Raw genomic sequence first — 120000 nt, forward strand, 5'->3', positions numbered from 1 at the left:
AAATGTAATAAAGTAACATATGTAGGCGAGACAGATACATCATTATATAAAAGAATACAGAACCACTTATCAAATATAAGAAATAAAAAAGAAAATGAACCAACAGTCATCACTTTACAAGGCACATACACACCATGGATAACCTAAAATTTGTGGTTTTAGAAAAAAAAGATTAGACAATGTACAATAGGGAAGAGTAAAAGAAAATAAATGGATAAATAGAATAGATACCATGATGTCTGAAGGTTTAAATAGAAAGGAACAGTAGATTGTTACATCATAAGCCGCACAGTGAATGACATCACAAAGACAATAGATTTAAAGAGAAATAAATGTGTAGTTACCATGGCATCAAAAGCCATATAATATATATATAATATTATATAATAATATATATATATATATGCGCGCGCGGCAATATACCTATAAATACCTCCAATGTTTTGATTCAAACACAGGCTCCCTTGAGCAAGATATGTACAACATATCGAAACGTTGGGCAGCTGGCTCTTTGAGCTAAAATATATTATTGTGTTTTATACATAATATTATCCTACAAAGGAAATGAATGGAGGAAGTGAGAGGTGGACTGGAGTATTAAACCAATCCAGGCGGGCGAGACAGGCGGCTAACAAATTTAAGATAAACAATAACAAGTAGTTGTCATGCCGTCAAACACCTATAAATACCTCCAATGTTTTGATTCAAACACAGGCTCCCTTGAGAATGATATGTACAACATATCGAAACGTTGGGCAGCTGGCTCTTTGAGCTTATATACATACATACATACATACATACATACATACATATATATATATATATATATATATATATATATATATATATATATATATATATATATAAAGCATAAGCAACTCTTCAGTGACTTTATAATTCGTACCTTGCTAAGTATCAGTCTTTTCACTTATTAGCCATGGGTTGCAATTTACACAACACCTTCAGAGTTACTGTGTTTAAGAAGATTCTGGAACTTGGGATATCTAGTTTCCATCCATGCAAAAGGAATATACTTCCCTGGGAGCTAGGTCATGTTTTTCTAATACATGGAAAGTATAACAATTTCAAATGTAATAATTGGTACTATGAACTGTATATGGCTGTATTGTACTGCCTAAGCGACAGTATCATTCAGGGCTGTTACATTCAAATTAGTTAACAAAAATTAAAAGTTTAACCCAGGGAGCCAACTCTAAAATAAGCAAGAGCTACCTCATTCGAGTTACTTAATTATATATATGTGTGTGTGACGGTTATTGCATCTATTACTGAGATCAGCTGTTTACTGTGCGGACAATATTGGCAATATTGAGGACGTAATTTCCACCAGTCACGTGATCATCTTTAAGGACCGGACGTGAGCTTTCGTTAATGTCGGCCGGAAAAGGGTATTGAGTTGCTACGCGATTCCGGTGTTCTGTTGGAGGGTGAGAGAGAAGCGATTTGGTCTTGGACGGTGACTGGTACAGAGAAACAGCAGGGTGAGGTGAGCAGCACTGTTGTGTTGTGGTTTTGGCTGACTGTTAACCCTAGTTCTTAAATGACACGTACTTCGCTACTGTGCCCAGCCGGTAGGCCTATAATCACATCAGAGCAAACCAGTTCGGGTCCAATACGAAGAATCTGACCACTGAGTCTGATCCTGAGTCTCAAAATATAATCGGACCCGAGTTTAGCCACGGGCCACGACTTCGTATGATCGGTATTTTCACTTGAGGGTAAACAGCTGTTCTTGAGACACTCACTCCTTTTCAAGCATGGGGTTTCAGAGGCTTAATTTGAACAGGTGTAACCAAAAATGTCACTTTGAAACATACGTGTCAGTACTTCTTCACTGCCAGCCTCACAGTGTGTTGTATTTGATGAGGTAAAATATTTGTTTTTACTAGTGAGTGGTTACATGTAAATATTTGTAATTCATTTCCTATGTATTTTCCTTTCGTTTACAGTATTTAAAAATTCTATAATGTAATTTTAAATTTTTGGATAAAATCGAAAAAACTAAAAATAACATTCAAGGTTGAAGCTGGCAAAATATAACAGCAGTGTCTGTATCATTAAAGTACATTATGTTTTTTTTTTTTTTTAAACCTATGCATACATGTTTTTGCCAACTGGTGTAATAATATACTGGTATATTGTATTTTTCTGACCATGTTTTGTGGTAATACTAAGTGTAAGACAATAGATATGTAATCCAATAGGGCGACTTTTTGAAAAACTTAGCTGTTAAAGGTTTCTTTTATAGCTAGACTTGTATATGCTGCTGTCAAATATGTATTTTTATTGTAACTTCTTAAAGAAAGACTTATTTAAATGAGTATGCTATTCTTTTTTTAGTCCTTCATACAACGTGTGAAAGTTTTTTGTATATGTAAATGTATACTTGTCTTAACCTTGATAATGTCTTATTCTTTTGTTTTAAGGTAACCGAGCAACAGCAATGTCTTTTATATTTGACTGGATCTATAAAGGTTTTAGCAGTGTGCTCCAACTTTTAGGTAATGGCATTTAAAAATGTATTTCTTAAATCTTACACAAGGAATCTAGCACCACCTACTTACTACCCTGCTGAATGTAAAATGGTTAAAATATTAATGTAATACACAATCTTGAAAAATAGTAAGAAACTATACTTTTGCACTGTTTATGGAATGCTTTCTCTTTTTTTCACTTTTTTAAAAACATGTGTATTGTATTATGATTTTCATCCTTGTTCATAACGATGACTTTCAGCCCAGTCTTTGAATTGCAATGTGTTTTCAACAGTGACATTAATCAAATAGAGTATTTTTGCATTAAACAAACCTTTGTGTTTTCTTAGCCTAATTAACAGAATGTTCTTGGGTTCTGCAGGTTTGTACAAGAAATCTGGAAAATTAGTGTTCCTTGGTTTAGATAATGCTGGCAAGACAACATTGCTACATATGCTAAAAGATGACAGATTGGGACAGCATGTTCCCACACTACATCCCAGTAAGTAACTTGATTTTTTTTTTTTCTGTAGTCCTACTTTGTGTTTAAAAAACCCCCCCAAAAAAACCAAAAAGAAAACACAAGTGAGTCTTTCCAACCAACTTTGAGATCCAGAAACAACAGATTCTTAATTCAAAGTGTTAGAGAGCTGAGCCACCCAAACTCTTTGGGTTAATTAAATGTATTCATGCAAGGTCTTCTGTAGGAAAGCAACATTTGATGTCAGCAGTTTCTTTAAAAGTAATTAAAAAAAAAAAAAAAAAAAAAAAAAAAAAAAAATGAGAACGTCCCTATATAAACGACCTATCAAAATAAATTCGACTGATTTCTGCTACCTGGATATATATATATATATATATATATATATATATATATATATATATATATATATATATATGTGTGTATATATATATACTTTCCTTAGAATGAACAATGAATGTGTATATCTCATTTGTTTCTCCATTGGAATTTATACTAACCTAAATACAGGTGCATCAAATAAGTTTGTCTGAGCATAATGAAAATTCAATTAAATCTTACAGTATTATATGCAGTTGACTTTAATAGATTACAATGTTAAAGCTTTATTTTAAGAAGTTTATGTTATACCAATCTAATTAATAATACGGCACAAAAAAAAAAAAAAAAAAATAGATGAATTGTACTTTTTTAAACTTTTTGTTTGACAGCGTCAGAGGAGTTGACAATTGCTGGAATGACTTTCACCACGTTTGATCTTGGTGGACATGCACAGGGTAAGAATATTGCTTTTAGCAATAATTTATTACTACATCTTCATGAAAAGTTATGTATTGCTAATTTAGTTGTCTTTTAATGTGGTTTTAGTTACATTTTCTAACAAAGGGGACTTGGACAGAATTGTACTGTAAAACTGATTAAAATGTGCATATGTGGTGAACTAATACATGTGATTAAGCTTCATACCAAGTTTATAATGCTGTCAGCCAAACAGATTACTATCATAGCATTTTCTTCGCTTCATTGGGCAATAAATGTACCGCATTTGTAATAAAGCATATTGTTTCATTTATTTATTGAATAAGACCGCGTTCACACTTGGGATTTGAGGCGGTCCAGGGCTGTCTTTTCTCAAAGTATGTGAACGCTCCAAAAAAGAAAAGGCATATATAATATACGAGCTGCAGTGCATTCATAATTATGCTTAATTTGTCACAATTGCATTTTCTTCCTGTTATTTAGTAACTAAGTGATAAATACAAAAACTGTAGGATTGTGGATCTCAGTAATAGTGCTGCTAGTGCTTGGCACATTCAGCCACTATTGTTTATTTTGCGCGCAACGACACAAAGCTATAGAAGTTGCATCTTTGCATTAAAGTGCTGATCATTTATTTTAGCTGCTTGCTTTTACACGCACATAAAATACTGTTCTCGTCCACAAATATTAAGATTGTTGATGCACCCTGTGAGGGTGAGACCCTCACTGTAATATTTCAATGCCTGTTATTGTGTTTATTATTTAAAGGGGTAATGCTAATGTTTAGTCTTTACTGGTAATGGTTAGGGACTAGAGAATAATAACGAGTAAAGGGTAGAGTAGTTTTAAAAATCGTGTTTGTAAACAGGCGGTATTCATGCAGGTTAAACAAATACGTATAAATGAGAAGAAACATGTGTAATGTATTTAACATTATTTAATGCCAAGGGAGCAGTAGTACTATTAGATGGTCCGTCGTGAGTTTGTTTTGTGAATGCCAGTCATTGTGTACAACCTGATAGTCAGTCACATATGTGAATGCGCAAAGGCGCCTTAAAAATGCAAATGTGAACAGGGTTGCAGACCTAAATATGGGGCAGCCCTGGGCCTACCTAGGGCCCAGCCCAGTAGTGTGAACAGGGTCTTATTTTCCATATATCAAGGTCCTTATCACATTTTTTATACTCATTTACCCAGTCATTGTGCTATTCCGGATTTAAGTGAATGCAAAGTGCATTCCAATTTGAGATCCAGTAAGAACAAGTTATTTCCTCTCTAGCTTTGCATACACGTTTTTCAATGCTAGAACTCTAAACATGTGTTGTATAAACATTAGTTATGTACTATGTATCCCCAGGTAAATGCCATAAGATTCTGAAATTGCTTTTAAAGAAAACTCCTTTTATTTTCAAATTCACAACCCGAGTGCCATATGTTGTTATTTTTAAGTAGCTTTATTTTAACCCTTTGCGGTCCTATGTCGGACCAGGCCCGACATTTTACAATTTTCCCTTTCCAGTCCAATGTCAGACCCTGTCCAACATCATCAAAAAGACGTAAAACACAGGTCTCTAGTTGTTTTTTCTCCGGAAAAAAACAGAGAAAACCTTTCAATTGCCATATGAGACTGATAGGAGCTGAATGAAGCCGGAAAAAAAGGGTGTATCTGATAGACCCATGCACTACAGAGATAACACGGACATAAACAAAGGAGGTAGCTGCTTCTGCATCCAGTGCTCAAAGAATATCACAGACATTTGCAGAGCGTTTTGAGATGCTATAGCTAGAAAATAATGACTTGGATTGGATTATTGAGGAGTTTGGTGATAAAACGAGTGATCAGGAGAGGATTTATCAGTATGCACATCTATAAAGAGGTATGTGAAAAATACAGTGACAAGGGGTGGGGCTTGGCTGGAGATACAGTACTGAGTGTCCTTTTCTGATTCAATGCCTTTTAAACTTGTTTTACACTGAAAAAATATATTGAAAATAAATTGGAACTGATGCACCTTACAAGCGCTGAATAAATGGAGTGCAAAGGGTTAAGGGTGTAACCAGGAGTGAACAAAACTCTGTGTGACACCCATTTGTAAATCGAAGTGCCCGAGGGTTTGAGAGTAAGCAATTGGAAACCAGAACACACTATTATTGAATTCAGGCCAAACTGTCTTAGTATGTAGTTTGCAATCAATTCATTCATTTGACCCTCATTCCATAATCCGCCTATAAAATTATCAAAATGAGATATGGTGTTTATAATTGGAGCATTCAGAATTAAACAATTCTGTAATGTTTATTTTCTTTCTACACAGCACGAAGGGTTTGGAAGAATTACCTCCCAGCTATAAATGGAATTGTCTTCCTAGTGGACTGTGCAGATTTGTCACGCCTTGCTGAATCTAAAATTGAGCTTGACGTAAGATCAACTTTACATTTCCTTAACTTTGCGGGTTATATTGCTAAGCTGGTTAAATCATTTACGCCCAGAAAAAATGCTTGAGGGAGCCTAAAATTACTTGGGGTCATTTGTAGTTTGGTTATTTATTTTAATTAAGTGTTAACACACTTACAAGGTGTTTGTATTTGGCGTTTCAAAGCAAACCGATGTAAATGACTAATGAGTAAAATTGCGTCTGTCAAACTCTGATATTGCAATAATAATTGTTGTACCCTTGGTTAATTTTTACATTCTACTTTACTGCATGCAATTAGCTAGTTTGTTTAGTTAGTTTTCCTATATCATGGGTCTCGAATATACACATTTTTATTAAAACACACACCTACTACAAAAATGGTACCACATTTTTTAAATAATATAAACACTTGTTCATTTTATCTTTTGACTTGTCATGTCATTGGTTGGTGTGGGTTCAGTTGCAGTTTAGTGAGGTGTTGTGCCAGCTACTTGGCTACTACACATCATTTAATTATATATTTTTATATAGGCACTCTTGACAGATGAGACCATTTCAAATGTGCCAATCCTTATTCTGGGCAACAAGATTGACCGGGCAGAAGCAATTAGTGAAGAGAAACTCCGGGAACTATTTGGGCTATATGGTCAAACATCAGGAAAGGTAGGATAAGTTTGCTGGTACACATGCACATTGCATCTCTGGTGTTCTGTGTCTCTTGGTTTAATGTACTTCTTTTTGTTTACTTCTAGGGCAATGTGCCATTGAAGGAAATGAACGCAAGGCCTATGGAGGTATTCATGTGCAGTGTGCTGAAGAAACAGGGATATGGTGAAGGCTTTCGTTGGCTTTCACAGTATATTGACTGATCTCTTTACACATTGTATCATTTTGGACTGAGATGGTTCCTGACTTTGACAATTTTTGTACAAGGACATGGAAAAATATACTTTTACCCAAATCAGCTTTGATAAATAGTACACCTTGAAAATGTTACCAGTACTCAGATAGCTACCTGTTTGCTGTTATGTGCTGCAATATATTTGCAACACAATTTAAAAAGTCTCAAAGTACTTCCAGCTGCTACTTTAGTATTGGTCTTTTTAAAGTCTTATTTTGAATTCTTCATAAACCGTTTATCCAATGTGAACAGTGTTCCTTCTGATGTTGTGTAAAGAAACATTTGTTACTTTCACATAACATTTTGAAACATTATTTCAGTTTTTATTAAAGTAAGCCCAGTTTTCTGGTAAACCAGTGCAGGGAGGTGGGAGCAGGATGCCATGTCCAGGTCAAAGTTGCAGAAGCTTGTAAATGCACATGCTTAAAAAGAATGCATGCATTATTAATGAATGGATTGTCTTTGAATTTTGTAATAGCATGTGTATTTATAACCTGTGTTAGTAAAACAGTTTTAAAAAAGAAAATTACATTATGTAGCTCATTGTGGTTGATTAGTCCTTAATTAGAACATTGTCTCTTTAATCTTTTGTAATGATTCTTAATCGTATTACCTGGAAATTTGGTAGCAATAAATAATGTCTTCTGTCTGGTTTAAACCCACCCAAACAGCTTAAAGAAACAAGGGGTTATCCTGCATCTCTCTTACCTGCAGCTGTGTTTACCTTTGCATGACAACTAAGCCATAATCAGACACTTTTGAGAGCTGGGTTTATTTGTTGGCTTTCTTAAGAAGTACTGTTGAATGGTCATAAAGTGGAAAAGGTTTGAAGTGAATCAGGCTGTACTCGTGCCTTGTATTGACCCTTCCTAGCAGACATTGTAAACCATTCATGTGTTTTTTGCAATACCTATGCTATAAAATATGGCATCAAAAAAGCAATGTGCTTTTTTCTATTTTTGCAGGTCAAGGTACAGCTGGCATCTTTTAAACCTTATCATATTTTGTGTGGAACGATAATTTTACCAGTTATTTTTAGAGTTGTTTAAAGAATGAAATGTTTAAAAAAAAATAATAATTGAATTGTTGTATGGACAAATCAGTGCAGTATGGCCAGCACTGGTTATATTTACCTTCTGCTTTATTCACACTAAGTTTACATGCTTTTAATTTTGCAGCATACTAAGGGTAATGGGTGGGAGGGAAATTGTTTTATTTTTCATGTAAACTGGCTAAACTCTATTGTATGTACTGTACATGTTAATGTAGATAAAGAATGTTGCCTTTGCAGGGCAAATTTGAAATTTGCCTACAGTTCACTAACCAATAGTTGGGGTGTGGTAAGTATTTTTTGAATATGAACTACTGTCAACCTACACGTTGCTTCTGGTAGTATGAGAATTCTTATGGCATACCATACAAGACTCAACAACCATAGCTTTGTGTGCCCTAACAGTAACTGTCATATTCCATGTATTTTTTGCACATTTGTACATACTTACTAAATTACTTGGATTTCCAGAGTTCTAATGTCTTGGTATTACCCCTCAGTTGAACTTATAATATACTTGGACCAGCATGCCACTTAGGAAAAGTGGTTCCACCAATAGAATACTGATTTTATGAGTCAGTCCACCCCAAAAACATTAACACATTTTATGTTTTTAACTATTACAACTATCATGTTAAGTTTTAAGCACACTCTGTACATTGATGAAAATGTGGTTCTATTATAGTCATCTAGTTTTGATGCACTGTCAAATAAATGGAACGTGTTTGTTTATGCTGGATCAGACCCCATAATTGATAACTACTATCAACAATTGTGGCAGACCACATCCTATCGGGTACGGGTAACATATGGAAGTATCTATTGACTACCAAATTAACATTTGTGCTACTAAATTATGTTTTTAAGGGCTAGTAATCACTCCATTTTTCTTTTTTTTTTTTTCCAAATTGTGTATTAAATACTTATTGTAGCTCCACTACAAAAGATTTGTTTAGCATCATTATGTATAAAAAAAAAACAATTTTTTTTTTTAAACACCATTCCGAGTGACATTACGTAATGTATGTCATCTTAAATAAGAAAGTCGTTCGTCTTAATTAATTGTCGGGGGGGGGGGGGGATGAGTAGCAAATTATTATTTATTAAAAATATTTGACATTCATATGTTTGCCTTGTTGTGGTGTTTTCAAGATCTTAATCTGGCCCGGCACTATAAACTCTCTCTCTCTATATATATATATATGTGTGTGTGTGTGTGCAACTTACCACTATTATAACACATTTATTTTTGAAAATAAAATAAGGTATATAAATGATGGACACTTGATCATTCATCCTTGACCATCACACGCTTGTGTGACTGACTGAAGCATATGCACTTAATCACCTTATTAGTGAGACAGTTGATTGGATACTGGATATGGAGTGATTTCAGCTGTTGACGATTGCATAAAAGCAATAAAAAAACACAATATGTCACGTCTGTCAAGACAGCATCGCCTTCGTGCAATCGGCATTTTGGAGGCTGGACCAGGGCAGCGTACTGTGGCTCGGTGCTTACAGCCAGCAATTTCACACCTGGTGAGACCAGTGGCAGTGGAAGCCATTGAACCAAACTAACCCCAAAGCCAAGCTGCCGCACCCCCAGCACCTCTAGTTCCAGTGCCCTTGTGAGAGACGGTATAACCAGACACACTGTCAATGACAGGCCACGAACTGGTAGAGTCACAAGACAGACAGATCATTTTGCAGCATCTTTGTGATGTCAATTGATAATCAGCACAATAAAAAGTCACTGCAACTGTTCTAAAACAGAGTTTGTAATTTTACCCAAATATAAGTGATATGTTTCTTTTGGTTTTTTATTTATTGCTTTCACTTGTCTTCACTAATCTATGTCCTTTTTCTATTTGGTGTGTAAAAATGTAAAGCAATGTCACTTAAAAGTTAACCCTACTTTGTTGCATGGTGTTTGTCTACCTGTTGGGTTAACAAAGAATCTGAGTCTCAGCAACACATACTGTATTAAGTAAAATTAATATTCAAACAGAAAAGCGATGTATTGAAAAGTGTATAAATGTTAGAGCAAATGTGTCTTGGTCAGTTTTGAAAATAAACTGCCTTCTTTTATTCTTCCAAGACTAAAATATAAGGCGTGCTTGTTAAAAACATTAAAGCAATTCACCTAACTTTTGCTTAAGTATAATTTACACAGCACCCCTGATCCTTTTCAATATGGGAGTGTTTTAAAGATTAAAATCTCTTGATCAAATTCATGCCAACTTTAGAGGTCTCGTGTTTAAAATAAGGAATAAGACTGATTTAAGTTAGATGTTTAATGCGGTGTTTCCAGATGAATGTGATGCTCAGTTCTACTTTTGTATACCCAATGCACAAATCTTGACTTGGAAGTGCTCACGAAATGCATTAACGCAGGATGGATATCGATGTAATTTAGTTGGTTGAAAGATTCATAGGAAAACATCCTCAACGGCTTTTTTTTTTATGACTTACGAGAAAACCAATCCATAATGATAAATACAGCTAACTATATATACAGAATGCTCCCACGGCACAAACTATGTAAAACAAAAAAAATATTCTGTACAGTAAAATTCAAAATATTGTTTACTTTAGCGGCATGTTCGTATCAGTTATCCCCCCTTCATGAGAGTCTGGTTTCGCCGTACTTATAGTTTTACGTTATAAACCCAAATTAACATTAACACGTTTTCTATATTCCTATATTTTTCTATATGTAGATGTAGCATTGCATATCTTGGTCAATTGCGTATCTTCAGCCAATTTACTGTCCTCTGTAAACATCCGCTGTTTTTGATGGTCTGTTCTGTGATTGGTCCCCTGCTTTAGGTTCCTGGGTCGTACAAAGGATCGTGGAAAACATTAGCCAATAAGAATTTCTGTAATAAGCACTATTTTTTAAAAACCAATCAGATTGTACGGATTTGGCGAGTCACTTTCATATCAGAGTATGGATCCAATAGGAATCTGTTTTTTTTACAAAAGAAGCAAACTGGATGTGTCTTGTTATGTTCTTTCCGGAAATATCTGCCCTTTCAACCTTTTAAAAAATCAAGGGTTTGTGGTTGCTCGGTTCAGTTTGATAGTGTAATATTATGGTAATATGATAATCTGATTTGTCATATAGTGTGTTTTTTTTAAAGATAATATGTTAAATCTCAACTTGTTTAGAAGGTGCATGTCAGTAGCGTAGACAACAGCCAGAGTTTTCGTTCAGTTGAATGATGTGATATAACGTGCTTACACATAATGCAGCACGTTGCGAAATCATGCATATGGGGATGAAAGTGACAAATTATGCACACAAAGTATTTTCCAGCCCGGAAATAAGGGACAGATAGGATACGCGTGCATTTAATATAGTGCTGAAAATTAATATTGGACATACATACAGGTTATGTGCTAGTGTTTTGTATTCAACCTTTAACATTTCTTGTGCAAACTCATTCAAAGGAATTTCTAAGCTTGGTGATATTTGGCAGTAACCTGGTGATATTAAATTTATGGCACAACTTTCAGCAATGAGGACCCCAGAAGAAATCTGTTGTATTGTCACAGTTTTCAGAGCAACGGAGCATTTTATGTGTATCGACAGAGATGGTATACATGAGAAGGCTCTGGATCGCTCCATTTCTCAAAGTAACAAAGACTCACTGAGCCCTCGAGCTGCATCAGTTGGACCCTGTGAACCATGGAGCTGCAGTGGGGTAGTTCTGAACAGCCAGACTGGCATAGCAGTCTGCCATGGACTTATCTTCACCCCATTTCTCCTCAACAAAGACATGGACCTGTCTGGCTGTCAGTTCCTGCTTCCTGATAATTTCAGTAAGCAGCTACAGATTGAGGTTCAGTTCTCCGATGCAGTGGCTCCCCAGTTTGTCACTACAACAAGACAGAAGAACCATACGGTGAACCAATGTAGTGGAAAAACCTACAGGAGAACAAGACCCCAGTTAAACCCATTGCCCCAAAAGGCTGAGCTCCTCATGCTTGTGCCCTGTTTGGAATTTCAAGAGACTTTCCAGAAGATGTTTAACAAATCGGACAAGTGGCAATTTTATAATGAGCAAGATGACTTTGAACTGAAGGAACTTCAAAATGACACTCAATTTTTACACTGGTTTGCCGTTCTTAAAGTGCCAGGTTTCTTGACAAAAGAAGCAGGGGCAGTGCCTTGGTTGGCTGCCACAAGCTTAAGAAAAGTTGACTCTGTATTTGCCTGTGGTTCACCATTTGGTTCTTTATGTCCTGATATCTTCATGAACACCCTTAGCAAAGGGATAGTGAGTAACCTAGCAGGAGAGGGCAATGCTGTGATTCTCACTGATGCACGCTGTTTGCCTGGCACTGAAGGAGGAGGACTTTTCTTGAAAAAAGGAGGCCACTTCTATCTTGTCGGGTTGATTGTGTCTCCTCTCTACTGGAAGGCGACTGAATGGATTGGACTTACTTTGGTTTGTTCAGTGGGGCATATTTTCAGAAATATGAGGCGGTTTGTAACTGAACATGACCCCTTCTTGAAAGGGATTTGGCCTCCAATGCTAATGGACAGGACACTTAAAATACAGTTTGCCCTAAATCATCCTTCAGTGGTCTTGGTGGAGTGTGGTCAATTCTGGGGCTCTGGAGTGATGATAAATTCTAGATTGATGCTTACGTGTAGACATGTGTTAAATGAGGCAACAAGAGTCACAGTGAAGAGCAACATTACCTCTGAAAGGTATAGCTTTTATTATCTGTCTGTTTGGATAACTTTGCAGGATATATATGTATTCTGTGGGGCTCACCCAAGCGTGTGTGTGATGCTTTCCTTTACTATGCGAAACTATTAAAGAAAACACAAAAAGAATGTATGTGATAATTGCTAGAGATGTACTAAACATTTTGAAATTGCTTTTAATACTGTTTTAATGTTGGTTACCACATTTGGCCAAAAGGTGGCACCATATGCTAACTTCAAATTACAGTCGAGAGAAACTGCAGTGCTTGTGCCGTGTACGAACTGATCTTGTTTTTCAGTTTCCTCTCTGTGGTAGGAGAAGTGATTTTTTCAACAAAGAAATACTCAGCATATGACATAGCTGTGGTGCAGCTCCAAACTGATTTTCCTGGCAATAGTGTATCTGCGCTTACTTCCAGCTTTAGCCCAGGTACTGTATGGTTGTAATTATCTATTTGTTTGACAAATAATTTGTGTTCTAGGCCCTGTTGTTTACATCCCAAAATGTGTTTCTGCAGTGGTCACTGCTAAGACTGATGCAACATTTAGTGTAATACCTGTCACAAATCAATTTTTTGCTTAATAAAATCACTGGCTATTTTTAAAGAGGTATCAGTTTATTTAGTTAAAAAAAAGGTTGCATTTTGATTAATGTAGCAGCCCAGTTGTTTGTCATTCTGCTTACTAATGTTTTGAATCCACACAGGGGAAGATGTCCTTCTTGTTGGTTTTGGAGCTTTTGGTCAGAGCTGTGGACCGTCTGTGACATCTGGAATTCTGTCCCGTGTGATTACCTGTGAATCAAGACCAGTGATGCTGCAGACTACATGTGCAGTACATGCAGGGGCCAGCGGGGGTGCTGTACTTCGAGCTGAAACTGGAGAGCTGCTAGGTAAATACATTATGCCAGATTTTAAAAAATTGATTACCCAGAAAGCCTCTTTGAGGGGATTCTGAAAGGACATGTGCTTATATTTCTGTCCCAAGAGCAAAATGATGCTTTACTAAGAGTTACTGACACAAAGTGCTTTAAAAATGTGGTCTGTAATGTACACCAGCTTTGCCATTAAGTCAGTAGCCTAAATATATGTTTTACAGTTATTATGGCTCCCAGTGCTAATGTTTGTATAGCTACATGTAGCCCTGTGAATTTTATAAGATCTGTGCAACTTGAGCATATGGTTGTTTAGCTAATCTAAATTGTAAAAAAAATATGTTCAGAATTGGCATGGTTATAAGATGCCTGAAAATGTAGAAAGTAATGACAGCTTTTGAAGGTTAATGCAATTTACAGTTTGGACCTAAATAATATGATACAACAAATTACTCCCACACAATAAGTTATTGATTTCAGAGAATCGTAAACTAATGAACCACAATTATACTTTTAAGCCGCTGATGATGACTGAAAATGACATGTTTTTCTCAGGACAGTTCCCCTAAGTAGAGAATCCAAAGCAGTAATTAAATTTCCTGATTCACAGATGCATATTATCTTTTAAAAAGAAATGGTAGAAGAACTGAAGACATGCCATGTCCGTAAAGGTTTAAGTCTAAAATCAGAGAACTTGTATTTAATTAATATATTTAAAAATATATATTTTAATTTATTTTAAAATCCTGTGCAAGTTTTACTTTACTTAACAGCAAAGTGGCAGCAACCGACTAAAGTGAAGTTAATAATGAATTCTGTGCAAATAGTGATGAAGTTTCCTAAGAAAAACCCATTGACTGTGAACCCAAAGCATAGTTTTTATATCCTCAGATATGGGTAAAAACATGTCAAACAGATATAAAAAGTGCATGAAGGTGTCAAATCCAATCCGGTCCGGTGCATCTTAAGTCCCATTTCCATGAAGCTGGTAGCTCTAATTCTGTTCTAAGGCCATGGCAGGGATATGCATGTTACTGTCATACTGGTTTAAATTGCTGCGGTGAGCAGCTGTTGGTTATTTTCTTAACCCATGTATCTAGGATAGTGCCAGCTTAGATGCTTTTTAGTGTGAGGTGTTAATGGTGCGGCATAGCCAGGTGACAAGTTAGCTGCTGAGCTAGGATTGGAAACAAGGATACAAACTAGGTCACACAGTCTCCTGTATCTAACTAAAAGGAAAGTCCTAAAACAGGTGTTTGTTTTGTGGCTTAATATTGATGTGTGTGCAGATCCAGAGGGCGGTGTTATACCTGCTACCTTCAACTGGGATGTTAAACTAACCATACAGCATGTTGCATGGATAGAGAGCCACTGGTCACTTCAATGAATTGATGGGTAACAACAGTGTTCTAGCGGGCTAGTAAGGACATTTGCATTTGTTATTTGACAATTATGGACTAGCTTATATGCTAATAGATGTACACTGCTGGCAGAACTCAGAGCTGTGTGCTCAAGCAACAAAGTATTGCCTCTCTTGCAGTTGTTATATTTGTGCTGCATCCTTTTTAATTATCTACAAATCTTCTGCAGAATTAGAATTACTTCTGTGTCTGCTCAGCCTCACTGCAAGATTCCAGATTTGCATACATGGGTTGTGGAGCATTTTCAGCCAGATTTCTTCAGGGTACCACTGAACAAGTTGGATGAATTGCACATTCAAATTACTATATGTGAATGACAGACCAAGTTAGTTATCTGCAGGTAACAACCACTGTGGAGGATATTCAGAAATGTTTTAGGCTATTTTAGGTAATGCATTTCAAATTTCTCTCACTGTTTCTAGATTTTAAAGTCCCGTTTGTTTTTGAGCAGATCTGTGAGGTTTCTAATCTACATTGACTTTTCTTCCCTAGTACTTGCTGAAGAGCCTTACTTCTATGTGTCTTTTAAACCCTTAGGTATTGTATGCAGCAATACCAGAGACACTGCAGCTGGGGTGACATATCCACACCTCAACTTCAGTATCCCAGTCACTGTCCTGCAGCCACTGCTCAACAAATACACCCTGACTGAAGATGGAGGTGTCTTTGAGGAGCTGGACAGAGCCAGTGATGTGGTCAGAGATGTGTGGAGGCTGCAGAGCCCTAATTGCCAGGCCCCACGCAGCAAACTGTGACTGTCACAGCACCTGACTGAGACAGCCAGCGGGGGTCATGTCTGAGAAGAAACCTTCAGCCATCTGTTTGATATAGAACTGTTGTTTTTTAGTTAAAGTAAATTTTACTTCTGCATCAGTTTATTAATTATTGAATTTGAAATATCCAATATGTATAGCCTAATTTTGTAACTGAGGCTTTGATATGTATTATATTTGCATAATAAGGTACAACTATTTTGTATTACTATTGTTACGATAGTAGAAATGAACAGTGTGGCTAAAATCATTCCTCTTTGAAAATGGTAATGTTTCCCTCATTATGGGATACTTGGTGTTATTCGTGAGGGAGTTTATGTTTTATTTATTCTATTTTATCAATGGTATGATAATGAAATTCTGGGGATAATCCCTGTGTCACCGTGAAAAGAATCATTTCAATTTATAGTCATGAAACTATATGAGTTTAGATTGAAAATCCAGAGAGAAGGCTTTAGCAATAACTGATCCAAATGCTTCTATCAGCTTTATGCTGGATTAATTACACGTAATTCAGCAGGATTTAAATCCTGATTTATATGCACGTTATCAAATTACTGACTAAATCCAAGGGCATACCAAAACAATAAAATAAATACGGCATTTCCAGTATTGTTTACTTACAGCTTTTTTTTCCTAGATTCTCAAAGACAGATAAGAAACAACCAAAGTTTTAACAAGACACTAGATTAAATGGCTCAGTTGTTTATTTCTATTAACGTGTGCATGCTTTTCCTTTCTGAAAAAATCATGCCAATTTAATATAGCTTTGAGATGAGTCTGAAATCATGTTTACCTTTCTCTTCTGTCAAAAAACAAGATGTGTCCTGTATAATGGTGTCAGTATAGTGTAAACAACAGCTTGAAAATAAGATTACCTGTTTAGCCTGTTTAGTTTGTAGTGTGACAAGGAGGGACACAGCTTGTGTTCCTGAAGCTACAACTTCCTTTAGGTAATGTAAATAAACCGAACAAGGCCTAGTTCATGTCAGCCTGCAGGAGTCAGTTACCCAGGAATCATACTGTTTGTACAGAACTGAAATTGCTGGTGCGGCACTGTAGCTTTAAGCACGGTCGTTTCTCCGGTTACAATCAGAGATTATTCAGAAATGGTATGCAGTTGTTATTTTTTCATCCCAGAAATAGTTTGAGCTGGTAGATTCCTGTAGCTCATCATTTTAGGTTTCCAGGGTGCTTGCTGACAACTGCTGGCTGTGGGGTATCACTTTTCATTTATTGCAGTTGTGACCCACTGCTGTGGATGTCAGGTTAAAAAAAGAAATCAACTCACAGTGAAAAGAATGGCAACAGCTTTCACGTTGTTACTCCAGCATTCTTAGCATGTCACTTAAGTTTGGGAGATATTTAGTCAACAAAAGCAACGCCTTGACATGGAGATTGATAATACAACAAAATTATTATTTAAAAATAACAATAATGTTTTGACAGATTTCATTGATCCACTTTTCAAGTGACTATATACTTATGTATATATGTCTTGCTATATAGAACCAATCTGATGAATCACCTATATATAAATGTAAAATCAATTAAAAAAAAATGAAGACAACAGTTTATGAAGTCCATTTCGAAATGGGTGTTTGTCTGTATTAAATCATTTTGAAAACAGGGCCTTCATTGTCATTAAAGAGACTCCATTGCAGTCTAACTGGAGATCTAATTTGGTATACAAAGGACCTTTGTAAGGATCTGAACATTTGCACTGTTATGTAGATCCTTAAAATAGAGCACAGTGAATGTGTAGCTCAAATCTTAACCCAAATTCTCCCAGACCTCACCTCCCCCTCTCCATGCAAAGGTGTAATATATGAAAAACTGTTGCGTTAATACACTTGTACAAAAAACCTTTTAGGTCTATTTTTTCACCTTTTTCATCAGCTAATACAGTAAGTCACCTCTGTTAAGATTGTTCTCGTGCTTCTGAAGAGTAGTTGTGCAGCAATGAAGGTCAGGCCTGAATGTGCCAGCTATTGATAATTTTACTTTGTTCGACTTTAATGAGTCTTATTAGAACACAGCTGAACTCATTAGTTCCCCTGCAGGAGAGATAAAATGTCAGGGTCTGCTGCCAGTGAAAACTGAAAAGTTTTAACCCTTTGTTACACAGCATTTGGGGACCGGTTTCACAAAGCTTTTACAGCTAGCAGACCTGTAAATTCAGTTTTGCTTTATAGATGAAAATAAAGTGAAAGAAAATGTGTATTTTTTAATCATTTAGACTAGCTGAGTTGATTTCTATATTGTTTTCTGAAACAGGTAGAACAAAATAGCATGCTACTTAGCCAGCAGTGTTTTGAGAAACTAACCCCAGAACTAATAAAGAAATCCAGAAATAATGTTTCAAGTTGCTTTTAAAGGTGAACTTGCATATACATTACAATACAGTGCCTTTGTATGCAAGAAAAAAAAGAGTAATGCTAATGTGTAATTTCTATTCTATGAATCACAGTTGAGGATCTGCCGCAGTCCCAAGAATTCACACAACTAATGCATTAAAAATGCAATTTTAAAGTAATAATGATCCCCAACTCTAATATGGGCCATGACTACAACATATAATTAGGATAACCTGGTTATTTTATCACAATCTCTGGTTTCTATGTTTTCTGTACGGGAAAAGAGCAGCAGATCCTCAATAATAGTGATATGCTGTATTAGGAGAAGGGCAGATCCAGTTCATTGCTTTGAACTGTTCTTCTGTGTTTCATGTTTGGCACTTCATGGTCTCAATGGTCAAACTGGACTGGCGTTTATAACATTAAACTGTGGCTCATTGATGCATCTAGCTTGCCTCTCCAGTGGTCTCAGATCCAGGTAAAATGATTACTGTAAAATAACTTGCCAACAAATAAGAATTGCTCCATATAAAGCACTCTTTAAATAATAATCACTAGTTTAATATTGTACTGATTAAAATAAATACATATTTTAACTACAATCTAAAACAACAAATCCATCCTTGAAACTCCACTGGTCTTTTCAATTGTTTTAAATTATATTTAAAATACATCATTAAAAAAAAAATAATAATAATAATAATGCAAAGAATCTCAGGCCCACTGCCTTTTAATGTTAAAGTGCTCAAACATGAAAAATTACATACAGTTCACCAACATGCACTACTATAAACTAACAGATATATCTTATTTTTTATGAATATACAACAGTTACAATTAACCAATGGAAAACTGAATGTGAAAATGTGTCTATTGTGAGAATTTAACTATACACAAAACTTCAAGTAACATACACAGTTAATAAAAAGTAATTCAAGTAGCATAATAAGAATATTATTTTAAGTGGCACATTCTTGAAATATAAGATTTCAAGATTGGGAATTGAAAATTCAGATTTCTGACCAGGGTGATTTAATTTGTTACAATGCAATAAAACAAAAAAAAAAACCCCAAACAACATTTCTAGTGTTTTTTCAACAGGTGGTGCCCTTTACCTTAAACCAAACATCGCGAAAGCACCACCTTGCCAAAAAAGCAGAGTCACAGGTAGAACTCATACAACATTTGTCAGCAGGTATCTAGGCCCAGGTAAAAATGCTTCATCACAACAACACTGTGTATTTAGCATTGAATACAATTATTTCTTCTAAGACTATTTAAGCCAATTAAAAGAAAGCAAAATGAACATTAGCGATTCATAATAATGTTACTTTCATGGATATACATCATATACTTTATGTACAGAAATGTGTAAGTGTACATTCTGGGTTTGGAACTACTGCAAACCATACTAAATAACCTTGTTTCTAAAGAAATCCAGATATGCTGTTTACAATGTCTGAAACACTCTTCCCATGTTCCTTTTGCCATCATGCAGGTAACATGGCTACATCTATTATTAATTTAAAACACCACATTACACAGCTTGAGTTCCTCTTTTCATAATGAAGGATATTTATTGGGTTCTGGCACCCGTTTCTAACACAATTGCCTGCTTCAGATAAAAGATACACACTGCTTATATCAATATTATACCAATCAAAAAGCATCATGGTGTTCAAATTTGCAAGTATCAAATAGGAACTGCTTTATTTATTTATTTATTTATTTATTTATTTATGCATTTATTTGTATTAAATGTCAAATTAAAGCTACACTGTTTAAGAGTTTTTATATATTTTTTGACCACACTGTAAGAATGTATTAGTTAAAAAATCATTAATCAGTTTTGTTAAATTTTGAAGAAAATTATATGAGCTTTGGGAATGCAGTATTTTTTTTTTTTTAAATCATTTTTCAAATATCCAGTGCCTGAATGAAGCACTGCAATTGGAGCTAATGGAATGCCAGTTAGCGCTACAGTTTTTCACCCAAGTAAACAGTGATTAGTTCATAGTTTTGTGTATTTAAAAAAAAACGTACAGGAGATTGCTTTAAATGGGTCTAACCGTTAGCATACAAGCATCCGCTCTGAGCCCAATTTCAGAGGGTTTGTTTTTAGAAATTCATTGATCCTTACTGTGTGTCATTGCAGAAGATACCAAAAGAAATATGCTTAGAGTTTCCAGACATCAAGAGTGCAAACCTTCAGAAAATAACCGAACAATATAAATGTGGTGGGCTGCATTGTTTGTACATAGAACTATACTGTTCAGCGGAAATGTTAGCATCTTAGTGTGTGTTAGAATTAATATAAATATGTTTATTTCAATATAAAAAGGTGCCATGTTGGGAGTCAGGTTCTTTTTTCTGTTTCTGTACTATGCCTATTTGAGGAATCTTCAGAAAATCATACCCTTTAACAAGAAAATAGCTGTAAATATGCGTAGCATTCAGACTTGAATTGAAGAATATCTCTTGGTTTAAATTTTGTAAAAGACAGTGTATATATATATATATATATATATATATATATATATATATATATATATATATATATATATATATATATATATATATGTTGACAGTTTCCAGCAGTTAAGTTATTAGGCAATTATATCAGGAAATGTGCCAAAAGTCCATTTACAGGACAATCAATATTGGGAGAATGACAACAAATACAGGTATCTTCCAATCATGTGCCTCTTTTTAGATTTTAGATCTCTTTAGATATAACAGAATGTAATGAGAATGTCTGAAAACCTACACACGAATTCAATCAGCCCAATAAAACAGCATGTTAAACATGCTGCTGTTTGCTGGATGCTGTTTTCTAACTCAAGGGAACATGTTACTGCACCTTTCATTAAGAGATTTTCTACTGCATGGTACATTATTACACCTTAAGGCAGGAGTCTCTGACTCATTTCAGCTGAGCTCTCAGTTACTTAAATGAACCAACTATTGGCTTAATTAGTCCAGATTAATATGCGTTCCAGATCTTTAGCCATTGATGATGCAAAGACACCTATAAAACCTGCAGGTCTAGGGCTCTCCAGGACCAGGGTTGGAGACCCCTGCCCTAAGCTGTTCTTAAGCTAACATATAACTGCATGTCATGGCTAAGATCCCATCCAAAAGCAAATAGAATAAAAATCACACTGAGAAAATCTGTGATATCAATGTTGGGCATGCAGCTTTCTGTATGAGGGTATCAGTGTCCATTCAAACTAAAGCCTTTTTTTTAATTGGCTTAGAATGACTGCTTTATTACATTTGTTTTCAAGGATAGGCACTATGGTTTGGTATTTGGTATATGTTAATACTGGGTTTTCTAAATGAGATGTGGACATTGCTAGCAGTGTTAACAGTTTCATATTATTTGCATCTGCTCACTTCCTGAGTGTCACAGAATGTCATTGTCCGGTATCAATTATTTAAAGCAAGGCATTGACAAAAAAAACCCAACAGTGTTATATTTTCCAAAACCCCAAGCTACATATCCAGAAAATGGATGTGGTATGGAATTTTAATGTGAGTACTCAAAGTCCTTCTAAAATCTGAAGGGCTAAGAAGTCATTTCTGAGGGGGTTTAGGTTAGATGAATTATTATATTCTTAACCTGTCAAAGTGGATGAGTCCCATAGCATTCCTGATTTTAAAATCCCAGCAATGAACAGAAGTCGGCTAATCCTATAGGCAGGCAAACAACAGCAGCTTACTGTGAAGAACAAATGTTTGTCTCCAGAACTGTATTGAAGTATTTAATGCTAACTGAGCTGTTTTTGACTGTAATTTAAAGTATGGCAGTGTCAATCATTGACTTGTGAAGTTAAGACCAATTTTCCATAATTTCCACGTCTTTACAAACAAATGGCAGGTCTCTGGGACACCTGGACTAGCCATAGTGTGACGTTAGATGAACCAGGTGAAAACAGCAGAAATGGGACAGATGACACATTAGTTGCTGCGTTGACAACTCTGTAATACACCAACTGTTAACCGGCTTAATTCACTGCTGGCCATACCCCTGATAAAAGGCCACTCAAAAATCAAGTGCCAAACAGTTTTAGCTTCTACAGTGTATACTTGGCTTGCTTCTCTCATGGCAGGCAGTTTGAGCCTTGTAAATACCGTGCAGCTGCTTCAGCACAGACAGCACTGAATCCCTATGAGACATCAGTCTGTGACAGGCAAACAAGAAAATAAAACTCAATTTTTTCAGCAACAGCATCCAAAGACGTGGGCATTATTATAGGAGGCAGTCAGGCAGCCACAGGCAAAGCTGAGAGTACTCAGCAGACCTAGCCAAGTGACATATTATCATTCTCACATCTCCGGTGGTTGTTAAAGTTGTATGAATCCTACAATATGCAGTATACAGTGGCTCTCAAAAGTATTCGCCCTAACACCACACATCATCCTGAGAACACCATCCCTACCGTGAAGCATGGTGGTGGCAGCATCATGCTATGGGGATGCTTCTCTGAGTTAGGGCCTGGAACGCTCCTGAAGATAGAGGGCAAAATGGATGCAGCAAAGTACAGAGAAATCCTGAAGGAAAACCTGCTGAAGTCTGCAAGAGACCTGGGACTTGGAAGAAGGTTCATCTTCCAGCAGGACAATGACCCCAAACATACAGCCAAAGCCACACTGGAGTGTCTTAAAAACAAAAAGGTCAATGTCCTGAAGTGGCCCAGCAGACCTCAATCCAATTGAGAATATGTGGAAAGAGTTGAAAATTGCTGTTCACCCAACTTGAACAATTTTGCAAAGAAGAGTAGAATAGACTCATGGCTGTAATTGCTGCCAAAGGTGCATCTACCAAATATTGACTAAAGGGGGTAGATACTTATGCAATCAATTATTTTCTGTTTTGTATTTGTAATTAATTTAGAACAATTTGTAGATTTTATTTTTCACTTTGACATTATGGACTTTTTTATGTTGATCAGTGGCAAAAACTCATAACTAGTTAAATCCATTTTGATTTCATGTTGTAACACAATAAAATGTGGAAAAGTCCAAGGGGGGGGTGAATACTTTTGAGAGCCACTGTATATTTCTGTGGAATAGAGAGGGGATGCTCTGGATAGTTTATGATAGTGAGCATTGTTTTTGTGACAGCTTTCAGATGAAAATGTCAGGTTTAAAATGCAAGTCAAAGTCTGCATAATGGAAAAACCTTTTACACTGAAAAAAAAAAAAAGTTTCTAACATATTTATCAGAGTCAACGCTGTACTGTATGTGGTTAACTTTCTGCAATTTTGTTCCAGTCATTCTTTCTGTGAGCACCAGCTGCCCTCCCAACATGGCCACCAATCTAACTCTATTGCTAACTCAAGTTTTCTGTTTTCTACCATATGTAGCCCCCGTCATCGGCTTCTCCAGCCTCGCCTTCCTCCTCCTCTGCCTCTTCGGCATTTTCTTCTGCCTCCTTCTCCTCCTCATCCTCCCATCCAACCCCGCTTCCGAAATCTCCCGAATATCCAACTAGCTCATCTGGAAACGAGAGGGTGAGAGCACAAGCCAGGGAGATTCAAAGTCAAGGATAAGAATATAAAGGGTTTTGTAAAAGAAGCAAAAACTCAGTCACATACTTTATTTTCTATTTGCCATTTCGTTAACATAATGTCAAGATATGAGAAATAAACTATTTTAAATGAGTCTTATTCGGCAGTGAACACAGACCAGTGAACTAAATTACTGATTAAGAGGGATGGTGCCCTTTTGGTGTTGTATGTATTTTCTTAATGTCCCTAGTCATTCTAATACTAGCAGCTCCTACAAAAGAATGACATGTGTTTGAGGTACAAATTGCCCGATCCAAAATTTAATGTACCACAGTCTGGGTTGCCGTGGATACGTGACCCTGCCAGCTCGCCGCCATGCTGGTCCACACACCAGCACTCCTCCTTGCTCTGATCGCACTGCAGCTTCCTGTAATATCCATCCTCATCGCAATTTGGAATGTACATCCCTAGGAGATTTAAACGAGATCAAGAAATTTGGCAGTTTATATTTGCTTAATATTGATGCCTCTAAAACTTTTAAAAGTGACCATGACTACTGGCTTTTAGTACAGCGGTAATGATTACCTTTTTGAAAGGGACTTTATACACTTACTCAGCACAAACAGCCGTAACATTAGTTGAAATGTATAGGTGATCAATTTAGCTACAATCCCTCAAACATATTGCGCTTTAAAACTAGTGAGGTGGACAGAATACTTTATATCTGACCAGTTTTATCACCCACCCCACACTGTCAGGTCTCTACTTGGGGCAGGTATTTTTGTCTCCTCAGTGCCTCACACTGGAGAGGAGAAGCACACACACATATTGGTCTCCTGTCACTCCATCTTTCCTGCAATTCAACCTGACTGTGCCCTTGGGGTGTTCCAAGTCGGAGTCAAGCCAAATCCGCAGTTCTTCCAGCTGCCAGTAATGCCCATAATCTCTCCACAACGATTAGGAGGTAATCTGAGCCTAGTGCTTGTGATCTGTTTAATGAATCTCATCAGGAGTCGTGGCTGCCGGCTCCTGCCAAAAGTACAAAGTTCCTACAGAGAGCTTTAAGTTGCTCACACAGCCTCCTTTCAACCAGATTTGGTTGATCTTGGTTGCTCAGAGACAAAATTGTACTTTCTTACCTGGTTTCTTTTTGGCCACCTCTTGTACCTGTATTCTCTCCAGCTCAGCTAGACAAGGTGGTTCTGCGGGGCAAGAGAGACATGTACGGTACCATAGGCTGCAGATTTAAATGGTAAATGACAGCTCAACATGTTCTTTGTTATACTATTTAATTCTAATATATTACACATTGGTGACACCACTGCAATAATCTCACCAGCCATAAAAGAGTGCAACCGGGGTCTAAAATCTTCTTTCCTCTTATTAGCACTGGCTAATTCAAATCTTTTGGTTCTTTGCTTGTATTTTTTACAACATGCAATATGCAGATAATTCGAAGACATCACTATAGATGATACCTTATCACTTCATGTGTTGCAGTTCCAACTCAATCACACCATGTGACCTACAGCAAAGGTACCCATATGTAGCAGTTTATCCTGGGACACTCTTGGTTGTTACAAGTTGTTTCAATTCAGAGTATATCTTGGTATGAACATTTGTTAAACGGAAAAAATAAATAAATACTAATTTTAAGTGTTATATTTGAAATAGTTTCATATTCGAATCAATGTAAAAACACAAGCCAACCAGAACAAAAGCCCAATAAAAAGGAACAGGACGGGGGCTCCTGAGTGGTGCATCCAGTAAAGGTGCTCCGCGTGGAGTTCAGTATGCACCCTATAGCCTGGACGTTGCTGGCTATGCCATTGCTGACTATGGACAGGAGCTCCCAGGGGGCGGCGTACAGTTGGCCGACTGTTGCCCGAGGGGGGGGGGGCTTAGATTGGCCAGGGTGTCGTCGGCTCATCGCACACCAGTGACCCCTGTAGACTGACCCCTGTAAGCTGCCCAGAGCTGTGTTGTCCTCTGACCATGTAGCTCTGGGCTGGCTGCATGGTGGCACACGCTTCGGAGGACAGCATTTGTTAATTTTTGCCGCTCCTGAGTCAGCGTAGGGGTGGTAGCGGTGTACTGAGCCTAAATAAGCCTAAATGAGCCTACTACTAAATAAAAAAAAGGGGGACAGGTAATAATATTAATAAAGCTAATACAAGCTTTTAAACAGTCAATACTAATTGTCTTGATATATTTAATACAGTTGTCAGTAATAACACCAGTTTAGGGATGAAGAGGAAGTCAGGCAACATTGTTTATAAAACTATAATATTTTATAACTGAAATGTACTTTTAGATTTTTCTTTAAATTTTACTGAAAAATGGTTAAACTGAAGGGCATCTGTGAAGAACAAAATACCCTATTCAGACGTCTTGACAAAAAACAGCCTCTCATCTTGTCATGCCATTTAGACTGTCTTAAACATTGGCTGTGTTTATACATCACTGGCCAGTTGAAGGTGAGTGCACTCACAGGACACTAGGACTGAGTCTGTCAGATACAAACAGTGCTCTGCCTGGGAAATGTCTTAAATGGTGTGTGTGTGTGTGTGGGCAGGGGTAAAGTCAGCGGGGCTCCAAGGAAGTGGCAGTCGTAAACTTAATCTGCAATTTGAGCATGCTTAATTCAAATATCAGAAAACTTATTTTTCTAACGCTCATGTCTACCTACAATACACTTGTTTGTGTAATGCTAATCCAAGCAAGACCAAACCATTAATTTACAGAGCAGAATATATACTGGTTTGTGTCAGGTTTGTGTCAGGGACATCTTGCAAGGGGCAAAGGGAATTGCCTGAGGGTGCAACTATTTTAAAACGTATTTGTGTTTGTACAAATGAGGGTTCAAGGTATTTATATTTTATTCCAAAAATGGCACTGTATATTTGTCAGTTGATGGACTGGTGCAGCCATTCTCATTACATCAAAAGTCTAGACTGGTGCAAATAGACTCTTTGTGATGACCTTGTGGCTGGCTCATATATATATATATATATATATATATATATATATATATATATATATATATATATATATATATATATATAAGTAAAGTACAACATACAGAACGACCGATAGAAAGACAGGATGCTCTCAATAAGCTATAGAATGACCAAAGCAAGTTTTATAACAACTGGTTCTGCGGTTCTCTTAATATACACCAAACATACACAAGCATGTAATGTACGGGAGCCTCTATGGTTTTCCCAGCAGGAGATGATACATTATTGCTGACAACACGCACTACAAATACATGGTCATGCTGTAAAACCACAACAGCTCTTTCCAGCTGTTACTGGACTACTTCAGGTTAGTGGTTCAGATAAAATAAGGTGTTGTGAATTACAAGAGGCTGTTGGACCCATCAAAGACTGAGCTTCATCTCACTGTCACTCACTCACTGTGTGACTTTTGTTAACCTCATCTCTCTCATCACTGTCTTTAAAACAGAATCCCCTAATACTCCTGACTCACACTCCTCCATTGTTTTTATTTATCAGAGCACTTCCACTGTTTTTATTTATTTACTAATTTTTTGGGTTTGACTTACTTTCCCTCCAGAAGCAGAAGCACCACTCTGCAGTAGAGACTTCTCCATCTTTGTACGTGTCACACGAATTGAAGAAAGGTCGTATGCAGATCTCGTACTTGTCCAGGTTAATGGCTGCCAGTTCAGACTGGTCTAGGAATAAGTCGTTGTTGGTGTCCAGTTTGGAAAACATCCAGCCAATGGAATCCTTGCAGCTAGCCACAAGACTCTTATCCAACACTGGGGACAAATAAGAACATTGATACTCAATAGAGTACTTGAGAATTACAGTTGCTTCCAATGGAGGGTACAGGGAAGATAGAAAGTGCAATCATTTAGGTCAAGGGTGGTTTGCCAGAAGAAGATTCCCTCTCAGGAACCCAACAGGGAATGAGATGCAAATCTCATCCTGGTTAAGAAAGAGTAGAACTGAATCCACAAAACACTTTTCTTTCCTGTTGCTCTGTCTCTGCAATATCAAGGCTCAGCAGGACTAGATAACAGGCTTCGTTTTTTAAGCAATTAAACTGTTGGCAGCACCTGCTTCCACCACTGCAGAAGGTGTGTGAGCCGGGGCCAATGCAACCCACAAAGCAATTATCCACCATTAAACTACACCCAGAACCGACTGCTTTGAAGTGCTATTTCGATCAATTCAAAGAGGCGACATAACAATGCTGTTAAAATGATGATTCTATAGATATTTCAACTGGATCTTAACACATTTGGCATTTTTTAAATTACATGTATTTTACTATTTTCAATACTGATACTAATATCTGGTGTCAGGTAGTTAGATACTTTTATTTTACACTGAAATCATCATAAAGACTTATTGCAATTGTTTGTATTACTACTGATTATCTTACCATAAATGTTGCTAACAATTTAGAGGAAGATGAAATCTACAATATGCTGTATTGACATTGGTCCCTGTGACGGTCTCTTCTCGCTGGCCCTCACCACAAGGGACATGCAAAACATAGAGAACCCATGGATGCATCACCTGACTGAAATACTGCATTGAGGAGCTTAGCAACATTAATGAAAAAAAGGCATATTTCAGCATAGTGTAGTACCATTTTCCTGTAAAGGTTATGATAACCTGGTTAGTTGGTTTCAGTAAAAGAATCACCATGGAAACCAGAACTTGCTGTTCATTTGAACATATCCTGTCGACAAGTACACCAGTGCTAAAGGGAACTCATTTTAAGTGTGATGTTTTCAAAGGAATTAAGGTGAAACAGAGTGTGTAATAATCCTAGTTGAAAGAGTATAACAGTGACACAGAGCTATTACTAAAAAATGATTATGTGGCTTCTCTTGACAAATTATTTGTTATTATTTCACTAACTACCTATGGAACTCCTCCAAGAGTTTTATTTTTTTATTTTTAAGGGCAAGGCGCTGGCTACAGTCAGGTATAGTGCCGGCAGTGAATTGTGCCAAACTGTGTCAGATTAGGTGGAGACAATTTGAACTCTGGCCTCCAGAGACAAAAGACATGAGGCAATTGCAAATTTACACATAAAGCACTAGGGTGATAGGGTGAGAATTCCTTCACAAACTAGAAAAAATGAAGTAGTGTTTGTAGTTGATTATGCTAGTGGGGTGCTTGAAGATTGTATCATACAATAAAGCATAACAGAGAAGGTTGCTCAGCCCAATACTTTGCATTTATTTTTTAATAATTGCACTGTTGCGATGTCCCTCTGCTGTTTAACTGTTCTTTATTAATGAAGTTGAATGGTTTTAAATGAACTGGAATTACAAAATAAAATATGAGGCACAGGTCGTGGACCTGCATTCATTATTCATTGCATACTGAAGGTTGTTGAAAATATATAGTAGCTGATTGTGGATTTCCACAGGGTTTCCTCCTCACCAGACACTGTGCTCGCTCCTGGCTTTCCTGAGCTGTTCTGCTTGGCATTCTCATGCAGAAGCTGGAACCAGTCTCGGAGGCGATCACCCAGGTCAGCCAGGTCCTGTCCTGTGCAGCTCTCTGAAAGAAACCGCATGAAGAGTCACAGGCAATCACCATGGGGAAAAAAAAACAGGAATAGCAGATATCTAGAAACCAGAGAATCCTTGTGAAATACCAGCACAGCAAATCAAGTTCTTGATGTCAATCCCATGTACCAGGTCAGCTGAAAGGGGATCTTACAGGTCAGTTATTGAAGATGACTTGTACTTTAGACTGAACAAACCAGGACCAGTAGCAGGCTCTACAGTATATAATGCCCTGGAACACCTTTCAAAGGGAGCTACATGTGTTTGTGTCACCCGGGATCCTCATATCCTATTATCACATGCTGACAGATCAAAGTATTGTCCTCCATTATCCTGTAGTGAGGTTTTTCTTATCGGCTGTGTTTATATAACTCTGCAAAAGCATTACCAGAGGTCTCTAACATATAGGATCATTACAGCATAATGGAACCGGCAATAGCTTAGTAAAATTACAGCCATCAAAAGGGTACATTTTTATTACATGATATTATAATTGACCTTCAAATCTAAAGCTTTTGGTGTTTATCATCCAGAAACTAAAAAGCCACATTACCTTAATATGTCAGCTTAAAAAGCAAATAGCATGTCAAACTCTATGAAAGATGACAAACATGAATTATGCCTGTAAAGAGCATAAGGGGATCGAACACGTTCTAGATAATTAAATTAAATGAATAAATCCACTCTGGATGAAAATGTAATAATAGCTACCTAATACAGTGATCTTTTTTTAAAGACAAGTTCAGGGCTCTAATCGATCTGCATTAGCCTCTGCCGAATGCTCATTATGAAGGGATTCTCATGCAAATTAGGTTTGCAACTCAGTTGAACCCCTTGTGAGAGATAGATGCTAGGCTTTACATTTCACATATTCACAACTTTGCTCCTTTTGTAAATATCATATCTTAATACAGCAGACCCATTATTTCCAAGTTGGGTCATATCGGATCTGTGATTTAAGGTCTTACATTTTTTTTTCCCTTTCCCCACTAGCATGTAAAAGATTCCTTCCCATAATATAATGTTTTTACTGTATTTTTTCTAAAATTAGAACACATATGAATAGGTTTTTAGCTTGATCATAGAAATAAACAGTAGGATGGTGATCAAGTTAGTGCCACCATTAGAAGACTCTGCAAACAGGCTACAAAGAATGTACTAAAACAAGTAATGTACGCAACTAACACACATCCCCTGTCACGGCTGTGAATTCCAAATTAGAGCTATCAGTATGATCATGACATATATCAACAATATATATCTCCATGATCTGATATTACCAATATCTTAAGCTAAATAATATTAATACTATATCAAGTTTCATGACAACTGGACAAGCAGATGTTACAACATACAGATGGACAGACAGACAAACATCCCCAATATAACCCCCAGGATTTGATATTCTCAATAACTTATGGTAAATAATTGTTTTCTGACTGATTGTGTGCCATATGTACATACAGACATACAGCTGAGCTGGAGGCAGGTGGGCGTGTCTCAGCGGACATCGGGGCTGCTGCAAGGCCTGCCGTTTTCACGGCACCAGTTATAGTTTGGGGTATTGTGTTTTATTTTGCACTTTTTGTACCTGTATTTGTCCTCTGTGCGTTACCATCGCTGGTAACTTATCACATGACCGCCTTTATTTTACTTTCACTTTCTGTTTGTTGTTAATAAATCCTGCGCGCCTGTGCCGGCGTTTCAACACCACCAAGTCTGTCTCTCTTTATGCTTGAACAGCGGCTTTTCATATATTTCCATGATCTGATATTGACTTATGATTGTGTGCCATATGTACATACAGACATACAACTGACTCTACTATATCCCCTTCACAAGCAAACAATAATTGCAACATACGACCACAGAGTGGCTTTATGTGTTGTTTTAGTGGAGTCAGCGCATTATTGGGTGGACATGGCCAGTCTCATCTAACTTCTGTAGAATTCCCCCCTTTCACAGCTACTTACTGCAGTGTGTGCCAGAGCCTGCTGTAAACCACACTCTTCTTAACAACTGACCTATTTACTTCAACAGTGTTTAAGCAAATTAGTAAATTCACAGCAGTCTGCTCAGGCGTAGATACGGTGTTAAGTTTCGATCAGTTAAATGAGTATACTAGATAATGTTACAGAGGTTCTGGCGCCCACCTGCGTCAGTGTCTACCCACCGTGTTTGGCGTCCGTGTCTGGCGTTGTGGTGGGCTCTGTGGTACAGGGGCACTGTCCTGTGCATTTCACATTCAGCTGCTTTCCACTCAAGCAGGCCTGCTGGTCCAGTTTACACTGAAAGCACGCAAACAAATAAATCAGGACCCAGCCACAACTAGATTAAACACACAGCTACATTACTGTTGAGGAAATCAACTGTCTAAACAATGGCCATTAAACTATTATTTACTTTGTCATTCAGTGAAGCCAGGCATGGTATGTGTTTAAAATGTTTATATAGGACAACACTGAGAACATCTCTTGTTGTTGGCCCTTTTTGTTAACGGTGTGCATTTCTCATCATAGTGCTCAGAATAAAATTACTATACAATTCTCATGCAGCCAGAAAACTGGATTTTTATTTTTACGTTTTGAGCAATTAGTTGGGTTTAAGAGTTATCTGAGTTTAGTGTTGGTGGCACTATTAAATTATTCAACACCCGCTGTAATTTTCCACAGAATTAAGGTCACTATTTTTTATAGGAAAATCAATGTGTATCTGCTCTATATGTAGCAGTGAAGGAGGTTGGTGGTTTATGTTCTTTCATGGAATTGCTGTATTTGTATTGCATTGTTATAGTAAAGCTTTGTGCTAATTATGTTAGTCTCTGACAGATACAGATTGATGATACATTATTTCTTACCTGAGAGGCATAGTTGTGCCCGTCAGACCCACACACTGGGGCAGAAACAGACACTGGACACGGCTTGCAGCTGATTTCATTGAGCTTCACGGCAGGTTCTTTGATTCTAGACAAAGGACCAAAGGCAAGATATACAGTTTCTTGCTTTCCTATGACTTCAGCATGCATAATCTAACCAAAAAGTTGGAAAAATGCATTTAGGACAAAATCATAAGAAACATTTGAAGAAACTACCACATTTGGAAAAAAACGGCAATGTTACTAATAAGGACTGGTACTGATATTGCTTTGGTTCAAACCATTGTGATACAGATGGTATCTAAAAATATGAATAAATTGAATATGTGTGAAACTGCACAGTGACTTTAGGACTGCATAGAGTTTGAAAGTGATGAGTGTCCGCTAGTTCAAGCCTTACAGAGCTCATCTTTAATGTAGGCACAAGTGGTTTTGTTTATCACCTGTGCTCCAGCTTCTTGCGGTTGACGCACATGACTTTCTGATAGCCCTGGGTGATGCAGATCTTGTGTCTGCTGCACTTCACTTTCTGGCAGGGGTCCTTGGTGGTGTCCACAGCTGCAGGGAGACAGTGATTCAGAACATCATTCCAGGGAAGCAATCTGTGTACCGCCACACTGTCTCACATAGATCAATCACCACATGAGTACTTCACTGCCATGTGTCAGCACAAGGGAGGCACTGATATTTCAGCCCTGTCTGTCTAAACAAAGGCATAGTGTCTGGCTCAAACACAGATCTCGTATGGTCTTAACTATATTATTCTTTCTTCTTAATAGAGAACTGACATTAACATGTACAAGAAGAAGGTTTATATACAGTAAGGGATTCTTCCATTGACTAAAACTGCAAACCCACTTTATTTAGGGATACCAACCATATTCAAAAACAATACTTGCGCATTAGTGCTCATTTAAGTGTGACAAGTTGACTAATAGCATACAATCATGCAACATCAGGTTTTTTACAGGCAACAATCTGTGAGAATCCAGGGTATTGATTGTTTCAAATAAACGCACCTTAATTACAAGACTAGTATCTCCGCTACACCTGGCATATTTGTACATGTCTTCTTACAGTAGATCTGTCTTCCTAGGTGATTTTGTATCTGTCACAACTTTTCTTTAAAACCCTACTTCAGAAAGGAGACATCCACAAGAACTTGAAAGGCAAATTAACTACTGTGTTCATTAGATGCTACTATAGCATCGAGACACTTTACTAGGTTTGGCAAATGACTTTGTCCTTCAGAACACTTCAGCCTAGCTGCACGAAGTGATGGGGATAATGAACAGAACAATAAACCTGTATTATCCATATAAAAATAATATACAATGTAGCCAATTGATTTGTTTGATATAAATACAAAAAAGACACATGATAACAAGTATTTTACTGCATTAAAACAGTGTTCACATAAAAACCTAATATCTAAAAAGAGTACAGATTGGGGACCTGATATAGAGTTATTTAGTTTATACATCCTGACTCCCAATTGTCCCTGTGAGAGAATATATAATTGTGTATCTTTTTCTACACGTTGCATCTCTCTCACTCCCCATTCACAGTGGGAACAATGGTTGCATTTCAGTTCATTTAAAGTGATGATGCAGTAATAAATTGGTGTAGTATCAGCTTGGTGGACACCTGTCAGACCATGAAAGATCTATGCTTTAACAAACACACTCTCTCTCTCTGTCTCATTGATTTCCTTCAGAAGAAAATGGGGTAAAAAATCCCTACAACCAATACAGGCTTTTCACTGATCTCTCTGGCAATGAAATTGCAGTCGTCTTGTTTACCGAACTCAAAAAGAGTCAATGTCTTAATGAAACCAGCCATAGTTGTAGCCATAAAATGAAGTGACATGAAGCGAATTTACTGTTCTTTTGTCCAGTTTTTCACCTGGTTACCTGATGAGAGTAAGTGATATCCTCTGAGTCAGAATGTTATCAATTCTAAATCTGTATGAAAAGGGCTGTTCAGATGCCACAGACATCTGAGTGCTACACTTATTAATGATCTTACAAAGATATTGATCCTTTTATTTTGGCCAAATTCCCAAAGAAGCTTTTTTTTTTCTACGACAACATGGAAATAAGACCTCCAACAGAACTTATTTTCTTAATGTATTTTTAACATTCTGAGAATGCAGCACAGTCAGAATCATTTTGAACCATTGGACTTCAGTGCATTCTACGTTTATATTTGCTTGGGATATGTCTTATGACCTGAATACTAATATTCCTTCACTTCATTAAGTATGAGAAAATAAAAAATGGCAAATCTACTGGACCATGTGAACAATGATGATACAACATAAATACATGTAATAACATAGCCAAGATTGTTCCTGCTATTTTAAAATTTTCTTAAACCTGAGCCTTAACCAGCCTTGACAGCTTAAAGTAAATAGGAAGAGGATGATATTTCCATGGCAACAAGCGCACCATGTTGATCCTGCCATGTACAACACAGAGAATTTCAGCTTTTTTTTCATTTCGACAGCATAAGAAGGGAGTGTTGCTTTTCTCTAGAAGAATATGCAGGCTGAAACAATGTCATGTTTAACAGCATAGGTCTACACAGCTTACATGAATAAATCCAAAAATGAGCCCTTGGTTTTCAAATCTGCTTAAATCTTGCTTAGTGAATTTTATAAGCTCGCCTTTTTAAATAAAGACAGTAAAAACACTGTCTATGGAAGCACCTGCCAAGTGAGAACCTACTAGCAGTCCTCAGTCAAAGTCTGCCAGCTTTTCTGACCATTGTGACTTAAACTGACTTCCAACAGGGATTTTTATTTTGGCTAGAAGATGAATTAGTAAGGCACCAACTATTCACAAAAGTGTTTGTAATTAAAAGTCTGTTGGTGTATGTGGGTTAATAAAGCATTAAGGTACAAGAGGGCGTGGGTTACCATGGATATTGTCACTGCTTGGTGCGTTGTTAGGTACGAGGCGTAGCCGAGTAGCTGTAACCAACCAAGCTGTGACAATATCCACGGTAACCCATGCCCTCAAGTACCTTAATGCTTTTATAAAACAGATTCACTAACATAAATATAAATAAATACAAGAGAAATCTGAAGATTTATTAAGAAATTTGAAGGACAACCTTCCGCAACAGAATATAGTTCCTATGAACTATTGATACTCAGGTAAGATTTTTTTTTTTATTTGAGTTGCAATTTTGTGTTCATACATTAATCTGAATGTTGCCATTAACTGTATAATTCTTACAGTAACTGTCAATTGTTGCAGAAGGGGGGCATTGAAGTGCAGGAAGGGGGTTTGCTTTCATCTGATCTTATTTTTTTGTTTGCCGATGCTTTGAAGTTTTCCTCCGTCAAAATGTTGCTCCAGCACTTTCAATTTTCTAACGACGGTTCCCAATAACTCTGCAATCCAGCGTTGGACAGTTTCTGTATTAATTCACTCCCATTGGCTCTACCCTATACCATACACCATGATAATTAAATGTGTTTTGTTTTCCTTTGTTAGGGTGAAGATAAAAGGCAGGTGGATTTGCTGGATTTTTGACAAGTATTCTCTAATCATGCTACTGGAATCCGTGGTGACATTCTTTGTTCAGTTCGTAGGGATTTTTATGATTATTTTGTACTTTAGTTAAAGGTCATGGTGGCATACTTAACTCCATTTTCATCTGTTTTTATAAAAAAAGAATCTGCCAGTGGTTGTTTGTTTCCTTCTTTTCCCCTGCGTCCAAAAAGTAACGGGACATCAAACCAAACTTTACCCACAAGACCAACAACTGTGTCAGGGTTCAGGGCTTCAGAATGTTTGATTATTTGAAAATCTCTTTCGGTTATTGCATGATGATGTTGTGTTTACCCGGCCTTCTCGTCTAAGTTTTTTTAATTGTACCCACAAACACGTTGTTTGAACTTGTGAATTGTGTGTCGCCTATTAGCACGTGTACTAACCAGCACGGAGCCCAACATAGCTGCTGGTTCCGTATTGTTCGCCTCTACAGTTTCAGACTGTGCCACAAAAATCTCTATGGATATGGTTTAGCTTCTCTTTTGTTAGTTGTGTGAATTCAATATGTATTTTTTTTTTCAGACAGCCAGGCGTTAAAGCATTTAACAGTCCAACTGGTTTGTTTGGTCGTATTCATTTCATTTCTAGTTTTTTCTAGCACATCAATGTTAGAATTCTGTAAGTCAGCGTGACAGTTTAACTTTTTCTTTTCTTCGCTTTAGGGAGACTTGCAAATACGAGCCGATGCAGTTTCTATTTCTACCCATTTATTGATTGTCATTGATGCAAACAGCCCAGAAGCAATGCCTTCAGTGGAATATTCCATGACTGCTAGGTATTCTGATAGGTGTTTTCTTTTTTTTTTTTATTGCCGTTATTTCAATAGGCACAGTGATACAACAGTGCCATGGGTCTAGTGATTTAACCAACAGTTTCTATACAGGGGATTATATCACGGCTTAGGACTTCTGATTGGCCAATCAGCATGCAGCATTATAACAATCTGTTTTAGAAAAAAATGATATGATGCTGGTGATTTGGCAATGCCGGAATATGTTAAATCCTTTTAACTTAACGTGAGCACTAATTCATTAAGTTGTTTTTAAGGAAGTGGTTGATCAATGGTACCTGTTAAATGTGTCCCTTTAGGGTAGGATTAATATTGTTAAAATAAATATCGCCACGCACAGCTAAGCGCCTTAACATTAACTATTCAAAAGATTGGACAGACTGATGAACACATAACCTTGGAATAGTAATCATTCCTGTCCTGTCTTTTTAAAAAGCACCTCCTACAATGCAATAAAGTATGTGTGGGGGTGGGTGTGTGCGCCTAGCTGGACATAAAATCGTTTCTTCTTAATGCAACAGTGTCTGACAATCACAATCAATTGTATACTAAACAGACATACAGTAAATGCTGCTACTTCTAATATGAAAGTAATTGTTATTCTTAAATGACTGTACAATAAAAAACATTTAAGAACCTGACATTTTCAACATTAATTTAAAAGAAAACAATCCTATTAAATATTTAACAAAAATATTATATATATATAGACACACACACACACACACACACACACACACACACTGCTGGGCAAAAGTCTTAGATAGGTATTGTTGTCCATCCATCAACAGTCCAAAGCAACTCTGACCAATGTTCCATAGTCCAATTTCTGTATTCTTGTGCATATTGTACATCTGTGAAAAAACAAATCAATTAAAAATAAAAACCTGAAACCTGTTCGCATGATTTCAGATTAAATGCACCTGTCTCTGTAAGGTCCCACAGCTGGGTAGTGCATTCAAAGCAAAGATACTAACATGAAGACCAAGGAGCTTTCAAAACAACTCTGAGATAAAGTGGTGGAAAGGCACAGATCAGGGGAGGGGTATAAAAAGATTTCAAAGGCATTCAAAGGCAATATCCCTTGGAGCACAGTCAAGTCGATCATTAAGAAATGGAAGGTATATGGCACCACCCAGAATCTGCTTAGAGCAGGCATTCCTCCCAAACTGAGCAGCCAGGTAAGAAGGGCATTGGTCAGAGAAGCCACAAAAAGGCCAATGATAACTCTGAAAGACTTACAGTGTTCCATGGCCGAGATAGGAGAAACTGTCTATCTGTCAATAATAGCTGAGGTACTCCACAAACCTGGCCTGTATGGAAGAGTACCAAGAAGGAAGCCATTTCTGAAAAAAGCGCATGTAAAATCACGCTTGGAATTTGCAAAATGGCATGTGGGAGACTCTGAAAAGATGTGGCAAAAGATTCTGTGGTCCGATGAAACAAAAATTGAACAATCTGGCCTAAACGCAAACCAAACACAGCACATCACCCAGGTAATACCATCCCTACTGTGAAGCATGGTGGTGGCAGCATCATGCTATGTGGATGCTTTTCATCGGCAGGGACTGGGAAGCTTGTCAGGGTAGAGGGCAAAATGGATGGAGCTAAATACAGGCAAATCCTTGAGGAAAAAACCTGCTTCAGTCTGCAAAGGACCCAAGACTGGGACGAAGATTCATCTTTCAGCATAACAATGAATCCAAGCATACAGCCAAAGCGACACTGGAGTGGCTTAAAACCAAGAAAGTGAATGTCCTAGTCAAAGTCCAGTCTTGAGTCCGATTGAGAATCTGTGGCAAGACTTGAAGATTGCTGTCCACCAACGATCCCCATCCAATTTGACAGAGCTTGAACAATTTTGCCAAGAAGAATGGGCGAATATTGCACGATCCAGATGTACAAACCTGGTAGGGACTTACCCCAATAGACTCACAGCTGTAATTGCTGCCAAAGGTGGTTCTACCAAGTATTGACTTGGGTGGGGTGGGGTGCGGGGGTGAATACTTATCTAACCAAGACATTTCAGTTTTATTTTTATTTTTCATTAACTGTTTCTCACAATAAAAATTATCTTGCCTCTTCAAACTGTTGAGCAGGTTGTGTAAATCAAAGAAAAAATAATCACATTTAAATGTGTCAAGATTTCAGGTTGTAACACAACAAACTATGAAAATGTCCAAGGGGGGTGAATACGTACTATAATACATGTTCCCCCCACTTTTCCTGTATATGATATACTACTATACTATATAATATATATATATATATATATATATATATATATATATATATATATATATATATATATATATATATATATGTGTGTGTGTGTGTGTGTATGTGTGTATGTGTGTGTATATATATATATATATATATATATATATATATATATATATATAGATAGATAGATAGATAGATAGATAGATAGATAGATAGATAGATATGAAAGCAGTTTAACTGCAGTGAAGAACTAAGTATTAAAATATACACAGTTCAAAAGTAAAATTGATGGATGTGCACTGTAGAATAAATAATAAACTTTTTTCAGGACATTTTGGAAATTCCTCAGACGAACTGCCAGCATGATTCAAAATGTAGTTTTGAAAACAAATTCCACAGTGCACTGTGTGGTAGTTTAGCTGATGAAGGACTTTTATGTGTCAAAACCAAACTGAATAAATTGTATTTATTCTGCTTTGTACACATTCCTGGATTTTCTTTATTAAAGTTACCCTGTCATTGACAGCAGTAGCGGGGACTTCATTGAGCAATATGCAGGAAACCTACATTTCTTATTACTATCAACTGGCTTTCATTTCAAAAGATAAGAAAGTTTAAATCTCTAGATTTTAATGGACATAAATACAAATGGATGTTTTATTTATGGAACATATGAACCGCTATGTTTAATATTAAACATCTTTGACTAACATGCATCCATTTTATTACGCTACTGTAATGTGTCTGTAATAAAAACGACACAATTAGAGACTTACTTTCATCTGAGCCCTGTCTGTCATCCCACGTACGAATATAATCATCCTGAAAAGAAAAAGAAAAATATATACTTCCAGTATTAATGCCTTTTTAAGGAGTGATAACAAGTACTTTAAAATCAATTCTCTAGTGTAATTCTAATAAACTTAAATGGACCCTTTATTCTGGATTGCTGATGTCTTCTTTAACAAATATCAGCCTTTATAGTATTCATAGAAACCTTTGTAAATCTCTTCATCTCAGTCAATGCTCTGCCTACAATTTAAATTTAAAGTCATTTGGTTAAACTGAAGTTACACTTCAGCAAGCTTCTGGCTTATTCATCTTTTTCCACAAACTGACCCTTTCTTCAATTTATTACAAAGCCTTTCAATGTGACTAAATGTAACACACAATATACACAGTTAACTTTTCCAACACAGTTCTTTGAAAAAGACATTAAAATAATTCGATTAGAATCCCCCTGAGAACAGGCAGGCCATCGTTGGCACTCTAAAAGCCTAAGAGCTTTCTAATTGCTTGAGGTCATTCATAATAGGTCAGAAACAGCTTAAAGACAAATTTCAACTGATTTGTGAGTCAGAGCTCTGACTAGATCCAGCCTTTCACATTACTTCTTACTTTGATACCTTCAGCACGTAATGAACATTCCAGAAGGTCATCAACACAGAAGAAATGGTTCCAATCAACATGTTTTGTGATTAACGTGACATAAGCTCTGTCTATGAATTTAATTAGACTTAAACAGTAGAGTAGGAGAATTTCCAGAACAAATAAGTAACATGGCAGGAGCAACCTGTGAATTACTCTGACCTCATAGAAATCTTAGAAAGAGTAGTATAAGTAATATACAGTATATTGAGTAGAGGCATTTTTTATCTCTTGCCCGTTTCTATAAAACCATTAAATACCCATATATTCCTATTTTAATCAGCACTCTGTTTGCAGTTATTGTAATGTGTTGGGAGGCAAAAATGCTCTAAGGTGTTTCCTTGCATTTTCTGCAGACATATTAGACGCATCTCCCAGGGTTGGAAGTGTCTAATTATTTAGAATATGCATGAACAGAATAAATATTCAATATTCAATATTCAGTCATTTAATTAAGTCATCACTTAGGTTTCCACCTCCCAGGGTTGGAAGTGTCTAATTATTTAGAATATGCATGAACAGAATAAATATTCAATATTCAGTCATTTAATTAAGTCATCCTTCACTGGAGCTGGCTTTTATTGGCTTCCTTTGAAGGTCAACATATTTTAAGGCTCTCTATGATAACACTCAGAAAATGTTCAACGCGGAAACTAATAAAGGGCTTCTTTGGTGTGTGTGTGTGTGTGTGTGTGTGTGTGTGTGTGTGTGTGTGTGTGTGTGTGTGTGTGTGTGTGTGTGTGTGTGTGTAGCACTGAAAACAGGTTCAATTTAATCCATGCATATACTTCATATTGTATTGTCTAAAGGGATTTAGATGAGAACTTACATCAAAAGCACCAGATGTATGTTTTGCTTTATACATTTAAAAACCATGGTAAAGAAAGAGAAATACACAAGCACATAGTAAACTATACAAATGGTGAATTTTTATAACGGATACCTAATAAAGGGCTAAACCAGTTGGTCAATTAATATTTTACCAGCATACTGTACTGGAAATTACTTCAGGCCTAGAATATATTCCTTAACCCAGTTGTGTTAAGTAATTTATTATGTAGCTATGTTTAAATGCAATGTTTTTTGTTCAATGTCACCTTAGTATTCAAGCCACGATTTTGTCTAATGAATGTTAGCAGGCAACATCTGTAATGCAAGGTTTTTGGATATCTTCCAGGGAACATCTAAAATTTTATGAAAACAGGTAGCGTGCAGATTTAGAAAGAACTACTAACCTCCACTTCCTGAGGTATGGAATGTCAAGGAAAGCAGAAAAAAGGATAAAGAAGAGAGAAAAAAAGGTTAGTAAAAATGTACATTTAATTATTTCAAGTGACTTTCTATGTTACATAAGGGTATTGCTGTACAGCCTGCAGTCATGTGGTTTCTTTCTGCTAATTACTCTGATTAGTTTTTTTGTGGTCTGTGTATTTGCCTCTCCTCTTTTGTAAATGCAAGAATAATATCAGCCCAGAGATAATAACTGTTTATAAGAGCTTTCTAACAGAGTCATCAATAAACATGTCCACGGACTGCTTCTTAGATATGGCAAAAGTCCTAATTGCAGATTTGTATGCCAGGAAATGTCATTGAGGGTTGCTTCTCATCAACATCAAAACATCACTACTAATGCAGAAACAAGGCAGATAGACTTGTTTATCATAAACAAGCTAATTACTTAACAATGCCACCACACCCCTTCTAAAGTCTAGTGTCAGTTGCAAAACACATATGGAGTTGCAAAATATACCAGCATAAATATTTACAACACGTAATGGAAGTGTCACAAACATTCTTGAATGCTACAAACAGACCATTTTAAAAGTGTATGTTCTTGATGAAATGCTAAGGTGTAGAGAATATATAATTTTTTCACTATACCCGTTCATCAGGAGTTGCAGAAAATCATATTCAGATTAATTAGCACACAGGTGTCTTAAGCAAAGTATTTCCCAAGCCCTGTTTCAGTGGTGTTGATGTAACAGGAAAATGGCTCTAGTAATGTGTTAAGGTTTTATAAACACCTGTGGTACTGCCTTGCTGAGTGAATTATAGATACCTTCTTAAGGAGGAATAACCTTGACTGAAGGTTCCTGCTAGTCTACAGCATTTTGATGCACACAGTACTGAAGCTGCTGCTGTATTATTTAACATGCCTTTTATATTAATGCCAAACAGAATAAGTAAAACATCCTGCCCAACAGGAATGCTTTAAAATCAATATTGTTGTGGAGGTCTTTTTAAAAGTACTGTTTTAAAATTCAGGCTGCCATTCAAAAATGTGATCTTCTGAAATAAATACTTCCTTTAAAAGGTGACAAGTCTAAAAAATCCAGTCCAGTATGTAACCATGAAATACATTTTTTAAATGTGTTCATACAATAAAACATTTGCTCGATATATAACTGGATAATATCTTCTGCAACAATAATTTATCTGGCAAGTAATGACCGCTGCATCAGACTTTAATGCTTAAACAATCTACAGAACATTAGATGACATTCATTTTGATACAAAGCCCTTTATAACCCTCAATGTGAGTAAGAATAACACACTTACAGGTTGTTACACCACAGTTGGTGCTACTATACAGTATATGTCAGCAACTGTTCCCTGGTGAGCCAATATCTTTTAATCCTAGCAGGGGTGGCACCACAGAGGTTAAGGACACCTGCCAGCCAGACCCAGCAGATTGCCTCATTCCCATGATAAGACTAGTTGCTTTGGCAGGATCTAATACCAGAGTCTAGACAGTTGACACATTGAACACAATGTGCTACAGTGCATTGACTCTGTGATCAAACATGAAGACAATTTAACACTGGAGTTGGCGATGCAAAACTAATTGCAATCCTTGTACTACAGTTTCAGCTATTTACAATCTGAACTCCTGTTAAATACAGATAGCTGGGTGGAATGATATTACTTGTTCTGTCTTGGACCACAGAGGACCCCGATCCATACCACAGAACTGCCCTCATCCCCCTGTTGTCACGATTACTGTAACATGTGCAATCCAGAACAAAGACCCTGAATGACTGAACCTAACTGCCAACACTCCCCAATTGCAGCAGATTTTAAAGCCCATTTTAAAGCAGACAGATAGTGCTTGGCACTATTTCTGGATTGAATACTATGGATAGGATTCCAGTCTCCAGTGCTGTCACAGTAGACCTCACCTCTCACAATCACTACATACACTACATGGAATAAACAGGATAATTTCTAGAAAACTAATTACTCTTGGTAAGCATGTGATGCTAAAACAAGTGCTTTTAAAAGGGGCTTTTCATAGAAACTTCAGGGAATGTGTAACATGCAGGAGAAACACAATTCATGATCTGTATTCTAATGATTGATTAAGAGCAGTCCTTTCACTGACCATACATTGCATACAAAAATAAAAATGGGGACCAGTTCCCATTTACAAATTTAAATATGTGCTCTTATAAATAATGGAGGGTTGTAGCTTGCTCTGGGTCTCTGTGCTAATTACAGAAGCTCAAGGCGTTTAAAAAAACTGCATCGGCAGTATTTTACAAGCTGTCAGCTGTTTTTGTTTGTAATCACATGACCACACAAACCCACATTAAAAATTCCTGCATTCCACATGCCTTTTTGTGTTTTAATTATAGCTTCTGGGAACTAAGTATACAAAAGCTTTATGACAAAATCCAAGCAAAAAATTTTTTTAACACAGTTCAAGTGCTGATGGGTTCAATTTTGAGAATGTCAATTTGATTGTATTGTAGGTTATTTGGGGGGTGAGTAAAACTACAGGCTACTACAGGCTGTGCCACATGTTGTTGTTCTGGCACAAAAGGTACTGTATTTACGGTATAAGGTTTTACAGAGTTAAATACAGCTGTACTTAATTTTGTACTGTTATTTTACATCAGTTTTATCAGCTTCTCGTTTCTCCATCTGCTGTCAATGACATCTCCACTATTCCCTGGGCTAGGCTTTCATGTTGTCTTGATATCCACCCTCCTGACTCAGAGACAGATATAAACCAATGGTTGTGAAAGCCCTGCTGTCACACAGACAGTTTGCCATAGTGTGAGCGACTGAGTTGAATCCATTATTATGGTTTCATAGTCTACATTGCAGTTCTTTCCCGAAGCTTAGTGCATCTATTCCTGAGCTGCAGAAGTATTATCTGACCCAAATAAATTAAACTGAATATCAGAAAGGAATTTCAGCAAAGACATCAGCCTGTTCCAGCTGCACTAATCCTTCACCTGGCATATCACACTATCAAGCCTACTGTGACACTCATATTCGGAGATGCACGGGGCTGAAACACATTGATAAGGGTGCAGCACATATGTTAAGGCAACAACCTTAATGGTTCTGTCTGTGATCATTTTTTCTTTCGCTAGTAATTTAAAGTAGAACTATTTGGCTGTTATTTAAAGAAAGAATACATGGATTAAAACCAAACACATTGACATATATTGCAGCACAATCACTGTCCTCAGAGTGGGACTGAAAGGGAACAAAATGCTGTGAATACATTTAAGTTTAAGAAGGAACCAGGCTAATTATTTTGCACTGGATCATTGTCACGGCCGGATACAGGATTTTTAAAGGCTGTTTTTATAATACTTGCTAAAGGGTCAAGAAATGATTTATTATATGGGCGATGAATAAATGTTAAACGCACTGCAAATGGAAAATGTTTGTTAAGACCTTGTTATTCCAGGGCCACAGTGTGTAGAAGCTGAACAATAAGCTCTTTCTGCTACTTGCCAATCGCCCCTTACACTGCACTGTTACGCCATGCAGTGGCACAGCACAGGGCACTTTTTATGCTGAGCATCACTTCTAGCTGATCATTGGTGATCCCTCACTGATGCTGGTTTTCATACAGCCATCAATCAATATATTATACAAGGTAATAATTACCTGCCATACCTCTCTTAAAAAGTAGGGAAGGGGTCCTTCAGCATGCAAGTCACCATTTCTAGCCCTAGACTGAAGCAAGAGCATTTAAGGTTTTATACTAGAACCCTCAGACCTTAAAGAAAACAAAGACCTTTTCTCAACAATCCTCTTAATTCCACTTCAAGTCTACAATGTTGTTTTTATTCAAGATTTCAGTACTTTGGTGATCAACATCAGCTCCAAGGTTATTTTTGAACATATAGAGGTACTAGGACTGAATCTCTTCAGATTTAAAAGCTACTCCTCAGTGGTTGCTAAGGAACAGTTACTGTACCACAGCTCTATAGGTTTGCTCAGACTGCCTTCTGTGAAGCTAATTTCCTGGCAACAGGCTAATTGTTTAGTGCTATTCCCCTTTGGGCTTTATTTGTTGTGTTGCTTTGTGGTACTATTTAGTCATGTTTTTGCTCACAGTATTTTGATCTATTTTATTTTCCATGTCTGCAATTCTATACTCAAACTAAACAAATATTCAGATAGACAATATTTTTCAATAAAAATTGTTAACATTGTATCAATTACTACTGTTATAAAGAATTGTATTTTCAAATTGAGTTGTTGGCTCTTGTTGAAAAACTCCATGTATACCTTACCAAACGCAACCAATATTCTTATATGTATACATTTCAAACCAGCTTTGTTTTGACCTCTAACACAGAATGGAAAACTAAAGACATAATAATCATATACAATTTTTGTGTTAAACAAAGCTTACCTACTTTGTTGATACATTCGAAATCTTTTATTAGAGATATTTTTGTGAAGAAAATATAGAACTAAAAAACATTTAAGTTTGTATCCTGCAACATCATTTCACTATTTCATTTATATATTTTGTTTCCTAAATATTACCTTTCATAGAATTGTTTGATAATTGACTGGTATACATTACCCCTTTTTAACTGTTCATTTCCCCTTCCAAACTTAGCAATAAAATTATTTGATTCATGGGTATGTGTTGACTTCTGTATATTGTATATTGGCATCATAGACACAATCTGCACATCCTTACATACACCTAGGTGAAAAGTAAGACGATAATATATATGTGGGTACTTTCTCACAAAACCATAAAGAACACAAACAACGCATACCAATGGTCTTGGGTGAAACGTGTTGATAAGCATGAGATATGAGAGAGAGCTTCTTTTTTTCTTTACAAAGCAACAACTCTAACCAAATGTCACTTTATCAATACATGCCATGAATTCATAGCAACAGAACAGGCAGCATATATATATATATATATATATATATATATATATATATATATATATATATGATTTTCTGGGCTGGCTAGCACTTCACTGTTTTCTTTCTTTTATATTTGTTTACCAGGGTTATTCAAGGGTGGTCCAAGTAAATGGAGACAAATTACAATGAAAATCCCCAAAGACACTACAAAGCAGATGCGATTTCATTTCAGTGAGCCAAAAAACATCACGTTGCTCTTAATTCTAACTGCAAAGCACATATCTGTTTCTGATTCAATGATGTGGATACTGTAGAAAACAGTCACTTCCTTTTAGAATGCTGTTATTTCCTTTTAGCATGCTGATATTTCCTTTTAGTCTCTGGGATGTCAGGTTATAATCAGTATCACATGTACTTAGCAAATACAGATTATACATGTACAGTCAGTAATAGCTTGCAATAGTAAGTCTATATTTAAAGTGTTTACCCAAATATATATAAAATGTTGTAGCGTATGACAATTGTGATAATGAAGGTGAAAACCATCTGGGGAAAAAACACATTGTGACTGGGTGGTAAAATAGACAATATTTCAAACCACATACATGCAGTCGTGGTTAGAAGTTACAGATAAATTTTCAATTGGAAACTCCTCACTGGACATGACTGAAGGTTCCACTGCAGTGCATTCTATATCTACTCCCATGTCTGCTATATGCCTGTCTTCTTTCTTTTCAGGTTTTATGACAATTATAAGTAGTCACATTGCCGCCTTCTGATCTGCAAACTCCCCATCAATAAAATGAAAATTGGGGTCAGGGGTTAGACTCACAATCCCCTTGAAAAATCAAATAGCTGGAGGAGAAAACAGTGTCACCTTCAGCTGAAAAAAGGAAAGTTTCATTTCAATTTCTCCAACTGCTGATTCTCAGTTTTCTCTAGCAGTATCTCATTTAATTTAATATCAACTGGCAGTCTGCAAATTACTGGGGAACATTTGAGCTCCCTGGATTTTAGATGTTTTTTTTTTTTTTTTTTTTTTTTGGCAACTATTTTCTTAGTACACAGTACTAAAGGGAAGAAAATGGATTGTTTACTGTTAGCCTATGTGACCTCAGTAAATAAATGAATTGACTGCTCCTAGACGTGCTTGCCTGGTATATATTCCAAAGTGGTAGACCCACATAGCATTACTCTGCTTGTAGAAACACAGGTGTGACTAACATAGCAAGTAAAATGGCTGTCCCGCTGTTTCACTTTTGGGTAGGTGGGTGTGCTAACATTGCACGAGCTTACATAATAAAATGGGCCTCCTGCTGGAGTTTTTCAATTACTAACTCAGCTGCTCATGCAGCATGATGTTTACATGTCACTCATTTTCAAGGAGTTTTGAAAGATTATCCTTGGAAGACAAACTAAGTGTGCTTTTAAACTGCATTAAATACAACAATAGAACACTTGGAGGTAGGTTTCATACGGAGGTTCAAACTCTAGCTGTAAATGTATTTATATATAAGCTTTAAAATAAGTACAAAGTACTGTGTTACCTTCCCAGCACCTCAGCAGTCTAAAGAATATTAAATAAATAGAGCTTTAACAACTAAGCAGAAATTAAGCAAAGCACTGGTTCTAGCAGGGAACTCACTTTAACCTTAGATCAAATCACATAAATATCAAGCATATTTTAGGCGATTCCCATGCCAGACTAAATAATCAATCGAACAGCTTGTTTTGTTTATACATTCCTCAATAAAGGAAAGGATTTATGTCTTACTTCAATCCATTACACCCCTGCTGTGTGCCAGAGTTTGCCTCCTCCTCCCCCAGCCTCCACCTGCTTTTATGGCTTCATCTAATGGGGGAGGGGTACCTTGAAAGGTAAGGCCAAAGACCACAGAATGTAGGGTAAAATATGTATATTGCAATGTCTGACCTGTTTTGATAAATAATACATAGCATGAGTTTTCTGAATTATATTAACAGCTGTAGCAGGGAATTTGGCTCTGTGAGCAGTGTTTTCTGTTTAAATATTTTATTTAGTTTTGTTTTTTCAAATAAACGGCGCATGCAGCGTTTTTTTTTGCAACTGCAGTACTGCCTCTCTCTTCCTATATGCATAGTATTTTTATAGTATATGCATATTTATTTTTGATAGCACAGATAATCTGGTAATTGCAGGGTTGTTGGTAACACTGATATTGAACCACCTACCGTTTCTGCTCAAATCGCAATAACAACCACAACTAACCACATATATCTCTAGCTTCCACCTTAAAAAGAGTAGTTACAGACATCCTCAACAAATCATTGCAACTCTCACGCAACATTGCGTTGGAGTTTTGGAACAGAGCTTTGACCAGACTCCATACCTGTTTATTACATCCATTCAATTTGATATAGGTTACTCATACTGAAGTGGAATCTTTTTTCTGCAGGATACTTTTCAGTGGACCGTATTAAAATGATAGATAAATGATACATTGTGAATAAAAAATATAAAAGTATAGCCAAAGGATGTTGTTTTTTAACTATTCTGGCCATGTTTTCTGTGACTGGTTGAGTAGTTTGGAAGCCTGCCTGTGGGCCAGGCAGCTATACTAATTATGGAGAAACTTGGCTTACAAGCATCATAGCATGGTGTGTAGGCACTGTGCTGTTGGACAGTTAGCAGTCTTTTAAATAAGAAGTAGAAATAAGACAGCAATCCTTGCAAAGCAACTGACCTTGGTACTGTATCCTAGCAAAATTTAGTATGAACACTGCTGTCAATTTTATTGAGCATAACAATGGTGCATTTTAATTGTACTACCCCTAAATGTATAAACCTGTGGGCTTATTTTCACTGTATTTTTCTTGTATGTAGTAAAGTGTGTGAAAAAAATCACCCGAGTGTAGGTATGAAAATTTGCCAATGTTTAGAATAGATGCCACTGCCATATAATAACTGTTAAACACACTATTCTAATGTATAAAGTGATAAGATATGCTTCCTTCTGAATTTTGCTGTTCAACTCAATGTGTATCTTGCTTCAGATTCGTTAACTAGGTTGTAATATCAAAGTCACTGTTTGCGTGTTTCAATTTGCAGCAGTCCGTTCTGAGCCCTTTCATCAGCAAGAGTCCTAACAGGAATCAATGACTCTATTTACCTTCTTTCAAAGTCATTCTAAATCTAAATGCATTCTCATTAATTAATACGTACCCACAAAACAGTATATCAATATTTCTTGTATCTGTGCTCTTTACCCTTACTTCTAAACCTGTACTAAGAGGCATTGGTACCACAAGGGCAACTACAATGGTATTGTAGAACTGTTTATACCCATGAGGTTAACTGAGCTCTACAGTAAGGCTATTCTGATTTAGAGGTGAAGTATAATATTTAAGGCTGTTAATAGTTTTGAAACACTTCAAGGGCAGTGAGTGTTCTTTAGTAACAAATAAAGTTGAATTGCATCAGAATTGGTGTCTTGTTTAAACATATGCCGAATGAGCACCAAATTACTGAAGCTGTGACTCAGAGTAGCCTAGTTCAAACCTATATCATTTATCTACATTTCAATTTCTTTCCTACTATTTAGTAAGCTGTTTAGTTTTTGGAGGCTAAACCCATTTTAGGTTATCTAGTGCGGGGTTTCTCAATCGGAGGTCTGCGGCCCCTTAGGGGTCCTCAAGGAGGTTTCAAGGGGTCCTCCAAAATTAAACCATGGAATGTATTATTTTCCCTGCATGCTTATGACACGTTGAGCCTATTAGCTTCAGCATGTCATGAGCATGCGCAGAAATGAACGTGTTTTCAGATTCCGGAACACGCTCTCGGGTTACGCATGGTGTAACAGAGCTATTTCAGCAGAAGCACGACAGATTACAAAGCAGAGGAAAAATCATGGGAAACACACACAATAAATACCAGATATGGATACATTTTTTATTTGACCATCAACATCAAAACAACAAAACCCTAAAGTCAGTACTAAAGCTATAATGAAATCCACACCTACCGTGCCTAAAAAGCTTGTAGTGTCATCGTACATAGTGGCTCAGAAAATTGCTAAAGCAAAAAAAAAAATTTACAGCGGAAGATATTGAACCAGGTCTTCACAGTGTTCTTAACACAATTCTTTTAAATCCAGAGCAACAGACTCTGGCTGTTTTGCTGCACTTTGTGAGGAAGTGGACGCGGAGCACCAATCCTTGCTCATACATACAGAGATGAGATGGCTATCCTTTAATGTCAAGGAAGAGTTGCGTACTTTCTTAGCTGATAAGAAACCTGAACTTGCCCATTCAAAAGGAAAGTGTTGGTCCCATTTAGTACAGCTCACTTAGGTGAAACCGGATTTTCAGTCATGACATCGCTGAAAACAATGTACTGAGCCAGGAAGAACATTGACCATGACATGCGCGTGTGCTTAGCGAAGATACCGCCTCGTCTTGACAGAACTGTTGTTCAGCACCAGCAACAAGTTTCACATTGAGTAAAACCAAAATAATACTCCCATTGCATAGTGGTTTGATCCATACTTGGTTTTAGTAGTATAAGTTTAATAAGACAAACCTGAACTTGTTCACACTGGGGCTAGTCAAGCTCGTTGTAAAACCTGGAATGGGTAAAACTGCTATGCAATAGCAATAGGAGTCTTACTTCCATCCCTGGTGTGTGTGTGTGTGTGTGTGTGTGTATATATATATATACACACACACACACACACACACACACACATACACACTGTAAAATATATATATACCTGATCTAGTGCAAACATCCTTATTTCTACATGGATTGAACCTGGAAGACTTTAAGGCTACTGCCCTATTTTAGGCTGCCACAGTGTTCATCAGTCTACCAAGCTACAGTAAGCTTACAGCCACACTATCTAATTATTAACCCTTTGCAGTCCTAGGTCCGACATTACAATTTTCCCTTTCCGGTCCGATGTTGGACCCTCTCCGACATCATCAAAAAGACGTCAAGCACAGGTCTCTAGTCTTTTTTTCTCAGGAAAAAGCAGAGAAAACCTTTCAATGGCCGAGTGAGAACTATAGGAGCCAAAGAAGCCGGAAAAAAAGGGGTGGATCTGAGCAATTACACAGAGGCCCTGCACCACAGACCGAACACGGACATAAAAAAAAACAAGACAGCTGCTTCTGCATCCAGCGCTCAAAGAATATCACAGACATTTGCAGAGCTTTTTGAGACGTTATAGTAATAAAATAATGACTTGGTTTGTATTATTGAGGAGTTTGGTGATAAAACGAGTGATCAGGAGAGGATCAGTAGGAACTACTATGAAGAGGTATGTGATAAATACAGCAAGCAAGGGATGGGGCTTGGCTGGAGATGCAGTACTAAGTGTCCTGTTGATATGCAGTGCCTTTTAAACCTATTTTACTGTGAAAAAAAAAAAAATTTAATCAGTGCGTGTGAAAATAAATTTGACCTGATGCGTCTGACAGGCGCTGAATAAATGGACCGCCAAGGGTTAACATAGTGAGTTATCGGTTCTTCATCATATTTTATGGCTCTGATCTTTAGTATGTTTTGTTTAGCCAAAAAGGCTGGCCAGCTGATATAAACAAATACAGTGTTAAACAAAGAGCTGCTCACTCTTAAATCCATATCTAAACCAAATGTTGCTGACTGAATCAAACCAAATGTAATTTGAGGGATGAACACAAAATATTTATAGGCAGACTGCATATAGCTGGCTTCACATTGGTGCCGAACAAGTCTCTGAAACAAGGAAATCAACAAAAACATTTTAATCTGATGCATTCCCTCAGCTGAATGAAAGTGATTAACTATTCCACTCGGAGGCCTGCTCCTGCTGTGTGCTCCACTTGATTAAGGTCATCTCAATCTGTGTTCTGCATATCTATTACAGCCCGCACTCTGGTAGATTAGCAGGAACACGAATACGCTGACTTATACAAGGGAGGTACAGTATGCACTGTAATTACTCATCGATCCACCACATGTCTGTCTCTGATCTATGACACCTTGCTTTATTGAGGTGAGAGACTGTGGGGGACAGGACAACAAATGTCATGGAAAGTGTTGCTGTCAAAGAGTTTCAAAACAAATATTAAGTTGATAGACTTAATTTTGTAATACTAGAACTGTCATGTTTGGTATGTGTAGAGGGTTAGAGGACAATCACCGTTGCAACCCCACATTGGACTTTGTGGAGAAAATTTAATACACTACCTATATATATATATATATATATATATATATATATATATATATATATATATATATATATATATATATATGCTTATATCATGCTTATTCATTGATCATTTAACTGTAAATTTTGAAGATCAGAGCAAGAATGCTGTATTGCATTTGCACAAAAAAAAGATATAAAAAGGCATTACAGCAGCAGTGATGATATCACCTCACCAGTGCAACACATGCACGGTATCATTCAGAGGGAATTTTCAAGCCAATCCCACCTTGTCAGAAAACTAACTTAAACAATGAATGCTAAAATCCTTAGCAGATTTAATCGTGTCCTCCCTTCAGAAAACTGCCTAGGCAGTACTATTTGGCATTGAGCATATATAAAAGGACAGATGGTTACTGTTTTGGGATGTGCAAGATCAGCTATAGTGAGTAAAACAAACAAAAGGTGTATCCATCTGCAGGTATAATGAGTTTCTATTCATCCAGATATGTTTCTACATTAGGGTCCCCAGAGGTTTCCTCCCATTCTTGTGATGTGTGGAAAGGAACAGGTTCTGGAATCCCTTTCCCTTTTCTTTTATGCGTGTAAATTCAGCTTTGTGCCTGACTGGCCTGTTGCTCCCACCTTCATTTGTCTGATAGTGTCAGCAGTGCTACTAAATAAAGGAACCATTAATCCTACAGCCTGCAATGCTCAAGTCAGGTCACCCGTGTTAAGTTTAGTCCATAGTGTGTTTCTTATGATGTTCTTGATTTGTGGCGTTCAAGTCGTCATTTTTGCAGTGTTACAAGTTTTATTTTTGTCTGTTTGAAACAAATATGAAACAAAACCACTGAACCACTAACAATCAGCTATCTAAGAAAATCAGCCTTTGAATGGATCTTCCACGGTGTCATAAAAACAGTTTTTAGTTTATTTTAATCATACATTTCTTAGATGGCACAATATTTTATAAAGCCTAGAAAGCATATTAAACTACAAATTAAAAATATATCAAATAAATAAATACAGCTGTAATCCTGTTACTTTGTGGGCGTCTGGTGGGAAGGGCTGTCGAGTTGCTGGCGCTGCCGCAGGCAAGATGAACCACCATATGGCAATGTATATCGTTCACCACTGTAGCCAAGAGCTTGCAGCTGAGCTGGGCAGCAACACATAATACACAACATGTACTGAGCAGAAAAGGCACCAAGCCTGCTCTCCTTTTACAAAACACCTTGTTACCTCAAGCGCCAGACATTAACTGTTAAACACAAGTGGCACATAGAGACTTATGTCAAGTTTGGAAGGGCCTGCAGAAATGGAGAACGTGTTAGATCTACATTGAAAGTCCTTTAAGGTCCACATAACTAATTTATCTTCACTGCCATTTTAGCCAAATGAAGGTATTAAGGCATCCATTATTTGAAAACACATGATATAGGAGTCAAAAGACGAGGAGGTGGTGTGCACAGGCGGCTCGTTGGACAGTCACTACTTATCATCTATTTCACATTTTAAACAACAACAAGTGCCATACATGTTCAGGTAAACCAAACAAACTGATTTATTCTGTGAACTGTTGAGATGATTAACCACACAAATGTAAATCTGCTGACTTAGAAGATGAAAACTCAGCAATTGACTAATTCAAGACACCATTGCAATCCTCCTGGTGCACAAGTTCAACCAAGATTGAGCTTCTTGTGTGATAGAGAACAGTGCCCTCACTAGCGCAGTCTTGACAAGCTGCTGCAGCTCAATCAGCATTGAGTTTTTCTGGTACTCTTCCTCTGTTCATATGCTCTTCTGTTATGATTAAATTTCTTATGAGGTAACAGTGCCCACCTTTTCAGCAAAAGCCATGAAAACCAGCCTTTTCCACTCAATTAGGATCCACCCGCGTTGCTGGTATGTGGGCAATGTGTCTCTGGAGTTCACAGTTTTGCCTTAGATCTCAACTCCTGCTGTCAATCAAACCTTTGACCTCAAATTTGAAAGCACATATAAATCCTCTATGCCTTTTTAAAAAGGGTTTACATAGTCTTCAGGTGCCCGAAGAACTGAAGTAAAGATTGTTTTGTCTTGTACAGTACAAGAAAACAATATGCCAAATTATCCAAATGTCTCAACTTATCTAAAGCCGACATATCTAAAACCGAAATAAATTTATTTTTCATTTTGATAACTATCCCTAAAGAGGGCAGACCTCTTCACTGGAAACCTCTTCACAATGTGTGCTTCCTTGAATCATTCTGTATGTTCTGGGTTCAAATAAAATAGACCAGGACCTCTGTTATTGACTTTTTGAACAACCAGCTACTGTCCCTAATGACAGACAGTAACCGAAGCCAGTAGATGGACTACATATTCTGTCTGAACCTGAAACACAACAATAATAGTCAGGAGGAGTTATTAAAAAGCTCCCAAGCGGAAGTCACTTACCGGCTGTAGTTTTTTTTTTTTTTTTTTAATTGCTTCTGAATATTCTGTTTTAAAATCTAAATACCGGAAAAACAGAAGACTACATCCCTCTAGCACTCACTGTACTTGACATGCACAAAGATTAATGGACTGACAATCTTAGATTGGGTGATAATAATATGAGCTCCGTTTTTCTGTACCAGCCATAAACAAGAACTTCTCTGGAAGCAATATCAAATACAGATAATAAAAACAGCTGTTCACTAATTAAATAATTATCCAGAAATTACAATCCTACATTTTCACACTTCAGGTGGGTAAGATAGCATGTTATTATAGTGTTGCCCCAACATCCATTTGTACGTGTGGTCACAAATATGACACATTTTAAAGAGGTTTATGTTTTTCCTATTTGCTAGTTTATATTAGAGCTGTCAATTAAGCAGAGTTAACTTTTGCGATTAACGCGTTCATTTTTTGAGAGATTAATTTTTTTAATCCACGTTAATTGCACGTTAATGGGCAAAAATGTTACCATCCTACTGTGCAAAGCTAGTAGAGACCTTGCCAAAATGACTCATACCAATAATTGCTGCAAAAGGTGCTTCTACTAAGTACTGACTTAAGGGGCTGAATACTTATGCAACCAGTAAATTTCATTTTGTACATTTTCTTTGTAAGTTTTGCTGACATTTAATCTCCTCCTCATATAACAGTGTTCAGTTTAACCACTACAGCTTTGAATAAAAAAAAGTTCATTTGAAGAAAAAAAAAAAAAAAAAAAAAATATATATATATATATATATATATATATATATATATATATATATATATATATATATATATATATATATTTTTCATTGAATTATTTATTTGATCTGACATTTTCAACTTGGATCTTGAGTGAAGTTGCTAGTTAGAATATCACACTTTTTTCAGACAATACCACCATGTATAACAGTCTCTGTATTTGCCACACATGTTTTGCATAAATAATTTTTCATTTGAAAATAAATAGTTGGTGGGGGGTTGTAACAACTCAATAAAATGTGACTTTGTTCTATACTTTACACTTATACAGTAAGAATTATGAAGTACTAGGAGGCACCCTCATAATGAAGCAGGATTCATTACGTTTACATAGTTCCTAAGATTGTAAATCTACTTTTTTTTACAGATTTAACTGATTTGTAGCAGCCATTTTGACATTAAGATTTATTGCAGAATCTTCTGCTTCACAAACTTGATGCAGGTTTGGATGCAGATGATATAAGCCAAGTGTCAGATCACTTAATCGCTTCGCTGGTTCCCAAGAAGATTTCGAAAGGTTTCTAAAAAATGCGTCAAACAGACATTTTTGTTTCCGGTCAACACAATTTTTTAAAAGTCAGTTGTATTGATACAGTATCAGGGAAGAAGCTTGTGAAGTTTGGAGTTAGTCAAGTAAATCATTTGTCAACTGATGCAGTTTAAATTTCAAATGTAAATGTATAAGTGGCAGACATTTTGTTTTGTTTTAACCATTTTCACAAATTTGTATCCCATTGCTACTGGGACAATAATTACCAAGTTTGGCGTTTCTTGGACAAACAGTTTTCAAACTGCAGCAGTTTGCTGTTTAAGGGCGCATTTCGTTAAGATTTGTGGCGGTCATTTTGACATTAAAATTTATCACAGCAACTTCTGCTTTGCAAACTTGATGCGGGTTTAGAAAGGTTTTATCAAAAAATGTGTCACGGCTCCAATTGCAAGGACGCAGCAGCAAAAAATTTTCAGCAACAAACATCCAATGTATCCAGCTTGTTACCTGCCAAGTCAGAACCTGATCAGTCACACAGCTTCAAAGCAGCAGCAGTTTAAATAAAAAATAAATACAAATCTTAACAATAACAATAGGTTTCCCAGCCTTTGGCTTGGAAGCCTAATAATAACAACAGTCCACACAAAAAAACAGTGGAAAAGTTGGCTGGCTTTTGTATGTCTGTTGCATTACAGTTAATACATTTACATGACAACAACATTTGTTGACAAATATTGTGTTACTTAACAGCATCATTGTGTTTTTTTTTTTTTCATACTGCAAATTCAATTAATTTGTGTGGCTTGGCTTGTGGCTGTCTCCATTTTATATGTCATTTAGGTAATATTTATATTGTTTGTATTATTACACAGAATTATGTAAAATAAGATTGATAGGTAGGTGTGACAATCGTACAGCTAGGAAGGCACCACCTTATATTCCTTGATTTGCATATTCTCAATGTCTCTCGTCTCTTTATGTATGTAAAAATGTGGCCTTAACAGTAAGCACCTTCATTAGATTCATTTTAGTAACTACAGCAGGCAGCAAGAGTAGGTAATGAGTAACAAAACATGGCATGCATTAATGTTTTAATCAAACTGTATTCAATTTCATCCAGTCGCAGTAGTACAGTCACAAACTCTCCTGGGAAAAGCTACAGTACTGTAGATTGAAGCAATTCGAGTTCACCCAGAGATAATGGATGCATGTACAGCAGTAAACTGATGCAGGACAGTTGAAGAGCCTATTCCCTTCTCACAAACAGGCAGATCATAGCTTTTGAAAACATAACATTTCACCAGTAAAAACCTCTTCATCAATCAGTGTATAGTGCATCAGGGAAATTTGAGAGATGTTGCCATGGTAGCTCTTAAGCATTAATGATGATAACTGAAGCAGATCATTTTCCAGGCAGGATGGAGTAATTTCCATTTATTTAATAAGAAGCTTGTACAACTGCTGGTAAGTCCAGACAGGTGTGCTTTGGCTGAAGAATCACACTGTGTGAGATGATACTGGTATGAAGTCAGAAAGAGTTTTTGATGATGCGGGATGTGACACTGTTTTTAAAGTCAAAACAAGATTTTTTAGTAAAGGTCCCCAAACAATTAAGAGAATGTGGACACTCACAAGTGAGTTATGCAGGGAAAGTCAGACACGCAAACTGATGGAATACCCTATCCAAAAAACAATGGGGAGAGAGAAAAACAAATCTTCCTGACACCAAAAGCATCAGGTAAAGGCCTATAAAAAATACTATTGTCTGATCATTTTTTTCCTATGCTTAAATTCAAAGCAACATCAATACAAAATTAAAAAGACATGATTTGAAACATGTATTTAGGAAACAGCTCTGGATAACATCGGTCAGATAAATAGACAGGTTAGTAGGTCGTTGAAATTTCTGCAAGGCTAAAATTACCTTGTCCATTGTTCCCTTAATTGTGGCTGTCTAACATCTGGAAGGTCACCAAAATCTTACTAGTTGCTGGATGAGGTTTATATTTGTTTATAATGTGCCACTAAGGTGTCATGCAAATGTTTTCTAATTTAAACATTTACAAACATCAATAGAGGTGATATATTATTTGCATAGACTCAAACGGCTACAGTTACAGCAGTGCACCAACCACCAAGGGCACTGTACAGCTATGGCCAAATGTTTTGCATCACCCTATAGAATTAACTAATTTTGCTTCAAAAAGTCAAATGAATAACGTTGTTACCATATTGAATTACATACCGCATTGTAGTAACATATAACATACTGAATTACATACATATTGTAGTTTTCCACATACATAACGAAAGACTGACAAAAATGGACTAACATGAAATACTATGATGGCTTCCGACAGACTTTTGCAATAAAATTTTGTAGTTTCTTTCAGGCTTGGTGGTCCAATAGTTAAATAAAAGGGCTTGATACCAGGAAGTCCCTTGTTCTAATCAGCCACTGACTCACTGTGTGTGACCCTGAGCAAGTCACTTAACCTCCTTGTGCTCCGTCCTTCGGATGAGACATAAAACCAAGGTCCTATTGTAAGTTACTGCATCAGTTGCTGTTGATGCATAGTTCACCCCCTAGTCTCTAAGTCACTTTGGATAAAAGCATCTGCTAAATGACTAAATAATTAATAATAACAATTACATGATGTTAAATAAATTATCTAAATTATGATCAGATCTAATTATGTTTAGTTATGTCTTAATGCTAAGATTGTAGCTGATGCAAAGTGTTTGGTCATAAATGTATGCCGTGCACAAATCCAAGTACCATGTTTTTACACATCCATAACCACCCCCTAATACGAGAAATAAAGCATTTTGGGGTGAAATAAGCGTGCATGCTAAAAAAGACTGATCACTAATAAATAAATGGCTGGGATCCTCCAAGCAGGCTGGAGTAAAGGAGTCCCAGTGGAATGGGGGAGGAGAAGTCCTGTTCCTCTGCATTCCGATTGTGAAAGCACTCTATTTTCAATGCTGCAGCACTGCTGCACATGGCACACACTGTTCCTTCTAGCATTGCTGTGGAACAGGTTGCTTTTTCAGCCACATACCACAACTGAACTACACATTGCTTACCAAGGAAATTCTAACGGTGGCACCACCTTGCCATTAAAAGTATAGAAACTGGGAGCATCTAACGTTAAGGGCATTTAAAGCTGGCTCATATATAGCCAAATATAACTTCTACTTTCGTGCCTATGATAATGTATGTCATGTGAATCATCTTAAATGATATGTCTGACATGTCAAAAGCCACCACAAACAGAAAAGTATGCAATGGTAAACCTCAAGCAGAAAAAGGTTTTGACTTATTCCTTCAGCAATGTGTAGGTGTAAAACCATCTTAAAATGGTTCTAGCTGCTTCAGCAATCCCATTAATCTCACCTGTCATGTTCTTCTATTCCCTGTGTTGGTCTCAAAAGTGCGTTTTCTGAAAGAAGCACGTGTGAAGTCATGCTTGCTACAACAGTTGTATTAAATGTTACCTAGCACCAATGAATCTCCTGGTTTGCATATATTAGGGTAAGGGGTTGGTTAATAATAAAGTGTGAAAAGAATTGCACTAGTGTAGGGAGTGAAGAAGCTGTAAGTAAGGCATGCAAACATGTTTCATTAGCTATAGCCACTTTAAGTTGGTTGAAAGCATTTTGTTTTTAGCTCCACAGGAATACGCTTTCTAAGTTTTAAAGCCTGTCAGAACTAAGGCAGTGTATTTCACTCTGCTCTGTACCAAGAGCTTGTCAATTTCACCTCCCACTTGTTGTGAAACGACAGTAACATGAGTATGAATCAGCAGGTTTCTCCTGACAACATTCAAAAACTATAGCTCTTATACTTCCACAACCAGTGGGGAATACTCACCGAAATAGATTGCAATCCGATTCATCTAATGGAAATGTGATCAAGTTAAATACTTTATTGTGACTTATTTTTCCTGGTCAACCCCAACATAGTTCTCTCCTCCCTGCATCGCTGCATATCCAGAGATTGAAGATGATGCCAGGAAAGAAACTGGGCCCTTTTAGACATTAAATTCTTATTAACTGTTTGGAATAAGGTATTTAAGTAGTTCTTTTATAGCTCATTATATCTTGTTTGATTGACTGATATTCATTTTATAGTGGTAATAATGGTCCTTTACCACATTACAGAAATTGCCACCATTCTAACTGATATTTATATTCACAAGCTGAATCATTTGGTAGCATTTTCATTCTCATCCAGTTGGGTTTGGTGCTCAACTAATAATGGTGCACTCTGATCTCTGAACTACTGGTCACCAAGGTAAAGCAGGAAGGAAGAACCAAATATAGAAGACCAAAGATATGTGTAATATATGAAAATATTGAAGTACTGATACATGAAGATTGTATACATGTATATTGCATATATCCATATTAATGTAATATTTCAATTGTATAAAATATAATTCATGGTACATTTTGTATGGATTGTACTTTGAATACTATATATCATTGTTATTATTTTTATATATTTAAACATGGTAAATACTGAATAGACATGTGTCTGAGCTTTACAAATAAAAAAAAAAACCAACATGTTTTTAAGCAAGTAGAATAAACAAATACAGCAGAAATACTACATCAATCCAATACAAAATCTAAATATGTATTGTTTCTACCATGGTATAGACTTTTGTTTTGCAAAAGAACAAGAGTAATACAAAACTAACAAAAATATGTTTTGATAAAGAACTCCCACGCTGCTGTTCTTTTTCTTTTCAGGTTAGCCTCTATAACAAAAGATAGTGTTTTTTTCTGTCTTTTAAGAAATGCAATTAACATCCCTTGCTGCTAGAACTATTTAATAAAAACGAAATGAAAGTCTGATGAATTATTCATTCGACTCTATAGTTATTCAGTTGCACTGAAGTAGTACATAACCAGCATTATGCTCCACTAACAGTTTAACCACCTCCCTCTCCAAATCCACATTTGCTATGATTACTTATTTAGTTTCCTTGTTAAAAATGGTCAAATACCTACATGTTATAGCCTTCCCCACAATGAAAGCATCACTGCCTAAAAGTGCTACCTGTTTCAGCAAAGAATACAACAAAGCCATCAACATCATGCATATTGTCAACTGAAATAAGCCGTTCTGAATGGTCTTATTGCAAACACTCAAATAGTATGTTAATTTTGCTTAGATAATCTGACAACGAGAGCTGCAGAGCTGGTCCTGCACTCCTGTTTAACACCTTAACACTGCATCAAGAAGCCCATTAAGGAATTGCAATAGAATCACTCAGAATTATTACAAAAATCAAAAAAAGGTGAAAGGACAGCAAAACACATTCAGTTGAAATATACTGGAACCTCTTAATAACCATCCCATCTCCAAGTACATGAAACATGAATAAATCTGTTCCAAGTATTATTCATTTTCTACCAATGGGACTCAGTGGGACCCTTTTTTCACTGTACCCCCAAGAAATGGATGACTACCAATATAATATTTAATACCATCCATTACTCTCTACATTATTACTGTGTAATATATGACCTGTCACACGAAGCTTTATAATCTCTTAAAATAGAAAAATGATTTTTTTTCCTCACCTTCCTTTATCTTATCTTCTCTCCTACACTCCCCAACATAGGCGGGCTCTGAGAAGATCATTAGCTATGACAAATTAATTCTATTCATTCAATCACATTCATTCTAGATAAGATTAGATATTGGTTTGATCCTTGTTTTGCCTGTGTTCTAATCTGGTCACAATGGTGAGCCCTTACAGATAAAATGGAAGATGGAAGATCTTCTTTTGTGATCAATCGACATTTGACACAGGTGATTTATTAGAATAGGTGTTTTTCACACCTATTAACAAGTAGATTTTACTTCATTTAGCCTTGTTTCTGAGGCACTGGTCTTTCATCTATAGAAATTTAGCCTGGACAACAGATTAAATGAGTATCATTCTATAGGTTAGCACATCACCAAAACACCAAATAATTCTGCAAAATATACACCCACAAAGATTTAACACTCATGTTAATACAATACTTGATTTAAGACTGCTTTATTAAATAGAGTTTTATATTAACACGTATGGACTGTTTACTGGTTTCTTGAACAACAATCCAGAAACATTTAATTATTATGCATATTTCACAATGTAAAACACCTGTAAATAACTTGCAAGTTAATTTATCAAAATAATTAGTTAGCAGACATGTTTTTTTTTTAAAAAGATGCTTAGTAATTTATTTTACTGCATTGAGTTCTACTAGGGTGAAAAAAAACAAAAACAATGTTTTTGCCTTTGTGCTCCCCTCACAAAATGTGTATGTTTCCAGGTAGTCCCTTGGTCAAATTGGTTGCTGTTGATGAGTCCCTGTGAGGATTCTATGAGTTGTTTTCATATCTCTGCATTACAGTGAAAGGACTGGCACCATAGCTTGGAGCCAAAGAACGAGCATCACCACACCCAGAAACAGGCAGCTTGTATGTGCTATCAAACAGATAGAGGTTTCAAACATACCAAGGGTTATCATTCAGAGCAGAATGGTGCAGTGTTCCTTTTATCCTCAATATGAACATAACACTACATTAACTAATCAGGCACACCTGGCATTGTATATCTCATATATTTTGACTGCTCACACTTGTTTTTAAGATGTTTTGATTTAGAAAAAAAAAAAGATTACAGCAGCCAGCTCCTCTGTTCCTCTTCCAATATGTTACTGCTGGAAAACACATTGATATGCAGGGGATGGTGTGAGGCAATCAATAAATATTGATCTGCAAATACGGAACGAGCTTAGGGCCTGGTTTGAATATCAAAGTAGCGCATGTAGACCAACAAAACCAATCCACCTCAAATCCTGCTCTAATTTATACCTAATCTTTCCATTCATGTCATTTTTGTTAATTCCTCAAACAGGACCAGAATGCCCACCCTCAATTAACAAGAACTTGAGATGTATTTTTAAATGCAGTCTAAAAATTGCAGTCAAATGCAGTCTAAAAACCAAGTTGCTCTGTGTTACAGTCCCTGTGTTAGGTAACACATACTGCAAAATGACTCTATTTAAAACTATTCAAACAAAACCATGTAATACTATTAGCAAGGCATATTCTGTGTATTTTATAGTTAAAAAAAATAAAGTGACCTGTCATGCCCACTGATTACTTTTTCACAGTAAGAACATTGCGTTTAATTGGTTTATCAAACCCCTTTTCTACACTTCAAAATACAAAACATGTCATGAATTTTCTGCCTAAATTGATCAACTGGAAGTTTGTGTTAGAATTCGATATATGCACAGACTGGACCAAATGCTCTAAACACACACAACGCACAGCACATGGCCTTTCTGTCACAGTCTGATTCACCTGTGATACAAGTAATATCCCCAACATGTATTATGTTATATACAAAAGCTGCATTTCCCAATTGTCAGTCAGTTTCAGTCACAATGGACAAGACAGCGGATCTGCTTGATTTTGATAGATGACTGATAATGGGTTCTTGGTGAGCAGGTTCTTCTATATTCAATCCTGCACATGAGAAACTGTCTAAAAAGGGTTTTTTTTTTATCAGTCATTGTGGAGAACTGCAGGTATTTACCCCACAATATCCCTGAAGGAACTAGAGGTGCCCAGACACATCATATTGAATATATAATGCCCTGGCGTTCCATTATTGAATGTTAGGGCAGTATGTTTTAATTCCTGTCGATGTATAATAATACTGTTGATAGAGTTTGCCATTGTAATAACTGGGTAGACAAACATATCGGTTTTATATTATATTAAACAAATATTTCTCATCATACTCCCTCAAATACAAACCCAATGCTGACATTTAGGTCCAAGTGCACTTTGCAACAAGTAACATGTTGTTAGGGTTATAATTAATCAGGTCCCAATTATTAGGCTCTGTGAGAAAAATGAGGTATGAGACAGTCTGACAGTCTGAAAACGTGACCTGAAAGTGTTTAAAATGCTGGTGGTTTCCATGGTTCAGCTTTGTGTTTTTTTTTTTCTTTTTTTTACTGCGAGGCTTTATGTTGATTGTTCACACCATCAAATATTTAATCAGAAACCAAAGCAGCAAACTAGAAATGTCAGTAGAAGCAAATTGCTGGAATGCTCCTGTATGCTAAGATCAGTAATACACGTAGGTGCGTTCATAATGCAAACTGTGACGTAAAGTACAACCCCACCGCACCCTATTTTTTTCAGATGTATGCTATAAAACAAGAAAACAAAACCCCAAAAAAACCTGACAGACTTATTTATTGCTTTTAATGACAACTAAATTCTAGTTGAAACCCTTTTTACATACGTTAGGCCTATTGTTTGACATTTTTATTTAGTGTGTGTTCTATTATTATTATTTATTATTATTATTATTATTATTATTATTATTATTATTATTATTATTATTATTAGCGTTAATAATAATAGCTAACATATCAGCTAACATAGCTATTGTTTTAAGAATTTCTTATTCAGATACTGAAAGAATAAGTCTATGACTAATCTTAAATTTAACCTAACTATTTAAATTGGATTGATGATTTAAAAAAAATAATGAATTTATTTGTTATTACATTCTAGATAGTATATATATATATATACTATATATTAATAGATAGATATATATATATATATAATATAATATAACAACACACACATGTATAGTGTATAGCACTTACTACACAAAATGATGTTGCTATTCTTAAGTTACTGATTAGCTGAATATGTCATTTAGTTCAGATTGTGCAATAACAAGAAAGAGGATGCATCAATTATTGTCGTATTTGTTTTCTGTTTCAGTTTCAGACCCTCTTCATTATTTAATATTCCTATATTCTATCGACCCTCTTTCTAGAACAGACCTATTTTCCATCCTCTAATTGCATTACTTGCATTACTCACAGAACGACTCGCCAAAGCTCTCTGGCACATGCATGTTAATGCCATTTGTAGAACATACGTGTGCATATTGAATGCATTAGAATTTAAGAAAAAATATAAATTTCAGTATACATATTAATTATAAATGACAGTTTCTTACTGTAACTTATTAATTTTGAAAATGTTGGAATGTTAAATTGGCAATTATATTCAGACATATTTATATTTTAAAGACTAAACACACCTTTTACATGCACTATCATTTTAATATCAATACCAAGTTATTTAATTCCGTATTTACAGCCTATGGTTTATATAGGCTACCTATAGTTTCACATTTACAGTACTTGCTTATATATTGAAACAGCGAGACATTTGTTGAGTTTTGTTCATAAGTATAGAACAAACATATTATAAACTTTCTAAAGGCATAATGGATTCTAACTGGATTTTACATATTTGCTATACAGCTGCAGTCCAATAATAAAATTAAAAAAAAAAAAAAAAAAAAAAAACAATACCATACCTATCTATGTCCACCACTGCCTAAGGTACTTATCCTTAAAATATAATACACAGCATTACATTATTCTGTTTATGTACTATGCTTCACATAAAAAAAATCTCTGAATTTTAAACATTCTTTGACGTGGTGTAACATGATGTAGTAAATTAATCGCGATTATTATTTCGTTTGTGGTTCTGTCACTTTGCTATGCTTTATCCCCCTCTCGCGCTCACTGAATCATGGAGCAGCGCTGTAATAATTTGCATTGCAGACTCACGTCTCTGAAGCGGTTCCAGTGCTTGATCTTGCGGCTGTACTGGGAAATGGTGGACAGCCATTGCTCATCCTCCATGACATTCCCAGCATTTTCTGTTTCTTTTCCACCTTTCACGTCGATTTGCAGCGAGGACCCAGCTAGCACTAGTAGTGGGATCAGGAAGCACCACAGATCTCTCATCCTGACCACCATTCTGTTCTTTTGCTTGAGGATGCGCTATTTCTTCCACTGACTTCCCTTCCTCGCGGTGAGAGATGGATGGTAGACCTACACTGAAATGTGACCTGATTATAAGAGTCTTCTCACCAAGAGTTCCGGGGGGGGGGGGGGGGGGGATTCTGCGGGATTCTGCGCCAAAACGCACCTGCAGGCTGTCAGAAAGTGGAAATAATAATAATAATAATAATAATAATAATAATAATAATAATAATAATAATAAAAATATTGATCACTGAGCGAAACCATTCAATTTATAAGCAACTGTTACACACAGCTATGTATAGAATCAAATCTAAACCATAATAAGAAACACCACGGTACTGCAACACACCTGTACATATTGTTATTGGGACCAAGTATGGGATATATTCTGTACACACAGCTTATAGGCTACTTTTACTAAAAACAAACCATACATACACACCTGCTACATTCCAACATATCGATGCCAGTAGACTTTAACAATGGTGTTAAGTACGTTTTAACTTAAACGGATATGTTAACCCGTTAACCCTTTGCTGTTTAAGCATACACGTTACTTTGTGTCTGGTGCTTAGATACAGTATAAACAGGCTGCAAAAGCGACAGCAAAATAAATCTACTTATTCAATGTGAAAGGCTGGTTTGTAGGTACAAGTAACCCGTCAGTGAACCTTTGACGTCAGCTGCAGATCTTACAAAGGCTGTTACATCTGTTGGCTTTTCCCGTTGGATGGTACCATCCCTTCATTTGCAAAGGAAGGTTAAATGTGACCATTGCCAGGTTGTATGCCTGTGACAATTGAGAGGGGGGCTTGATTTGTCACAGATACAATCCATTAGTACTGTTGTTACTTAGTCTGTGTTGGAGGGCACCTGTCACATTCATCTGATGCATTTCTACAATACGTCAATAACAGAGTACCACCTTCCACCCAAATTAAATATGATTATTGTATAGTTCTGCATTAAGAAAACATTTAATTTGGATTGGGACGAGAACTTCAAATACAATTATTTGTCCTCACTTTGTAGAACGGTTTATAGTTCATGTCATGGGAATATTCTGGTTTTACTTTATTATGAATATTTAGGGTAAAATACAGCCCTTACTGACACCCATTATTTGTTATTGCTGCCATAAATACTGCAGTGTGCTTAACAGTCCTGCATTACTTTGCATCTTCTTCGTGCGCTATATCTATTCACGAAGGCACAAACTGATTTGCATTTTAAGTTGCATGGTACTATACATTTCCACATAAAAATGTCTGAAAGAGCGATGGCTCTAATAATTTAGAATTGCAACAAAACATAATACTTTCAACTAGCTGAATTCCAAAAGATGTGATCACAATGCATATTTTGAATAATTGCATGTATTCAGACTTTCTTATCCAAAAATGTTTTCAATTAGTTTTACTTTTTTTTTAATACAACTGTACTAGACCATATTAGTGTACAGTATTTAATTAGACTAACATGAACAAATAATGCACCGCTGATGACTTAATTCAATGCAATGGAAATTACAGTGGAGGCTTCCTTATATATGACCACACATAGGTGTGTCACATCTACAGGAACGTTTATCCAGTTGTGATAAAACTTGGTAAGAACATTTTTAGTACAAGTTATCAAGAGTAGCAAAATCTGAAGATACAGCAAGGTACTTGTCTATCTCTCTGTAATTAAAATAAATATTTGAAACTATTAACCACTAATGAAATTCTGAGAAAACTTGGTTAGGAGTTATTGAGAGTATCGGAAATAAGGCTATAAAAAGATTATGCATTGTGATCGAATGACCACTCACACACGTTCGTTGCCCCTTTAAATGAAGACCCAGACATTGAATGGAAATTTTAAAGCGCTAACACATTATGTTTAACAAACAAAATAAACACCTAGCTCTTTTTGAGCACTAACTAAACACAAACTAGAACACTAAACTAATAACTGGACAGCTAGGCTACGACACACAGTCAGGCTCTTCACACAGCAACCTTGAGCAGACTGACTGCTCTCCTTTAAACGCCCTGCACCTGGCTCTAACTTGCAATGATAGCCAGGTGGAGGGGATAATTAATAATAAACCAATTAAACACAATTAAATGTGCTTTTGCAAGGAATTAACCCTCTCCCTGCTCACACATCCTCCCCCATGTCTTTAAGACACCGGCCACCTCCCTCCACCCTTAAAAGACTGCCCACTCTCAAGTCCCATCTCTTTGATCTTCACCCTCCCCCACGAGAGGGCTTGAGGGTGGGTCGGTCCTTCCGGTGCTTCCAGGGAGGGACCGCAAACCAGCAACGAGGGACCCCATTTTGGTGACAGGGGTGATTGGCACGCCGACCAGCGACCTGGTGGGTGGTGCAGCAGGCAGAGGTCTGAGGATGGACACCGGCGTAGTGACCTCTGAACAGCCAGGAGGAGCTCAAGCAACGTCTGCCGCCTGCGTAGCGACATCTGGGTTTGCAAAGTTTGTGTTTACAGTTGTGGCAAAGTTATTTTCTTGTTAAAAGTTTTATTCTGGTAGAAAAGTGCAAAAATGCACCAAGATTTTTTATCACTCTGGGGAATCTGTGACTTTTCAGAGTGTTCAGATGCAGCCCAAGATAAATAATTGGAACAAACAGGGTACATTGTTGGAAACTTGATTCTATCTGGTCCAAAACTGTCTTCCGCCAAGCTCAGAACAAAAGGCCAGACCTGTGCTGCATTGTATTTTTATACTTCATACTAATTTTAATTAACATACTTTATACTAAATGTATTACTACTGTCATTGGTGGAGTTTCCATGCATGTTATTTTTTAGCTCGAGACATTTGCTCGAGAAAAATGTCTTTTGTAAAATTTCCATTTGCTCAGTTTATTTTACTTGAGTAAACTGGGCTTTTCACCCAAAGGTCATGAAAATGAATGGGAAAGGTGGGGGTTATTATGTAAATTAGCTATGCGTAATGTACTCATGCTGCTTTTGAAGGCTACTTGTGAAATTTTGTGAAAATGTGGTTCACAATGAGTGAATCTAAGCTGCTGTAATAAAGCAAAATACCTCGTGCCCGGTTGGTAAATAATGTGTTTTACTGCTCTTGCCCACTTTGTTTTTTAAATGTCATAGGCAGGGTAGCATGTCGTTAGTATTGAATTCGATTTCAACTAATTTATCTTATGACTCATTCATTATAAATTAACTGGGAGGTATAAAATGAAACAGACCAACAGAGGTATTGCAGATCATCATGGCTGAAAACCGACATAGACATAGAATTCTGAAGCTCTGTGCCATACATCTTCCAAGTATGCTCCCAAGGCTGTCTGGATTGGTAAAAGTAGACATTCCGCATTGTAGTGGAATTGGTAATTACGTACGGCCTCCTGTGCCAGTGGAAAAAAAAGTAACGATTGCTCTGCATAGGCTGGCATCCTCAGTTGAGTACAGGGTAGTTAGCAATGTGTTTGGGGTGCATAAAACCACAGTTCATCACTGTATTTACAAGTTTGTCATGTCCCTTGTTCAGAGGCACTGCAACACGTACATAGCTATGCCAGATGTAACTGCAGCTCATTCCTGCAGGTAGGAATGTTTCAATTTTTTTAATTTGTCCATACTTCTATGGGACAATGCACTCTATTCCCCTTTTTGAGAGGGCATCAACCACTTGTTGGTACACATGCTAGTTACACTGTTTTGGGCGATCGAGCAGGCTCAACACACTCAAGTCACTAGCTATAGTTATTAACCCTTTGCGATCCTATGTCGGACCAGGTCCTACATTACAATTTTCCTTTTCCAGTTGTTGAACCCTGTCCGACATCATCAAAAAGATGTCATGCACCGGTCTCTAGATATTTTTTCTCCGGAAAAAGCAGAGAAAACCTTTCAATGGCCGAGTGAGACTGAAAGGAGCCGAATGAATAAAAAAAAAAGGCTGTATCTGATAGCCGCATGCACCACAGAGATAACACTGACATCACGTTTCATTCACGCACATTTGCAGAGCTTTTTGAGATGTTATAGTAATAAAATAATGATTTGGATCGCATTATTGAGGAGTTTGGTGATAAAGCAAGTGACCAGGAGAGGATTTATTAATATGCACACCCATAAAAAGGTATGTGAAAAATACAGGGAAAAATAAACAGCACATGTGAAAATAAACTTATACTAGATTAAAATACATGTGTTTAGCTTAGAAACTACCTCTGAATCAAGCCTACCTATTTTTCTAAATAATAAACTTGACTATGGACACATTCTTGAGCCAATTAAACTAAACCAGGTAACTACAGGTAATTAAACTGAACCAGGTAACTACAGACCAGTAAGCCTGACTTCTATTATATGCAAACTTATGGAAACTATAATAAGATCCAAAATGGAAAATTACCTATATGGTAACAGGGTACTGGGAGACAGTCAACATGGTTTTAGGAAAGGGAGATCGTGCCTAACTAACTTGCTTGATTTTTTTGAGGATGCAACATCGATAATGGATAATTGCAAAGCATATGACATGGTTTATTTAGATTTCCAGAAAGCTTTTGACAAAGTCCCGCACAAAAGATTAATTCTCAAACTGAACGCAGTTGGGATTCAAGGAAACACATGTACATGGATTAGGGAGTGGTTAACATGTAGAAAACAGAAAGTACTGATTAGAGGAAAAACCTCAGAATGGAGTGTGGTAACCAACGGTGTACCACAGGGATCAGTATTAGGTCCTCTGCTATTCCTAATCTACATTAATGATTTAGATTCTGGTATAGTAAGCAAACTTGTTAAATTTGCAGACGACACAAAAGTAGGAGGAGTGGCAAACACTGTTGCAGCAGCAAAGGTCATTCAAAATGATCTAGACAAGATTCAGAACTGGGCAGACACATGGCAAATGACATTTAATAGAGAAAAGTGTAAGGTACTGCACGCAGGAAATAAAAATGTACATTATAAATATCATATGGGAGATATTGAAATTGGAGAAGGAATCTATGAAAAAGACCTAGGAGTTTTTGTTGACTCAGAAATGTCTTCATCTAGGCAATGTGGGGAAGCTATAAAAAAGGCTAACAAGATGCTCGGATACATTGTGAAAAGTGTTGAATTTAAATCAAGGGAAGTAATGTTAAAACTGTACAATGCACTTGTAAGACCTCATCTTGAATATTGTGTGCAGTTCTGGTCACCTCGCTATAAAAAAGATATTGCTGCTCTAGAAAGAGTGCAAAGAAGAGCGACCAGAATTATTCCGGGCTTAAAAGGCATGTCATATGCAGACAGGCTAAAAGAATTGAATCTGTTCAGTCTTGAACAAAGAAGACTACGTGGCGACCTAATTCAAGCATTCAAAATTCTAAAAGGTATTGACAGTGTCGACCCAAGGGACTTTTTCAGCCTGAAAAAAGAAACAAGGACCAGGGGTCACAAATGGAGTTTAGAAAAAGGGGCATTCAGAACAGAAAATAGGAAACACTTTTTTACACAGAGAATTGTGAGGGTCTGGAATCAACTCCCCAGTAATGTTGTTGAAGCTGACACCCTGGGATCCTTCAAGAAGCTGCTTGATGAGATTTTGGGATCAATAAGCTACTAACAACCAAACGAGCAAGATGGGCCGAATGGCCTCCTCTCGTTTGTAAACTTTCTTATGTTCTTATGTTCTTAAATGCTTTTTTTCTGCCGCTTCAGTTTCTTTCCTGTAACAAGACCTTTACTTTTATGCAGTAAAGCATTATACAAGCAAAAACACTTATTAGTGTTTCAAATATTCTATTATTTCTCTTCAGAGAGTTTTTTTATTCTATTTCATACTGGATCAGAATACTTTTTAAAATCTCTGTGCTTAGCTATAATAAAATCAAATAGGTATAACATAGCTTTTTTGTTTCAATCATTATTCTGTCTAGAAAGGGTTACTTTTTCCTTTTGCTATATTGCAATACTTAGGCTGTGTGTTTAGTTCTTTAAAAACTATGACTTCATTTTCAAAGTTAATTAAATGAGATGCCTGCTTTTGCCAAGGTTACAGGCTTCCAAGCACGATAGTTCTCATTAATTTAAAGATAGGTGAGGCCCTATGTTGAAGTCAGACCAGTCTTCAAAGAGATATATGCACTCTAATAACAAAGGCACACAGACAAGCTTTTTTCTAACATTAACATTTTTTCAGTTTTCTTAATTCAAATTCTGTAATCTTGCTCATAATTTTAACATTGTTAGTTAGTACTGAACTTTCAGTAATGTGTTCTTTCAACAATAATTATTTTATTTGTATAACAGTTTAATTTTAAATGATTTTATAACATGTATTTCTAATTCAGATACTTACAGCAGTCTCTTTTATAAATTGTTGTTTTATTTTACTCCGTTGGTATACACAGAAGGCAGGAGATTAATTTTAATTGGGCACCTGCTTGGCAGCAAATGCAACCTTGAATATTAAAGCTTAGGACTGCTTTGCTTTGATACAGACTAACATCCTCGTGCTTTTTCTAAAGTCATTATATTAAGTTTCTTATTTTAAAATCTCAGTCTTTTATTTATTTAAATACTTTTGTTTTTTTCTTACTTTAATAGAACCACAAACCTGTCCTAGTTTGATTGCTTCTGGCATATTAACTATGCTACACAGAGTTTGCCATTCTGTTCTCACTGGATCAGAATTTTTTGAGGCTCATTAAAAAAGATGGCAGGTCAGCCTGACCTTTTGATACAAGAAGCTCTTCTTTTAAGGCCTTACACATATTCACTAATAATATTGTTCTACTGGCTACACAAACCTATTGCAAAGGAATACAGAATCCTTATGGTATTAATATAAGCTAATACAGTTTTACAAATGTTCAATTTGTATCCCAAAGATCAGCCTGCTTCCAGTAGCGGTGACAGTCTTGGGTCAGTTTCTGCTCTCAGTGAAACTATCAAAGCCACCACAGGTGTGGGTGACAGTCTTTAAAAGTCTGATACCTGCAAAAAAAAGTAAATGTTGTTAGCTGGGCTCCCATTTCTACATTCTCATTCCCATCATCAGTGGGAAATAATTTAGCTGTTTCTATCAAAGAGCCATCTATCTCTGGCACATACACCTTTCACTCATAAAAGGTGCTCGCACCTTGTACAAGGGAAGACAGGTTTTAGGGTTACTCATGACACTAGTTTAATGACATGGTACTGCAAATGAATTACCAAGTGTGTATTGGTTCATATCATGTTGATAACACTGGTAGGTTAAAATATCACTGTTTGAAGAGTTTTTATCTTACCTCTTTGTCACATAACCACTGTTTTTCCCTTAGTAATAAATGGGCGAATGGATATGGGTATTTTTTCAAATGGGTATTTCATTTTAAAAGGTTTGTATCATTTAACATGTTTCTGGTGCACGTGCCTTTGTGATTACTGGTATGATAAGATGAGGTTAATTTGTCAGTGAGTTTGTAAATAAATGTCTCGGGCAATGTAACAGAGAAAGAATGAATCTTGGTTATAAATCTCTCTTCAGACCTATGAGGGCGCTGTGTAAAAGGAACCGTGTGTCCTGGAATGGATGGTTTGGCAATTTATTACAGGGAAAAGTGGAAGTCGGCCATCTAGAAAGGCAGCTGTGCCACAGCACACCAAGTCATCGCCCTAGACGGGAGGGGATGTAGCAATCACGAATTATGGTTGTTATGGTTGCAAGAAAACTGCTGAAGGACTGGAAAGTGTTTAGTGTTTATTTGTTTTGTCATTTCTAATTGTACTCATTTGTTCTTATTAGATGGCTAACACATTGCTAAAGGCCAGAACCAACTCAGACAGCACTGCTGTTCACTAATAATTTGTATTTCACCACTTGCACGTTAGCACGCACTTTGGACTTGTGAACACGTGTGTGTTCTGTGTGTGTGCTTATAATCTGTTTATTATTTTGGGACTGAACCCCATGGTTTTCACTGTGCAGTACACATTGCTGTGTATTGCCAGTGACTGTTATTTATGGTTGCCAAATGACCTGGATTATAAACAAATAAAGAATTGTTTGGACCGTGAACTTTATCTAACCTCTACACCTGCGCACTGCAAACCACTCTGCCACAGGCAAATAATGTTCTTTTCTATACCAGACTACTCTTGAAAGTGGCAACATATCCAAATGTTAACCTATTGATTTGCTGAGTACTTCCCAGAGCAAATGTGGAGTATTCATGGTGCTTAGTGGCTTCTCATCTTTCCCCAAATTTCTCATGTTATTATATTCAACATTAATACTTTTATTCTACCAGGAAAGACATATTGATTTCCCATCACAAGAGTCTAACACGCTGGTAATGTACGTTATTTGTGAGCTGAAAGAGGATTTCTATTCCACATCAGGAATGTTGTTGTGTTTTGTGCTTGATTGAAATGCTTTCCAGGAAGATTTAGGCTATCAACTCAAGCCACTTCCCGCTCTTAGGCTGGGAGTTGTGACAGATAAATTTACAATATTGCACTTCATTTACTTCTCTATTCCTGGTTGTAAGCTTAAGATTGACATCACTGTCTTCTGATTGGCGGAGCTGTTCTCATCTTCTCTCTCCACAACTGTCAAGTGAGGGTCTTTAATTCTGCTGTTAAGACATTAGACAGGTTCACTTCCAGGTACATCTGCTTTTGTCTTTTGCTTTTGTTTAATTTTTAGTTTGATAATTAGCCTTTCAATCTTTTCAGGCCATTTTAGATAGACCACTGACCTTGTTTGAGTAGATTTATTAAAAACAACGCAAAACATTACATAAGTCAACATTTATTTTGGGACAAGGTCTGTAGATTATGCAGAACCCTGAGCTTCAAAATAATAATTTTTAAAAATCTAACCCTGTCTTTTAGACAATACAACAGTGCATAGCATTAATGAACACAATTCTCACTCACTTATAAATAACGTTTAAAAAAAAGAGCTTAACTTTATCTGCTTTATTCAGAAGAGAGACTGTGTATGCCTCAGTGCTAATATGCTGATGGGACTTATTGCATTATCCTATCATTTTCAAAGACAAACAGCACCACGTGTGTTTAGTGGAGGATGTGCTTAATAGAACTGGTGGATTAATTGATGGCATTTTTTATTACTTCTATTGGTGTTTTCTAAAAGTATATTATATAAATAAATCATATAATCTGTCAAATATTAATAGTCACCATGCAATAATTTATTGTGCCGGTAACAAAGAAAGTGTTATAGAAATCTATTTTATAATCTTTATCTTCTTGTGGCCTCCTGTGAATTAAAGGGTTTTCTCCACCAAGACTGTATTCTTGAATTATTTAAAGAATGGGTTTTTAAAAGATTGATTCAATGTGCCATGATCACTGCAGTCTCAAGCTGAGCAGCATTTCTACCGAAGGCTTGTTAAATCACCTATCATATATGAGAAGTGCTTTATTGGATTTGGTGACTTGCCCACATCGGGATCTTCTCTTGCCACTCTTACCACTGGGGTTGATTGAGCAGGCCCTGTGCGAACAGGGGGTGACAGCTACCGGCTGCTAAACACAGACAGGAGTCCCTCTTCAATGCATTCTATGTTGTGGTGGATCAAATAAGAAGCGTTTGTTGACCAGTTGTTCAAATGGCTCCTAAAGTGGACAGCCTCAATGTAATACTATTGCCTGACGTTATTTCAATTAGGACTCCTGTTCTCAAGAACGCTATCTGAGAACTGGCAGGATCCAGACTCATAAATATGTGTTTGAAATTTGAGTCTTTTTGCCCTAAAATGTTGGCTTCCTTCTAGAAGCTTATTAATGAACAGTATACAGAATGTACATGGATACACTATGTCATCAAGTCTGAATGTTACCCTTTTGCATTTAAATATAATTGAATAGTTTATTGGCCTTCCCGTTAGTTCCTCCTCACCTCATCTCCATTCAGCAATTCTCCACCTGGGGGCGGTACTGGTCAACCTGTATTCCTGCTCTGTTGTTGATCTAAAATCAACACAGAATCAGAGTGGAAGGAGTTAGCGGGGGAAATGTTTTTCATTAGTATGCATATCAAATTGAATCAGTAGTTTAATTCATTTCTGTTTGGTTATACAGTGGAAATGTCTTTATGGTGTGTTTTATATTTAGAAGGAAGTTTACTCTAACATGGCCTCACATATTTTCTGAAATGCAAAACACATTTTTGCTATTGTGAACAATTATATACAGCTTAGAATAGCACAATTCTTGTATGTATATTGATTATTATGTATGCAAATTGGGGTCACTCATTTCAGACTTTGAATACATACTTTATGTATATAATTGAACTAATAACACATTTTATTACGCAAGAGATTGACATTTACTAGCAATAAACATGGCTGGCCTTTCTGGAAATGGGGCCTCACCTTAAGCTTAAAGAGACCTGCTGTGATTAAGAATCATTATGTCTTAAATGCTGCTGCAAGGATGGTGACCAGAACTTAACTGTGTGAAAATATAACAGCTGTTCTTGCTTTTTGTACTGCCTGCTTGCACTGACTTCAAGTCCCTACTATTGACTTACACATGGATACCTCAAATGACTTATTATACGCTTTACACCAGTGCATACAATCTTCTAACCTACAGAGGGTCTCATAATGAACTGCTGAGTCCAGGGCGACCGTATGAAAGAAGCTAACATGGAAAGCCTTTTTAAAAGTGTGTCAGGCCTGCACTTACTGGAGGAAAAAATGTTTTCAATGCATTACAATCAAGTTTGCTTGGAAGCAGGGTTCCCATTTACTCAGACTATAGCCCAGAGCTAGTCTCTTCAAACAGTATGATTGTAATGTTAAATGTGTGAAGAGACTGTTGTTATAAGCCTAAAGTAACACAACTGCAACAAGTATTCATTAGTCTCATTCATTTACAAAGTGTATAATAATAATAATAATAATAATAATAATAATAATAATAATAATAAGACGGAGCTTGAAGAAGTGTTAGCCTTTGGGCAAAATTCGGGGGGCGGAAGCTGGGGCTGCTTAATTAACGTCTATCATTATTAATCTCCTATTTAAACCCCAATCTCATGCTTTTTCTGTGTCCAGTGCTTTGCTTTCTCATTCTCCTCCTCCGCCTCTTTCCTTTCTCATGCCTGTGCATCGGTCTCCTCTGGGGGGTAAGTGCAGATCCACTCTTCCGACCTCAGGTCAGCCACACTACCTTGTCCTCTCACTAGGGGAGTTTCTTACCGAGTGAGTCAGAGGGGACCCGCAGCCACACTATCCTTGCGTAGCTACTACGCCTGTTCTACCTTACCATGTGAGGCTGTTCTTTTTTTGCTTGGGACATGGCACGCTTTATGGTCTTAGTGCCCAAATCCCAGACTAACACATCTCTCTGTCGCAGGTTCCCTGCGGGACGCCTTCCCACTCCCGGCTTCAGAGGTCTGTGCCTCACCCCATTCCAGAGCAGCACCAGACCCGTTAGGGAACCCTTTACTATCTCTCCTTTCAGGTCCTAATGCAACTGGAGTATTTCTATCGCCCCAAGAGGTGTCTCTGTCAAGCAAACAGCAAACCATTCTCCATTTACAAAGGAACAGATGAAACAAATCATTGTTTTGGTCTGATGAACATGGCAGCATGGATGTAGGTGGGTGCCTGAAGAATCTATTAATGTAAAAAGCAGTTTCAAATGCATTATTTATTTCTTTATTTATTTATATGTAGCAGCGCTCTCTGTTGGAAGCTGTTGTCACTGCAAGCACACCGGAAAGGTCATAGATGCACTCTGACTAGTTATACAGTGCTTTTTCGAGATGAAAAAAGCTGTCTACTATTAAGATAATGACATTTTTAAATTGTATTTTTAGCCATTGTGGGTCCATTACATTTTGAATAGCAAATGCACATCATCAGTAGGCATACAATAGCAGAACAGAAATGGCCTTTAGACTTGTATTTGCACTACACAATTAAATGAGAGGAAAGTACTCTTGTTACATTGTATAATTCAAATGATTAAACCAGTAGACAGTTAAAGGTTGTAAGTGACTGTTTACTGAGTTCAGTATTTAAAGGGATAAAGAAGTTCACGTTTTGAAAAATGAAACAAATTCTGGAAGACCTGAGACACAGTCTTGGTGGTATATTTCTACGCTCACTGGAATTCTAATTAATAATATGACTTTAGACCGAATCACTATTATAGCTGACAAAGGTGTGCAAGTTTTATCCAGTATAGTTCTCTGAAACATTTACATATCAATTCAATTCCTTTCCATCTATCTACAATAAAAACACATTTTTAGCTAACAGGTGTATTTAATGGCTTAGGAAAAGGTGATTGATAAGATGGGGTCCAAAGAGAGCACTGGCCTTTGCTCTCCGGTGGAGACTTACCAGACTAGACCTCGCCTTCAGGGTTCTGTGGTTGGGCAATATTTGTTGCTTCAGTTTTGTGGGTGAAAAACGTCGATGGTTTCACAGCAGGGTGGAGGCTTCTTTCAGTATTTCTTAATTGAGCACTTTTAAGTATTAATAATTATGAAGGTAATGTAGGTTGCCCATTACTTTCAGTCTCCCTCATTAGTATGTAGCAAGTAGACAATTAAATGGGACATGTCAAATTGGTTGAAATTATCTTTGGGGGCCTACATTTGTTAAACCTCATCACTTGAAACACAAGACAGGGGGTCTAACAAATTGATCCTGCTTTACCTAAATTTATACAGTTTAAACTAAGCACAGGACTAGGTATTTTGCCTTCAGTGGGATCTTGCTTGCATTTAATATGTGTATAAATGTTCCCATGTTAATTTGCCAGCTATATAAACACCACCTACCTGTCCCATGAGTGGTCATCTAAGTTGTCCGTTACAAAAACGGTTCTCACAGGTTCAGTATACCTAATGCTGTCACACGAGAGGCAATTATTCATTCAAAAGCAGCCTTTTCAATGTTACAAGTCCAGTTTCAGTTGCATACTTAACAGCACATATGTACTAAAGAGAAAAAAGAGGGAGCGAGGCAAGGATGGAGACGATAACGTGTTCTATATACTATATGTTATTATTTGCCACAGGATTTTATTCCACTTCAAGTGAGGGAAAATAAAATCAATATTAATAGTAAACAAGCCTATTGCAACGTAATGGAAATTTTATTTTATGGAATAACTTCAGAGCAAGCTGAATGTTTGTAGAGAATTAATAAAGTGATTGCGGTTGTTAAGAATAAATACAAAGGTGTAAAGCAGACTTTGGGGTTGATTTTATCAAACTAGGGGCCCATATAAACAATAGCTGCAGGTTACAGCTTTGGGGAACCATTTGAGTCAGTGTTATTGAAAGGGTTGTCCCGATGACATGTTTCCCCATCTTAACTGGACCTGTATCAATCCCCACTGCAGTAAAATTACCAGTATTTTTGTTTTATTTTTATTTTAATTATGCTTAAATGCAATGATACAATGAAAGATGTATGATTAACCTCTAAAGAAAGTGCAGTTAAACAGCAGATCACATCCTGACCTTTAAAAGTAATTAACAGCACAGTGATTTTTGGCAATGCATTTAATGAAGGTTTTATCATTGGGGGTTTGTAGATCTTTTGGACAGGGAGATTTTTAAAGTTCAGGTATTTTAAACAAACCTTTTCACCTACACGGAACCCTTCAATTATTATATTTTAATAGATGGTGAGATGTGAATTATTCAGTTCCATTTGACTTTCCAGAATTTATCTCACTAGAATAAATGAACTTTTCTTCAACAATTTCATACTGATATGGCATATATATATATATATATATATATATATAACTAACAACTTCATTTAAAATGCAGTTCGTAATACAGAATCATGTATTCTGGTAAATAATGATAAATAGCTGACAGATACATGGAAGTACCACTTCGGATTGAATTTCCTTCCCACTTCTTTTGTATTTTAGAAAATGATGAATCCACATAAAGGCAAGCTTTAGAAAGGCTCCCTATTCCTCCCTCTACTACAAACTACAGATGTTTGGCAAGGAAAAGTTTCAATAATGAAACTCAGTGGACCTCTCATCTGCTTTCCACCCCAAAGGAATTAGGTGGTGATCATTGAGGAATGAAAATCATAATTAATAAAGTTACATTAAATCACTACTATCCTGGCCCTACAGTCAATAAATAACCCTATTGACAATGTTACAGAAACATATGCCCTATTTCTAATGTACAGAAGTTGTATGCATCCAGTTAATTCATTGTTAAATAATTTGTATGCAAGTGGATTTTTGCAGTACTAAAACAAATGGTTTGTTTGTTTACATACAGCACAACTGAAAAGGAGTACCAATTATAGTGACTCATATATTCAAATATTAAACAAAAAGGTTTTTAATTTGACTGAAACCAAGAGGGTGCTCCTCATTGTATGCAGGCACTGCTGACTTGTAGAAGGAAACTAGCTGGTTTTAGTGCTGGTATCAGCAGTTATGCTAAATAAAACTAAGCTGCCACTGCAGCAAAGACTCATGCTGGCAACAGAAATGGCATCTGATTAAAACACTGCAGTTTCCAGTTAATTTGCAGATTCCATAAATCATGATTTTTTTTATTTTTATAATGCGCAAGTTGAAAAAAAAAAAAAACAACAGTATGTTAATAAGATTGATGTTTGATTTCAATGCATTGCTGTGTAGTGGCATGTTGTTATACATAAATACCTTCTTAAAGATGTGGTGAGTTTATAACAGACTAAACTGTACACATACTGTGGGCGCTATTGAATTGATCTAAAGAGTGGCGGTTCTGAATACTGCTGTCCTTTATCTATTTTCTTTATTGCATATGCATGAAACACTTAAGCTACACTGCTTAGTACTGTATAATTTCATCTGGATTTATTCAAAGTGGCTGTATTCCTGTTTTTGATATTGCTTGAATTTTGCTCTAGCCCATTGAAGGCAATGAGTGAGCCCTGCAACATTTCCACAAACAGAAAGCTCATAAAGGCGAATTATAAATAACACCAATTTAAAAGGGACATTTGAGTACATCACAACCTCTAGGGTTAACGTCAATGTGGCTCATCACAGGAGGCAAACAGATAATTAGGTAGAAAAAATATTTGAAGACTCCCAGAGTAATAATGCCACTGTTATTTCAAAATGTTTACAAGGTCAAACAAGCTTAACAATTATAAGGGGAGTGCTGTGCAGTATTCTAGGGAAATGACAGTACATGGCAGACATGCTTAGGTTTAACAAGACAAAATGGTTAATTATGATGGACTATTTTGTAATCAACAATAAATTACATTTATTTATCAACTAAGTACTGAACTATTTTTATATACCTACTGTAGTAATTAAATAGGGCAGACTGGCAATGATATTCCTGTAAGAGAAAATAACAAACTCAGAAATAAAGGGATATTGCATTATTGCTGAGTGAATATACCTTCAAAAGACTATAGTTATACTGGAGATCTGGAATCAGGCAAAAATTGTCCTCACTTTATCTAGTTTTAATAAAATACTTGTACCATCTCTCAGAGTTAAGGGAGGCTAAACTGTTTTCCTCTGGGAGCCATTACAGAGTACAGTGCCTCTACTGAGATGGCAATTTATGTAATTGGCCCACACACCAGCAAAATAATTAAAATGTTTCAGCAGAGGTTGGCACATAGTTGATTCTACCGTATATATACACTGTCATTCAACCAAGTAATCTGTCTGAAAACTCAAAAGCTGATTAGTTAAAAGTGATTCCATAAAGAGGAACCCCGTGGCTCACACAGTAATTCTCAAGTCTGAACAGCCACATTTGACACCTCCCGTTCCCCAGGGCAGGGTTTGGCCACCACTGCTTTACTCAAACATCAACACCAACACCAATCTAGTAAGCAACTGAAAATTTAAAGATGTAAATCAGTGCTGAATCAAGGCATTAAAAAGGTACTTGGTTAACTTAGATGACGAACTTCCTTTTGTGCTTTACAGTATATGCTATTTTTGTAAAACCTGGTGTTAATACCGTTTCCTTTTAGAAAATTACACAAATGAAATACAGCAACTACACAGTGGAGGATTCGCTGACCTTTTACAATTAACATTGAAATAGCTTTTGGTATCAGAGCATGGCAGTACTGAGAAACCCATGCAGTCCCCAGGCAGAACCTTCTTACTTGTAATTGATCAAACAACCAATTCACAGGCTTGTGAGAATTGACCTCTTAGGAGACTCACCGTTTAATTCAAAATCCATTATGACTTTTCAATGGGCCTCAGATTGGCTCTGTGATCAATAAAATGTGTAATGAATGTGGGCATATCTTCATTTCATATGGAACTTGTTTTAAAATACCCCAGTTTTGGTGAATGGTTTGTTCACCAAAAACACATAATTTATTTTAGTATTACTGATTGTTTTATTGCTGTTTAAAGTTACGAATAACAAAATAATATATCTTACCTTGCACTACGACACAACCAAAAACTGAAATCTTAATCCTGAGAGAACATTTGTTTTATAATTTACCAAGGTACTGGTATAACAGTTTTAGAATACAACCAATATCATAAAAAGCAATTATTATTAAAATTGTAACTTATCTTCATATACAGCATTATTTTGCAATGCTTAAAGCATTTTAACCAAATACTCTACATTTCATGGCTGAGTGCGAATTTGGTTGGCCTGACAATGACTGAAAAAAACTGCATGCCTAATATAATCTTCAATTGTTCTTGTACAAAGTGAGTTTTTATTACATTAACTTTTCAGGGCTATACACAGACAGAACAAGGCACAACAGGGAACACAGCTATCTGCCTAACAAACCATTTCAATTTAAAATCAACTTATTTTTTATTTTTCACTTGTATCTTGCTGGAAGTCTCAAAGCAAGAAGGGTTTATATTACACATGTTATTAGAGAAAGCCAGTCCCTTTAAGTAATTATCCTTGTTTGTGTGCCATGCATCAAAGTCAAATGGCAGAGCTGACTTAACATGTTATTCCTGCTCTCTTATCACATCTTGTTATTCCAGTTTTATTTTTATCCCTAATCATTTTAAGAGATTCTCTCCAGTGACAGCTAGTGGAAGAAGCGCATTTCCTCAAAAGAAGCATCCAGCTGTTAATAATTAAAATCTCTATACCTGGTATAATAACAATAGTTCAATTAAACGCGTTTACATATTAAATTTGCCTAGCCTTACAGATAAACCAAATATTCCAGGTGCATGACTAACTATAAGACACCGGACACATCTACATATATCCAAGCTCACACTGCAAATTCTAGAGCTACATTTCAGTTATATAAAGAAATTGTAGTTAACAAGCTTTTTTTTTTTTTTAAACTGGACTGCTTCTCTTCCCCATGTTTCCGTACCCTTGATTTGCTTGTATTCTTCATGAAAATGTGATAAGTCCTGACGAGGTGTAGTAGCCAGAGCAGTCTGTTGAAAACCTCTGGGACACTTGAACTGCATTCAGATCCAGATTTCCGAAATTATATTTCCCGAACATCTGCAAAAAGAAAAAATAAAAATCACGCATGCACGCAAAGTTTTTGCATTTTGTTGGCACCTAAGTGTACTCCACGAGCTTTCAAATTAGACTTTACATGTACAAAATATTTATCATTTATCAAATATCACATTGATACAGTTAAAAAAATTGCATATAGAATAGAAATAAGTAACATAGTAGCAAGTAGCATAGGTATTCAACCGCTTTGCTACTGCAGCCCTAAATCAGCTGAGGGGCAAATGATTTGTTTGAAAGGTGACAAAATTAGAGAAATGGTTTCAGCCTGTGTGTACTCAAAGTGGTTTAACTTGAAGATAATTTCCCTCAGGAATATCAAGACTTTCAAGCTGCAACTCACACAGTGATCCAACAAAGCAACCATAAAGACCAAGGAGCTTTCAAAGCAAGTCAGGGATAAAGTGGTAGAGAGGCACAGAGCAGTAGAAGGGTAAAAGAAAATTTCAAAGTCGCTGATTATCCCTCTCAGCACAGTGAAGTCCATCATTAAGAAGTGGAAGATGCATCATACCACCCAGACACTACCCAGATCAGGTCGCCCTCCCAAACTGAGCAGCCGGGCAAGCAGGAAACTGGTTCGGGATGTCACTCTGAAGCCAACAATGACCTTGAGAGATCTGCAAAGTTCTGTGTCTGAGATGGGAGTCAGTGTTCACACATCAACAATAAGCCGGTCCCTACACAAAGCTGGCCTGTACGGATGGGTGGCAAGAAAGAAGCCATTACTGAAAAAAACTCATCTTAAAGCACGTATGGAGTTTATGCAAAAGCATGTAGATAATAATGCAGACATGTGGAAAAAGGTGTTGTGGTCAGATGAGACAAAACTTGAACTTTTTGGTCTAAATTCCAAGCGTTACATCTGGCACAAGCCCAACACTGCACATCACCCAGTCAACACTGTCAAGCATGGTGGTGGCAGCATCATGTTATTGGGATGCTTCTCTTCACCAGGGACTGGAAAGGTTGTCAGGACAGAGGGGAGAATGGAAGGTGCAAAGTACTAGCGAATCCTTGAGGAAAACCTGTTTGAGTCAGCCAAGACTCTGAAACTGGAGAGGAAATTCACATTTCAGCAGGACAATAACCCGAAGCACAAAGCCAAAGACACACTGGAGTGGTTGAACAAGAAGAGAATTAATGTTCTTGAGTGGCCCAGTCAGTCCTGACTTGACTCCAATCGAACACTTATGGCGAGACTTGAAGATTGTAATCCATTGACGATCCCCAACAAACTTATCAGAACTGCAGCAATTTTCCCGTGAAGAATAGGCAAAAATGTCACCATCCTACTGTGCAAAGCTAGTACAGACCTACCAGAAAGACTGATAGCAGTAATTGCTGCAAACGGTGCTTCTACCAAGTACTCACTTAAGGGGCTGAATACTTATGCAACCAGTAAATTTCATTTTGTACATTTTCTTTGCAAGTTTTGCTGGCATTTAACCTCCTCCTCATATAACAGTGTTCAGTTTAACCACTACAGCTTTGAACAAAATAAAAATTGTTTGAAAAACTGGTCATAAATTATTTGTAATTCAACAAAATGTGACATTATTGGTAGGGGGTGAATACTTCTGCAAACCACTGTATATTTATTTTAGCAATGCACTGAATTACTCTGTGTCTGACAAGGGCAGAAACTGAATTTATATTGCAATAGTCACATCAAAAGAGGCATGTTTTTCTCAGCAACATATCAATTTAGATACACAGAAAGTTGATGTTCCATAATTCATAAGGCTAAAGTATTATTGGTGTCTACTTATGCACTACTGTAGGTATAATATTGCCTAGGAAAGTAACTGATCATTGGTGTACAGATGGGACATAGCTAGAAACAGATGGGAAAAAAAAATTAATTTCCACAGCAGATGTATTTGCTCAACTCTGACCTTCATTAGATTTCGAGCATCAAATGATTCCCGGTCCTTTAGACCTTGCCTCCCTGATTCTCTCTTGTCCTCAGCTGAAAGAAGAAATCAGATTTAGTGACATGCCATATCTCTCAGAGAAATCGTTCAATCAAATTTGGGAATATGGACACCAAAATTTAGTGACATGCAACGTAGAATAAAACTAGCTTAGGTGTATGTACAGCTATGGCCAAAAGTTTTGCATCACCCTGTAGAATTAACACATTTTGCATCATAAAGTCAAATGAAACCTGCTGAATAAAGTGACGTATACATATTGAATTACGTACCACTTTTTAGTTTTCCATATCCTTAATAAAAAACTGAAAAAAAAAAAAAGAAATACTGTACTACTATTGTGATTTTTGCGATATCATTTTGTCATTTCTTTGATTACAAGATATTGAATAAAAGATCTAAATTATGTTCATATAGTTTGATGATAGGTGATCCAAAACTTTTGGCCATAGCTGTAGAAACCGACATGTAAAATAAATATAAGTACTGTGGAAAATTGCAGTACTCTCCTGCATTGAAATGAATACAAGTGAGCTTGCGATCATCTATCTCTGACAAGAATGACACATATATAATATAATACTGTACAGCAAAAAAAGTGTACTCTTCAACGCAAAACGGTTCTGTTTAGTTGAATTGCTGAGTTGAATTTCAGTTTTTGAGACTGAATTTTACTTATAGAGCGCCAGCCATTAAAAAAATTTTATCCAGCAACACGAAAGCCACTGCAAGCTTAATATGCTCCTATTGTCAATACCCAAGACACCACTGTGATGGACTGAAGGAATACATTCAAATACAACATAAAAGTACCTGAGGGGTCCTTTCTGAAGACTGTGTTCATGACTGTGGCGTGAAGCTTCACTCTGTCCCACTCCTTAGTCATCAGGCCTGAACTTACAAAGTTTTTCACCAGCTGGTCTGCAATGAGCTGTAATCTACAGAGTACAAATACAACAGTTAACAGACAGTTAGGGAAACTCAGAAGCCACACAACAACACACACACCCTGGAATTTGTAGGTAATGCAGGGATGGAAATATGACCCTGTGGCAGAGCACAGCTCTGCTCTTTAGAAATTGGCAGGGATGGGGTTAAATTCCCCTATCTGCCCTGGTTCATTGTGCTCAGGTGGCTGGGGTTGATTAGATGATTAGTTTAATTAACGATCAATCAGTGCCCAGCCACCTGACATAAAAGGAGGCCTCTGCTTTTCATTTGGAAGGAGGGAGCTGAGGAAGCAGGTTGGTGGTTTTTGGTGTGTGATTTTTTTGAATTTTGATAAATCCAGTGAAGGCATTGCCCAGCCTGGACATTATTATTTTTGTTAGTTTTGCTTTTTGTCTTTCTTTTTGTGTTTAAATTGCTTTGTTTTGGCCCTTGTGCCCTTTTTTTGTGTATTTATAATAAAATAATTATTTTTTTGAACTACAGACTGTCTCTGGGCCTCTATCCACTCGCCAGCCTGCCACAGACCCATTCCAAATTTTGACACAAACTTGATCAGCCCCAGTGCATAGGTAACAAGCTCAGGTGTGTCTGATTAAACTCATAGTAAAATCAGGAATGGATCAAACTGCTAAGGAATAGGGGTCATATTTCCATCCCTGTAATGACTAGTAATATGAACCCACAATGATCATACAAAAAACTGAACTTACATGATACCTACCAAATGACAAAAGTAGCCCAAAACAGTTGGCTGATATACAGTCAACGTGCATTTACAATTATGTGCAACAGACAGGTTGCCTAAAAACGAAGGTCATTCCACTTGTCTGGATTTAGTAGTTATGCTCATACAAAGTTGGCTACATCTTTAGATAAACCAACAAAATACCTACTTGTCAGACCCATCCTTTGGGTGCACTTTGGCATATAGCACATCCACCATAGCAGGGTCATCGTTCATGTACTCAATGCCCACTATCTCAAGTGGAAGAGGCTTACTTCCGGTAATGTCCCTGAAAATAAATATGCATTTTAGCAACAGCCTTCACCTTCATGATCACCTTCTCCATCTCCATAACCAATGCTTTTGATGGAATGGAAAGCCTTATGTAAAATTGCATTGGTTTTGCACTCCCGCAGTGTTAGAGAAGACTAATGGCACGGCATGGCATGGACTGTTCCACATTTTATTGTGTTACAACATGAAACAAAATGGTGACTTATTGCGACTGATCAACACAAAAAAAGTCCATAATGTCAAAGTGAAAAATAAAATCTATAAATTGTTCTAAATTAAATTACAAATACAAAACAGAAAAGAACTGACTGCATAAGTATTCACCCCCTTGAGTCAATATTTGGTAGAGGCACCTTTGGCAGCAATTACAGCCATGAATCTATGTGGATTCTCAATTGGATTGAAGTCTAGGCTTTGATTGGGGAACTCCAGGACACTGACCTTTTTGTTTTTAAGCCACTCCAGTGTGGTTTTGGCTGTATGTTTGGGGTCATTGTCCTGCTGGAAGATGAATCTTCTCCCAAGTCTCAGGTCTCTTGCAGACTTCAGCAGGTTTTCCTCCAGGATTTCTCTGTTCTTTGCTGCATCCATTTTGCCCTCTATCCGAAGACTGAAACTCCTTTAGAGTTGCCATAGGCCTCTTGGTGGCCTCCCTGACTAGTGCCCTTCTTGCCCAGATACTCAGTTTTTGAGGACGGCCTGTTCTAGACAGATTCAACTAATTATGTTGCACCAGAGCTTATTTAGGTGTGTCATAACAAAGGGGGTAAATACTTATCCAATCAATTATTTTCTGTTTTATATTTGTAATTAATTTAGAACAATTTGTAGATTTTATTTTTCACTTTGACATTATGGACATTTTTTGTGTTTATCAGTGGCAAAAACTAATTAAATCCATTCTGATTCCATGTTGTAACACAATAAAATGTGGGAAAGTCCAAGGGGGGGTGAATACTTTTGAGAGCCATAGTAGTTCTAGTTTTATTCACAATCTCATCTCACTAACTTACTCCAACAGTTTATCGTTTATTTTGATTGTCCTTTCGCTAAAACAAACCCCTCGATATAACAAACAAAAGGCTTAGACCCCAACAGGTTGGTTATAGCGAGGGTGTACTGTATAAACAATAGATGACAAAACGGTATACCCCACCATTGTATGCTTCGTGTGTAACAACAGAAAAGACAAATAAATAAATCAGTTACATCTGTTTAGACAAGTCAGACCTTTTGTCATTACACACAATGAATTTAAGTGTCAGAAAGTATAAGGGACTAATTGCTGCAGTGAAATCAACACAGCTAAAATAGCACAATCCCTTCACCAACCCCACCACCACCAAACAAAAAGACTGCTACTCACTTGATAAAGTCCTCCTTGCACTGCTGAAGCAATTCACATGCTTTTGTCACTTCCTTTTCATTCAGCAGGGACAGAGTACCAATAGTCAGATGGAGCTTGGCTGGATTCTGGAAAATGCTGCTGTCTACACCATCATCCTTTAAAAACACAGATTTGTTAAAAACATTTACCCTTACTTCACGAGTAAGGTTTTTTGAGGAGAGAACGAAACAAAACATCTGAAGTGCACTGAATGGACACTAAGCGAAGGAGCAGTCGTTTCTCTACCACAACCCTCCAGACTAACTTTATGGTTCGTCTTTCCAAAAAAATGGTTTTACTTCAGTTCTACAATATTTCATATTAAAATCATGCTTTTCCATTCAGTCTTGAGAATAATGAGGATATAATTTAGAGATCCCTCTTAAAAATAAATGGGTTCTTTTATATCATGGATCTTTAAGATCACAAACAGTCACAAATTCAGATCATGTCCATCACTAAATTGCAAACGGAAGATGTAAAACTGTAATTTGTTGACTTTAGGTAAATAGAAGTGTAGACTTGGTTACTACTGAACTAATTAATGCCCTTGTGAATGGCATACTGATCTGTGTAACTGTTTTAATTTGTAGATGTTTTCTTTGAATGATGATGTTACTATGAATGGCCAGGTCTCCCTTGTAAAACAGATTTAAATCAGAAATGTGACTTACTCGACATATACGTGGTGAATAAATAATAAATAAAACCTATAAAGTACCTGGGAACAGTTTTTCAGCACCTCGTCTTTGAACTGCAGGTATCGCTCCTGGATCTCTGGCTGATTTAGAGCAAAGGACAGGAAATGAGTGAAGGGCTGCTTCCTCCGGAAACTTTCCATCAGGACCTCAATGCGGGTACAGGCAGAGATCACTGAGGCTCGTTGCTGACCGGTGATGACTAAAAACACACAACAAGACAAAATACAGATAGTCAAGACTTGGTATCGTCCACTGGAATACAGTACATATTGTTTCAGTGTTCTAGGGCTTAAACAAACACCCAATGTGCTACATACTACATACAGTACAGTTTTGTGCACCAGTATTCCACAACTGTATTTATTTATGTTTCATCCTTTTTATTTTGTACACACATCGCAGTATAATATAATAAACAGTGGTGACATTTTTCCTTTACATTTTGTATAACTTAGCAATAGACTTGTATGACAGAAATCTATCTACATGGTGCTAAACTATTAAGAAAGGTTGTTCTTTGCATGTTAATTTAGGAGCAATCCACAGACAGAAGATGCAATTAATTAAATAGTACAGGTACATCAATATAAACTAAAAATCCTTCCTCACACTAATAAAAAAAGGGCTGGTAGCATTATTGTTAATATGTAGCTGTGCTCTTCAAAACAGGATGTCAATCTCCCGATGCAGTTTGAATCTTCCAGGATTACCTATCTGCCCCTCCACTCCTTGTTTCGGGATGTTGATAGAAGTACGTGTTTCAGTCTCCAATCTTTTTCTGGTGTCACCTTTCTTCCCTATGATATATCTAATAAAATGGGATTCATTTAGATTCTGTGTGTTTTTTGCTATGCAGTCTCTTTTAAAATAGTTCCAAGCTACTGTTAATTATGCAATACACAATAACTAAGTTCAGCACTAAAACAGAATGCATTCTGTACAATAGTTATCAGACGTTTTCCACAGAATGCAAATGTGCTGTATTACCACATAGACCCACATTTTTGTAATGAAAAAATGGCTTTTCAAGCTAGGTAAAGTTAAGTTTCTGTAGTTCATATTATAGACAAAGAGGAGGAGATTTGATAACTTTTATTGGACTAACTAAACACTCAAAGTCTAGGACTGTTTATTTTAAATCATCTAAACAGTGGTTGTTCTTAAAGAAGTAAAATAAATCTAGAACTGTACTGAATATCAATAGGTATTTCTTATAACTCATGAGTTAAAACTTTATGACTAGGGTCCATGGTTACAGTTTACTTGTGTTTGTTGTTTATCTGCCAACAATGACAACAGTATGACCAAATCTTAGCCAATCGTTAAGTGTAATACGTGCAGGTTTCCTCATAATTGAATGCACTACCAGTAAGCTTTGAGTACTTTCTCAACTAGTTCAAACATGCCTGTAGACGCTCATGTAAAATTTGAGTCACCTTTGGAAAAAGTGCAATTTTCTCCCCTGGAGAATTAGATATCGAAGCACCAGCATCTGCTGATGGGATCATTTTAACCCCCTTGATTTCTGTGCCAGTAAAATGGAAGTAAACCTCCAACCGTTTTGCAGTTTTAGTCATTCCACTCTTTATTACTGGCATTATCCTAATCAGTTTCAACAGAGCCTCTAAATGGAAGCCTAATCCCTGTCCCTGTTGTGGCAACTGCCATTACAGAACTAGAAAAGTCCACATATTAGCTTACTTGTAGAGAACACTGGGGACATCTATAGCACAGCGATAGCCCTTTTCTGTTTGTTCCACTTCCACTGTGTCACAGGGCTCATCCAAACATTCTGGGCTAGCTGTGAAATTGCAAAGATGTATTTCAGGACATTTTGAATTTCATTCATGAACATGTTCAACAAAGTTCAAAAATACCATATGCATATGAGTTAGTACAAGATATATATAAAGTCCCCACGTAATTTGCAAGTCATTTGTACCCGAATAATCAAAGTCCTCTTCTTCGTTTTGGTAAGTCTGTTCCCTGGTGATATTTTTCCTGTAAATTCTCCCATTGATGTTAATCAACGATGGTCTCAAAACATCCATTTTAGAGCTGTAATTAAAGCATGAAGAGTGAGTCAATCACAAATAGAGACATGTAATCGGGGAGCTAGTGTCAAACTTCAAATTGTAACTGGAAATATGCACATGCAAGCAGCTGATGTCCCTCAACAAGAAACGTAGGCTTACGACATACGTACTATTATTATTATTATTATTATTATTATTATTATTATTATTATTGCAGTATTTATTTAATTACTGACTCGCAAATGCCACACACTATTAATGTTCTTCCCCTACAATGAAAACCAGACCAGACCCCCTGTGCCAAACAGAAATCCCTAAACGGAACGGGTAAGAATGTATTCTGCACAAGTCTAGAAATGTGGTTTGGGTGTTAATGTCACGTGCCATGTGCAACGTTTCCAACTAAATTAAAAAAATAACCATGATTAACAAAGACAATTAAATTATTCAAATTACAGTTCTTAAATGTACATGGGTACGTTACACATCTGTATAAACATACTTAAATCAATACTTACCCCTATTAGCACCGAAATCATGTGTAGTGAAGTTATAGGACTCCTTATCTGTTTGCAAAAGCACAAAGCCAACCACTTTCTAGAAGTGTAAAATGTACTATCTGTAGTCTTTTGAATTGAAAAACCTCACGTGTCAGCTTTCTCGTCACCAGGTACAATGTTACATATTTGACAACCAGCTGAATATCGCCACTACGCAGAACCGGGAGTGTCGTAAATATATTGTTTACTGAGGCAAGGTATGCCGTAAATCGATCTTACAGTAACGTAGTTGTGGCGCTGTGTGGAAATTCCAGGGGTATGAACATTAGTTTTTATTTATTTAGTTCTTTTACAAAGTCAAGTGCAGGCTGTACAATCAGTAACATTTGTAATATAATAATGTGCCGATTTTTTAGTTTGATGTGATTGGATCGTTTTTCTAAGCTTTGAGGAATATTTAAATAAATGGAGGCGATTGTGTTTTTTTAATACATTGATGGGGAGATTGTAAAATGCACAATAATACGCGTTCGTATTTATTCAGATAAGGCATTGGCGGGTTACTTGCATTTTGTACTACTTGCTTTCAATAAAAGGAACACGCTTTTAGTTGTGTTTTTATCTGCTTACTGGGCATCCTAGACGATTATTTGTAGACATTGTAGTGCAGTCTGGCATTGTGACATGTTAATGTTTTGCTTTAGTTATATTGCAGGTTTAACAAGAGGATGGCTGCATCGTCCTCGTCTTCTTCAGCTGGTGGAGTCAGTGGCAGCTCCGTCTCTGGATCAGGGTTTAGTGCCTCGGAGCTCGTTCCACCCCAGAAAGTACTGTATACCTACCCCAAAGGCGCTGGGGAAATGATGGAAGGTAGTTCACGCATTCATTAAACTCCTACTCAAACGTACTTTAACACACATTTTTAAATGTGTTCGAGGAATTCTACAAGCTCTAAACACACTGTCATTGTAAAAGTTTCTACCTTCTCTGTAACTGAGGCTTAGCCAATCTTTGCTTTTGGTTCTGCCTTTATTTCAGTAGATAAGCAGAGACCTCAGGTTCCAATCCCTTCCCTCCCTGAGCCAGACGTTCTCCTAATCACAACTCATCAGGGCCACTTGCCTACCAATTGACAATAAGCCAGTGCATCACGTCAGTTTTGCAACTAGTCCAAATCACTACAGATAAAAGCGGTACAAGATCAATGCTGTATTGCTTGTAGCTGATTTCTTAATGACTTCCTGCATGTTAATTAACAGTTTATTGTCGGTAAAAATGATTTAGAGGTAGTGACAGAATTCATTGCAGGCCAAGAAGGATACGGGATCAGGAATTTTTTTACTGTCTTTATACTACACCTACTTTAAAAATGTTTGCAGTCATTTTAGTGGTTCTTCTAGCAAATGCTGTGCTTTATGTATTTTTTATATGCAAGAAACTATAATCCTTGTTAAGATTCAAGTCCATCATCCTTTATGTGTGGAAACAGTTCTTCAGTGGAAACAACTTTTGCTTTGTTTTTCTGTGTGTGTTTTTAGATGGCTCTGATAGGTTTTTGTGTGAATCCGTGTTCAGCTTCCAGGTTGCGTCAACTCTGAAACAGGTGAAGCATGGTAAGTACAAGATCACGTTTATGACAGTATGATGTCTAGGTTCTAATAAATGTCACATTAGATTACAACAGTTTGTAGAAATTTTACAGGACTGAAACTTGACAGTCCCTTGTTAGTTTAGTAGTAATCAGAAGCCCTCCAGCCCTTCAGTAGATAAACAGCACAGAACAAAATCCAGGCATGGGAATTGTTCCAGTACAAAAATATTGTCCCAGACCCTGCGCAAGGTTGTCTATTTTAGGGCTGTGTATAGTTTCAGTCTTACTTGGCAATGGGTGCTGTTATCATGTTGGCTGACTTAATGGAGTATTTCTGGAGTATTTGTGTTGGGAATAAGAGAGATGCATGTTTACCTTTGTTTATAACATAACAGTCATCACACAGTTTACTTGCAGAGAAATGTGCACTTAATGTAACCCAGGGCATCCTTGTCTCCACAGATCAACAGGTGTCTCGAATGGAGAAGCTTGCAGGCTTGGTGGAAGAATTAGAAGCTGATGAGTGGAGATACAAACCAATCGAACAGCTGTTAGGCTTCACACCTTCATAAATGTAAAGGCAGTAGGACACATGAAAAAAAAATGCCACAATTACTTGTAAACTGTGATATTGTTAATTTCTTATTTCACAGTAGCTATCCTGGGAAATGCTAATGCACACTATATATGGTGGGAAATCCCTTTTTACAAATTGCAAGCTGATGTATTCATTTGAAAACAAAATACAATTAATATATACCCTGTTATGTTTAAAGGAATTGCCTTTACATATGTGTCCATTAATTTGTAATATGCACTGTGTATATGAGGTTATCCTATCCTAAAATCCCCCTATCTGGGGAAAAAAAAAAAAATTGTATTTTTGTGAACATTTTAACAGAATCTCTCATTTTAAGGGCATGTCTGAAACCAGAACACTCAGCTGAATCAAATCATCCATCCATTATCATTAACCACTTAATCCTTAACAGGGTTGTGGTGAGCTGGAGCCTAACCTGGCAGACACAAGATGCAAGGCAGGACTACACCCTGGATGGGACGCCAGTCCATTGCAGGGCACCACACACAGGGCAGTTTAGAGTGACCAATCAACCTGAACAGCATGTCTTTGGACTGTGGGAGGAAACCGGAGTACCTAGAGCAAACCCATGTGAACACAGGGAGAACATGCAAACTCCACACAGACAAACCCCTAGGCTGGAATCAAACCCACGACCCTGGCGCTGTGAGGCAACAGCGCTAACCACCACACCACCATGGCGCCCTGAATAGAATCATGTCTAATCATCTAAAATTGGGCCATCTCTAAATGGAAAACAAGACTTGTTTAAACCTGTCCATCTGCAAAACAAATAGTGTGGTTTTATGAACAGACAGTGTACATTTGTGAAGTCTTGTGCTTGTGTCTAGAAACTGAATTTAAATGTGGGAATCATGTTTTTTTTTTTTTTTAATCTTTGTATGCACTCTACATCAAACAGCTGAGATCTCATCATGTGTTTAAAAAGTTAACGTATCTAACAAGTGGTCTGATATTAATTAGTTCAAACAAATATTACATCATATCAAGTTTGCACATTTCTTTTCAGTGAAAATATATTTTCTTCTTACAAGCAGGACGTACAGGTTTATGGAAGTAATTTTGCCTCACACATCTAGATAACTAATAAGCAGGGCATCTGATTTTCGGGCGAATGCCTTTTTAAAAATCCGTTAGAATTATTTAATGAAAAAAATTGGGTGTATTATTAATATAATATTATTTAATATATAAATGAAGAATATATATTTGGGTAGAAATTGTGTATTATTTAGAAAGAAATAAACAAATGCTTAAGCACAAAGTGTTGACAACAAAGTTGTCGTCAACAGTGTAAATCCGCAACGTATGTATATTTCCACACATTGGGGTATGCAAACTTTTGACAACATCCATTTCTCTCCCCCCTCTCTCTCTCTCACACACACACACTGTATATGGAGGCATTTCTCTGTTCCAATCCAGATTTATTTTGTAGAGGAGTTGCACGTAGAATTGCACACAGAACATATGGGAAAACTAAACAACTTTACCCCATGCTGTTTTACAAAGAGAAATGATTGACTGTTACCTCTAAATGCTCTTGGCTTAAAACACACTCATAAAACAAATAACTGGGAAGAAAAGTGCAAAAAAAGCTTAAAGCTAAATTGCTGTAATTTTTTAAAATCTAATTTGCAGGACCGTCTCCCCTTTTTGTAAAAGAACAGCAGTCCCCAAGCAAGGGTAGGTTTTAAACAGGGCAGTGCCTGTATATTTGTTTTCACACAAAACCCAACTCTGTAAAACAAGGGTTAAATGTTGTATTGCTTGTACTGCCACACCATACTCCTTATCCAGTGTTGTTGAAAACACTATCCTTGGAACGACTTGTGAACAGCTCCTGCTTGACCTGAAACTGTCTGTTATAATACAGACCATGAAGAGTTGTCAGACATTTGGGTCTCACTTCACCTTGCTTCTCATGCATGGCCCATCCCACGTATTTCAAAAAGCTTTCGTTGAGAAATGCATCCCTGTCCATCTTCATCTACACCCTGATCTTTTCAATACCGATTGCACGTATTTCAGTTATAGCCTCACTCTATCCGTGAACAAAACCACCTTGGAATATCAGTCATAACATTCTCCATTTTACATGGTTTCTCTTGCAGCTCTTTGCTTCTCTGTAACAAGTGCTCTAGCTTACCACTGGTTCTCTTGCCAATCATTTTGCTTCTCTCAGTCTCATATTGCCTTCAGTGCAATGTTTAGCAAGGCTGTCATCAGCTTCCTTACTGCCAAAGTGCTGGTGTGCCTGAAAGTACTGACCACCTCCTTGCTCTTTGCAAAAGTGACCTGAAGACCCTCAAAACTTTTAAAATAAATTCTCCTGCTGACTTTTCTCCTCCGCCTCCATCTTGAGTTCAGTGGTTCTCTGAGGCTTTGCAACGACCAACTGCTGCTGAAGCTCGTTGTGTTTTAACACCTGGTCAATGTGCTCCTCTTACAGCTCATTTTGTTCATGTCCAGCTCCTCAGACAGCTCAGTGCATTTGTTGGATTTATCCATGATCGGAAGGTCTTCAATGTCTCTGCTGTGCATTGCACCCTTTTTTCCTTTAGAAGTATTTTTTTTATTGCACTTCTGTTTCTTTTTCTCTTGAACAGAGCACTCTTGTGCTCCTTTTGCTTTTGTCTGTAGCTGCTGCTCTGCTTTCTCCTCCTTCAGTCCCTACTGCATTTTCGGGAGCTGAGTGATTACTGATGTCAGCTGGGAGTTCAACTCTGTGAGAGTGAGAGTTTCTGACTTCAATACCTTCTCCGTAATTCTTTTGAAGTTCAAACTTCTCCCATTCCATTTCACTTACAACATACTGCGACACTTCTTCCCACTTGGCTTTCAAAGAACCAGTGCTTTTCTTCAGCTCTCCGGTCTGGTTCCCCTTGCTCTCTAGAACAACCTGCAACTCTCGCACAAGGCTATGGACTTTCTTCTCCACTTCCATCTCCTGCTTGATTCTGTGAAAGTTTTGCCCTTCTTTCATTTCACTGTTCTTTCCCTTTAAAATCTCCTATACGTCAGCATATCGTTTTTCTACTGCCCGGTGCACTCATTTACTCTTCAGAACTTCTATTTTCAATTCCTCAAAATCCTCTTTTCTTTGAGTTCAAGCTCCTGCTTCAAACGTTCAGTCTCCCTTTTCAGACTATGTAACGTCTTCAGTTTCTTTGAGCTTGTTGAAGTTGCAGAAACATCTCTTTTTCTGTATCTTTTACTTTATTCTCCTGCTGCAGCTCTACTATAAAACACTCATGTTAATCATTCTTTTCAAGCTGGCTTTCCAGCTCCTTTATCTTGAACACACAGTTTTGTAGCTCAGCAGTTAACTCACTGATTTTCTTTTCTTTCTCGTCCAGCATCGTGTCACTCTGACTTGCTTCTGGACTGTTTAGCAATAACACTAGTGAGCTTGCTTAACTGGATATCTTTCTCACCAACTTGCTTCTTCAATTTTGTCAACTTGCCTTGCAGTGACTTAATAATGCTGTGGTTCTGTGTAATCTTGGTTGTGGCCTTTGTCTGCAAATTATTTCTCCCACAGCTCGGCCTGGTCAAGGGCAGTTGCCTTCTCCTGGTTAAGAACCTTCATGATTTTCTTTACCTCCTGCAGTTGGTTCATGAGCTTCTGGTGCTCCTCCTGTTGTGCTTGTAACCACTCCTTCCCATCATCCTGGGTCTGTATGTATTGCTGCATGACACACTGTCTTTTCCTCAGGAGGGCTTCCTTTGTAACTTTAACATTATACCTTTTTCCCTTTGTTCTCAGTTCACACACAAACACTGTCTCCAGCCACCCAACCAACAGAACATTCAAACAGTTTGTTTTTTTTAATTAATAAACTTAATCAGTACCAGCTGATTAGCATTTTCTCAATTGGCATTCATTCTCCAATACATTATCCAATTTATGAGTCCTTTACATAAGAACATAAGAAAGTTTACAAACGAGAGGAGGCCATTCGTCCCATCTTGCTCGTTTGGCTGTTAGTAGCTTATTGATCCCAGAATCTCATCAAGCAGCTTCCTGAAGGATCCCAGGGTGTCAGCTTCAACAACATTACTGTGGAGTTGATTCCACACCCTCACGATTCTCTGTGTAAAAAAGTGCCTCCTATTTTCTGTTCTGAATGCCCCTTTGTCTAATCTCCATTTGTGACCCCTGGTCCTTGTTTCTTTTTTCAGGTCGAAAGTCCCTTGGGTCAACATTGTCAATACCTTTTAGAATTTTGAATGCTTGAATTAGGTCGCCGCGTAATCTTCTTTGTTCAATCCTAAACAGATTCAGTTCTTTTAGCCTGTCTGCATATGACATGCCTTTTAAACCCGGAATAATTCTGGTCGCTCTTCTTTGCACTCTTTCTAGAGCAGCAATATCTTTTTTATAGCGAGGTGACCAGAACTGAACACAATATTCAAGGTGAGGTCTTACTAATGCATTGTACAGTTTTAACATTACTTCCCTTGATTTAAATTCAACACTTTTCACAATGTATCCGAGCATCTTGTTGGCCTTTTTTTATAGCTTTCCCACATTGTCTAGATGAAGACATTTCTGAGTCAAAAAAAACTCCTAGGTCTTTTTCATAGATTCCTTCTCCAATTTCAGTATCTCCCATATGATATTTATAATGCATATTTTTATTTCCCTCGTGCAGTACCTTACACTTTTCTCTATTAAATGTCATTTGCCATGTGTCTGCCCAGTTCTGAATCTTGTCCAGATCATTTTGAATGACCTTTGCTGCTGCAACAGTGTTTGCCACTCCTCCTATTTTTGTGTTGTCTGCAAATTTAACAAGTTTGCTTATTATACCAGAATCTAAATCATTAATGTAGATTAGGAATAGCAGAGGACCTAATACTGATCCCTCTGGTGCTCCACTGGTTACCACACTCCATTCTGAGGTTTCTCCTCTAATCAGTACTTTCTGTTTTCTACATGTTAACCACTCCCTAATCCATGTACATGTGTTTTTTTTAATCCCTACTGCATTCAGTTTGAGAATTAATCTTTTGTGCGGGACTTTGTCAAAAGCTTTCTGGAAATAAAATAAACCATGCCATATGCTTTGCAATTATTCATTATTGATGTTGCATCCTCAAAATCCTTCGGATTAAATCAGATGCCCTACTAATAAGTTGTTTTTTAGCCTCTCTCTTTTATTTAATCTTTTAATGATTGCAGTCACTTACAGTCATTAAAAGCATCGATACAGATTTTTAATGAAAACTGGTAAAAACAACCACAAAACTCTTTCCTTATTATCTCTGTCTTGTTAAACTGTCAAAACCCCACTATATCCACATATGCCATGTGCATGTAAAAGAAAAGTCTGAATGTAAAGTGATGACTAAATTCTATGTGGGAAGATCGATCAAATTCCAACTTGATAACTGAAGTTCAGAATGCCATCCGTTTTCACAAAATGTTTTTTCTGCAGAGCTAAAGCTAATGTTCCCGGTGGCTGTGGTGTCCTTCAATAATCCACCTGCTTCCTTCGCAGCTGTTACGGCTAGTATTTTCTCAGACTTAGGGAAGGCTGTAGTACTGCATCATTTGTTCCTGTGTAAAGCTGACCTGCATGGCTGCTGTCTTAATTTTTCCATGAACTGTAACTGAACGTTCATGTACAAATTGTTCTGGTTCATTGTAAATAATGTGCAAGAAATCGCAGTTCAACTGATGTCTATGTAACTCCCCCATTTCTCCATTCTCTTGTCGCTTTGGTAGCTCAACCTACACCTCCTCATCCACTGCCTTTTAGCAGGCCTAGTTTAACAGGGCAAGGGTGGCTTAGCCACCTATCTAATAGTGTTGGTAGCCTGTGTCCTACCAACGAAAATAACTTTGCTAAATCGCTGTAAATTTGAAATCAATCTAATAGCACTGGCAGCCCCGGTCCTGCTGTGTGGTTCTCTTGCCCAAACTGAAGATTATTAATTTATAGTACTGTATATTTTTTAAATAACTATTACCTGGAGAACAGTGAATAAAGATAATGTTTACTGTGGTGTGGTTCATATCAATATTGTAATGAAATTCACAGGATTTCATAAGACTTTATTAACCAGGCTTGTTTTACTCCACACAAATGGATACACAAACACTTGGTTGAAAACTGGGCTGCTTTGAATTTACTTAAGAAATCATTAATGAAGCGTTAGTAAGTCAAAATCAATCTTGCACCACATTCCCTAAGTTTATTGCAAAACACTTTTCCCCAGCTAGAAAGTATTTATTTATTTATTTATTTATTTATTTAGGTGTTTCTTTTGTTTGAATATAATGATTAATTGTTTTATTGATGAAAGACCTTACAGATAACATGAGACAGAGTCTGGCCTATTGTTGCTTAAATAGTGGGTAAATTACTGTATTATACTAAAAGCAATTCCCAGTTTGGAGAAACATGAGAGATAAACCTCTCCCAAGGATTTCAGTTAATCAAAACAACATCTTTTCTTTTGACCACTTATCTTCAAAGAGTATAAATACTGTAAGATGTCTACACCCATTCTAAAGTATTCACAAATAAGAATATGTACAGTATAAATCATTCAATTGATCTTTCATGTATCAATTTAATACTAAAAACAGAAAATGAACAAGATCCTAAAAAAAAAATATCAGACTGTACTTCAAATACTTCATAGCCATAAGAAGCCTTAAAGAGTTGTACAAATGTATACTATATGATGATGACATGTGTTTTTATCTCAGATAACTTACACACAGGTTTACAAAGAATGGTTGCTTATTATTCTTGGGGCCTGAATGTTTCTTTTTGATATACAGGTATGCATGCTGTATGTTCCCTACAAAGCAGATTAACGTCTGTGGCACTGTAAAAAGCCATTGAAGATGTTGTTTACTTGAAAGCTAAAATTGAGCACACTTTGTACTGCGATAAAAAGCAATTGAATGCCAGTATATCTAGAGTGTATGTTCACCAATAAAATGCTGTTCAATGAGGCTGGTGAATCATGTGACAACATCAAACAATACAAATGATGAAACATAGATATAGAAGTTAGTTTGAAATCAGACATTCTGTTCATATCTTATCATGTGGATTTAATTAGACAAATTGCAGGGTTTATCTACTTCCGTGTTTATTATGTGGGTCCTTTGTAACTTTTAATATTGTGGGTTAAGACTATACTATATCAAACTACAATATTTCCCACCAATTATAGCTTGTGTATACTATACTGTAATGCATTACTTAATGCTACAGCTTTTGAGTGATTACGCATAAATTACATGTAATTACATATAATAAACTAAACTTTAAATACCAAAATAAAACACTCAAATCACACTTTAAATCAGTTTAAAATGACTGCATTTTCTGAAACAGCTGCCCATATCCTGGTATTAGTTTATTTTACTGAATGTTTTGGGGTGTAGACAATCACTACAACCCCATATGATACGGGACTATAAGATATGCGATTCGTTGAATAATTGGTCGTTCACATGAAGTCACATATGTATTAAAATAAAACAGCAAGATGAAAAGCCCTAGTTAGTATTTTTGAGGTAAAGTGTAAATGTATTCAAAGTCATTTAAATCACCAAACATTTACTCCTTGACAAATTATCCACCGGTGTGCCCTATTCACAAACACTGTTTATTCAAAGTTATTGTAAGTAAAATATTATTTAATATTAATGAAGATGGTTGTCAAAGTAACAAAATTAAAGTCCACAGCAGAATGGTTTAATTGATATAAAAATGTATTTTATTCATAAGAACTGACTTTGTAAAAAATATTCTCCGTCTAAAGCTTTGTCAATAGGGACCAGTGTTCCTTAAAGAAAAACAATGTAATTGTTACAAAACTCGCAATTATTAACTCATTATATAAACGCTGGCATTTTTATTTATTTATTTAGTCACACTTCTGTTAACATTACCAGCGTGTTTTTCCTTTTTACAAAAAATCTGGAGTAAATTTAGCACTGGAGGAAATATTAAGTGAATCTAGCTATTTAGCCTTTGTCTGCCAATAAAATATACATCACTGTCAAACTATACTGTACTTTATTGTAATTTTTTGACGTAATGTATAATTTAGGTTTTATGATATGATCTATTATATTTGTATAATTATGAAAATACTAAACCCTGTTAGCCAGTGGGAGTGGGACAATCATTCAAAATGTATTTGAATGTGCAGAATGCGAAGAAACAACACATTTGTAATCTTAAATTTACATTGCACATACTTTCTATTTTCTGCCTGCTCTTTCTAGACGTTTTGTTCCAAGCTGAGTGTCACATGACAATACAATGTTTGTTTTGGCAGCGTTCCACACAATGCTGTAGTGTCCACTAAGAGTAGGGCGTATGCTGTAAACAGTTTTTTGGTGTGTTAAAAATGCTGTGTGCGTCACAGACGGCTTCAGTTAAACAAGATGGTGCAATTTATCGGCTGACATATGTGATCTCTCAGCTTCTCTTAAGGACAGTGACTTGGAATATAATATGGCTAAATACATAGCTAACAAAAGTGTTTTAAAAAAGTTACCATGATTTCTAACAAAGTATATTAACCCGTTAATATCAACAAGCACTAGACTCTTTGGTGTTTTATATGGAATCATACAGTTCCTGTAGAACACTTTTTTAAATATATGGTACTGTACTAGAGAAGGACAGATGTAATTTTTTCCAGCAATCCGTTTCTTGTTTTTAGTTAGTTATTAGTTATTTGGCAAAGCCAAATAAACTGTATTTAAGCATCAGGCCACAATTTGTTGATTCAACTTGGAGTGTGTCAGTTTCCTTTTTATTTAAATTTTGGAAAACATTGCATTCTGAGACAGAGCTGGCTCAAGCTAAACTCGTCTTTTCATTCTGCTGAAAGCTGAACAGAATGTCCTGTTTCATTTGTTTTTGTCATCTGGGTCATAGAGAGAGTCAACAAGCCTCCAACTCAATGCAGGTTTATTTCATCGCTATGAAAACGAGCTCTAAATCCTGCTGCTCTTTAACGCTATATTAATCCATTGTGTGTTTACTCCCTTTTAGAACTACGACCTATTCTACCATTATACTTTTTGGTGGACAGCCAGCAACTAAATTGTTTATTGCTGTTATGGTAATGATTTCAAGTTTCCTTTTATAAACAATAGGCACAAACCCTGGCACATCAGACCAACTGTGGGGAAGCATTTTTATTGAAGCATTTTTATCTCATTGAGAATCCAGTGTTTTTCTCTATTCTCTGCAGGGGGTCTCCTATTAATGTGCTGTATGGTTTGTTCCAAGCTGTCCAGTACAACTTCTGTCCACCGAGGAAAGAACAAGGAGGGTCTAGTCTGTAAACATGTATGTGTGAACATTGGTTGTTTGACACATTACAAAATGTCCTTTCTACTTTTTGTTTGCTAAACATTTTGAATTTTTCTTTTCACCATATAACACTTAATTACAACATTGGTCTCAATGAATTTGGTACCTTCTTGGAAAGCAAATTGCTGAGTCTTATCTAAGGGAAAAGGTTGCAATAAAATGTAAAACTGAATGATTTAGAACTTGTTCACAATTTACAACATGGTTATGATTTATTGTGACTATCATGAGTGGAAGTCTAAAAATTTACAGTCAGATATCAGGTTAGAGATGAACTGTGATGTGATGAATGTTTAAATATCCAACCAATGCTTTTTCAACCTGGATATTCTGTGTGAAATGTGAGTTTACCTTAAAGGGAGTCGTTTCAGTTGTCTGTTTCTGCAGTCTTAAAAAGATTGCAGTTTTGACGAGACTGTGCTGTTCCATTTCTCTGCTTGTCTGTGAGCAGACAAGGCTGTTTTACTCCATTTAAACAAAAGCAGAACAATTAAAGTGCTTAGGGTCAGCCTTGTGCATAGAAACTCTGCAGCCACTCAGAGCTTTTGTGATAATCTGTTCTTATTATTATTATAAAAGGTTGTTGTTCTGTATTTTGCATGCATCAAATAGGAAAGACACAAAAGTAATAGAGATTATTGCATGAATACAGACAGATACATTGGGGTTTGGGTGTTGGGGGGTTTACAGGATATCTACCCCCACACCATATGGGCCTTCAAAGTGTTCTTTGATGCTTTTGAAGATTAAGTTATCAGCATAAAATAAAACCATGGAACTGTCTGTATATTAGTCAATGAAGAATCCTGGCTTTTTATACTATGGGGAAGGTTTCAAGAGGTTAAATAAAAGACCACTGTCTTTAGGTATGGTTTAAATAAAGAGGCATTCCCTTTTGAAAGGAAGTCCCCAGTGTTTTATTACAATGAATTAAGACAACACAACATTCTGTTTATTGCTAGGTGACCATCATGCAGTTTCAGATGTCAGTTTATTGAACTGCGTAGGTCATTATGATGATCTTAAACCACCGCAAGTAGAACAAAAATCAATAAGAAATGCCCTTTCATAGTTTCATCCAAATCAGACTGTTGGTTCCCAATCAAAAAGTTCTCTGAATATGATAATTACCGTGACCCAGATTCACAGTAATTGTAATAAATTCTTCTGACAAAAGTACATTTAAAGATTAATCAAATTCAGACAAGCAGCTCTGAATCAGTTGTCAAAACATATGCAACATGACCTACCCTTGAGAATGTGTACGAAAGAAAATCTGTAAGTTTTATTATAATTGAATTTAAATTGGATGATTATATATACACACACACACACACACACACACACACACACACACACACACACACAGCTCTGGAAAAAATTAAGAGACCACTGCAAAATTATCAGTTTCTCTGGTTTTACTATTTATAGGTATGTGTTTGGGTAAAATGAACATTTTTGTTTTATTCTATAAACTACTGACAACATTTCTCCCAAATTCCAAATAAAAATATTGTCATTTAGAGCATTTATTTGCAGAAAATGACAACTGGTCAAAATAACAAAAAAGATGCAGTGTTGTCAGACCTCGAATAATGCAAAGAAAATAAGTTCATATTCTTTTTTAAACAACACAATAGTAATGTTTTAACTTAGGAAGAGTTCAGAAATCAATATTTGGTGGAATAACTCTGATTTTCAATCACAGCTTTCATGCGTCTTGGCATGCTCTCCACCAGTCTTTCACATTGATGTTGGGTGACTTTATGCCACTCCTGGCACAAAAATTCAAGCAGCTCGGCTTTGTTTGATGGCTTGTGACCATCCATCTTCCTCTTGATCACATTCCAGAGGTTTTCAATGGGGTTCAGGTCTGGAGATTGGGCTGGCCATGACAGGGTCTTGATCTGGTAGTCCTCCATCCACACCTTGATTGACCTGGCTGTGTGGCATGGAGCATTGTCCTGCTGGAAAAAACAATCCTCAGAGTTGGGGAACATTGTCAGAGCAGAAGGAAGCCAGTTTTCTTCCAGGACAACCTTGTACTTGGCTTGATTCATGCGTCCTTCACAAAGACAAATCTGCCCGATTCCAGCCTTGCTGAAGCACCCCCAGATCATCACCGATCCTCCACCACATTTCACAGTGGGTGCGAGACACTGTGGCTTGTAGGCCTCTCCAGGTCTCTGTCTAACCATTAGACGACCAGGTGTTGGGCAAAGCTGAAAATTGGACTGTGCATCAGAGAAGATGACCTTACTCCAGTCCTCTACGGTCCAATCCTTATGGTCTTTTGCAAACCTCAACCTGGCTCTTCTTTGCATCTCATTGATGAAGGGTTTTATTCTAGCTTTGCACGACTTCAGCCCTGCCCCTAGGATCCTATTTCGAACCGTCCTCGCCGTGCACTTCACCCCAGCTGCCGTTTGCCATTCTTTTTGTAGGTCACTTGATGTCATCCTACGGTTGATGAGTGACATTCGAATGAGTTGGCGGTCATCCCGGTCAGTGGAGAGTCGTTTTCGCCCTCTGCCGGTCTGTAGCTTTGTTGTCCCCAATGTGTGCTGCTTGACCTTGTTCTTATGAACCGCCGTATTTGAAATTTTAAGGATGGAAGCAACCTGACGCTCACTGTATCCCTCTGCCAGTAAAGCCAGAATTGAACCCTTCTTTTCCTCACTCAAAACTTTCCTTTTCAACTCTTTGGGCATGGTCAATAGTTATTTTTTGATTCCAATTACTTTTGAGGTACTACAAGCACTGTTTTGCCATCCAGCTGGTCCTATTGCAAGAGGATAGTGATGACCACAGGAGTGGTTTTTATACTTTTCCTCGTTAAATAAGATTTGGTTCAGGTGATCCCCTAATCAGTACCTCATTCAGTAGAATGAGGTGTGCCTGTGTTGGAATTCAACAGACACTGGAATGGAATGGCTGCCATACATATAGAGATGCTGATTTAAGAATTTTTCCAGAGCTGTATATATAGACACACACACACACACACACACACACACACACACACACACACACACACACACACACACACACACACACACACTACTTTATTCCTATTCAATATCAATAAAACAGAAGAATTAGAAACTGTCTGTGCTTTACAAAGATGTGAGTCTGTATTTGAGGGCCAAATAACAAAAATAAAAAGTGTCACCCAGAAAAAAAAGTCCAAGTTACAAAGGGGCCCCTCACTTTTCCATTCATAAACCAAACTTTTTTTGGAAGGTATTTCAGACCTTTGATAGATTCTGACTACCTAACTTGACCGGAGTCAGTACAACAACTTAAGATACGCTGGAACAAATAGTTATTCAGAACCACCTCCTACTTTTTTTTTTTTAAACCATTGCTTTATTATTTCAATAGGACAGGAAACGCTAATTTACAATGAAACCCACAAGTATAAGTACAACCCCCATTCTTCTTAATATCTTTCATAATACTTTGATTAAAAGTTGTAAGCGCTCTCCATTAATACAATATGAACCCCGTAATTCAACACTATTTCAATAGTGTTTGAATTTGAATATGAACCGGCCAGACGGTAGGACCCAGTAGAAGCGCGCTGAGTTTTTAACTCTTATTGTTTCTGTGTTAGCTGAGGTTCTGGGTACAGTACGTGGAGCCAAGCTGACTAATTTTTTTTTTTTTTTTTTTTCCAAGGCAGTGATAACCTATCCGTTTTAAACAGAAGTTAATCAGTTCTGTGTTATATTTAAGCCACGTTTAAAACGACAATCAACCCACACTATATCACGGTTAAATATTTATTTACAGTTATAGATAACTGAATTATACTTTAAAAGAAATATAATGTCACCCAATGAATTATTATATGAAATAAATTCAATAATCGCAATGCATTAGTTTAGGAACAAAAATAGTGTAACATACAGGAAATAATAAAAAATAAGTGGTGATTGTGGGTTTGGGGGTGTACGAGTTCAATAATGTCGAGACTGCGTTGTGCTTTGATATAATTCTTGGTCATTGCCTAACAAACGCCTATTAAAAACGCCTGCAATTCTACATGCGACAGTCTGCATATGTAGATTAAACGCTTTTATCCACATATCCGCATCGAATTACAATAGAAACACTTCATTCAAGTCATTCTTAGTAAAACAGAGGTAAACACTTGACTGTATAACGTTGCTCAGAGGGCTGCAAATGTATTCAATAGAAGTCTGCAAATATTTACAGGTACTAGATAGATAAGTAGATAGATAGTTAAACACCAGACAATGAAATCACCGTTCAAGTTGATTGGGTTTATCCTTGTACTCCTACAGTAGATGTGCAAGTTTACTGATTTGCATTTCTCTTTGGAAGGGGGGATGGTAGGTCCCAGTGATCACCCCTCAGGGTATAAAATGCAGGACTCGAACGTTGTGAACGTGAGCTATACCCTGATTGGCTAGGAAAGTGAATGCTGGGCGGTCTGTATTGGTGCCTGGCGTTCAGCTATTTAAACTGCCTTGTCTCTGCTAGGGTACCTGTTGGGTACAGAACGAAAGCACTTTCAGGGTTACAAAAGTATCCTTGCAACAAACAACTGAATAGCACTGTAACATACTCACCATAAATACCGTATCAAATGCAGTAAAGGAGCATTACTGTAAGTATTTAATTATTATTTTCGATTATTTGTAATTTTAAATTTATTTTAACGTTTAGGCTGAAATGAAAGCTAGCTTCTTGAGTGTTAGCAGTATTCAAATTCAGTTTAAGCGATGTAAATTATTTCTGGTAGAGTTTTGATTAAAGTCTTCTTTTTATTATGTCAATGCAGGTATCCAACAGTTTGATCAAATACAATTAAAACGCTTAAAACCGAAGATACGGATCTTCACAGCTAATCTACACCAATTATGCCTGCCTTGTGTGCGACTCTGACTCCTGACAACAGCTTGCCCTGCCCCGCAGCAACCGATGATGTCAGCTCCAAGAGACTTTCTTGGGGGAAAATCATGCAGAAACTAACAGATTTCAGTAACCACAGCTTACATTCAGACGACGAACACTTCAAGAGTGCCTTTTCTCATTCAGGTAAGAGAAATAATTGCACATACACGGAGTCACCACGTTTAACTGTTGCTGGATTGTTTGAGATATGCATAACCACACAAGACAACGCGTTTGCAAACTTGACTTTCTTTTATCGCAACCTTACAATGACTGATTGAAGTGTGTTTTTTGAAGTTACTGATGAGAAATGTAATCTAATCTCATTGTCCTTATTTTCTTTCATAGGATCAGACAGTGTGGACAGTGGCTCTCTGTCAGAATCTGATTTCTTGTATGACCCTGTGGAGGAGACCCTTTGCTCTGAAGTGGTGGATCTGATTGAACAGAGTCTCACAGAGGCGAAAGATAGCGCTTTGAGGTGCTCCAAACTGCTCATCCCCGACCAGCTGATGGAGCACATTGGTCAAGAACTTCTTCACTTAGCAGCTAGTGAACCTTGTGGACTGCGTGGAGCACTTATCAACCTATGTGTTGAGCAGTCAGATGCATGTGAAAGTGTGGAGCAGATAGCTGTGGATCCAGACTTAGTTCCTACTTTTCAGCTGACCCTTGTGTTGAGACTGGAATCTGGGGGTCTCTGGCCAATGATCCAGGACCTCTTTGCTCCAAGATCTCATTCCGCACCAATATTAAGACATGCTTTGAGACTGAACACTGGGTTTAGAGTAATCAAAAAGAAATTGTACAGTTCAGAAGAACTTGTCATAGAGGAATGCTAACACCCAAAGTGACCATGGGAGTTACCAGTCAATCATGATGTGATTAATCAAACATAAATGCCTTGGAAGTTTTTAAAAAAAAAAAGCCCATTGCACATACAATGTTTGTGTCCTTACTTATAAGTAGACAATACCTCAATAAGTCAGAATCATTGTAAAAGTGTTTCAGAGAGCTTATTTCAAGACTGAAAGTTGACTTGTTGCAGCCCAACATGTTTGTTCTCACTGAATGTATTTTTAGAAAGTTAAATGGCAATCCACGACCGGATGTTTAAATTTGAGCAGCTGGTCTGTTTAAAAGAAGCAGATTAAATCTGTTTATTTGAAGATTTACCTCAATCTCTAAACAACAAATGGCAGCTATATTTGCAATGAAGGAGTTTGAAGCATGTTAAAGACCTCACCAAACATGAATATGTTAACTGTTTTATTTCTATAACAGAAAAGACTAACAAAACATAATGTAAATGTGGTAGCATATTTGTCTGGGAGGTTCAGTTATGGTTAGTATTAATTGTGTTAGGAAATACACTGTTAATTTTTCTTGTAAACAATTGAATAGTTTTATATGGTACCCTACTAATGCCTCTGTTGCTACATGTATTTGATATTCAAACACCTACTTTGCACAGTTTTTTTTTTTTTTTTTTTTTTTTTTTTTACTTATTTTATATCTTTCAATTATTCGAATAAACCTTTTTTAAAAAAAAAAAAAAAAAAAAACTTTGTTTCTGTGTTTGTTTTGAGGTCCCAAATCAGATTTACATTACAGCAGAGATGCTACAAAATGAAACTTGGACACATTATAATAGATACAATTGTTTTGTCCACCCCACCTGTCTGCCCTGTACACAGCTAAGAAACTGCAATGTAAATGTATTCAAAATATTACTAAACATATGTTGTACTTTAATAATATTATTATAGTCATTGGTAAAAATAACATGTTCTTGTTTCAGTGCTAATTATTTCATAGACATAGACAACATTTTCCAGTAATGTAAAAAAACAAAAACAAAAACAAAAAAAACCCTAACACATAAAAAAATAATAATAATAAAAAAAAGGTAGGTTATGCAAATACATTTTCTAGAACATATTTTGAATTCATCTGTGCAATTCCACTCTAGGGTCACCGAGTTATTAAAACTGTCTCAGGAGCTGGTAATAGGTTTGCCTAGCCCTGGGTTAAGCAGGGCTGACCCCTTGATGGACAGACTTGTTGGCATTAGGACCCTGTAGAAACTGGGTCAAATTTTGTAGCCCCGTTGTTTGTTTTTCGGACTGTGCTACGTGCAAATTTGAGCTGACTCGAGATATTTTGAGGCAGCTGCTTTCAATCCAAATCAGCGAGATTCCACAATGAAATTTCACTAAAAGTGGAAGTAAAAATAACCAAACATCTTGTTTTAGCGTTTCAGTATATAAACTGTTTTAAATAATCAGGAGGCTTAAAAAATAACGCGTTTATATTAAATCATAGATGTTTGAAACCAAAAAATGTGGCGTTTGGCTTTCAGATCCCAGGACAAGCACTGCACTCCCATTAATTAATAGGATGCGGTAGGCTAGGCTGGTGCAGATGGTTTTTTTGAGATTGTTTTTTTTTTCCTTTTCTTTACTGAGCTCATATTTCCCACGCTACTGTTAACGGTTGCATTTTGTCGATGTACCGCCTGCCAGACAATGGAGCTTTATTAGTGCAATAATTGTAATACAATATTATCGATTAGAACGTGTGAAGCATGTGCTGAAAAGCCGTGTGAAACAAACGCAGACATTAGGCTATGCTAAGGGCTGTTTAACGAAACAAGCGTTTTTAAATTTCTAAATAGAAAGTTTAATTGAGTATTTTATGAAAATCTAAGTATGATTTTTAAAACATGAATGGCAATCACTCTTATATAGAAACAATTTACAGTTAAGAACACACTAAATTGGATTCTTAATTTAACTTTATATACTGTTCAATATACTACTGTAAATGCACATGTCATAAGGATAACCTATGTGAACTGTGAATAAAATAAATGATAACGTCTTATTTGAATGATAATAGTCCCCCACCCTTTATATATATGAACCTAGCAGGCTGTTAATTACTTTTTTGCGTCAGTACACTGCTCGTTGTTTAAAAGCACTTAAAAAAGTTGTTGATTTTTCTCACAAAAAGTATTCCTCCTAAAGATCTGTTTGAATAATATAATTTATATAGGGTCTGTTCAAATCCTGAGTACAATTTCTTCTGAAACGGCAGGGGAGTGAAAATACCTCGAGTCTAGTCCAGTCCAGTCTAATCCAGTCAAGCATAATTAACTTTAAACAGAGGAGACTGGGAGGGACCCAGCAGAGACAGCAAACGTCAATCTATCAAGTGTTTGCTCGGGGTGTAAGGTTACGGGGCACGGCTGTTCTTGGAGGAGGGGTGAGAGATTAGTTACAACCAAGCAATTATATATATATATATATATATATATATATATATATATATATATATATATATATATATATATATACTAGTAGCGTGTCAGACATGCAGTTGCAGAGGCAATATGTACAACTTTGTTTTAACAAAAAACATATGCCAAAGTGTGTGTATTTATAGCGACTCACAAAAAAGTATTCCAGTTATTTTTAGGTACAATAAATTACACCTTTAAATGGTCTCAAATAAGAGCACAACACATTATTGTTGATTAATCAAACATTTATTTTCTACCAGATTAGAACTCTGCATTATCCACACTTCTTAATATAGTTGTCTTTAGGACAGTTATTTACGAACATAGGGTATATACTGTGTAGTAATTTGTACTGCCTTACAGGATTCGTTTTTAATTTCCTGGAGTCTGCTGTCGAGTTCTTCCTCTGAACTCTGCAGCTCTCCAATCGTTTTTCTTTGTGGTTCTAAACAAGCTATCAAACACAATATTTTCGGAGCTCACGTTTTTTAAAGGGGAATTCAAATTAATTAAAAGGGAGAAAACTCTCTTTTAAATAAGGGAATTTTCCTATATTATGGCACACCTGGTGTCTTGAAGGCTAAAGCTAATGCTTCAAAATAGGACTCATAAACTAGTACACTGCAGTAGTACTTCATAATCATTACGAATATTGCAGCCCTACTGCAAAGTTACCTCAGCAGTGCTGTAGGATAGTAGTTTTTATAAGGGAATAATTACAAGCTTAGCTTTTATTTATTACTTTAGCTATTGAGTTACTATTAGTTTACTAATTAGGCTTTTCAGGGATTTTTTTAAATGTCAAAAATGTCTTAATTTTGCTCTTTTTAGCATGGTCCTGAAAAATTTTGGCACAGCTAGGTACCAGAAACCAAGTGCTTTATATTTCTTTGAAAGTGACACAATCAGGTTGTTATTGTGATTAGAATGAGTAAGTATATTGTGCCACTTTACCTGTTGCAATTTCAGGTGTATGTCTGCATCAGGTAGAACACTGTAATCAAATCGATCTAATTGTGCAGCCTGGCCACAAATCAACTTATACAGGGTCATGTTTAGTGCACTTACCCCTGGTCCTCCATGTGCCAGAGACCAGCTTCCCTACAGTAAAGTGCTTCCTTTTCATCTAAGCTGAAAAATAATTGCCCTGGCTGACCTTTAAAGATTCAAAAATTGGACTGCATCCCTAACATAAGAAGTCTATCAAGAGGGAAAAATGCAGACAGTATAAGAGTTGTAAAGACAAACAAATATATACATTTACATTATTTATTAGATTAAAATGTATTCTGGAGTTTTTACTGACATTTGTAAATATTACAACCTGTTCACTTGTACAAAAAAAGCCTGAGGCAACTTAGTGGAGTTTTTTCAGGCAATTGTTTGACTAAATTGTAGTTTTCTTATCGACTGAACAAACATTTCTCTTGATTTTGTGTTATACCAGTATCCTGTAAAAGAAAATTCAGGTATGACTAACCTGAAAAATTCCCTTTGGGGCCCAACATAATAATTTGCTTTTTCTTCAAACTCAGCATGAGGTGGGTTTTTTTCCCCATGAGAAACCAGGTTTTTTACAGCTTTTAGAGTTTTGTGAAGAATTGTCTTTCATCTTACCACTATGGAGGTTTGAAGGTAGGGGGGTAGTATTTTCCAACAAACTTTCAACAAAGAAGCTATGTCCACTTTATCACTCAAAGAAATCCAAAAATAAATCAATAAAACTAATTCAATTTGGATAAAATGTGATGTTCCTCTTCCTTAAAGACTTTATTACCACATGTTTAATGAATATATGATATATACAATAGTGTGCAGATGTGTGAAGGTATACACCACTGTTTTACATATTTTAAAATAATTTTTAATTAAATGTATTTGCTAAGCATTTTTTTTCAACACATGGGTGTATCAAAATTTACAAAAGAGCGGCAGGTGTGCATCAAATGATGGCGCAGTCTGACATCAGCACCTTGTAACCAATACAAGACTAAATATGGATTAACTGTGGTTTTGGGAGAACTATATATATGTTATAATAAATGTAGGGCCCACAATAGAAGGTCCTTTTAAATATAGGGGGAGGAAAGGTGTAGTCCTTGAGGTTCAGAACTACATCCCCCAGAATGCCACGGGATTGGTATTAGCCAAGAATAGAATCACCTGGCTCTAATTTGATGAGGGACACCTGCATGTGATCAAGCAACTGTATAAAATAGCAAATCTGTCTCTGGTTAGAGAGGTCTGTGTGATGGCTAAGGCTGGGTGTGGGTGGTTTTTTTAATGTTCCTGTTTGAAACATATCTGTTTGGCGTTATTATTCTTCACAAGACGACGGTGGGAAAAGTCCCAAAAGTGGCAAAGAAAGCACCACTTTTCTTCAATGTTTTATATCCTATGACAAATATAAATCACTATGCAGCACTTTATCAGGCACAATTTACCCTAAAACACACATCTGATCCTGTCTTTCTCACTGTGGCATTATTTCTTGATGAGGTCCTGAGACATTTTCTTCTCAGCAGCATCTAGCCCAGTGGTAATTAATCCTGGTCCTTGAGAACCACAGGTATCTTTAAATTATCAGTGGCTAAAAGACCTGTTAACCATGTTAATGATAACCAGTGAAGCAAATAGTTGGTCCAATTAAGTCATTAAGACCTTGAATGGAATGAACAGCAACAGACACTGTGCCCTGGTAGCCTGATTCTGTGCAAGTTTAGTTCTGTATTGCTTACATGGTGCTGATGTCAGGATTCTAGACTGCGCCATCATTTGACGCACGCCTGCCGCTCTTTTATAAATTACGATGTGTCTACTAAGCACCCACGTGTTGAAAAAAGGGAATTTTTCAGGTTAGTCATACTTGAATTTTCTTTTACAGGATACTGGTATAACACAAAATCAAGAGAAATGTTTGTTCAGTCGATAAGAAAACTACAATTTAGTCAAACAATTGCCTGAAAAAACTCCACTAAGTTGCCTCAGGCTTTTTTTGTACAAGTGAACAGGTTTTAATATTTGTAATTGTCAGTAAAAACTCCAGAATACCCTTTAATCTAATAAATAATGTAAATGCATGTTCTTCAGATCTCATACTGTCTTAAGGAACTAAAAGTGTGCATTAGGTATAATTTATTTAGTACATAATTCATTTTATTTATGACAGCATAAGAAACCCTTCTGATGTCATGTTTAACAATAGCATTTCCCCTCGATAGGCTTCTCATGTTAGGGATGCAGTCCAATTTTGGAACCTTTAAAGGTCAGTCAGGTCAATTCTTTCTCTCCTCCAATCAGGGAGCTTAATAGAAAAGGAAGCACTTTACTGCAGGGAAGCTGGTGTCTGGCACACGGAGGACGAGGGATAAGTGCACTAAACATGACCATGTATAAGTTGATTTGTGGCCAGGCTGCATGTTTAGATCGATTTGATTGCAGTGTTCTACCTGATGCAAACATACAGCTGAAATTGAAACAGGTAAAGCTGGTAAACTGTACCAACCATTACCTTGATTTTTACTGCCCTGCTGCTTCAGAAAATATATATATTTCTAAAGAAGCCAGACAGTACTTGTATTCTTGTGGCCCACCTAATACAGATTTGGCATTGGTGCTAGTCCAATGAGTAAAGCCTACATTGTCAGAAACTATACAGTATCCTGTATTTACTTTTATTCTAGTTCCACAGTTCTACAGATCTGGCATTGGTGTTAGACCAATGAAGTAAAGCCGAAAAAAAAAAAAAAAAAAAAAAACATTTTTTCACTAATGTAACATATTGACAGAAACTGTACAGTATCCTGTATTTCGTTTTCTTTTTCAGACTTTAGAGGGCTTAGGAAATTTCTTTTTTATCCTGCAGATTTTACAATTCAGATCAGAAGATAATCTGGAAGGCATTAAACAAACCCTTGGTGGCTGGATAAGTGACTGTGATATTCCAAGCATTTTCACAGCTGAGGTCTAGGATATTGAGAAAATACATGTAGGCATAGTCAAGCACTACATTTTCGAAAGGTATTACTCCATACTACATTTCTCAAATGTTAAACAGTATCAAACTAATATTTGTATTCAGTGTCTCAGATAACTTGAGCAATGAATGGCACAATATACTTACTCATTCTCATCACAATAACAACCCAATTGTGTCACTGTCAAACAAACATAAAGCATTTGATTTCTCGTATCTAGCGGTACTGAAATTCTTCAGGCCCATGCTAAAAATAAATGAAGATGGCCTTATCTGATGTTTTGACATAAAATCCCTGAAAAGCCTAATTGACTTGCATTTCATGTCTGATTTACTGAAGTGTGTAATGATCTCGCCCGTGATCATGTTTCTAACTCGAAATTGAAATCCTATTTAGTAGATCCTTGTAATTATATTGATACTGTTCTGTATTTTTCAGGAAATTAGCTTTCAATATTTCAATTGAATCAAAAGAAGCAAAGCCTAAATTACTCTTCTTAGTTTTAAGACAAAGTGTAAGGCATTCATACAGCAAAAATATATATGACAGACTACCTTTGTACCTGAGCAACAAAACAGTTACAGCAAAAAAAAAAAACTAGTTGTCAATATGTTTAGGATTACACTCTGAAATGCACACATCTCTTTGTATTTGGATGTTCTGCGAGACTAAATTGATAATGGATTTAAGCCTGGATCAAGCTTTCTTCAGCTTAACCACATGTATTCTGCATGCATTTAAATAATAAAGCATTTCAGATTGTAGATGTATTATTGTTGTATTTTCTAATAGACCTTCATAACTGGTGCTAATGCTGTACCTCCATTAGGATTTCAAAGAAGACCTTCCATCAATTTTTATAAACAGGAGGAAGACTGCAGGAGGATGCCTTGTGCTTCAACATGCATGGTGGTCATCGTCTTACCAAGTCTAGAGGATGAAGATGAACTAAAAGACTTGCTGACTACAGCAGTAAAAAAGTCTGTTGGTTTTGGAAAAGCATGAAATGCAATGTGTTTCACTTAGTGGTCTGATGGAGATTCTTTTTTTTTTGTATCCAATTGTCTAGATCTTTTGCAAATCTTTGCAGCTGCTTTTTCTGAAATGCAAACAACTGATTTTATTTTTAGATTCCTCCAGCTGGAATTGTGTCACCAACCCCAATGCCAGCAGTTGGTATTGTTAAACTATGCTTTGCAGCACTACATTCAATTTCAGTTCTGTTTCAATAAAACAAGTTAATCATACAGACTGAAAATAAGTCTCAGAAAGGATATTTTATGTCCTTTGGTGCAGGAATAAATAAATATGTTTTTGTTACTGTCCTGGGATTTTCTGCAAAAGCATTCTTACAAATTATAATATTTGACCCTACTTTCAGTGATTATTTAAGGAATGATATTTTGTACAGTGTTTATAAACATTGTGTTAGGTTAAACTGTGCTTTAATGTAAAAATGAACCCTTTTAAAACAGCATTGGCACTATTGATTTTGGGTTGATTTATTGGTGCCATGTCAATTCTACTTTTTTTTTGTTGGTACATCCTGTTTGGGAACATAAAATTGCTCCAGTTCTGTGAGTGTTCAAACACATTCTTTAAACACATCTAGCGTACCGGAAGTGAGTACTGATGAACCTGATATGACTCTTAACACACATGTCCCAATACCTTCAAGTACATTTATTTTTAAAAGGGTCTTCCTTTGAGGTATAAAGTTGGAAATGTTTGCCATTAGTGGTGTGGAGAGACCAGGGTAGTTTAATGTCAGTTTCTTTGAAAGGTTGGATTCTGTTTTGCTTTATTTCCAGATGGCTGCAGTTGAAATGTCAGTGAGGTTTTAGATGGAAGAATGTTTATTTATTTCTTTATTTCTTTATTTCTTTATTTAAATTTAGTCATTGCCAATTATTTTTTATTTTCTACCAATTTGAAAATGGCCAATTATTATTTAGGCTCAGCTCACCGCTACCACCCCTGTGCTGACCCGGGAGCGGCGAAGATGAACACACGCTGTCCTCCGAAATGTGTGCCGTCAGCCGACCACTTCTTTACACACTGTGGATTCACAATGCAGCCACATAGGAGCTACAGCGTCGGAGGACAACGCAGCTCCCGGGCAGCTAACAGGCAAGCCCACAGGCGCCCGGCCAGACTACAGGGGTCGCTGGTGCGCGGTGAGCCGAGGACACCCTGGCCAACCCAGAAACTGACAAAATCCACAGTGAAGTTGTCCCCTAAATTTATTCCCCCTAAAATAAGAATTATGCTAATATAATATATATATATATATATATATATATATATATATATATATATATATATAAATAATTTAAATCTAGTCCCTGCATAGTTAAAAGTACAACATATACACAAATATAAACTATAGAGATGAAACAATAATTGTCTTTGACTGACACAATCAGTGGCTGGCTGACAAAAAAATACAAATGCTACAGTATAACCCTCCATTCTGTACTTATCCTGTATTACTAACACTGAATTCATGATTTAATACACTTGCACAGGAATACACTAAAGGAAATCTAAAGCCCTTCTCAGACATGGATACATGCCAACCATAAAAAGTTGTTACATGATAATAAATTAATTCCAATTAAGTTTCAGATTTCTGTTGCTCTTCATTCCTCTTAAGCATATTAATGTTCTTCTGTTAGAAGACAACAGTGTGATCTCCAGCTATCTTCTTGCACCCAGCCTTTTGGCTTTCCACGTGTTTCCATGATTACAGTCCTCATGAAAATCTTGGTTTAACTACAGAAGTGTGATGGGTAAAGGGCAGTCTAGCCTTTTTTTGGCATAAATGTGCTTTCCCATGGACTTGTATTATGACAAGGATATTTTCTACAGTGCAATTTTGGTGAAGGCTCGGACAATAAATTATTTTATTTATAATACAGTCCAACAGCATTATTCATGAGGCTTCAATGACTCCCCCAAAACAACCTAAAGGAGACAGAAATGTTAACATAAAAAGGTTCATGCTATTGTCTTAAGAAAAAGCATTTTTTCTACACATAAAAAAGAAAATAAAAAAAGTATAAAACATTGTGCTTTTGTTCCTCAACCTGGCCATAGTAATTGATAAAAAACACTAAAACTAATTTGCACGAACTTAATTTACAGAAAGCCAATCTGAGACAACTAATTAGACCTAAACTTGGACAACCTTACCCAAGGTAACATTCGGTGAAATAAGTTATCTTTCCTTGACCTGTATGCAGGTCAGTAGTACTGAAAGACAAACCTTACATTTTGACAAAACTAAAGTAACAATAATTCTGACCACTTTACACAGCGCTACTGACAAAGCAGTGGCAGTGTTAAATGTCCTCTATAAATCAATGGTTCACAGGAAGAGTGGCAGTGCTTGAGTAAAATGGCATACCTATCTTTGTGGCAGTGGTGTTGTTAACCGTGCAATGAAGCCTGGATTTCTGAGAGTCTGGTACAGCTGGGAGTGCCCATCTTTTGTGCCCTTTGGTAAAGCTCTCCATCTCCAAAATACCGAGCTCTGTACAGCAAACCTTCCTCTGGAGGAGAAATAGTATTCTCATGTTGAGCACTGGGGTTAAATGTTTACTATACTGACCTTTAAATAATTACATATTCTGGACATTTTAATGCGCTAGTGATGAGTAGAGGGAGACAATTACAGGAGTAATATTACCAGGTTTGATTATATATTATGGCTATAAACACTGAATCATAAGATTTGAATAAAGAAACATGTTTTGAAAAAGCATCAAACATGGACTAAGACTTGTCTTTTTTTTTTATCTTGTAGCTAGAAAGACTCTTCCATTTTGAAAAATAAGAATGGAATAAAGTTGTGTGAATACAGTTACATTCTAGAATTCTGTTAACCTTCTTCTATAATTGACCTTGCTATTGATGCAAGTTTTTATTTACTTTAGTCATCATAAACTTACTCTGTTGCTTTTCCTTCCAGCAGTTGTTTCTGAGGCTAGAAATATAATCATCCTCTACATTCCGCTCCACATTTCTGAGATTCACCCCGGTGTATTCCTCGGAAAAGTGTGCCGAGACGTAGTAAGGCAC

General features: G+C 36.7%; 7 protein-coding genes across 12 annotated transcripts in view; 4 read left to right on the forward strand and 3 right to left on the reverse strand.

The window, feature by feature from the left end:
- The first annotated feature begins 1362 nt into the window (after positions 1–1362).
- Positions 1363–8841, forward strand: LOC121321852 (GTP-binding protein SAR1a). Of its 2 annotated transcripts, none has more exons than XM_041261139.1 (7): positions 1363–1507; positions 2448–2522; positions 2878–2997; positions 3687–3752; positions 6051–6154; positions 6684–6815; positions 6905–8841. In XM_041261139.1, the coding sequence occupies exons 2-7, from the start codon at positions 2465–2467 to the stop codon at positions 7019–7021; spliced, it is 597 nt and encodes a 198-aa protein (XP_041117073.1). In that variant the 5' UTR covers positions 1363–1507; positions 2448–2464; the 3' UTR covers positions 7022–8841. The 2 variants fall into 2 exon arrangements, with proteins under 2 accessions (XP_041117073.1, XP_041117074.1); XM_041261140.1 differs by having other exon boundaries at positions 1363–1502.
- Positions 8842–11105: 2264 nt separating this feature from the next.
- On the forward strand, positions 11106–20701 carry tysnd1 (trypsin like peroxisomal matrix peptidase 1). The gene is made up of 4 exons (XM_041261515.1): positions 11106–12827; positions 13127–13257; positions 13534–13719; positions 15660–20701. The coding sequence occupies exons 1-4, from the start codon at positions 11611–11613 to the stop codon at positions 15875–15877; spliced, it is 1752 nt and encodes a 583-aa protein (XP_041117449.1). The 5' UTR covers positions 11106–11610; the 3' UTR covers positions 15878–20701.
- Positions 20702–23241: 2540 nt separating this feature from the next.
- Positions 23242–66206, reverse strand: spock2 (SPARC (osteonectin), cwcv and kazal like domains proteoglycan 2). 3 transcript variants are annotated; one of them, XM_041260565.1, is made up of 11 exons: positions 65934–66206; positions 41441–41449; positions 39554–39599; positions 32645–32759; positions 32184–32289; positions 31500–31614; positions 29199–29318; positions 27335–27553; positions 24906–24968; positions 24120–24233; positions 23242–23755 (listed from the first exon to the last, which is right to left on the reverse strand). In XM_041260565.1, the coding sequence occupies exons 1-11, from the start codon at positions 66123–66125 to the stop codon at positions 23610–23612; spliced, it is 1245 nt and encodes a 414-aa protein (XP_041116499.1). In that variant the 5' UTR covers positions 66126–66206; the 3' UTR covers positions 23242–23609. The 3 variants fall into 3 exon arrangements, with proteins under 3 accessions (XP_041116499.1, XP_041116497.1, XP_041116498.1); XM_041260563.1 differs by having other exon boundaries at positions 24096–24233; XM_041260564.1 differs by lacking the exon at positions 41441–41449 and having other exon boundaries at positions 24096–24233.
- Positions 66207–81216: 15010 nt separating this feature from the next.
- ascc1 (activating signal cointegrator 1 complex subunit 1) lies at positions 81217–92308 on the reverse strand. Its single transcript, XM_041261100.1, has 10 exons — positions 92175–92308; positions 91563–91678; positions 91322–91421; positions 90331–90428; positions 89641–89819; positions 88899–89035; positions 87408–87527; positions 86377–86501; positions 85525–85598; positions 81217–83608 (listed from the first exon to the last, which is right to left on the reverse strand). Exons 2-10 carry the CDS (start codon positions 91669–91671, stop codon positions 83492–83494), a joined length of 1059 nt encoding a protein of 352 aa, XP_041117034.1. The 5' UTR covers positions 91672–91678; positions 92175–92308; the 3' UTR covers positions 81217–83491.
- Positions 92309–92379: 71 nt separating this feature from the next.
- LOC121321838 (anaphase-promoting complex subunit 16) lies at positions 92380–94780 on the forward strand. Of its 3 annotated transcripts, XM_041261103.1 has the most exons (5): positions 92380–92472; positions 92861–93026; positions 93695–93769; positions 94210–94321; positions 94740–94780. In XM_041261103.1, the coding sequence occupies exons 2-4, from the start codon at positions 92885–92887 to the stop codon at positions 94317–94319; spliced, it is 327 nt and encodes a 108-aa protein (XP_041117037.1). In that variant the 5' UTR covers positions 92380–92472; positions 92861–92884; the 3' UTR covers positions 94320–94321; positions 94740–94780. The 3 variants fall into 3 exon arrangements, with proteins under 3 accessions (XP_041117037.1, XP_041117036.1, XP_041117038.1); XM_041261102.1 differs by lacking the exon at positions 94740–94780 and having other exon boundaries at positions 92381–92472; positions 94210–94639; XM_041261104.1 differs by lacking the exon at positions 94740–94780 and having other exon boundaries at positions 92399–92472; positions 92872–93026; positions 94210–94639.
- Positions 94781–108187: 13407 nt separating this feature from the next.
- On the forward strand, positions 108188–110137 carry LOC121322184 (DNA damage-inducible transcript 4 protein-like). Its single transcript, XM_041261770.1, has 3 exons — positions 108188–108349; positions 108524–108780; positions 108985–110137. The coding sequence occupies exons 2-3, from the start codon at positions 108603–108605 to the stop codon at positions 109476–109478; spliced, it is 672 nt and encodes a 223-aa protein (XP_041117704.1). The 5' UTR covers positions 108188–108349; positions 108524–108602; the 3' UTR covers positions 109479–110137.
- An 8127-nt stretch (positions 110138–118264) lies between these two features.
- The window catches only part of LOC121322483 (dnaJ homolog subfamily B member 12-like), a 12688-nt gene continuing 10952 nt past the window's right edge, over positions 118265–120000 (reverse strand). The window contains exons 7-9 of the mRNA XM_041262540.1: positions 119871–120000; positions 119327–119471; positions 118265–118884 (exon numbers count right to left, since the gene is read on the reverse strand). The exon at positions 119871–120000 is cut by the window's right edge and continues 43 nt beyond it. Coding sequence (XP_041118474.1) covers positions 119350–119471; positions 119871–120000 — 252 coding nt within the window. The 3' untranslated portion in view covers positions 118265–118884; positions 119327–119349. The remainder of the gene's footprint in view (positions 118885–119326; positions 119472–119870) is intronic.

The sequence above is a fragment of the Polyodon spathula genome, chromosome 10, assembly GCF_017654505.1.
Source record: "Polyodon spathula isolate WHYD16114869_AA chromosome 10, ASM1765450v1, whole genome shotgun sequence".
Classification (NCBI taxonomy): Eukaryota; Metazoa; Chordata; class Actinopteri; order Acipenseriformes; family Polyodontidae; genus Polyodon; species Polyodon spathula.

Excerpts from the sequence above, each read along its gene's own strand:
- LOC121321852 (XM_041261139.1), top strand. The coding sequence starts at position 2,465 with ATGTCTTTTATATTTGACTGGATCTATAAAGGTTTTAGCAGTGTGCTC. Across the intron at positions 2,523-2,877 it reads CAGTGTGCTCCAACTTTTAG|GTTTGTACAAGAAATCTGGA; the intron begins GTAATGGCATTT and ends TGGGTTCTGCAG. Across the intron at positions 2,998-3,686 it reads TGTTCCCACACTACATCCCA|CGTCAGAGGAGTTGACAATT; the intron begins GTAAGTAACTTG and ends TTTGTTTGACAG.
- tysnd1 (XM_041261515.1), top strand. The coding sequence starts at position 11,611 with ATGGCACAACTTTCAGCAATGAGGACCCCAGAAGAAATCTGTTGTATT. Across the intron at positions 12,828-13,126 it reads AGCAACATTACCTCTGAAAG|TTTCCTCTCTGTGGTAGGAG; the intron begins GTATAGCTTTTA and ends CTTGTTTTTCAG. Across the intron at positions 13,258-13,533 it reads TACTTCCAGCTTTAGCCCAG|GGGAAGATGTCCTTCTTGTT; the intron begins GTACTGTATGGT and ends GAATCCACACAG.
- spock2 (XM_041260563.1), bottom strand. The coding sequence starts at position 66,125 with ATGGTGGTCAGGATGAGAGATCTGTGGTGCTTCCTGATCCCACTACTA. Across the intron at positions 32,290-32,644 it reads CGCAAGAAGCTGGAGCACAG|AATCAAAGAACCTGCCGTGA; the intron begins GTGATAAACAAA and ends TCCTTTGTCTAG. Across the intron at positions 27,554-29,198 it reads AGGAGCGAGCACAGTGTCTG|TGTTGGATAAGAGTCTTGTG; the intron begins GTGAGGAGGAAA and ends ATTTGTCCCCAG.
- ascc1 (XM_041261100.1), bottom strand. The coding sequence starts at position 91,671 with ATGGATGTTTTGAGACCATCGTTGATTAACATCAATGGGAGAATTTAC. Across the intron at positions 91,422-91,562 it reads AGAGGACTTTGATTATTCGG|CTAGCCCAGAATGTTTGGAT; the intron begins GTACAAATGACT and ends GCAATTTCACAG. Across the intron at positions 85,599-86,376 it reads CTTCAGAAAGGACCCCTCAG|CTGAGGACAAGAGAGAATCA; the intron begins GTACTTTTATGT and ends TTCTTCTTTCAG.
- LOC121321838 (XM_041261103.1), top strand. The coding sequence starts at position 92,885 with ATGGCTGCATCGTCCTCGTCTTCTTCAGCTGGTGGAGTCAGTGGCAGC. Across the intron at positions 93,027-93,694 it reads CGCTGGGGAAATGATGGAAG|ATGGCTCTGATAGGTTTTTG; the intron begins GTAGTTCACGCA and ends GTGTGTTTTTAG. Across the intron at positions 93,770-94,209 it reads TCTGAAACAGGTGAAGCATG|ATCAACAGGTGTCTCGAATG; the intron begins GTAAGTACAAGA and ends TTGTCTCCACAG.
- LOC121322184 (XM_041261770.1), top strand. The coding sequence starts at position 108,603 with ATGCCTGCCTTGTGTGCGACTCTGACTCCTGACAACAGCTTGCCCTGC. Across the intron at positions 108,781-108,984 it reads GAGTGCCTTTTCTCATTCAG|GATCAGACAGTGTGGACAGT; the intron begins GTAAGAGAAATA and ends TTTCTTTCATAG.